This window comes from Molothrus aeneus, chromosome W (genome assembly GCF_037042795.1).
Source record: "Molothrus aeneus isolate 106 chromosome W, BPBGC_Maene_1.0, whole genome shotgun sequence".
Lineage (NCBI taxonomy): Eukaryota > Metazoa > Chordata > Aves > Passeriformes > Icteridae > Molothrus > Molothrus aeneus.
The window spans coordinates 10,623,701-10,767,879 of NC_089679.1; the positions used below are offsets into that span (position 1 = coordinate 10,623,701).

At 43.2% G+C, this 144,179-nt stretch overlaps 2 protein-coding genes and 1 non-coding gene across 7 annotated transcripts; all 3 read right to left on the reverse strand.

Annotated features, from left to right (window-relative positions):
• Nucleotides 1–23,410: 23,410 nt before the first annotated feature.
• LOC136568526 (5'-AMP-activated protein kinase catalytic subunit alpha-1-like) lies at nucleotides 23,411–97,998 on the reverse strand. 5 transcript variants are annotated; one of them, XM_066568539.1, is made up of 12 exons: nucleotides 97,969–97,998; nucleotides 97,601–97,685; nucleotides 94,313–94,549; nucleotides 84,146–84,303; nucleotides 64,607–64,748; nucleotides 60,993–61,086; nucleotides 60,022–60,166; nucleotides 57,781–57,868; nucleotides 56,655–56,879; nucleotides 40,439–40,925; nucleotides 39,906–40,032; nucleotides 30,012–37,023 (listed from the first exon to the last, which is right to left on the reverse strand). In XM_066568539.1, exons 4-12 carry the CDS (start codon nucleotides 84,279–84,281, stop codon nucleotides 36,779–36,781), a joined length of 1,689 nt encoding a protein of 562 aa, XP_066424636.1. In that variant the 5' UTR covers nucleotides 84,282–84,303; nucleotides 94,313–94,549; nucleotides 97,601–97,685; nucleotides 97,969–97,998; the 3' UTR covers nucleotides 30,012–36,778. The 5 variants fall into 5 exon arrangements, with proteins under 5 accessions (XP_066424635.1, XP_066424636.1, XP_066424637.1 ...); XM_066568540.1 differs by lacking the exons at nucleotides 97,601–97,685; nucleotides 97,969–97,998 and adding an exon at nucleotides 95,800–96,101; XM_066568538.1 differs by lacking the exons at nucleotides 30,012–37,023; nucleotides 94,313–94,549; nucleotides 97,601–97,685; nucleotides 97,969–97,998 and adding exons at nucleotides 23,411–25,488; nucleotides 86,466–87,544.
• On the reverse strand, nucleotides 96,218–98,952 carry LOC136568527 (large ribosomal subunit protein eL37-like). Its single transcript, XM_066568542.1, has 4 exons — nucleotides 98,844–98,952; nucleotides 97,969–98,104; nucleotides 97,601–97,685; nucleotides 96,218–96,334 (listed from the first exon to the last, which is right to left on the reverse strand). Exons 1-4 carry the CDS (start codon nucleotides 98,844–98,846, stop codon nucleotides 96,265–96,267), a joined length of 294 nt encoding a protein of 97 aa, XP_066424639.1. The 5' UTR covers nucleotides 98,847–98,952; the 3' UTR covers nucleotides 96,218–96,264.
• On the reverse strand, nucleotides 96,436–96,516 carry LOC136568575 (small nucleolar RNA SNORD72). Its single transcript, XR_010785262.1, has one exon. It is a non-coding gene; the product is annotated as a small nucleolar RNA SNORD72 (small nucleolar RNA).
• Nucleotides 98,953–144,179: the final 45,227 nt, after the last annotated feature.

Below are 144,179 nucleotides of genomic sequence, written 5' to 3' on the forward strand. Positions count from 1 at the left end.
TCCATCATATGTTCAATGGATGTTATCTCAACCAAGCAGGCAGTTTAACACAAGCCTACTATATCAGCTATTTCACTACTATGTCTAAGTTTAGTTAAAAAAAGAAATAAAAAACATATATCTTAATAGCAAAGTTACTTTAACATTAAACATATAGCATCCATCTTAATATTTGTGAAAAGCCAATATTATAATATGTATTTATAACAATTCCCCCCTCTTCTTTTTTATACATCATTTGGCTTGAGCAATAATTCTTGTTTTCTAACTTCCATTATTTACTCGGTTTTTTTCACAAATCAATTTTTCTTCTTCAAAGGGGTCTTCCATATAATTTTCTTTCTTTAACACCATGATCTTTTGTGCCGTCCCAGATGTAGCCAATTTTGGGTCCATAGTCACTGTTACCACTTGCATGCCTTGGACTATGCTGGTGATTAGCTGAATAAAACAGGGAATCAAGCAAGGAAGAAATATCAAACCAGCTGTAGTGCATAAAAGGAAGAAGCCTAGCTTCTTCCACCATTTTATGCCCAATACGTTATGCCACCAGCTAGTATTTAGCATTGATTCCCATTTTTAAACTGGTACATGGGCGATTTTTCTGATATGATTGACTATATCCAGGACAGCATCTCCGTTGTCATCTATTTTCGAACAACAATCTGATGTATTAAATTTTCCACAAACACCCCCTTCTTCAGCTAATAAATAGTCTAAGGCCAACCTATTCTGATACACAGCAGCTCTTGTTTGGGTTTGTTGCCTTGATATTAATTCCATTGCCCAAACAGTTCTGTTCGTCATCTTCACAACTGCTTGGAGTCTTATAATACGATTCAGCATATAAATTGGGGTTTGATATCTCCAACTCCCATCTTGTGCCCAGGTGGCTGGCCCATATGTTTCCACTATGCATTCAGGGGGCCATTCCTCATCTCCCCATTTTTGAAATCCTCCGATCAATTCTCTTTTATTTCTTTTTAGGTCCCCATAAATTGGTACTCCTAATTGATCTCCATCTGGTCCTGGTAAAAGAAAAAATCCTGGCTGTATGATTCCCAGAGTACAACTCCCTTTCCACTGGGAGGGGAGTCTTGGGTATGCTCTTTTCCCACATATCCAAAATAAGCCATCTGGTGCTTTCCAATAATAATTTTTCTGTTGATTTATATTCTCCCAAAATATGGATATTTCTGGGATCCCAAAATAAGGATGCTTGCCTGTATCACTACATTGGAAAAGTCTGATTTCATTATTATACTTACAAATTTTTTCTTTTGTTTTTCTCTGAGTCCAATACAGAGTTGGTTCCTTTGGGATCCACCATGTAAGAGTTCCATTACTAACTTTATATCGCTTACAGGGAGTATTTCCTAGTTCACTAAGAAAATTTTTCCTGGTGCACCAGACACATTTTTCTCCTATCACCGTTGAACTTAAAATCCACCCTTCTGGTCGATTTTCCCCCTTTATATTTGTCCAGTTCCACTTAAGGAGTTCAATCAGGCCTAAGCTACTGCATTTCCATGGTCATTCCTCTGTCATCAAAACCCCTTCACAGACCCAACAGTTGGTTATGTTAGGTTCCTTACTTATTCTTTCCCCCAATTCCACGAACAGGTTTTTCCCAAATCTCGAGATATCTATTTCCTCTTCTAATTGCTGTTTAAGTTTCGTATACAAATCTTGATGTGGGGTTAATACAGAGTTAGATTGTTGTGCTGGCTTTACCTTTTTTTTACTAAATGTTCTTTTACCAAATCTTGGACTCCTAAGGACAAATGTGAAATAAACCCATCTCTCCCCTTTTGGACATTCACTTCCCAACCTATTACCACTTGTTCCTAAGTTTTCTGCTATCCAGTATTTTTTCCCATATTGCATACAGGTACCTAATTTGGATGGGTTGTAACAGTGACTGTTGACATGGATGTGTGTAATAAAAAAGGAACCTTGGTTTCTTTCCATGTAAAGCTTTTGGTAGTATTTGTGACACGATTTTACTGGTATCCCGAAAGGGAAAAGACAAAAAATGAGTGACAGAAAAAGGAATAACAGAGGTCTGGTATGGCCTATACCCCCCCACCTCCCATGCCTATGGGGTTGCTACCCATAGCAGGTGTGTATGATCTTCTTGGTGGCGAGTACAGTGGCCAATCCAGGCTTGCCCTCTATTTCCTTGTCACTTCCTTTTTGCTAATTTCCAGGCAAATCGTTTTTGACACTCCTTTACTGTAGTTTCCCACCGTTCCTCAAATATCTCCCATTCAACAGGCACTAATAATTCCCATCCACACAGCAAAGTTATTATTTCAGTTGTTCTTAGTTCTATCTGGATAGGGAATAGGCTTGGCACTCAACACTTCATACAACAAGAGCATAGATTTTGTGAACTAAAATAACAATTTTCCCCACAATTTAAACATTTAACACAGCTAGCATGTCCGGTGTTGGGATGAATCAGACAGAGTATATGGTATGGTACTGATGGAAGTTGTAATTCCTCCTCTTCTTAGTATAAGTCACAGGCTAAGGCCAGAATACATGAATTCTGTGACTGAAACAGCCCTGATTCTCCTGTTTGAAGTGGAAGTATTCCTCCCCAAAGGGGGTATCGGGTATGTCTCAGAACTTGTCCAGGTGGCACTTGAAACCACTGATATAAGCTTGGCATTATTTCTCAATTATGTGTCATTCTTTGTACATTTCCTAGATCATTTGGGTCTTCCCAGTTCATTACCACCCAGTCCCCGCTTGAGAGTCTATTTGATATCACCCGGTTTAGATGCTATAGTCCATTCCTTAGGTTCCTTCACAGGTCCTTTGATTCTGCGGGCATGGATCCACCCTCTTTCTCTGGTTCGGATTGCTGCCTCAGTCGTCAGTAGTACCTGAAAAGGACCTTCCCATTATGGAATTAAAGATTGCTCTTTCCAGGTTTTCACTAGTACCCATTCCCCTGGATGGATATAATGGATTTTAAATTCTAAAGGTGTGGTTTGAGGGATTATCCCTTTCATCCGCAAATTTTCAAGCACTCTTGCAATTGTGGTGACATATTTTCTTGTGGTATTCACATACTCTTTGAACAGAGAGAGACATAATTCTCTCTCCCAGGATTTTTCCTGGGGAAGGCAGTGAGAAAGCTCAGAGAAAGAAGAAAGAAAACAATTCTTATCACTACTTGCTGCTCCTGTTGTTTGGCACATGTGGAATGTGTTATGGAGATTGTTTACTGAAGAGGAGTTTGTTAATTGGACTCTGCTGATGGTTGTTTGGACTGATTGACCAATTGGGTCAAAGCTGTGTCGTGACTGTCTGGAAAGGGTCACGGGTTTTTCTTTAGTATAGTGTAGTTTAGTATAGTATGTAGTATGTAATGTAATATAATATAGCTTAATAAAGCATCTGTTCAGCCTTCTGAATTGTGGAGTCAGAGCATGTTATTCCCTGGTTGGGGGCCCTGCATCGATATTTTCTAACACTCATTTCCCCTACTTCATAGGTAGCAGTTTCATGTTGGGTGGTCAGAAAGGGTAAAATCCGAACATCAACTCATAGGGTGATGCTCCCAGGTCTGACCTGGGTTGTGTTCGGACCCTCAATAGAGCCAAAGGTAAACATTTTACCCACGGCATTTAGGTTTCAATCATTAATCTTGTTAAAGTCTTTTTTAAAGTCTGGCTCATCCTCTCTACCAGGCCTAAACTCTACGGGTGCCATGAGGTATGTAATTCCCATTCTGTTCCCAGGGCTTGAATTATTTGCTATAAGACTCTTGATTTAAAATGTGTTCCTCTATCTGAGTCTATTCTATTAACCATTCCATACCTGGGAATAATTTGTTCCAAAAGTGTTTTCCATACCACATTAACTGTATCTCTAACAGCTGGGTGAGCTTCTATCCAATGAGTTAAACAGTCTATTATTACTAATAAAAACTCCCATCTCTGCATTTGGGGAAGTTCAGTAAAGTCCACCTGGATACTTTGAAATGGTCGCAGAGCTAACCCGCAGCCTCCTAATATTGTTTTTCTCATTTCCTTTTTATTAACTTTTTGGGAAATTATACATTTCTCAGTTACTTGCTTTGCTAATCCAAAGATCCTAATGCATCCATAATTCCTTAAAAAGTGATCACACAAAGCCTGAGTGCCCCAATGAGTCTTCTGATGTATGTCTTGTAATATTTTCCTAGTAAGGGGCTTATTAAGTACCTGCCTACGGTCAGGGAGTTTCCATTTCCCAGACTGATCTCACTCTCCTCCTATCTTACTTAACTCCTTCTCTTCTGCTTCACTAAATATTGGAATTTCCAATTCTTCCTTGCTTGCAGTCAATATTAACACAACTTTTTTTCTCCCATTTTCTGCTGCACCTCTAGCCTCTTCATCTGCCAAATTATTCCCTCTTATTTCTGAGGTCATTCCTTTTTGGTGTCCCTTAACATGTACTACACCTATTTCTTCAGGCAATTTTAATGGTTCTAAAATAGCCAAAATGAGTGCCTCATGAATCAGACCTCTTCCTTTTGAATTTAGAAACCCCTTCCCAAATTTTCCCGAAAGTGTGCACTACCCCAAAGGCATATTTCAAATCAGTATATATGGTTCCTTTCTTATGTGCTAAATATTCCAATGCTCTCTTTAGAACATATAATTAACAAGATTAAGCAGACCAATTTGAAGGCAATTTCCCTTTTTCAATGGTTTGCATATTTTTCCCAATGACTAAAGCATATCCTGACATCATTTTTCCCTGTAAGCATCTAGATGAACCATCAGCATATATTCTTTCCCCTTCTGGGAGGGCCTGTTCTGCTAGATCTTCTCGAACTTTAGTTTGGAACTGTATAACTTCTAAACAATGATGTGTTAAGTCCCTCTTTGGTTCTCCATATAAAACTTGTGCTGGGTTCAAACTTTTGTTTACTTCTAGTGTCAAGTCAACACTGTCTATCAAAATTGCTTCATAATTTTACATCCTGGAATCTGTTAACCATTTTTCAGCTTTTTGATTTAACACATTTCAGACTGCATGAGGTCTGTACACAATTAGTTTGCTTCCAAAAGTAAGTTTACGGCTCTCCTCTACTAGGATGGCAGTAGCTGCTATGGCTTGAATACATATTGGCCAGCCACAGACCACTGGATCTAGCAATTTAGATAAATAGGCTACTGGCCTTTTCACTCATCCTCATTCCTGAACTAAAACTCCATGAGCTACTCCATTTTCCACATTCACATTCAGATAAAAGGGTTTTTCTAATGAGGGTGAACTCAAAGCTGGTACTGAGGCTAATTTAAACTTTAGTTCCTGTAATTTATTGTCATCTTCTTTGGTCCACTTTACCTTGTCTTCCTCTGTCAATTTCTCATATAAGAACTTCACTGCCTGAGTATATCTTTAAATCCACAGCCTACGGTATCCAAATAATCCAAGCAGTTGTCTAACTTTCTTCTTTGAAGAGGGGGGGAGGTATAAAATTCGCGCAGTCCTCTCAGGATTTAGTTTTTGGCTACCTTTATTTATTAAGTGACCGAGATACTTCACCTCTGACTCCACAAATTGTAATTTCCCTTTTGATACTCTCAATCCTTTTTCCCCACGAAAATTCAGAAGTTTTATAGCAGTCCCTATAGGAGTATGGAAATACTGTAATATTTCTTCTAAAGCTTGTCCAAATAAATGTGGAGACTCAGTAAACCCCTGTGGCAGTTTTGTCCATCTTAATTGCTGTTTTTGTCCAGTACTTGGATCCTCCCATTCAAAAGCAAAAATATTTCTACTATCTTTTGCTAATGGGAAAGCCCAAAATGCATCTTTAAGATCCCCCACACTAAACCACTGATGTTGAGATGGGACTTTACTTAAAAGGGTATAGGGTTTAGGTACCACTGGGTAACAGGTCCATGTCCTTTGTTAACTTCCCTTAAATCTTGTACTAATGTGTAAGTCCCATCAGGCTTCTTTACTAGGAGAATAGGGGTATTATGAGGAGACATAAAAGGTTCCAATATCCCATCCTTTATCAATTCTTCTATTACCAGCTTTAAGCTTTCTCTTCCTTCTAATGATATAGGGCACTGACACACACATATGGTGTGGAAGGGGCTAAGAGCAGGCCTGTTAGCTAAAGGAGCGAGAAGAAGCTGAGAAGTAAGAAGAAGCTGATAAGGAGCTCTCTCCAAGGCTGTAACCAAGGAGACCGAGAGAAGAAAGATAAGAGAACCTTGCAGCTGGACAAAGCATTTTTAGAAAGTTAGTTGAAGTCACTATAACTTCTCACCAATAGTATTATGTTGACTTATTGTGGCCAATAGTAAAGGTAGAAGACGCATAAACAATTGGAAAGTGTATAAAAGTCAACCATGTTCAATAATAAAGAGTTGCCAACTGACTGCTTGTGGTCTCTGCTTTGTGTCGTGACTGCCTCGACAGCGACATCTGGTGATCCCCGATGTGATAAGAACATAGTTGGTGGGGACCCATACGGGGTCCTAGCAACTGGCAATCGTGACCCACTGGGACATAGTGAGGGAGGCGGCGTTGGTGCAGCTGAGAGTGTCAGGTGGAAGCCACAGGGAGGTCCGGACCTGATTTCCTCCTATCAAGACACCTGGAAGTAGGTGACCCACCAACTAGTAATAATGGGACATAATTTATCTAAAGAGGAAGAAAATGTTCTGGCTGCATGGAAAGTTTTGTTAAGAAATAAGGGGATTAACACGTCAGACTATGCACTTTGAAATATATTGCTGTGGGCTAAATCACAGAATTTTGGCACCGATTCCGACACAGCATTTAGTGTTAAGGCATGGAAAAAAGTCGGGGACAGACTGTGGGAAGTCATCCGAATGGGAGATAAAATGGTTGTTGATCTAGCAGTTACTTGGGAATCGCTCTTTGAGGCATTAAAGGAATGGAAAACAGAGCGAGAACAAGCAGAACGGGATGCGGATGAAGAGTTGGGGCTGATAACAGAACCTGACGGGGGGGATGAGGCAGATGGGGCCTCTGATGGGGAACTTGGTGAATCTGAAGAAAGTCCTGGTGCCATGCAAGTTATCTGGCAAGCTGCCAAAGTTTCTGGGAAAGCTGCCAAAACTTCTGGGCAACCTGTCATAGCATCCTCTTATCAGACCCCTAAACCTCTTTATCTCACACCTGCGCAGCAGCTCGCAATGGTGCCTGTATATACTACACCGCTACGCCAGTTAGCTGAAATGTCTTTAGCAGAGAGAGAAATCCAGCCATTTGCCCCTCCCCCCCCCCCCCCCCCGCTTCCCTCCGCTCTAGTTCAGCCGTCCACCCCCCCACTCCCCTCTGAGCTGCTTGAACAACCTGCAAGGTCGTATCCTCCATTACCTGACAGCGACAGCAACAGCGAATCAAGTGATGAGTCGCCCGCAGTAACACCTGAATTGGGGCAAGGATCTCTGGTCCCTTTACCTCCTAAGAGCTCTAGCCTTGCTGCCCCATGGACTTTGCCTCCATGTCAAGTAACTGTGCTTCCTCGACACCCTCAGGAGTTTTGGGAATTTGTTAGGAGGAAAGCAGTTGAAGAAAAGAATTGGGACATCATAGAAGGGTTAGGTGCTCCAAGAGTACCTCAGGAGAACAGTGCCAATGCAAATGTTGCTTGTGATAAGCCTATGGCTTTTCCAGTTTTTAAAGCAGTTCCTGGAACAGGGCAGGATGACAGTCATCACGTCTTTGCCTGGAGGCTTGTGCAAGACCTCTAATCGAAAGTGGCTCAGTATGGTATTAATTCCTCACAGGTAATGCAATTAATACATGTAATTAATGCAGATCTGCTTGCACCTTATGAGATCACACATCTTGCTACAATTCTATTCCAGCCAGTACAATACAGTGTATTTCAAGAAACTTGGAGGCGAGTGGCTGAGCGCACCGCTTTAACAAATATGCAGTTGCCTCAACACGACCCTCGTCATGCTGTGGGTGTTGATGCCCTACTGGGCACTGGGCCTTTTGCCAATCCAGATTTACAGGCAAGGTGGGATCCTTCGATTTTGGTGCAAGCTCAGCAAATTGGCATGAGTGCCTTAACTAAAACAATGGAAATGGCAGCTCCAAAACAGAAATATGTCACTATACAGCAAGGGATGAGAGAACCATTTTTGCAATTTGCAGAAAAACTTGCTGCAGCTATTGAGAAACAGGTAGAAAATGAAACTTTGCGAGACAAATTGTGCATACAATTGGCTAAAGAAAATGCAAACCCAGACTGCAGAAAGATTATTGACACTTTACCTGGGGAACCCACCTTGTCTGAAATGGTTACTGCTTGCTCGAAAGTTGGTTCAGTCGAGCATAAAATGGCAGCTCTTGCTGCAGTGCTAAGACCTTCAGCAAAATGTTATAATTGTGGACAACAAGGGCATGTAAGGTCACAGTGTACTGTCCGGAAAACAACATTTAAGCCAAGTGCAAGCAGTGATGTTGTATGCAATCGTTGTGCTAAATCTGGGCACTATGCTAAACAATGCAGGAGTAAATATCATGCAAATGGTCAGCTATTGCCGGGAAACCCAAAGAGGAATGCAAAGGGGCACGTGGGGAAACAAATACCCCAACAACAACCACCACAACAGCAAATGCGGGCCTTCCCAGCACTGCAAAGCTACCCATTTGCGAACAATACTCAGGGGCAACAAGTGGGTCTGCAGGGATTGATATACCTACTGCTGACACAGTAACCATTTTGACAAAAGAAATTTGTAAAGTGCCCCTCGATGCCTATGGTCCGATAGGACAGGGATTGAGTGCGTTTTTGATAGGGAGATCAAGTACTACACTTAGAGGTATTCATGTGCATCTAGGGCTTATTGATGCTGATTATTTAGGACAGATTCATGCCATGGTATCCATCGATGACCCTCCTGTCACTATTCAGAAAGGAACTTGCATTCCTCAAATTGTACCTTTTGTGAGTTCTGTTCCAAATACAGTGGACCGAAGTCGCGGCGCAGGAAGTTTTGGATCGACTGGAGTACCTCAAGTGTTCTGGACTGAGAAAGTAACGGAGAACCGTCCAGAAAAGACATGCATCCTCACTGCCAGTGGATGTCATCCAGGAACTATATCAGTAACAGGTTTGATTGACACTGGAGCAGATGTCACAATACTCTCGCGACTTTGCTGGCCTCAATCGTGGCCTCTCACTCGTGCAAGTTTTGGACTCCTGGAGTTGGGTGGTGCTACAACAGGTGGCCTGTCAGCCATTGTAATTAATGTGAAACATCCTGATGGCCAAAAAGCTAACATCAGACCCTATGTTGCCGATGCTCCTCAAAGTTTGTGGGGACGAGATTGTTTATCTCAATGGGGTGTCAAAATTACTACAGATTTTTAATAGGGGCCACTGTGATGCAGGGCAATGAACGTCCAGTTGTGGCCCTGACATGGTTGACAGATAAGCCCGTCTGGGTTGGCCAGTGGCCCCTTACTACTGAAAAGCTTGCTGCCCTGCAAGAATTAGTCACAGAACAATTGCAAGCAGGACATATTGAGGAATCATTCAGTCCCTGGAATACCCCTGTTTTTGTAATAAAAAAGAAATTGGGAAAATGGAGACTTTTACATGATTTACGGCAGATAAATGCTGTAATGGCAACAATGGGAGCTTTACAACCAGGCCTTCCTACACCTACAATGATTCCACAGGAATGGCAAATAGTTTTCATTGATCTGAAAGACTGTTTCTTCACTATTCCATTGGCTGAGCAGGACAAAGAAAAATTCGCTTTTACTGCGCCTTCTATAAATCATGCTGAACCCGATAAAAGATATCAATGGAAGGTACTCCCCCAAGGCATGAAAAATTCACCAACTATTTGTCAATGGTTTGTGGCACAGGCCTTGTCAAAAGTGTGGGAGCAATTTAAAAATTGCTACTGTTATCATTACATGGATGATATCTTGTTGGCATCTGACAACAAACAACAGTTATCAGCTTTTAAACAATGTGCTGTGACAAATTTGAAGGCTTTTGGTCTGATCATTGCTCCAGAGAAAGTGCAGGAACACATGACTGGGAAATATCTAGGTATGTTGGTGACCAACACTCAAGTTATGCCTCAACCTGTAAAGTTACACATTGATGTTAAAACTGCTACTGATGTACAGAAATTGGTTGGTTTAATAGGTTGGATTCGATCATATTTAGGTATAACTAATCATCAGATGCAGCCATTGTTTGATTTGCTGTCAGGCATCACCTCCTCTACTGATAGGAGGCAATTGACCTCAGCAGCAAAAAAGACCCTAGAAGAAGTTGAATTAGCCCTAGCACACAAATTTTTTTAACAGGATAGATACCTCTTTTGGTGTTCAATTTTTTATTTTGAAAGACCATGAAATACCATGTGGGATACTGTGTCAATGGAATGATAATTGGGAAGATCAACAGCATATTCTGGAATGGATATTTTTATCTTTCAGATCTCGGAAAACAGTTCCAGGACTTTATGAGCTTTTTGCAGATATTATCATCAAGGGCCACAGGCGTTGTCATGAGATTTTGGGACAGGACCCTGTGACCATTGTGATACCTGTACAAGAGTGGTATTTTGAATGGTGCTTTCAAAATAATCATGAATTGCAATCTGCCTTATCTTGTTTTACAGGCCAGATCGCGTACCATTTGCCTTCTCATCCTGTTCTAACACTGACTAAAGAGATTACTTTTGAAGGGAAACAAATGTGTTCTCCTGTTCCAGTGGAAGGTATAACGGTTTTTACAGATGGATCCGGGAAAACCGGAAAAGCAGCTGTGGCATGGAGAAAGGATGAGCACTGGGAATATGAGACAATGACTCAGCAGGGATCTCCTCAACTGGTTGAACTTTCTGCTGTTCTTTTGGCTTTTACTTTGTTTCCTGGTTTTGTAAATATAGTTACCGATTCCATTTATGTTGCCAATTTGGTTAAGCATTTAGATAAAGCAGTGTTGTATAATATTCAAGAGAAGCCATTGTTTAACATGTTAGTGAAGTTATGGACAGTTATTGGTGCTCAAAAATATCCTTACTTCATCATGCACATTCGCAGCCATACATCATTACCAGGATTTTTTGTTGAAGGCAATGCCTATGTAGATTCTTTAGTAGCTGCTGCTGCAATCAAAACTGTACCCAATGTGTTGCAGTAGGCAATTTTATCTCATCAATTTTTTCATCAAAGTGCTCAAGATTTACAGCAGCAATTCAAATTGTCTCCTGGTGAAGCAAAATCAATTCTTTCTTCTTGTCCTGACTGTCACATGACTCATGTCACTCAGTATTATGGTACCAACCCTAGGGGTCTTTCTGCGTTAGAAGAATGGCAAACTGATGTTACTAAAATGCCAGAATTTGGTCGCTTTAGGTATGTTCATGTTACAATTGATACTTTTTCTCATGCAATGGTTGCTTCAGCATTCACAGGAGAAAAAACTCGTGATGCTATTTGTCATTTTTATCATTCTTTTTCTATTCTAGGTGTTCTGTGTCACGTAAAAACAGATAATGGCCCAGCATATGCTTCACAGAAAATGCAAGCATTCTTTCGTGCTTGGGGCATTGAGCATTCAACAGGCATTCCACATGTCCCCATGGGCCAAGCAATTATTGAAAGAGCTCACGGACTTCTTAAATGTCAGGTTCAAAAACAAAAAGGGGGAATGCAACAGGAGTCACCTCAAGTGAGATTAGATAAAGCTGTTTATGTGTTAAACTTTTTGCGTCCCCTACCTGACTCACAGTTATCTCCAATCTTTTACCATTTTTCTTCTTTGAATTCTAAGCAACCAGATTTCCGTAGAAATGTTAAGGTATGGGTCAAGGATTTAATTTCTGGTATGTGGTCGGGCCCAGTGGAACTAATAACCTGGGGGAGGGGTTATGCTTGTGTTTTGACAGATAATGGTCCTCAATGGGTTCCTGCTCGCTGTGTTAAACCTTACCTAGAATGTGCAGGAAAGGACAGGATGGATGGTTCCGCAGCTGAAGCAGAACGTGTGGATGACACTGGCTAAGGCCATATATCAGTACTTAAAGATGGATGAAGGACAGGAATGATTGTATTAAGAATGGGAATTTTGTTGATGGTTGTGATTGTGGTTTTGTGTGTCCCCTCTCTGCTGGGATTTTTGCAAAGGCCCCTGCAAAATTCCATAGCAGCTGTATTTACAGTTCAAAAACAAAAAGGGGGAATTGTGGGAGGGGCTAACAGTGGGCCTGTTAGCTAAAGGAGCGAGAAGAAGCTGAGAAGTAAGAAGAAGCTGATAAGGAGCTCTCTCCAAGGCTGTAACCAAGGAGACCGAGAGAAGAAAGATAAGAGAACCTTGCAGCTGGACAAAGCATTTTTAGAAAGTTAGTTGAAGTCACTATAACTTCTCACCAATAGTATTATGTTGACTTATTGTGGCCAATAGTAAAGGTAGAAGACGCATAAACAATTGGAAAGTGTATAAAAGTCAACCATGTTCAATAATAAAGTGTTGCCAACTGAGACTGCTTGTGGTCTCTGCTTTGTGTCGTGACCGCCTCGACAGCGACAATATGGGGCATTCTTCTCTCTCAATTGTTGCCCTTATGGGGTCAATATCCAATCCTCCCCTATTTCCTTCTCAAGACCAAACTTCTTTGTTAATCCTTCCCTCATCGTTTTCACAGAGTTTTAGCACTTTAGCTGTCATTTTCCCTTCTTCAGGTATAACCCCTATTCCTAATTGTACCTGCATGTCTCTCCCCAGTAAGTTGCAACCTGCTCCAGGGACTAATAAGACATCTTCCCCCCCCCCCTTTTCTAGTTTCCCCTTCAATTAATAGGTTTTTGATTACAGGAACCTTAAAACCTTCTCCTTTAGCTCCCGTTACTTTTATAATGTCATTGCTTACATTACACCCCTTTGGAATAGTAGCTACACAAGTTCTCTCTACCCCGGTATCAACTATAAATTCTAATACCTCCCCCTGGGGGGCTACTTTTAAAGTTATCAAAGGTTCTAGATCCTATTTATCCCCCAGGAAATAGAGCCGCTGACATCCCTAGTCTGCTGATTCTTCTGAGTATCTCTTGGAATCCTTTCAGGTTCTTCTTTAGGCAAGGGAAATCTCTCTTATAGTGTCCCTCTTCTCCACAATAGAAACAGACATTTCTGGTTTGCTCCTGAGATTTTAATCCTGCCAGGGTTCTGTTTCCTCCCTTTTCCTTATCACTAAAGCCTGAATATCTGGAAATGGTACCTGGGGGTTTCAGATCCCTTGGGGAGTTACTCTCTTGCATGGTGGCTATAATAATTTTAGCTTTTACCTCAGTTTTTTCTTCATCCCTCCGTACATAAACTTTTTGGGCTTCTTTCAGTAATTCATTTAACAGCTTATCTTGCCATTCCTCAGTGTTTTCCAACTTTTTCCTAATATACGGCCAGGTATGGGTGACAAAGCTAACCCTTAACAGGGCTTGTCCAGCTATACTATCACAGTCTATCCTGGAGTACTGCCGTGTGTTTTTCCAGAGCCTCTCTAGCCATTCAGTTGGAGTTTCTTCCTTTCCTTGCTGCCCATCAAAAGCTTTGCTTACATTTTGCCCTCATGGTGCTGCCTCTTTTATCCCTTTGATTACCAGATTATGATAATCATTCATATTTCCTCATCCTGCTGCATTGTTGTGATTCCAATTAGGAAATGCTATTGGCATTTTCTGGTCCCCTGGTGGGCCCTGTTGATTTTCTCTTTCTCAAATTCTCATTCTGGCAGCCCTAATCACCTGCCTCTCCTCTTGGGAAAATATAATGACTATTATTGACTGCATTTCTTCCCAAGTAAAAATGTTGGGGCCTAAAAATTGGTCTAATTGTTAAGCTAAACCTATGGGATCTTCTAATAATCCTTTAATTTCCCTTTTAAAATTTCTGACTTCTGAAGAGGTCAAAGGAGCATTCACAAATCCTATTCCCCCTTGAGCCCCTTCCATAGGCACTTCCCTTAAAGGAAATAAGCCAACTTCTTGATCTCTTTCCAAATCAAACCAGCCTTTCTGTTCCTCAGTCATCATAATCTTAGGAAGGATCTTTCTCCCTTGCTGTGGAGTGGTGGCAGGTGTCAGGAAAATTAATTCACAAACACCAGAGGTTTATGTCCAAAAAAGAGACAGAGGAGTCCTGTTACTTTATTCGAATAAAGGGAGAGGTCATGGGGGCATTTCCCATGGGATCTCTCAAATTTTTAGAGGATCCAGCCTCCTTTTTATCCTAATTTTCTGGCCACATTTCCCTCTCTCTTCCCCCATTGACTGAGGTACTTGAGAGGTACAGGCTTCCCGTAACACCTAATATCCTCTTCTAATGTATACCCCCCGCCCCCCATTTTTCTTTTTCTTTGTGCCTCTGTTCTTTTTTCTCTAAATCCAGAGATGCAGCACAGTCTTGAGTGAGTAACAGTCTGTGTCAATTAGTGGAATTCCTATGGAATTTATGGTTCCCCCATTGCTTCTTTCACCTCTCCATATCTGGCCTTATCTACCATCAGGCCCACAGTTTGTTTGTAAAGATACCTCCTTCTCATTCCTTTCACAGAGAAGGAATTATTGAGCAGCCCTCAAGTTTTTGCTGAACTTCCCCTAGTGTTTTGATATGGTCCCCCACTGGTGGGAAGGTGAGCTGGTAGAGCAGACGGAGCCACCAGAGGGGCGGGGGCCGCCAGAGGGGCAGGAGACACCAGAGGGAAAGGGTACAGGAGGGAGGCAATGCTTCCAGTGGTTCCCACTTCTTTTCCTTCTTTTCCTCTGCTCTCTCTTTCTCTGAGATTTCTGATACCTTAAAAATGTTTACCCCCAGGGGCCAAATTTCTCCTGTCCAGCAGGAGGCATATTTGTTTTCTTCAGGATCAAAAGATTCTGTTGCATTTACAAATATGTTTAAAGCTTGACAAATCCTACCCTCAAAAGATCCATACCTAGGCCAATAAAGATGATCTGGTCTTATTTCTTTTTTCGTCCACTCTGCCATACAATACTGAATAATTTTGACTTTATTGTTAGGAAGGATGAAAGTTTGACAAGAAAGTCTCACAGATATTTATGCTTAGCAGAAAGATTTTTAAATGTAGAGTCTGATGAAGGAATAGAGATGGAAGCAAGTTTTGATATAGAAGAAAAGAATTGCTGAGCCAGTCTTACTGGCTAACCAAGGAGGCAAAGGGTATGTTAGTTAGAAGGGGTTTTTATGGCTTAGAGCAACCCACCTCAAACAAGAAGATGTTTTTACCAAGCAGAAAGATAGCACAGGCAAACAAGTCTGCCAATGTTGCAAGTAGAAAAAAGGTCTCAGAATTTTTTACTGCAAGAAAACTGAAAAAACAACTTCTAGCTTAAACTGGAACATACTAACTTTTAGTGATTGGAGAATAGTAACATGAATATGGTAATTATAGTAGTTATGATAGGCTATAGATAATAGTTAAGGTATAGATTGGTTCTACTGTATTAAGATGCTAAGCAAAGTATATAATGCATTGTAACCAAAACCAAAGGGTCTCCAGGCCTGCCTGCAGCTGGAGCTGACAGCTGTAGGCACAGGCTCTGTCGCCCACAACCCGGGACTGCTGTAACCTCTTTGATGGAATAAACTGCATTTTGGAGAGCCACCTGGAGTCCCGCATCTCTCATTTAGGCTCTTACACTTTATCTTTTCCTTTTGTACATGGATTAATAGCTGTCCTAGGGTGACTTTATGATGCTTGTGTCCCTTAATGTCTGTTCTGTTTCTGCTGGATATTAAGTTCTGCACCTTTAAGACTGATTCCAAGAGTGAAGGGGGAGAAAAGAAGCGCACAGTTTGTTTTCAGAAACTGCACTTGCTCCCCCACATTCCTTCTTATGGACTGTGTTGTCTGCAGCATGGACAGCACAGACAGCAGGACAGCTCTCCTTTGCTTTTTAGTTAGTCTTAGCTAGCTGAGGCAGAGAAGTACCCCAGACTGTGGCTTTTCTTTTTCTTTTTTGGAAATGATCGGCCCTGCTCTGGACTGAAAACCCCAAAGAACACCGGGGCCAGCACAGGAGGGACTGATAAGAGACTGAGCAAGCTGACCTACACCCCACAAAAAAGACTTTCTGAATTTGACATTTCTTCAGAACAGCCCACAAACCGCGCTCACAGCCCCGCCCCCGCAAACCACACCTGCCTGCCACACTGCAACACAGGGGTGGAACCCGAGATGACATTGCTACAAATGCCTGGATGTTGCCTCTATGTCACACCTGGAAGCACACTGGAACCATGAAGCTCCAACATCACGATACAGAGCCCTGTTCCCGGCACCAGCCCTGGACATGCATCTGTCATTGCCGCAGCACCATGGCATCTACAGTCAAGGTCCCAACAAGACAAGGAAGCCCCTACAACCCTGCTGACACCAGCTCCAGCCCCTTTGATGTTCTGAGCAGGAAATACCCCCACCCAAGACCCAGTAATCTTCTGGACAGTGGTAAAACAAAAGGCTATAGATTGTGGAGATATAGAAGGGGCTGAACTAATTCCTGTACCCATGGGCTCACCATCATCAGAAAACTGGCAACAGGGTGAGACAACAATTACAGCATTCCCAGTGGTGCGAGGTAATGGGACAACACCTGACAAATACATACCCTTTAATCGGTTTAATCGGCAAATCCGCTCAGAGCTACGCCAGCTAGCTGCTAAACATGGGCTAGGGTCACCTGCTCTTGTAAATATGCTTCTATTAATAACTGCTAGTGAATTAACCCCATATGATATGAAGCAAATTGCAAAACTGCTCAGTACTCCAGTGCAATATATAATGTTTGAATCCAGCCGGAGAGCTTATGCAGATCAGGGACTAAAAAACTCAAGAGCTTCGCAGCAGGACCCATGTTTTAGGGCAGGGATCTCTCAACTTATGGGACTGTCCCCCATGGAAGACACACAAACCCAAGCACGTTTGAACCTGTTTATTCTAGCCCAAACAGAGCATTTAGCAATGAAGAAGCAAACAAAAAATCCTAACAGCTCCAGCCCAGACAGGAAGCTTCTACCCATCAAACCCCAATAAAACTTCATAGACACCCTGCCTTCTGATACTTCGACAATAGGAAAGGTTCCATATTCCAAAAACTCTAACAAACTGATAACATATGGTAAAGGTAAAAATATTGAAAAGGTACCACAAAAGAATTACAAAATTGTAAAACTGTTTGTTAAATATGCCTTAGAGTTCATAGTACAATATCTGTCATTGCTGTTTACATTTATTAAAATCAAAATCGTTAAGCCTATGGTAGCTGATTTTACTAAAGTTATTAAGAAAGTTTTACATTCCTCTCTCAGGCATGAGTTCCTGTGTATCAAAGAGATCATAGGATATATATTAATAATTTGTCTCTCAGCATTCTTAATAGCCCTGCTTGCATTATTTCTAGATCAAACCTGAAGTTTCAAAGAATATAATCATCTTAACATTCTAGGTACATTGACGCATACACAGAATATTAATTTACTAACTTCATAGGCAGATTTCAACTACAAAGTCTCTAACCAAGAATTTACCACCTATCATCATTTTAAAACCTAAAGTCACCTGTTAAAGTCAATAACAAAATTTCTAACTCCTAACAAAAGGAAAAAAGTAGATTGCTTGCACTGTTATTCATGTTAACAAAATTTTCTTGCACTAGAATACTGTTCAAAACCAATGCTTTGTTCCTATTCTTATTTACTATACAAAGAAAAAAGGGGAAAAAAGGTTGAGGTGAATGCATATCCACTTTTTACTCTTAAGTAATATCATGTTCTCATGTATTACAATGAATCATGTAACAGTACAATGATCCTATGATAATTCAGTTGCCTAAAACCAAGATAAATGCATTACAATGAACACTGGAAACCACAGACACCAGCCCGACGTCCCTTCATCAGACATCATGAAGCCATGTAACCAAAACTACTGATAACTGCCTCATAGAAATCTGTGACTTTTGAAATAACAGTTCATGTAAGGACTCTGTTCATTTACGAATTGCCTTATCTGTTAAGCTTGTTTTTTATTACAGTACTAAAGTTAAAAGTGTTTCGAGGTTTTCTAATTTCAGTTCAGAGTTAAGATATAACTTACAGCTTTGTTAACAAACTATTTTCCATCTTTACAGACTGTTTTCTGTTTACAAATTTTTTTGTCTAGTAGTTAGACTTTCTTCAACAGTTTTAGGAGTTAAGTAGCTTGTTCCTGTTAAAATAAGCTGTTTTTTAACCTAAACATTAAGAAATTCTCACCTACAGAGACTAAACCAATATACTGCTCCTTTACTAATATATGTCATGCAAATTAAGACCATGCTCTTTCTGTCACCCTGTTTGCTAAGGACTCCTACAAATAGATGACAGAGAACAGATCACAATTTTTAGTAAAGGCAAACGGTGAGATGTTGCATTAGAATTAATCTCGTTATAATAAGCAGCCTGTGGAGCTTTCCTGTTCTGAGGAGGCTGTAATCTGGTATTGACTCCTCCCATGGGACACCTGATAAAACCTCCCGCCGCGGGTCTGCTTTGCTCTCTTTTCTCTGCTCTCGGCTCTCCGGGACTCCCATGCTAAACAACAAAGAAACTTGTCTCATCTGTTTCTCCTGCTGTCGGCTGTGGCCTCCCTGGACACGATCTCATCATTGTAGCCACACACTGCTACAAATGGTGGAGAATCGGGGCAACTAGTGAGGACAAGCCGACCGGCACCCCTGTGAATCACCACAGATTGAGCTACAAGCACCTAGTCTGCCTACAAGAAGGACCATGCTCGGGACTCTTACCAGCTCTACTGACTCGTCTGCTGCACTTTATGGATGGTAAAGTGCGAGTGGCTATTTATGGACGGTTATGGACGATTTGCATGCAGAGTGTCGGTGCGCTAAATCAGTGGTCCTCCCTTCTGTGAACTCCCACGTTTTTCACTTTCTGTGAAGCTGCCTGTATCTTTCCTTACCCTTTATTCCTAAGAGTGCGGCAAGGAGGGAAAACTGCCAGGATGGCTCGAAAAAAAAAGCCAAAGGAGAATAGACTATTAACCCACTAAGCAAAATGTATTCATTTAATTCAGTATCATAATTTCTGTTACTTTATCCTCTGTATTTAAGTCTCAAATGCTTTTCTGTTACTGTTAATTCAGCTTAATAATGTTCATTTTAGTTTTGTAAGCCATTAAGTCATATTCCCAAGAATCCCCTTGTTTTAACCAATTTATAAATGAAGGAATTGTGGAGCTTTCCTGTTCTGAGGAGGCTGTAATCTGATATTAAGACTCCTCCCATGGGACACCTGATTAAACCCCTGCTGCCGGTCATCAGCTTTGCTCTCTTTTCTCTCTGCTCTCGGCTCTCTGGGGCTCTGCACCTCCTGCCCCCCCCGCCCCCAACCCGACACGGGGTGGGGGGGGAAATAAAATGGACTCCCGTGCTAAACAACAAAGAAACTTGTCTCGTCTGTTTCTTCTGCCATCAGCTGTGGCCTCCCTGGACACGATCTCGTCATTGTAGCCACATGCTGCTACACAGCCCAGCTCAGCTCCATGAACCAGCCTCTGGGCTGACTGACAGAAGTTCACAGCCAATGGGAGCTCTCCTAGGGTGCAGGCCTCTTATTGGTTCAGGGTCTGGGGGCACATGGATGCACCAATGACCTGTCTCGACCCGGGAGTTTTGAATGGGCTATATAAGAAAGCCATGGACAATAAATTGTGCTGTTTGCTGATGACCAATGGGAGTTTGTCGTGTGTTGTGCCTCAGCCATACGAACATCAGGGGTTACTAATGTAATATTAAAGGGTATAAAGAAAACTTTATTAACAGAATTAAAGGAAAAAAATATAAGAATCAAAATAAACCTTTAAAACACTTTTCCTCCCCCCCAACTCCTCTTTCCTTTCCCACTGACAATGTAGAGACAAAACCTGGGATTTTCAGTCAGTTTACCATCTCTAAAATAATCTTTCTTCAGTTCACTTAGGGAGAGGAGTCTCTCTTGTCATGTGTGGTGGTTTGACAGGAAATGTGTTTTTTGGGATGCTATGGTTGGGCCAATGGATATTCAGATTTTAATATTGGCATCTAACCTGGCCATTAGGACATGGACACGCCTCTGAGAACACGGGGTTAAAAGCAGAGCTCTCCCCTGGGAGGCTCTCTTGGGTTTCCTGCAGGAAAGAGTTCGGGTCTCTCTCCTGGCCCAGCTGCTGGCTGGGCAGGGGGAGGGGAAAAGCCATGTGGCCGGGAGAGGTAGGCCTGACCCCGGGGGTGGAAGGGTGGAAGAGAGAGAGAGACACCGGGAGCCATGGGGCAGCCCCCCTGAGAGACACAGAGAGAGAGAGAGCCGGTGCCTGAGACTGTAACCTTGAAACTTGATAAACATGAGCCTGTGCCGGCAGCACGGCTGGGAAGGAGAAGAAGAGGGGGGGTGCAGCTGGCTGCTTGTAGGAGCTTTTAACCCCTTTTCGGAGAATGAGAACTTTACAGAACATTGACCTTTCCTAGAAGAGAGATAGAGTGGAAGATGAAGAAGGAAATGTGCAAGTGTGAGAGAGGTCTGGGCGAGTGAGAGATAGTGGAAGAATAGAGAAGAATCCTAGTGGGAAGAGATGATGGAGTGGCTTTTGCTGGACTCTTTTTGTATAGCCATGGACAGACCCATGTTCCTTGTGATACAGAGACTGCATTCTAGGGGGAGGCAATGGCCTCAGAACCAAGAGGGTTCAGTGTTGGTGCCCCTCGGCCCCAGGGGGTGAAAAAATATGGGGGGGACAGGTGTCCCAAAGGTGAGACTGTGCCCTTTTTGGATCGGGACAAAGCATCCTTAAAAAGACAACCCTAGAAGCAGCTCTGGTCCGTGTTCAGTGGTGAGAGCACTGGACATGAAAGGAAGAGGTCATGACAGCAGATGTACTCCGGGCGGTGCCACAAGTGACACGGAAACACACGAGGCTTCAGCTGTGTTTCCAGGGGAAGCCCATGGTACAAGAAGGACTCCTCTCCCCTTGATGAACTGAGGATTGATTGTCTGAAGGGTGGTGCTGGACCAAGAGTTGGTGATTTGGGGAATAGATGTATTGTATTGGAAATTTGGTGGGGGGAGGAGGAAATGTATTTGTAAGGTTTTCATTTTTCCTGTGTGTGTCCCTTTTTATATATAGTTGTAGTGTAGTTAATAAAGTTTTGTTTTCTTTATTTCTAAGTGGAAGCCTGCTTTGCTTATTCCTGGTCACATCTCACAGCAGAAACCAGGGAGAGGGTATCCTCATGGGGGCACTGGCATTGTGCCAGTGTCAAACCATGACATGCCACGGAGACTTCTCCACAAGAAACAGTTCTCTCATGGCTTCAACATCACAGCGAATCAGCTGCCTGGGAAAAATGGAAATCTGATCACTGTATGAAAGTTCCTCCCCTCGACTTACAGCTTTCCCCACAACTGTTTTCAAGGGCTCAGTCTTCAACTAATGGGGTACACTTTTAAAGATGAGCTGTTCAAAAGCAAAGGGTCTCTTAATCTATCTCTGAGATCATCTTCATCTCTGGGAACAGAGGTTTTCTTCTTCCCTGGGAGCTAAGAGTCTTCGTCACTTTTGTCTCTCTGTTCAAAATTCTCATTCGGATCACAACTACTTCATCATCTGCTTGCTTCAGCATGGATGCCTTTGCTCATGTCTACAGTTTGAATGCTCCATCCCCCCATGCTTTTTCATGAATTACCGGGATATTTTAGTGTATCATAGTCCATCACCATGGCCTCACAAAAGAATTTCAGCCCAAGACTAAGGCGTCTCCTCATTCTCCTCCCATCTGAGATTCAACTCCTTCTTTATTGACCTTGGTGTCTTCATTTTGTCTTCTATGTGTCTTCACTCTCCTTTTCTTTCACTTGAGAGATGATTGATGTTTGCAAGTTTCATCTGTGCAGTGAAAGAGTTAATAGCTTGCCCAGGCGTGTGGATGGTCATGTGAACTCTGCTGGGCTGCAGCTGGAGCTCTCATGGTGTTGTATTTCAGGCCATGCTGGGGGCTGTGCCAGAATCTCAGGGGCCCAGGCCAGAATGGCAGCAGCCACTCTGGCCACATGGGTGATCTCTGGCCCCTGCTGCGTTCAATTCCAGTTGCGGCAGCCACTCTCTGCATGGGCTGCAGAGCTGCCCCTGGTCTCAGCTGCATGGTCTCTTCTGGTGCCGAGAGAGCCCCTTAGTAGCTTGCAGCCAAAGCTGTTTACGATGGAGGTTTCTTCAGCAACCGCGCTGGGAGGGAGGGGAAGGTGAGCGGCTAGGATCTCAACAGCCAGGCTAGGGCTCAGCTGCAGCATGCTGGGGGCAGATGGACTCCCCTCCCCCTGCCCAGCAGCCTCTGGGGCCCAGTCTTGGGGCTTTAGCTGGTCAGAGTGACCCTGAGATGCATTAGAAAGTCTCTTTTCCCAGCCCGGTGGTCGAAGAAGGAGTCAGGACTCTTCAGTTCTCATTTTCAAGGTTGTTTATTGTTTCTTATCTATAACATTCTTTCTCTGGCCTGCCTAGGTCCGTTCAGCAGGTCAGACAGAGGCACTCTGGCCGCCCCCGGGGTGGTGTTATCTTTTTATACTAAAAACTACGTGTACGTTATTTACAATAACTTTCCAATACCTGTCACCTATGTTAGACAGTGAGCTTCTACTCTAAACCAGTCTAAAAGTGCCAACATTACAGCAGAAGATGGAGGCCAAGAAGAAGGAGAAAAGCTAGACACGCCCAGATTCCTCCATCTTGCCCCCTGAACCCCCATTCTAAAACCCCTAAAAATCTATTTTTCGCCCCGTGACAAACTAATTATTATTCTACTTAGATGTCTGTGGCTTGCAGATCCTCATATAAGGTTGGTAATTTTTTCCATGGGTCATAATCAAAGTCACAGGCGTCTTGGGCTCTGTGCCAGGGTCTCTGAGCCCCCTGGCAGGGGTTCTGGCAATCCAGGACAGCCAGAGGGATGTCCTGAATTCTGACAGCCCAGCTCAGCCCTGTCAGGTCACGTGGGCCATGGAGGAGCGGGGCCTGGTGGGGCCTGCATCTAGTTACCTGTCCAAGGCCGGAAGCAAGAGAGCCTTTCCCGGGCTTGCCTGTCTTTAAAATGTGTTTCACGGAGGCGGATTTAACTTTTTTAAAGTGGTTTAACTGGGTGTCAATCCTGAAAACTAGTCACTGATTGGTTTTGTCAGGCATAGAGGAAGCTCTTAGCAGCTCCTCTCAGAAAATCACTTCCATAGGTGGCTTCTTCCCTCCTCACCAAAAATCAATTTCTGCAAAACCAGCACAGTACTAAGGGAGCTGACTAGGAAAGACGCCCTCCTTGATTAGTTGCTTGTTAACAGAGAGGTCTCCTGAATGAGGTTGTGATTGGTGGCTGCCTTAGCCACTGCAACCATGAAGCAGTCAAGTTTAGACTCTCTGTTGACAGAAGGAAAACTGCCAGCAAAACTTCAACCCTGGACATGAGGAGAGCAGACTTCAGGCTGCTCAGGGAACTAGTTAGTAAGGTCCCCTGGGAAAATGCTTCTGAAGGTGCTGATGCTTTAAAGACCTAGAAATGAAACAACACACTTCCGAGACAATATTAATATAGGAGGTAATATAAAGGCTGGTCTTTATTGGAGGCCTCCAGGGGCAGATATGGAAAAATGCCCACCCCTGCACGGGGTGAATACAGTTTTATAAGTTTAGCAAATTAGCAAAATTGACAAGAATCCCCAATTAGAAGCACAAGTGATGAAGTAATTCTCCCCCCTTTGGTTCCACCTCATTGGTAGCCCCCCTTTAGATAGGAACTAAATTTTGTTTATGAAAACATGTCTGAGGAAAGTATTTCATCCTTGGCTCCCAGGAAGAACCAAAATAGGATAGGAGCCTGGGACCCCCAGTGTTTGGAGCCTCTGGAATGTGTTTTGACTTTCTGAATATCAGGGTAGGGAAAAGTATTGGAGCTAGCTAGGAGCTATACAACTATACCACAGTAGTCATGTCCTGGGGTGACTGTATGGTCCAGTATCTCCACTGTCTGTTTTTCCACTCAGAAATGAGTCCTGTAGCTTTAAGCTAGGCCCAGAGAAAGGTGGGGGGGGGGGAAGCAGTGGAATTTCTCCCCACTTGTATTCAAAACACAGAGAGATAAGGAGTGCAGTGCTCCCCAAGTTCTTGGCTTTTGCAGAGAGAGACAGGGAGTTTTTCTTTGCTTTTTTTTCCACTGGTTTTCCTCATTAGCTATGACAAGAAAGGTTTTCCCAGGACTGTGTCTTTCTTCTGGGAATGTTTGGCTTCTCTCTGGTCCAGAACACCAGGATCATCGCCCGGGGGCACCCCCAAGCTGCTCTGCAGCCTGAACTCCGGGTTCCTTCTCCAGAGGGATTGAGAGAGACTGAGCAAGGCCGAGACACACCCATGGAGGACTCGCTGAACTACAGAAGGACTTTCTGAATTTGCCATCTCTTCAAAACAGCAAGAAGTTTCATTGTTTATTACTATTCATTTTTTTCATGCTTGTGAGTACTTTGCTTGTTAAATAAACAGTTTTTTCCACTTTTCTCCAAGGAGATTATCTCCCAAACTGGTTGGGGGAGGGGCTGCTGAATTCTGCCCTTTAGAAGAAAGAACCTTTGGGAAGTGTCCAAATCTGTCCCAAACCAGGACAAGTCTACAGAGCTATGAATATATATGAAGGAAATATAAAAGCAAAAATCATTCTGGCCTCAGTGCAGTGCTGGGGTCCATCACTTTTGGTCACTTTTTAAGCACCACCTCCTAAGAGCAGAGGAGCAGTGTCCTGGGGTGATGTTATGATACTGTATCCCCTATCATCTGCTTTCTTCTTGTTTGTTAGCTGAGGCAAGAAGTTTTCCTGGGACTGTGGCTGCTTCTTCTGGAACTGTTCAGCTTTGCCCCAGTCTGAACACCAGAAAATTGCTGGGAGCCCCATGCCATGGCCCAGAGGGGAGGCCCTGGGACTCTGCATCCCAGCTCCAGACCTCGGGAGGAGCTCAGGCACACCTACAGAAAGAACTCTGAATCCACCAGCTTTTTTTCAATATCTAACATTATGTATTCTTTTTCCTGTGCCTGTGTGCACTCTGCTTGTTAAAGAAACAATTTTTTTCCCTTTCCTCCAAGAAATTCCTTTCGAACTGGTGGGGGAAGGGAGTACCGAAACCTGCCTTTTTAGAGGAGACTCCTTTCAGGATGTTTCCTTATAATTTGTCTCAAATCGAGACAAGCAGGCAATTCCAAAATGTCAGAAGTTAAGCAGGTGAGGCAGAAGGCCAGCTTGGCTGATCAGGAATCTTCTTTTGATGCTAAGGTAAAATGTGGAAGCAAGGTCAGGTGACATGAGATGAATACAGGGATATGGCTTGCCACTCTAGGGAGAAAATTTGTGTGGCCAAAGCTTGATTGAAGTTGGTCAGTACTGTAGAGGACAATATAAAAATGCTTTATTAAATATGTTAATAGCAAAAGGCAGTGCAGAAATAATACCAACCTATTAGATAATGAGGATGGTCACCTCAAAAACAGGGACATAGATATCATAGCAGCGGGCCCTGCTGGGTAATAATGAGCATTGACTCCATGATTGCAGAAGGCTAATCAATCGCTTTATTATACTATATTATACTACTCTACTATTAAGAAGAAAACATTGGCCTTGCAGACAGTCCAATACAGACAGATCCAATTGGTCAATTGAAATCCAAACACCATCACCAGTGTCCAATTAAGAAATCACCCTTTGGTAAACAAATCTCCATAACACATTCCACATGTGCACAACAACAGGTGCAGCAAGTGGAGATAAGAATTGTTTCTCATTCTTTTCTCTGAGCTTTCTCAAAGCTTCTCACAGCTTCCCAGGAAAATCATGGGAGAGAGCTATGTCTCTCTCTGTTCAGAGGATATGTGATTACCACACATAGACAAGACAGAGATCTTTAATATTTTCTTTCCTGCTGTCTTCAACACTGATGATGGGTTCTGGAGCTCCCAGTACCTAAGCTGAATGACCATGTCTATGAGAATAATAAAATCCAAATTGAGTCTGAACTTGTGCAGGATCTGCTGCTCCAGCTGGATCCCTATAAGTCTATGAGGACTGATGGGATTGATCTGAGAATACTCAAAGAGTTGGCTGATGTCATCGCGAGAACCCTTTCAATGATTTTTGAATGTCTTGGGAATCTGGAGAGGTCCCAGTTAATTAGAAGCTCACTTCAGTGCCTGGTAAAAATATGGAAAAGATTATTCTGGGAGTGTTGTGGGTTTACCTAGGCCAGATGCCAGGCACTCACAAAAGCTGCTCACTCATTTCCATCTGCAGCTGAACAGAGGAGAGAAAATATAACAAAGGTTCATGGGTTGAGATAAGGACCGGGAGAAATCACTCATCAAATACCATCATGGGCAAAACAGGCTCAAATTAGAGATATGAATTTATTACTAACAAAATCAGAGCAGGATAATGAGAAGCAAAATAAGCCTTTAAAAACATCTTCCCCCTGCCCACCCTCCTTCTATCTCTACCTCCTACCCCAATGGCCCAAGGAGACAGGGAATGGGGGGTATGGTCAGTGCATCATCTGTAGCCTCTCCCACTGCTCAGGGAGAGGAGTAGTTTCCCTGCTGCACTGTGGGGTCCCTCTCACAGGAGACAGTTCTCAATGAACTTCTCCAACATGAGTCCATTCCATGGGCAATAGTCCCCCTCAAACTGCTGTGACATGGGTCACTCTTCCACAGGGTGCAGTTCTTCAAAGACAGGGTGTTTCAGCATGGGAGCAGGGCCCCTCTCTCCATGGGTCTCCCACAGGATCATAGCATCCTCCCAGGCATCCATCCACTCCAGCATGGGGCTCCTCCACGGGCTGCAGGTGGATCTCTGCTTCCCCATGGACCTCCATGGGCTGCAAGGGGATAGCCTCCTTCACCATGGTCTTCACCACAGGCTGCAGAGGAATCTCAGCTCTGGTGCCTGGAACACCTCCTCTCCCATGTTCTTCACCAACCTTGGTGTTTCCATAGTTGTTTGTTTCACACGTTCTCACTCTTCTCTGGATGGAATTAAAACTGTGCAACAACTTTTTGTTTTGGTTTCTTCTTAAATATGTTATCACAGAGGCATTACTGCCATTTCTAATTGGCCCAGGCATGGCCAGCAGCATATCCATCTTTGGATCCGCCTGGGATTGGCTCTGCTGGACATGGTGGAAGCTTCTAGCAACTTCTCACAGAAGCCACCTCTGTCGCCCACCCTGCTACCAAAACTCAGGCCATGCAAACCCAATACTGAAAAACACCTGAAAGACAATGCAGTCTCTGGTCACAGCCAGCATAGTTTCATGCGGGAGAAAGTCCTGCTTGCCAAATCTGATTTCCTTTTATGACACGGTAGTCCACCTAGTTGATCGAGGTAAGCCAGTTGATAGAATCTTTTTGGATTTCAGTAAAACTTTTCATACTGTCTCTCACAGTATCCTTCTGGATAAAATGTCCAGCATTCAGCTGGATAAACATGTCATGCAGTGGGTGAGCAACTGGCTCATGGGTTGGGCACAAAGTGTTTTAAGTGAATGGGGTTACATAAGGCTGGCTGGTCACTAGTGGGGTTCCACAGGGCTCCAGTGCTCTTCAACATCTTCATAGATGACTTGGATGCAGGACTCGAAGGGATACTAAGTTTGCAGATGATAATAAGTTAGGAGGAGTTCTTGACTACCTTGAAGGCAGAGAGGCTGTCATGGTTTGACACTGGCCTAATGGCAGGCGCCCATGAGAGTTGCTCGCTCACCCTCCCCTGCTACAGCTGAGCAGAGGACAGGGAAAAAAAATTAATGAAGGGTTCATGAGTGAGAAAAGGACCAGGAGAAAACAATTCAGGGCAAAACAGTCTCCACTTAAGTTGCAAAGTAAATTTATTACTAACAGAATCAGAGGAGGATAATGAGAACTAAAATAACCCCTTAAAACCCCTTCTCCCCCCCAGCCCCTCCCTCCTTCCCATTGACTGTGCAGGGAGACAGGGTATGGGGGTTTTTTGGGTCAGTTCATCACCTAGATTTTCTTCTGCTGCTGTGGGGGAGGAGTCCTTCCCCTGTGAGACTGTGGGGTCCCTCCCATGGGAGACAGTTCTCCGTGAACTTCTCCGATGTGGGTGCACTCTCATGAACAGCAGCCATACCGCACCTGCTGCAGCACGAGTCTCTCCCATGGGCAGACAGTCCTCCCAAAACTGCTGCGATGTGGGTCTCTCATTTCATGGGGTGCAGTCCTCCAAGGACAGGCTGCTCCAGCCTGGAAGCAGGGGCTTTCTCTCCACCAGGTCTCCCACTGGACCACAGACTCCTCAAGGCATCCACCTGCTCCAGCATGGGCACCTGCCCCACAGGCTGCGGGTGGATGTCTGCAACCCCCATGGACCCATGGGCTGCAGGGGGACAGCCTGCTTCACCATGGTCTTCACCACAGCCTGCAGAGGAATCTCAGCTCCAGTGCCTGGAGCATCTCCTTATCCCTCTTTTTCCACTGACCTTGGCGTCACCATGTTGTTTTCTCTCACATGTTCTCACGTCCTCCTCTTCTCTGACTAGAAGCAAAAACTCACGACTTTGTTTTGATTTCCTTCTTAAATATGTCATCATAGAGGCATTACCAATCTCTCTCATTAGCCCAGTTTTGGCCAGCAGCATGTCCATCTTCAAAGCCATCAAAGATTGGCTCTGCTGGACATGGTGGAAGCTTCCAGCAGCTTTTCACGGGAGGCATCTTTGTGGTCCCCTGCTACCAAAAACCAGGCCATGCAAAACCAATACAGAGCCCCTGCAGAGAGACCTAGACAAATTAGAGGATTGGGCAATTACCAACCATATGAAGTTCAACAAAGAAAAGTGCCAGATTCTGTACCAGTGATAGAGCAACTCTGGATATATGCACAGACTGAGGAATGAGAGGCTGGAGAGCAGCACCACAAAAGGGGACCTGGGGATCCAAGTTGATGACAAGTTTAAGTCAGCAGTTTGCCCTGGCAGCCAGGAGGACCAACTGTGTCCTAAGGTACATCAGGCACAGCATCGCCAGCCAGTTGGGGCAGGTGATGTGCCTAGAGGGGAAGCCATACAAGAAGTGTCTGAGGTCACTTGGCTTGTTCAACCTGGAGAAGAAGAGACTGAGGGGAGACCTTATTGCAGCCTACAGCTTCCTCACAAGGGGAAATGGAGAGGCAGGCACTGATCTCGTCTCTGGTTACCAGTGATAGGACATGAGGCAATGGCATGAAGCTGTGGCAGGATGGAGTTGAGAATTGGAGGCACAAAAGGTGAAGATCATGGGCTGAGCTAAGAAAAATTTACTGGAAACAGCAATGAGAAAAGAAAATGAACAGTAACAGCAACAATATCTGCTCGTTTTAGTGGGGTACCTTCTCAGGATGGCCAGAGGCTTTCCCATGTCGTAACAGTCAAGCTAGAGAGGTTGCTAAAAATCTGCTAAAGGAAATAATTTCTTGGTTTGGGATCCCCGAAGGTCTATCCTGAGATAATGGTCTGCATTTTATTTCAGAGGTAGTTCAGCATGTATAAAATTTTCACTGAATGAAATGGGATTTGCACACTCCCTGGAGACTGCAATCAAGTGGAAAAAATAGAATGAATCAGACTCTTTTGAGCTAAGGGGATAGAAATTTTGCAGAAAATAAACCCCGTTGTGTTCCATATAGTCCTCATAGGTCAGAGGGGCTGGGTGCAGCTGTGTTTTTAATTTCTGATTAGAACAAATTCAGCACCATAAGTCTGGTCACATTCAATAAGATCCCAAACACACAAATAGTGTGGTTTACACTGTAAGTCTGGTCTTATTCTTGATCACAGATTCACCAGTAGTGCAGTATACCAGTTTAACACTACAAATTTGGTTGTGTTCAGTAAGAACAACTACAATCACAGATTCACAAGTAGTGTGGTTTATTGAAGCAACAGATTATAGATTCTTCTTAGACTGATGGTGATAAATTCACTAGAGCTACAAAATATAAGTGTATAGCACTATAATAAAGTGCTCCCAGGTATACTCCGACAGAGTCAGATGCACAAATCTTACCCAAGAGGTGCCCCTGCTTTGAGGAGGAGAGAGGAGAAAGCCCATCAACTTGTCTGCAAGGTGGTCATATTCTCATTCCTGGGAGAAGTGGAGATGAGACTGCAGTCAAATGGGGGAGGGAAGCCACTTTATATGTAAATTAGGGATATTAAGAGTAACAAAGAGAAACATTACAAAGGCTCTGGATCTTGTGGAAGGGTGGAACAGAACTGTGATGTCTTAGTATCACTTCCTCTTTCACCTGGTCAATTGCAGGGATAAGGGTCATCCAGCATCTGCCCGACAAACTATCAGCCCCATCAGTAGGCTATCATGCTCACATTAATCCCTTCAACACATATTTTATGGCATATCTTATGGCTGTAGGCCTTATTCTTACAGAGTCTCAAGAGGCAAATCACAAAATTATGTCAGGAAACACATCCTAAACGGGTGGAGGTTTTATCTGTTTTATTGTTGAGAATCAAGATAACTCTATGGGTTAGAGAGGGAGAAAGTCCCTTCAAAGTATTATATGGAAAACCATATCCTGCCAGGAAATCAAACTGACCAAATGCACTTAGATGGGGAGGGGATTGTGAGAAATTATTTGCTGTCTCTTTCTCAGGCATTACCCTCCCTGTATGGGTATCTCAACCAGTGGGCTCCACTTCTGGACTCTCCAGTGCATTATTTCTCCCTCCCCCCCTGTATAAGCTAACCCCCACAACAAACAAACAAACAAAAAGACCCCAAACCCCACCTCAACTCTGTTCCATCAGGAAACTTTTGTCCATCAAAACTGATTTATCATACCAATAAAATTTACTTTAAATAAAGCTATACATACTGTACACTTCTGTCAGAAACTCTCTTCAACTATCAGATACTGAGACAAAATAACCAAGGTTCCCTTAATGCATGATTGCCAAAAAACATATAAAAATTAAAAGATATTTGCACCTTGACACCCTGCACTTGTGGTCAGCATTACACATTTGCAAAACAGGACCAGATACCATTTACAAATATTTAGCTTAACATACACAGAGACCCTTTCAGTGATTCCAAACCAATTCCAGATGAGAAATTACTGCAATTTAAAAAAACCAAAAACCCTCTGCATTTGTTATATTGTACAATATTTACCAACTTCAAAATAAAAGGGGAACAAAAATGAGTACACTGATTTATTTAGTACATCAGATTAATTTCTTACAAGGCTTAAAAAGACCCCACATAACACAAACCCCCACTTTAGTAGGATTAGAAACTGGTCTCATGTTGACATCTCAATCTCAGGAGTTTAAATCCAAAGCATTAAGAGAAATCTTCCACTTTGAGATACAGTAATACAACCTTGCATTATGGGGACAGTGTGTGACACTTGAGGATAAAGAACCAGTTGTAACATGTACCTACGTATTAGGCAGACCACCATTTCCCAGTTCAGAACACAGTTACGGCAGCTCCAGAGCTTAAGCAGCTTTACGTTTGTTCAAATTCTGTGCTGTACATATTCATAACTGGAACCAGTTGGCCTGGATTAGACTATTCTTATAGGTGTAGCTAGCATTTTTCAGTTAGACAATGACAACAACTCGCATTCATTTTCAGGGTCAAGACTTTACTGTTCATAGTAATGCCTTGTTTCCAGTCTCTAATCAGGAGAGCAATCTTTGAAAGAAAGTAGGTAATGAAGTTGACTTTGAAGAGAATGCTCATTGTTGAAAGCAAATGTTTTATGACATAGTTTATTGTGCAATGTTTACATCTATTAGTGCTAGATGAAAATGGAACTGTGGATAATTACATCCAGTTTACAAGAGAGTACATAGTTTTGTGCAAGTATTAGCTAAGATTTTAACATTTAAGGTTCAATTTTGTTCTGAAAACATTGCAAAAACCATAACTGTGGTAGGATTTATGACATTGGTAACAGAAGTCTACTGTTAAAACTTTTTGAATCCCAAGCACAAGTAAAGGCTAGGCGTAAAATGAATCAAGAATTTGCCCTGGGAGGACTGAGGATGGTTGTGGATGAGAAGCTTGATAAAGAATCACAGAATGGCTGGGGTCAGAAGGGACCTTAAAGATCATCTACTTCCAACCCACTTGCCATGGGCAGGGACACCTTCCACTAGACCAGATTGCTCCAAGCCCCATCCAACCTGGCCTTGAACACTTCCAGGGATGGGGAATCCACAACCTGTGGGCAACCTGTGCCAGTGCCTCACCACCCTTATAATAAAGAATTTCTTCCTAAGATCTAATCTAAACCTTCTCTCCTTCAGCTCAAGTCCACTCCTCCTTGTTGAAACCTCCCTCATGGGTCCCCCTGATGGGGAGACCCCTAAAAAGTTCTGTGCCAGGAATGAGAAACAGACAGGACTCTTGGTTTTTTGGGTCTTCAGGTTGTTGGTTATTTTTCTCTTATCAAAAGTTCTGCATGCCATCTACATCTCAGACTTAGCATACAAAGAAAAGGCACCAAAAGCTACAAGACACACAGATTCAAGGTCTTTTAAAGCTATTTTGTCCAATTAAATCTTAAAATAAACTTTATTTCTATCTTTCTACCAATAACTAATTATTTTTCTGTCCATGCAACATCTGCATTGCAGTTCTTTCTAACCAATCACCCTGTGCTCCCAACACTGCAGAAAATGGAGTAAATGAAGAACAAGGAGATCAGACAACGCCCAAAATCCTCCATCTTGTCTCCGATCTACCTCCATACTAAAACCCCAAAACTTTAAGTTTTTCACCCTGTGATAAACTATACTACTATCTATTTCACACACTCATAGATTCCAATTCATCCCAAAGTCTTGGAAGCTTTCTCCATGGACGAAGGTTAAAAGCAGTGTTCTCCTGGTGATCAGGACTTCTCAGGACAGGCAGAGAAATATTCCCTGTGCCCTGGGTTCCAACACTCCTTATCCTATCACTGCATACCCAGCTGATTCAGGGAGGTGATTCTGCCCCTATACTCCTGTGGTGGTTTGACAGGAAATGTGTTTTTTGGGATGCTGTGTTTTTGGCCAATGGATATTCAGACTTTAATATTGGCATTTAACCTGGCCATTGGGACATGGACACGCCTCTGAGAACACGGGGTTAAAAGCAGAGCTCTCCCCTGGGAGGGTCCTTTTTGGGTTTCCGGCGGGAAAGAGTTCGGGTCTCTCCCCCGGCCCAGCTGCTGGCTGGGCAGGGGGAGGGGAAAAGCCATGTGGCCGAGAGAGGTAGGCCTGACCCCGGGGGTGGAAGAGAGAAAGAGAGAGAGACCGGGAGCCACTGGGCAGCCCCCCCTGAGAGACACAGAGAGAGAGAGAGGGAGAGCCGCTGCCTGGGACTGTAACCTTGAAACTGGATAAACATGGGCCTGTGCCGGCAGCACGGCTGGGAAGGAGAAGAAGGGGGGGGTTCAGCCGGCCACTTGTAGGAGCTTTTAACCCCTTTTTGGAGAATGAGAACTTTACAGATCATTGACCTCTCCTGGAAGATAGAGTGGAAGATGAGGAAGGAAATGTGCAAGTGTGAGAGAGGTCTGGGCGAGTGAGAGATAGTAGAAGAGTAGAGAAGAATCCTAGTGGGAAGAGATGATGGAGTAGCTTTTGCTGGACTCTTTTTGTATAGCCATGGACAGACCCATGTTCCTTGTGATACAGAGACTGCATTCTAGGGGGAGGCAATGGCCTCAGAACCAAGAGGGTTCAGTGTTGGTGCCCCTCGGCCCCAGGGGGTGAAAAAATATGGGGGGGACAGGTGTCCCAAAGGAGAGATTGTGGGGACAGGTGTCCCAAAGGAGAGACTGTGCCTTTTTTGGATCGGGACAGAGCATCCTTAAAAGACAACCCTAGAAGCAGCTCTGGTCCGTGTTCAGTGGTGAGAGCACTGGACATGAAAAGGAAGAAGTCACGACGGCAGATGTACTCCGGGCGGTGCCACGAGTGACACAGAAACACATGGGGTTTCGACTGTGTTACCAGGGGAAGCCCATGGTACAAGAAGGACTCCTCTCCTCTTGATGAACTGAGGATTGATTGTCTAAAAGGTGGTGCTGGACCGAGAGTTGGTGATTTGAGGAATAAATGTATTGTGTTGGAAATTTGGTGGGGGGAGGAGGAAATGCATTTGTGAGGTTTTCATTTTCCTTGTGTGTGTGTTCCTTTTTATCTGTAGTTGTAGAGTAGTTAATAAAGTTCTGGTTCTTTTTTCCTTAAGTAGGAGCCTGCTTTGCTTATTCCTGGTCACATCTCACAGCAGAAACCAGGGAGAAGGTATCTTCATGGGGGCACTGGCATTGTGCCAGTGTCAAACCATGACAACTCCCTTCTTGTGAGATCCCACCTGGAGTCCTGCATCCAGCTGTGGGGCCCCCAACACAAGAAAAGACATTGACCTTTTAGAACAAGTCCAGAGGAGGCCACAAAGAGGATCGGAGGGCCGGAACACCTCCCTATGAAGACAGGCTGAGAGACTTAGGGCTGTTCAGCCTGGAGAAGAGAATACTCTGGGGTGACCTTATTGCAGCCTTATAGTACATAAAGGGGGCCTACAAGGTACATGGAGAGGGACTTTTCACAAGGGCATTGTCTTGGTTTGGAAAGACAGGTGCCTGCTAAGGAAGGCAGGAGCCTCCCCTGAAATAGAAAAATGTAAACCCCGTCCCTCCAAATTGTTATAAATTTGAAATTAAGGGGGGCTCTCAGGCAAAAATATGGTAGCAGGAATAACAATTCTTTATTAGGGAAGAAAATAAAAAGATAAAATAAACAATGCAGTAAACTAAAACAACACTGACAGAGTCAGAGCACAACCTGACACCCTGTTGGTCAGGGTGTTGGTAGCAGTCCAATTGGAATTGTGGCTGCAGTCCTCCTGGAGTGTCAGGTGTGGTTCTGTTGGAGCAGTGATCTTGTAGAAAGGTGTAGTCTTCCTCTGAAGATCCAGTGGAAGAGGCAGCTGTTCCTCTGGGAAACCCAGTGGAGAAGCCATGCCGGTGTTCCAGAATCTTAAGATTATATCTGGGTAGGAATGCTTGGCTCTTCCCTCTGGGCGGAGCATCTCACAATGGGATGCTATAGTTCTTATCAGTCATGCAGTGACATTCAATAGCCTGTTATCAGCAGATGTCTCCCCAGAGGGAGGATTGGTTGTGGAAGAGATAAGGAAAACTGCCCACTTAACAGAAGACAACTGCCATACAGATGGCAAATAGAATACAATTTGCTTGGAAATCCAGGACAGGCATGCAGTGACAGGAGAAGGGGGAATTGCCTTAAGCTTAAGGAGAGGAAGTTTAGGTTAGATATTAGGAAGAGATTCTTTACTGTGCGTGTGGTGAGGCCCCAGCACATGTTGCCCAGAGAGGTTGTGGACACTCCATCCCTGGAAGTGTTCAAGGCCAGGTTGGATAGGGTTACAAGTAACCTGGTCTAGTGGAAGGTGTCCCTGCCCATGGCAGGGAGTTAGAAGAAGGTAATCTTTAAGGTCCCTTCCAACCCAAACCATTCTATGATTATATGATAAGCTGTCGTGATCAGTTTTAAATGTTCAAATGAAAAGTTGGACTATTAATGCCACAATTTAAATGGCAGAGAGTTCACTATAAAAGCTGCTTTGAAAAACCTAAACCTATATATGTATTTTCAACTGCAATGTGAATTCTATAAAATATATGGCAAGGTAGCATATGATATAAAACAGCTGTATCAAAGTATGAACATATTTTTAAAAGTGAAAATTTTAGATTCTGGAATAGCATGCAAGAGGCCATTAAGCTGTGCTTTTAACTACATGCATGTGTTTATAAGGAACAGGATTCTCAGCCTGCAGTAGCAATGGGGAACTGCTGTGCTGCTACCACACTAAGATATGAGTTACTAAATCTGCACAGATCAGGAACCTGCTGACAGTTCTCCTTCACAGAACCACATTTTGTTTCAGCCCACAGGGTGCCAAGTCTTCTCAGCATTAAACCTCTCACCACTGCTGTGACCTGAATTTTTCTACTTACAGCCCACAGAATTTCACCCTTAGTGCATTACAAAACCCCTACATATATTTTCACCTGGCTGGATTTGCATGAATTTAATCATATTTATCTGTTATTAAAAGTAGAATATTATAATGCATTAAACTATTCTTTATCATTTACTGTCAAATAAGAGGGAAGAAACAGCAGTTTTAATATATTACTGTTAGATGTTGACAATTCTGATCAACTAAGGCACAACTATAGATGCTGATCAAGCCATACTTAAGTCATTTAACTACATTTACTTACAGTGCATTAGATGTAAGTATTATCAGTGAAAAAAGCGAGAAGGCCAGCATAACTTAAATATTTGAATTCTAATGTGCAATCAGTGTAAAGTGTTATGAACACTGCCCCAAGGGCACAACTTCCTATACCTGTATTATGCTATTGGACAGTGGACAATCAGAATTCACTCCAGCTTCAAAATAATATACATAATGGACTATAATCATTCCAATCCCCCTGAAAATTGCATTCTGTGGCTAGTTTTTTCAGCACCTTAGTTAATTTAACTTGATTATAACTGGAAGCATCTGACTATGATTTAGGCATGCTTATTGCTGTAAAAAAAATAAGCCCACTTTTGAACTTATTGTGCAAGTATTTTAATAAGATTTGCACACATCTCAAAGAATTCTATTGTATGACTCCCTGGTCTTGGAATTAATTCAGCCTTAGAAGAATCAATCAAAGAGGTTGCTGATGGTGTAAGGGACATATCTTCAGATTTTCCCTGTGCATCACCATCTGAATCTTTTTGACAGGATCTACAGTTGCTCACAGAACCTGATCTCTGTGGAGTTGCAGTCCCAGATTTTGCTTCAGTAATTTCATCTGGGGGACAATTGGAGAGAAGAGGAAAATTAATCATAAGAACAGCAAACTTCCCTTTTTCACACTTCCAGTCTTGATTTTCTTAAATGTTGATTAATACATAAACAGCTTTTGCAACTGTATGTAGTCAATACAAAATTAAAGCTTACACATCTATCAACAGAATTAAATGTCCTTATGCAAATTATTCTTGTGCTTTGAACTGTGCTCCAGGACTATCTCATCTAGTTTAGACCAGCACTCACCACATTTTTCATGAAGTAGTTTCAGCAGCTAATAGTCAAATAGATTTAGCTTAAACTTAAAACAGAAACGTGACAGCATCAAAAGGTTAAATCAAATAACAATTTGAACATTATGTAGATGCTTTTTAATAGTATTTTATTTTCTTTCTTTCTATTTGGTTATTCATACTTTGTATTTCCTTATAATTCATTGATACATTAAATGCTAGCATCTACATCCTTCATTTTTGGAAGTTTTTCTCTTTAATATGCATTTGGGCTGCAACAGTTTACTTCTAAGATGGAAGCATTTCTACCTCATACTGAAGGTAATTTTCTGCTGAAGTATCTCTATTCTTACTTTAAATACTCAACATTAGTTTTGACCTGCACCTGTCACCAGAAAAAGTTATTTCTAAGAGAAGTTAGTGAACACAGAAGACATTGGGTGTTCACATCAAAGCTACGTTAAACTACAGTTTGCAAGAGGGATAGAGAATGGCTAGCTGTGGTGGAGGCCAAGTCAGATCAGCTTTACTGTTGGAAGAGAGATGCCAAATCCATGCTCTCGGCTTGTATTTCCTCAAGAGTTGAAGCCAGGACTGCAGCTGCCCCAGCTGCATGGCTCTAAGCAGTCATCTCCCCTTCAGCAGAAATGGCATTTGTCTTATGCTACAGTAGAGGTCAGTGCAGGAAAGGGATTAATGCCCTGTATCAAATACTACTAGATCTGAGCAAGCACTTGACATATGGTTAGAAGGGACAAGGCAAGAATTGCATTGCCAAGTCAGATCAGGTTAAACTGCCATGAGACTCAGCCGTAGCCATCCTGTACTGTAATCCAGCCATGTTCCAGTAAATCCTTTTTCCATTACAGGTTTTCCTAGGCATATCATGTACACTATTGGCTATAAATTGCTTTAGTCTACTATGCTCTTAAACAAGCATTATGGCCAGTCTATATTTGCTCCTCCATTTTCAGGAAGGTATGACTTGCAGTTTGTGCTGGTTTTCACTGGAATGGGTAATTTTTTTCCTAGTAACTAGCACAGGACTATGGTTTGGATTTGTGCTGAAACAGTGTGTGAAAATACAGGGATGTTTTTGTTATTGCTAAGCAGAGCTTACACAGCATCAAGGACTTTTCTGCTTCTCATACCGCCCTGCCAGTAAGTAGGCTGGGGATGCACGAGAAGTTGGGAGGGAACACAGCTGGGACATCTGACTCCAACTGATGAAAGGGATATTCCAGACCATATGACATCATGCTCAGCATATAAAGCTGAGGGAAGAAGGAAGTGGGGGATGTTTGGAGTGATGGCATTTGTCTTCCCAAGTAACTGTTATGCATGATGGAAATGGCTGAACACCTGCCTGCCCATGGGAAGGAGCGACCAAATTTCTTGTTTTGCTTTGCTTGCACATGTGGCTTTTGCTTTCTGTATTAAACTGTCTCTATCTAAACCCATGAGTTTTCTCAGTTTTACCCTTTTGATTGTCTCCCCCATTCTACCAGGGGAAAGTGAAGGAGCAGCTGTGTAAGGCTTAGTTCCCAGCTGGGCTTAAACCACAACAGAGTTGTATGCTGTGATATTGTCACTCTATAAAAGTTTTTTCTACAGATCTGTCCAACTGCTTTCAAGACTTCACTTACTGAAAGTGTATGCCCATCTTAAATTTTGTCTACTCCTAGCATTGTTGGGTTGGACTTTGTTGACAGCTAAATCCCCAGCCAGCCCTTCATTCACTCTACCCTACCCTTAGTGCAATGGAGGAGGAGAATTGGAAAGACAAAAGTAAGAAAACTCATAGATAAAGAGCTTACTAAGATGAAGGAAGAAACAAAAAAAAGTCATGCAAAGGCAAACACGTGCCACCTCCTATAAGCATCCTAACACCCAGCCAGTCTCCGAACAATAGCTACCTTCCCCAAACTCCCATCTACTCAGATTTTTTGCTAAGCATGACATCATATAGCATGACATCACTTTGATCAAGCCAGGTCAGCAGTTCAGGTTATGTCCCCATAAAACTTCTTATTCACCCCCAGCCTACTCATTGGGTGCACCACAGTGAGAAAACAGAAAGACTAGATACTATGCAAGTACTGTTCAGCAATAGCCAGAACACTGTTTTAGTCAGATCAAAACCACAGCACCATACCAGCTACAATGAAGAAAGTTAAATCCGTCTCAGCCAGATGCAGTACAGCAATGCACAGCTAAAGTTAAATTTGCATGCCTAAATGCCAAACTTTATCTTCACTAGGAAAATATGTTCCCATACTTACTTCAGATCTAAATTAAAGTTTAAATTTGGGGGTGAGGCCACAAAACCAGTTTAGGTTGATTCAAAACTCACCTTCAACAATCCTTCCCCTTTTGCACCAGCAATATTAGTGCTGGTGCAGACACAAAATGGAGCAGTTTGAGAGTTGATATAGCTAAAAAGTGATTATTTAAGGAATGAAACAGCTAACCATCTGATCATAGGAACACTAGACAAGGAAGGAATAAAGAAACATTAATGCAGATCTAGCTTGGCTTAAACTAATAAAGGACAACACTTACATCACTTATAAACAAGTAAGTTAAGACATGTTTGCATTTAATATTATTCCCATTACAAGTCCATTGACTTATATAAGTCTTTACATACCATCAATGCTACGGAAGTCCAGTAAGTACGTCCTGCTATCCACCTGATACAACTGTAGACTCATTTTGGAATATGCACTTGTCACTGGATTCTTGCTTCGAACACGCAGATAATATGGATTTACAACCTAGTACACAAGAGATTTGACTTAGTAACTAGAACTGTTTTAGAAGCACTGCACATAGTTTTTCTTATTTCAAGTCACTGATGTTATTAAGTGATTTCAGGTTTACCTGATGGAGATTTTATTACCAACAAAAACACACCAAAAAACCCTCAAACAAAACACCCTACTCAACATATTTCCAGAGCCCCAGTAGAAAGATTAAACACGTTAGCAAGATTATTCCTGCCAGCATAAATAGCCTTCCTCCCCAAACCGTTCCTGCACAGCAAACACAAGTAGTCAGTACAGGCATAGAAGACTATTTTCCACAGCACAGGAGAAGACAGTTTCATACTTCAAGGCCATGTTATTACACAGCTCAAAAAAAATGTACTGTTGTCTGCTGTAAAGACCCTTTATTCTTTACCTTCCATTCATAATCCAGTTGTTTGATTGCTCGACAAACTTCAGACATGATATCATTTGGTCTACTCTGACTCCGTATTCCCAAGTGCCACTTGGCTCTTCTTACACCTTGGTGTTTTGACTTCTGTGGATTTAGCTCATCAAGAGTATGGCGGGGACGTGGTGCTTCAGCTTCTAAGAATGGCACTCTTTCAGGATGAGGTCGAGACAGATTGTGATCATCAAGAAAAAAATCCGGTGGGCTTGTAGCCAAGTAGAAGTCTTTGGCCTCATTCATTATTCTCCTATTATCTATAATGAGGTGATAAGCAACCACTAAAGGATCCTGATGATTTTGGCTGTACAGAAAACTTAGCACTTCTTCTTCAGTGCATTCAAACTTCTCACACACTTCTTTTAAGGCTTCATCATCAATCATGGTAGAACTATATGACGGGTCTTCAGGAAACAGGTACTTGGGAAGGTCCTGCTTAAACCATTCATGTTGTCTAGATTTAAAAATAAAATCTGAGTATATATATGCAAAGCAAGCATTTTTATTATTAAATTATTTTTAAAATAAAATTATTCTTAGTCTATACAAAAAAGATCAACAGTTGTCAATACAAGTCCCCTTCTGTGCAACACAACAGTACATAGTGAAAAGTAATCATCTCCTTCACAAGATTTTGCTAGACATTTTGCAGGAGACTGAAAAATGCCTCTTTCTTCTAAGGGTTTCAACTACCTGATCTTGAATAATATCTTTGTATAAGTCAACCAGCTTTTTATATAAATAGATGTGGTTTTGGCCTTGGGTTTGTAGTTAGAGGTAGTAAAAAGAAAAATAATTTTAGTTTTGAGATATTTTCAACTGAAATATATATGCCACCCAATCAAAGTTGTCCCTCCCCAAGTACATACATAAGAATACTTAACAAATTAAAGAAATCTTGATACTGAATATTTTTTTTAGTAGATGTTTGAACACTGAAGTCACATGCTCCCCACCCCCAACAAGCTGCCTATGAGTTTTCCATTCAGAAAACCCCTGCTGTCTCTTCAAGCCGTAAAGAGTTGAGGGAAGGCTACAGAAGAGTTGATCTGTACCTCTTTACTAGTGTATCCATAGGCTAAGAGTGAAAAGGAAATATATAGAAGGAACCAAATACTTAGGTTGCCCAATCATACAAAAATAAATAATTTTGTGTGCCTAGAGTAAGCTGTTTAACTAGTCGTAGGATACGATATGATGCTAATTTTATAAGTATTCTATTCTATAGCATAAAGAATTGCTACAGATTTAAGAGCAGTTATATTGATCAAGCTCTAGTCAGTATGAGCCTGAGAACATGCCTCAGCACAACTGAATTGAGCAAAATGTACTTGCATCATATGAAAGCAATTAACTTAGAAGTAGAAAAAGTTTTTCCTATATGATTATAAAGCACAGCTCTAGCTGAATAACTGAATATTTTGTCACTATTTGTTACAGTGGGCGTCTTTCTTTGCATGCGCATACCACTAGAAAAATTAAGGGAGTCAATTAAAGTCAAAATTTTATCTTTTAAACTGAGATGATGTTTCATAGCTAACAAGACAAAATTGTTTAGGATTCAAAAATCCATCCATGCTCTGTAGTCAACAATTTTCAACATCTTTTTTCATATCACTTCTCTTTCGGACTTATTTAACATGACTTAGATGAAGGGATAGGAACTTAGCTTAAGTTTTACAATGTTTAGTTCTCAGTGCTTTGATTTCTGCAAGGCTTCTCAATGACTTCTATGCCTCAGTCTTCAACAGCAAGTGCTCCAGCCACACCCCCCCAAGTTAAGCAAGGGAGTGGGAGAATGAAGACCCTAAGCCTACTGTAGAAAAATATCAGGTTCAAGACTATGTAAAGAACCTGAATGTGCACAAGTCCATGGGACCCAATGAGATTCATTCATGGGTCCTGAGGGATCTGGCAGAGAAAGTTGCTAAGCCACTATCCATCATTTTTGAAAAATCGTGGCAGTCAGGTGAACTTCCCAAGGACTGGAAAAAAGGAAATGCAATTCCCATTTTTAAAAAGGGGAAAGCAGAAGACCCAGGGTACTACAGCCCAGTCAGTCTCACCTCTGTGCCAGGCAAGATCATGGAGCAGATTCTCCTGGAAATTATGCTAAGGCACATGGAAAACAGAGGTGATTGTTAACAGCCAACATGGCTTTATAAAAGGGAAATCATGCCTGACAAATTTGGTGACCTTCTGTGACAGGGCTACAGCATTGGTAGATAGGGCAGAGCAACTGGCATCATCTGCCTGGACTTGTGCAAAGTGTTTGACACTGTCCCGCATGACATCCTTGTCTCCAAATTGGAGAGACATGGATTTGATGGATGGCCCACTCGGTGGATAAAGAACTGGCTGGTCGCATGCAAAGAGTTGGGGTCAACAGCTCATTGTCCACATGGAGACCAGTGATGAGTGGTGTCCCTCAGGGGTGGGTACTGGGGCCAATACTGTTCAACATCTTTGTCGACAACATGGACAGTGGGATTGAGGGCACCCCCAGCAAATTTGCTGACACCATCGAGCTGTGTGGTGCAGTTGACACAATGGAGAGAAAGGATGCCATCTAGAGGGACTTTGACACGCTTGAGAAGTGGGCCTGTGTAAACCTCATCAAGTTCAACAAAACAAAGTACCAAGTCCTACACCTGGGTCAAAGAAATCCCAGGTACACCTACAGGTTGGGCAGAGAAGTGATTGAGAGCAGCTCTGCAGAGAAGGACTTGGGGGTGATAAGTAATGAAAAATTCACCATGAGCTGGCAGTCAGCACTCACAGCCCAGAAAGCCAATGGAATCCTGGGCTTCATCCAAAGGAGCATGGCCAGCAGGGTGAGGGAGGTGATTCTCCCCCTCTGTTCTGCTCTTGTGAGACCCTACCTGGAGTACTGCATTCAGGTCTGGTGTCCCCAACATAAGGACATGGATTTGTTGGAGCAAGTCCAGAGAAGGGAGACTAACTTGATAAGAGGATTGTAGCACCTTCTCTATGAAGACAGGCTGAGAAAGTTTGGGCTGTTCAGCCTGGAGAACTCATAGCACCTTCCCCTATCTGAAGGAGCCTACAGGGAAGCCAGAGAGGGACTCTTTGTTCAGAACTGTAGTGATAGGACAAGGAGTAATGGGTACAAATTGAAAGAGGGGAAACTTAGGTTAGATATTAGGAAGAAATTCTTTATTGTGTGGGTGGTCAGGCACTGGGACAGGTTGCCCAGGAGGTTGTGGATGCCCCATCCCTGGAAGTGTTCAAGGCCAGGTTGGATAAGGCCTTGAGCTATAGAGAGTAAGACAGAGAGTACAGTGGAACTGATAAAGGAGCCTGATATCTTAGGCCTGATTGAACAGAAACCATAGGAGAGACAGACACAGATAACTGCTCCCTGGTGTAGAAGTGACCAAGAGACATGTTGTGAAACTTTGTGATAAGATAATGATTACCAGGTAACGGATGTCATGTGTAACCAACAGGAAATTGTTACCAAAAATAGAACCCTATATAAGTGTCATACAAGTCAACCCTATATAAATACTTTGTATTCTCAATAAAAATCGGCTTCTGATTCAAGTTCAGATGTCCCTGTCTCTCCATCGCCAATAATTGGTAGCCCCGTGTGAGGAGCAAGAACCAGCCTATCTGGCTGCAGTCAGCGAGCCCCTCAGAACTGGAAGTGCTAGTGCAAGAACCAGGAGCGGGCCCAAAATAATCTCTCCACGAAGAAGGAGGTGAGCCAGGGGGAACATGGGACAAAGCATGTCTAAAGAGAGAGGCGTTTTTAAACTAATGCTTGCTTTGCTTGTAAAACATGTCAAGTCCTTGCCAAAGCTGGACTCGAAACTCATTCTAAAATGGGTGGCTGTTAAACGTTCTGACATCGCTGACTCCTCTATTTTTACAAGTGCTGTTTGGGATGATGTGGGAGTTAAGCTCTATGATTTAGCCACTACAGGACACAAGCTGGCAATGTGTATGCTCCCATCCTGGAGAATGATTTTTGAGACATTGAAAAAGCAAGAGCAGTCTCAGGCTGTATCCTCTGCAGATACCGCTGGCCTCCTACCCCACTCTGACTCTCCCTACCCACTTGAAACTGGCGCCCCTCATACTGAAGAGTGGCTGCAGCCATCAACCTCCACTCTGCCCAGATAAAGGAGGGGAAGGCATCCTGTCTCACAGTTGTTAACAGCCTAGATTGCTACCTGCGGCTCTAGCAGTGAGGAGGACAGGGACCCCATCGATCTGGGACCTTCAGATTATGAGACTGATCTATTCCCTCTTGACCCTCATGATAACTGGATGCGGTTAAAGAAAAAGGCTCTTAAGGAGGGAGATTTTGATATCGCAGCAAAAATAGTCACGCCGGTCAGGCTTTGCGGCACCAGGGGAAACAACCCACAGTGGGAACCCCTCGCTATTCGGAAATTAAGGGACTACGCCACACGGCTACAGAACACGGGCTAGGGTCTCTCTATTTTGTTAATCTTTAACAGTCTACATTGTCAACTCATCCTATGACCCCCTCATGATTTAAAGGGACTGGCGAAAGTATTATTAACCCCAACTCAGTATGCTATTTTTGATGCTTAGTGGAAGAAGGGGTTAGAAGTTTTGCTTGTAAGGTTTGTAGGGCATACAAACCAGAATATCACAGCCCTCATGATTGACCACCTGGCCGGGGAAGGGGCTCACTCAGACCCTGTGGGGCAAGCCCGCATTCCTAGAGAAGCCCTTGAGGGCATTACTGAAGCTGCGTGTATCACATTTTTAAAGGTTCCCGATGCTGCGACCCCCCAAAAAGTATTTACTACTGTAAAGCAAGGACCAGCTGAATCTTATATGCAATTTATTGACGGCTTAAAACAAGCTTGTGAAAGACAAATTGAGAATGACATTGTCAGAGAGGTGTTGCTTTTAAAATTAGCTGTTGAAAATGCTAATGAGGACTGTAAAAAACTGCTTAAGTCCTTGACCAAGGAGGAACCCACCCTGCTGGAAATGATTGAGGCATGTAATGGCCTTGGCACACTTCAGCATACAGCAACAGTTACTTATGAGGCTGTGGGGGCTGGTATAGCTAATGCCTTTGCAGCTTTGAAGATTATGCCAGGGGACCCACAAACATGCTTCGGGTGCAAAAAATCTGGGCATTTGAAAAAGGACTGTTTCCAAAAGGGGGAGGCCAGATCCAAAGCTCACAGTATTTGCCCTCAGTGCCATAAAGGAAGGCATTATGCTAATCAATGTCATTCCAAGTATGATTTTGAAGGGCATCCGATATCAGGAAACTGGAGCTGAAGAACGGGGTGGCACCGCGCACAGACACAAATGCCCCAGTGGATGCCTCAGAGCAGAACACAGCAAGCCTCAGCCCAGCCACCGCCACAAGCAGCCTTTGCCGGACCGTTGCCGATTTACAACCCGCCACACCAGGAAGCACTGGACTGGACCTGGCAACCTCCATCACAGTAACGTTACTTGATTCATCTGTTCATTTGCTTCCCACAGGAGTTTTTGGACCACCAGGGCAGCGTATGCATGCATTGCTTTTAGGTTAGTCATCCACCTCTTTGATGAGACTGTTTGTTCTCTCTGGGGTTATAGACTCTGACTCTGACTATGAAATTATGATTATGGCCTGGACACCTCAACCACCTTGCACCATTCCCCAAGGAACTCGAATAGTTCAATTGATTTTACTTCCCCAAACCATGAACATACCATTCACAGACATAACGCTATAAGGGGAATTTGGGTCTACTGGGACACCCAAGTATGCTGGGTACAACCTATATTAGAACAATGCCCCACATGCCGATGTACCCTGACATTAAATGGACAAGAGATAACACTTGTCAGTCTCATAGACACAGGGGCTGATGTTACAGTTATCTCTCAAGCTAAATGGCCCTCACAGTGGTCCCTTGCTGAAGTGCCTCAGGCACTTTCAGGCATTGGAGGGAGCAGCTACAGGTATCAAAGCTGGCACTTGATATAGATCAAAGGCCCTGAGGGACACCTCACCTCAGTCAAATCATTTGTGTTACCAGTGCCGATGGTGCTATGGGGGAGGGATGTTCTCTACCAATGGAACTTTAGAATTCAATCAGATTTTTAATGGGGGCCATTGAAGCATGAAACACTTTAAAACCAACCTGAAAAACAGAAAATCCAGTTTGGGTGGATCAATGGTCCCTACCATTGCAAAAACTGTGTGCATTAATGGAGTTGGTCCAACAACAACTCCAGAAAGGACATATTGTCCCTTCTACCAGTCCTTGGAATTCTTCTGTGTTTGTTATCAAAAAACAAACTGGCAAGTGGCGTTTACTCCATGATCTTCAAAAAATTAACGCAGCTATGGAGGACATGGGGGCATTACAGCCTGGTCTCCCACCTCCTACCACGATCCCCCAAAACTGGCACTTGACTGTTATTGATTTAAAAGATTGATTTTTTTATATTCCTTTACATCCTGATGATGCTCCTAAATTTGCCTTTTCAGTTTTAATCACAAACATGCAGGTTCCCTTACAGTGATAGCACTGGGTTGTTTTACTTAAAGGCATGAAAAACTCCTGTACTATTTGCCAGTGATATGTTGCTAAGGTCCTCAAACATGTTCATCAACAAATGCCTAATATTCTTTTTTATCATCATATGTTCTTGTAGCAGCTGAAGAACAGGAAGTCATGGAGAAAACCTTAGCCCTTGTCACATAAGCTGTAAATCAGGCAGGGCTTTGCATAGCTCCCGAAAAGGTACAAAAACACCTCCCATGGAGGTATTTGCGGTGGCACATTGGAGTCCATTCAATTTCCCCCCAAGCTCTGCAAATTCAGATAAACATTCGCACCTTACATGATGTGCAAAAACTTTTGGGAGCAATCAATTGGGTGCGATCCTTGTTAGGAATTTCAAATGCAGAGCTAAGTCCTTTGAATTGCTAAAATAAGACTCAGACCTTTTATCACCTAGGTAACTTTACAAGCTCAGCAGGTGCTGCAATGCATATCTGATGCCTTAGTAAGCCAACAAGCTGAACACTGGGCATCTGAACTGCCTTTCTTTTTAATAATTTTGCGTCCAGCAAAAAGGCCCCACACTTTGATTTATCAATGAGACTCCAAGGCACCAGACCCTTTGCTTATCATTGAATGGATTTTTTTACCAGACCAAATGACCAAAACCATCAGTACTCAACATGAAATGATGGCCCAATTAGTTGTTAAGGTCTGACAAAGACTCACTTCTCTTGAGGGAGTGGAATTTTCCACTATTTTCCTACCTCTTACCACCTTTTATTAGAATTGGATATTTCAGGAATCAGAGGATGTTCGGATGGCCTTTGCCGAATTCAGTGGACAAATCTCAATACATCCTCCAAAACATAAGCTTTTAATACCTCTATTTCAATTGATAGAAAAACCAAAGAAGAGTGAGGTTCCACTTCAAGCTTTAACAGTATTCATAGATGGTTCTGGTCGCTCTCATAAATCAGTGGTAATATGGAGAGATCCCTCTTCTAGTGACTGGAGAGCAGATGCATCCACAATTGAGGGGTCCCCCCAAATTGTTGAACTTGCTGCTGTTGTCAGAGCTTTTCAAAAATTTTCTGTTCCTTTTAATGTGGTTACAGATTCAGCTTATGGTGCAGGAATCGTGATGAGAGCAGAAGCATCAGAGAGGTTGAAAATTCACAACTTTTTAATTGGTTGCAGCTCCTTGTTTTTTTCTTATAAAATAGAACGTCTCATTACTTTGTTATGCATATTCGATTGCATATAGACCTTCCCGGATTTTTGGCTGAAGGGAACAGGCAAGCTGACCTTTGAACAATGACTGTACTACAAACTGTTCTACCTAATAAGATAGAACAGGCTAAATTGAGCCATTCTTTTTTTCACCAAAATGCTGCTGCTTTGCTTTGACACATTGGCATTACCAAAGCCCAAGCTTCAGCAATTATTGCTGTTTGTCCCGATTGCCAAAGGTGTTCTTTTCCCTCTGTTGCAGGAGGTCCTAATCCCAGAGGGCTTCAGAGCCTTCAAATCTGGCAGTCCGACTTTACCCATTTTTCTGAATTTGGTCGCTTAAAATACATTCATTCTTCTATTGATATCTTTTTTGGTGCTCTTTTTGCATCAGCCCATTCAAGGGCAACAGCTAAAGATGTCTGTAGACACTTCACTGCTGTTTTTGCATCTCTTGGTATACCATCTGAAGTAAGGACAGACAATGGACCAGCTTATACTTCCCGTCAAGTTACTACCATTTTTGCCTTGTGGGGAATTATGCACAAAACAAGTATTCCTCATTCCCCAACAGGCCAATCTATCATTGAACAGGCTTATGGCTCCCTCAAGCATCTCTTAAGTCAACAGAAGGGGGAACCGGAGATGGCATCCCTGCCGAGAGACTACAGAAAGCCCTTTATGTTTTCAACTCTTTGCATTGTTCTTTGATGGACCCCAACCCACCGATTGTTCGACATTTTAATTGTAATTTACAATTGCAACAAAAGGAAAAACCCCCTGTTTTAGTGAAGGATCCAGAATCCAGTAAAATATTGGGGCCTTATCCTTTGGTCACCTGGGGTAGAGGTTTTGCTTGTGTCTCCACAGAGAATGGTCCCAAGTGGATTCCAGCAAAGACTGTGAAGCTGTTTACAGAACCTTTGCATCACCAGAAGATTCACCTTTAACACCAACATCAGAGGAGAATCCTTGTGAACAGGACCTCGCCACATCAGCACCTGTTTGACCTATGCAAATGTGTTGAATATGGGATACTGTGGTACTGCACATCTCATAAAAGGCAAGGTGCTTGCTGTCAATGTGATCCAACGAGAAGCAGCAGAAATAACACACAAATTCAATGATTAGTGTGTGGGTATAAGTTTGATCTACCTGAACAATTGGAAATTACTCCAAACCAGTGGCTTATTCCTACTGAGAATAAGGATAAATTATGACTTCCTGAATACTATGGTATTTACTGGGAATTGTTTCTAGTGCTCAGACATGGCCTGTTAACCAACCTAAAACAGATGTTTGGGTAACCTTGGTGAATGTTACAGGACAAGATATGTTGTGTTTGGCCACTGCATCCCCTGATAATCCTTTTTCAATGTGCCTTGCTGCTCTGCCCTTAGACAATTGGCCTTGCCTGAGTCAGGCAAATACAATGTTGCAAAACAGCAATCATGCCTGGGATCAATGGACCCCTTATTTTCCCTGGTGTCCCTTGAGCCTCAAGAGTTAGAACTTCTGGGCTCAGTGAAAATGGATCTTTGTAAAAGGTTTAATTATTCTGGGAAAAATCAGTCTAAGGCTTGGGCTGTTTCCCCTCATGAACCTGTGTATAAAAATGCGAGCGCATGGTGTAATTATACATCCAGGATTATTTCTTGCTAAACCAATGCTCCATTACTTTTACCTCCTGGAGTATTTTTAATTTGTGGGGATTTGGCTTGGCCTGCCATCCCATTGCATAATAAAAGGAAGACCATGTAGCCTTGGGCAATTATCCCTTTTAACCCCAAACACGTCTGTGATTTTTTGTCACGGTACGATAGGTTGGATTCAAACCTATATAGAGGACCCTCAGCCAACCCTGTTCAAGCTTAGATGCAGGCACACCACTGGCCAGAGATCTAAGCGGGGAGAGATCTCAACCCATCAGCTGTTTTAACACGGGACTTTCAAACCCCCGTATAAAGAGTCTTCCATAATAAACCACTGCTGTTTGTCTCATGATCTTCCGAGAGTTCATGTCATTTGTCTGTCTCTGACCATGACCTCACGTAACACGTGGTGCTCCTGTGTGAGGACACAGCCATCTCTGTGTACTGTGCAGGGGAGACAAAAGCAGCATAGGAGCCAGAGAAGCTGAAAAAGCTGAAAAATAGAAGAAAAACCCCACCGAAGAAATCGTGGCTTTGTCTCTGTGCAGGATCATTCAGTTATGAAGGTATGGAAACTTCTTCTTGAGGAATGGGACATCGATTATGATGAAGAGGCATCGTTAGCTTTAATAACGTGGGCTAAGAACCACAGATTGGACACAACTAAAGAGGCTGCCCTTGATTTGAATACTTGGGCGCGAACTGGCCAATTTATAATTCAAGCAGCTTCCAGAGGTGATGAAAGCCCAATAAAACTTATAAAGCCCCGGAAACTTATTTTAGATTTGATGAGCATTGCAGTAAAGTGGAAAAATTATAAGAAAAAGGCCTCATAATATCAGGCCTGCTCTGTTAGCCTGTCATTTCTTCTAAGGGAAGCTAGCACTTTGCAAGTTCCCATGTGAAAGCAATCCTGGTGTGAGCAGTTCGTTAGCATAACAATCTATTCCTGCGTGAAAAAACGACTAGCCACCTCTATGAATTGTTTTTACACCGTTAGAAAAATGAAAACTATCTCTCACAAACAACTTTTCCTGCATGTACACACCGGGGGTTTGAGTGACCAGTCAATACAGGATAACAACTTGTTACTAACCAATAAAAGTAATTGGCAAGAAAGCTACTAACCAATTGGAGTCACACATGAGGTCTGTAAAACTGTATAAAACCGAGTTACGTGAATTTAGAAGGGGCTTTTTTCCACCATGAAGAAAATGGAGTCGGCGTGATTAATTCCCATAGATGAGACTGTTAAATACCGGGGCACATGGTGAGGAGTGGGCACCAGAGGCGTTAGTGGGGGAGTTGGGCACCCTTCCAAGCCCACAGATGATGTGGCTGGATGAAATGGTCACCCTGTGGGGCTCTGCCGTCCTGTGCGGCTGCGTCACCCTGAATGTGCCCCCTGCACCGGCACCGTACCCTGGCAAGCCACTTTCCACAACCCCCACACGTGGCAGTGCTCCGGTGCACGGACAAACTGCGTCAGGCAACAACGAGCCAGATTCTGCGATCGCTCCACGTGGCAGGGCCTCAGCGTGTTTCCACTGTGCAACAGAGGGGGGCGGCAGAGCTCAGAGTAGCAGCAATTCTGCGGTGGCCAGTGGGGCCCCAGCAGCAGGCGGAACCACAGCAAGCAGCGAAGGTGCGCCCGTGCAAGATGCTGGGCAGTGCTGGAACACCCTGTGCCCGCGCCACGGGGATGCAGTGTGGTGCCAGAACGCCCTGTGCCCACGCTGTGGGGGTGCTGTGCAGCACTAGAGCACCCAGTGTCCACGCCGTGGGGCTGATGTGCTGGGTCAGACCACACCGCCATCTTGGCTGAGCATCCTGTGACCATGACGCAGCTCCATGCGGCTCCCGGGATCACTCCCTCACCACCGGAGCTGCCCACGCCCATCATCACCATGGAAATGCCTGGACCGTCCCTGCCTGGAGCTGGTTGGCTCAGCCCACAAACTGCGCTCACAGTCCCAGCTCTGCTGGTCATGCCTGCTGCTGCAACACAGGGATGGGGCCCGAGATGATGTCACTAGAAATGCCTGGATGTTGGCACTACATCACACCCGGAAATGCACCGAAACCAGGAAGTCCCAGCACTACGATGTTGAGTCCCGCCCCCAGCCCAGCACGTGTCGCTGCCATTGCACCATCACACCTACAGCCAAAGTTCTAACAACCCGAAGAAGCCCTTGCAACCCTGCCGACAACAGCTCCAGCCTCTCTGATGTTCCGAGCAGAAACCATCCCCACTCGTGACCTGGTAATCTTCTGGATGGAGGTAAAACAAAAAGCGATAGAATGTGGGGATATAGAGGGGGCTGAACTAATTTTTGTACCCATGTATTCACCATCATCAGAGGACTAGCAGTGAGAGGGGGAGCAATTGCAGCATTCCCAGTTGTATTAGGTAATGGGACAACACCCGACAAATACGTGCCCTTTAATTGGCAAATCCTTTCAGAGCTATGCCAACTGGCTGTTAAACACAGGTTAGGGTCACCTGCTGTTGCAAATAGGCTTTGATTTATAACTGCTAGTGAATTAACCCCCTATGATACGAAGCAAATTGCAAAATTACTCTGTACTGCAGTGCAATATATGATGTTTGAATCAGCCTGGATGTCTTATGCAGAAGACCAGGGACTGCAAAATTCAAGAGCTTCGCAGCAGGACCCATGTTTTGGGTCAGGGATTTCTCAACTTATGGAACTGCCCCCCATGGAAGACCCACAAACCCAAGCACGCCTGGACCCCTTAATCCTAGCCCAAGCAAAGGACTTAGCAATGCGAGCTCTAACAAAAAGTACAAATATGTCTGTGTCTACCCAAAGTTATTCAAGTATAAGATAAAACCCCAACAAACTATATATGCGGTTCATAGAACAATTGCAAGATGCTATGAAAAAACAGATAGCAAACAGAAAAGCAAGGAGCCAATTAATACTACAGTTAGCACAAGATAATGCAAATGAAGACTGTAGAAAGATAATAGATGCATTACCTAAAGAGAATCCATCCCTAGAGGATATGATAAATGCATGTCCTAAGGTTGTGACTGGATCTCACAACATGGATATGTTAGCTAATACTATTACAGCTGCTGTTAAACAAACTCCCCATTGCTACAGATGTGGACAACAAGGCCGTGTGAAGGTAAACTGGTCACACCAGTCCATACCACAGGGGACATTTCAAAGACAGCCCCAAATGTACTGGACTCAGGTAGTAAGTGATCAAAGACCTAATATGGTCTGTCCTGCCCTACGTCCTGCCTGAGCCCACAAGCAGCATCCTCCTGACGGCCTGTGTAAGAGATGGTCCGAAGTTTCCCTCTTTTGCCCCACGACTGTCACAAGGACAGAGACTAAGACCCTGAAGACCGTGACTGGAGTTCTGGCCTGGTTGAGGTAGATGCTCGCCAAGTGATTGTTTGCAGGTGTGCTTGCTGTGTCACCACAGTCTTACACCTGCTTCACGCTACCCGCTCATCACAATAGCCCATGAATTTCCCCACCTCTTGGCCAGATGCCACCCGATTTGGAGAAAGTCTGACTTTCTAGGGTAACTTTGGTGATCCCCCACAGAAAATCCCTCATCTGCCTGACGACCACCATGATGGACGGAGGATTGAAGCCCCCTCCCAAGGACTGAGACCCTTATAATTCCAACACAGGGGCACTGACCTGACTGAAGTGGGATGTTTGCAAAGTGTTGCCTGCAGATGTGTTCTCTGGACCAAGAACAATGGGTCCCGCTCACTGCTGAAATTGACTTGCCCTGCTTCGGAACATGGACTGTCTGTACCCGTTTTTCAATAGACTTATTTCTCCATTGTCTTTTACCTATTCCCCCCTTGTCAGAGGACTATAATAGACCCCTGAGTTAACCAAGACTTTGAGATTCTCCACAACGCAACAAGACGGATCTGTTGGCTGGACCACGAGGATTTCGTCTCTCTGTTGGTAGCTATTCCTCCCCTCTTTCTCTCTCTCTCTATCCTTTATCTCCTTTCTAATCCTTCTATTGCATTTGCTGTGGGCACTCAATAAAAGGTGCATTTGTTTTGATTAATACTGAAATCCCCTCTGTGTTGTTTTTGCACTCTGAGATCAGTTAACGAACCATCACGACCCCTGCTTGTACTAGTGGATCGTGACAGCCTGTCAACAAACATTGTGGAGCCATGTGTGGAACAGTGATGGAAACAACTTGTTTATCTACCTCATGGAAATCTGGGACTATTGAAGTGACAGTTCATTTAAGGACTTTCTTTGTTTACAAATTGTTTTTCTGTTTACAAACTGTTTTTCTGATAATTGGGTTTTTCTAATGGTTCTATGGGTTAAATCGTTTCTTAGTGTTAGAGTTAAGTTGTAACTTGTACTTATAAGTAGTTAACCTTTGGCATGTTAACCTGAAGGATTGTGATCTCGCCTAACAGCTCCTGGAAGTGAGTGCTACAACTCCAGTGGTACGTGGGACAGATCGCTGGCTGAGGGGAGCTAGGTTTGTCAAATTCGGTGGAAAACCTCATTCAAATTAGACCCATGCTGTCTTCTGTCACCCTGTCTGCAAAGGGCCCTTGCAGGTAGGATAACAGACAACATTTTACATTTTTTATTAAAAAGGAAAGGAGGAATTGTCACAGTACAATAGGTTGGATTCAAACCTATACAAGGGACCCTCAGCCAACCCTGTTCAAGCTTAGATGCAGGCACACCACTGGCCAGAGATCTGGGCAGAGAGAGATCTCAGTCAATCAGCTGTTTTAACACGGGACTTTCAAACCCCCCATATAAAGAGTCTTCCATAATAAACCGCTGCTGTTTGTCTCATGATCTTGGGGGAGTTCGTGTTGTTTGTCTGTCTCCAACCACAACCTCACATACCAATTTTTCAGCATAAATATCCCTCTAAAGTTAAGCGAACCTTACATGCTTTTGACAAAGATTGTGATGACCGGTTTGATTTTTGGTATAAAGGACAGCAATGGGCAGCATCATTTTTCCCCCTGGTGTAGTAGCAAGAAAAGTTTTAGGATTACTTAACAAATTAGGTTATTGGCTAGCTAGACAAACTAATGCTATGTCCTTAGCATTAACAGGACTTTTAGCTGATGTCGATTCTATTAGACATGCTACATTGCAAATTAGGGCAGCGATAATTTTTTTGCTTTTAGCACAAGGACATGGATGTGAGGAATTCAATGGAATATGTTGCATGAACCTGTCCGACCACTCTCAATCAATCCATGCAAGCATTCAAGCCCTGAAAGAGGGTGTAAACAAACTGCAAGTAGATGATGGATTTGATTGGCTAGGTAGACTTCTGGGGGATTGGGGACTTGGTGGATGGATAAGAAATTTAGTTAAAATAGGCTTATATGTATTAGGCATTATATTATGTATTGTTATGGTTATTCCTTGTATTTTACAGTGTGTGAAAAAACTAATAGACAAGTCACTTGAGTGTATTTTTAGTTGAAAGGAAAGGGGGAGGTATAGACAGTAAGAGAGAGTACAATGGAACTGATAAAGGAGCCTGATATCTTAGGCCTGATCAAGCAGAAACCATGGGAGAGACAGACACAGATCTCTGGTGTAAAAGTGACCAAGAGATATGTTGTGAAACTTTGCGATAAGATAATGATTACCAGGTAACAGATGTCATGAAGAATGTGTAACCAATAGGAAATTGTTACCAAAAATAGAACCCTATATAAGTGTCATACAAGTCAACCCTATATAAACACTTTTTATTCTCAATAAAAATCGGCTTCTGATCCAAGTTCAGATGTCCCTGTCTCTCCATTGCCAATATTAAGCAACCTGGTCTAGTGGAAGGTATCCCTGCCCATGGCAGGGGGGTTGAAATTAGATGATCTTTAAGTCCCTTCCAACCGTTTAACATTCTATGAAACTACTTTCCATTTTAATGAAGTAGTAAGGGATATATGTAACACATTTTTTGTTTTACTGAAAGAACAAAAACATTGCTAACTTAAAAACTTCCATTCCTAAATGAGGAAGCATCTTCACTAAGGTAGTATTTCAGAGCTCTCTCCTTAGAGCTTCTTACAAATAAAACAGGAATACCTAACTCTGCTATTGCATGAAGCTACCTTTTTTTAATTCTACCCACTGTTCACTTGTCAAAAAGTGGTCACCCTCTCCATAATTCTATCTTGAAATCTGGAGTCCATGATGTCTATCTCTATCTGCAGTCTTAAACTTATCAGTATTCTATGTAGCAATTGTCACTCGTACACAGGTTCGTGGCAGGGTTTTCAAGCTAGAATAGTGAGTGCCATCTTATACATGGAATATTCAACCTCAATAGATTATTTTGCTGAGTCTGCAGAAATATTAATAAAAGCAATAGTTATCAGGTTAAAGAGTCATAACTTCCCCTCAGACATTTACCATACAAAACAGCAGTTCAAATCAGCAAATATTTTTCTTGCCCAGAGAAGTCAATACTGTACAGTTTTTGCAAACCATTCTGCAGGTAAACAGGCTTGATTTAGCACTCTTAAATGTAGAATTTCACAGAATTTTTATATGCAACATATATATTTGTTCTACTCTGACCACCAGTAGATACTTCATTGGCCACAGGAGATCAGAGCCAGAGCTAAAGCCAAAAAAACAGAAGTTGAATTTTTCATCTCAGACTATAAACCAGGGACAAGCTATATAAATTATTTCTTTGTTCTGCATATTTTCATTAAAATTAACATTCCAGCCTCCTCTGATCAGATATCAGTTAACATTTTACCTAATGTTTCTGATTGTTGCTCTCTTCATTGGATCTACTTGCAGCATGTGTTTCAGAAGACTAGATACAGATGGATTCAGGTATTGAGGGGTATAAAAGATACCATCACATATCTTCTTAAAAAGGGTTGGCACATGATCATCATCAAATGGAAGTGTTCCACATAACAAAGCATAGAGAATAACTCCACTGCTCCAAATATCTACTTCTGGACCTGCATATAATCTGGGAAAAAAAGTTAAATATTAGCAATTTGTGCTTAATACATTTAAATAGATTTTTTTTCTACATTCTTAAATTGTATCATGTTAATCAAGAGTATATGAACTTTGGACAACTAATCTGCACTCACTATACCATTCAGTACTATGCCTTGAACTCATGTCTTTCCTCTTCACATATGTAACAGAAACTAGAAAAGTACTTCGTTTTCCTCTCTATTGCATAAAAATAATCCACAGATACAATTTAAGATAATGGCAAACTGAAAGAAACTTGCAGCTACTACCAAGAAAGCCCATGTTATACATCGCTATCACTATTTGAGTGCAATCTATGTAGTCATCTAGCCTCCAAGCCTTGGAGGCTAAGAAGTTTAAGACAAGTCCACATAGCAGAACTTGCCACATCTTCTATGCTACTGCATGAATAAAACATACATTTGGCCTCCAGTCAGCAAAAGATATTAGGGTAGTGAGCTGAAAGCAGCATATTTGACAATCACTGAGTAAATTCATACTGAATATAGATTCTACGGCAGATATTTCACTGCTACTCAACTTCATAGTATACTTTGCCTGTATTTCTATCTGTACCTCTACTTGCAAGATCTGAGCTGTAAATGAGATTTTTTAAACCAATTCAGGGACACTGTACACACTGTATTTGGGACATCAGACATCACCTCCACCTTACAAAAACTGTTCAAAGCTCGGTCAAAGTCTTAAATATTTATAAAAAATTATCAAGGCAATTAAGAGTTCAGCTCACAATTTCTTAGTATAAAGCTTGTACATTACACTATTTTGTAGCCTTTAGAATTAAGCAGCAAAATGACTGAAGTACATGCACATATGCACCCAATAGAAAAGAAGCTCATACATGTATCCAGTAGAAAAGAAACTACCTTCCTGAAATTACTTCTGGTGCAGCATAGTTAGGGGAACCACAGCTTGTTCTTAAAAATTCTCCATCTGCCATCATATTTGATAGACCTGAAAGTATATAAGAATAACTACTAAAGATTCACAGAGCAAAGTGATTTTACACTAGAAAAGATCACTGGCAATTCAAATTAGAAAGTTAACTAATTTATCTCAGTAAGGAGGCAAAATTGTTTGGAGTGATTGAAATTTTTATATGAGAACAACACACGATCCTGCATTTAGTTTAACAGAAACTTGAGTAACATCAATCCATTATTGCACACAACCTAGGAATGTTCAAAAACATATTAATTCCAAGACAAAAACTAATCCATTCTGGATTACACAAGCATGATAGAGAACAAAGCTGCTCTAAAGGAGAGAGCAACATAGTAATATAGGATTCTGGTCATTAACACAAAAGTGTCTTAAAAACCATATTCTCTTCTAAATGCCAAAGAGGAAGATGCTACCAAAGAATTGCCTAAAATTCTTTAAGAGGTTATATAGAATAAGGGAACTCAGGAGTGCACACAACCTTGCCACAATTTAGACACCAAGAACTTGCTACCAGTCCTCACAGCAGCTGCGTTAAATAGCTAGTATAAACAATTAAGCTTCTGATTACTTAGGCAGCTGTTATAAATTACGATATAGTATTGGCTTTCACATTTGTGTGTTAGCTTCTGCATGTTATTATTAATCACAAAGATTTTGATGTAGTACAATTCATAATTTCTTTTAACTGCTTTTTGGTATAGTATAATCTGTCAGTTTATGTATGCACCATATAGCTTATATAAATAGTAGCATGATAAATATATCTCAGGCCTTAGCATAATATTAAAATAAAGACTATGTCATGTTAAAAAATGCTTTTATTAATGTAACTAACTCAGAGAATGGTGTAAAATAATTATGTTGTTTCTCACATTTGTGGACTATCTTATCTGAATGATAAGATAACAGTGACAGAAACAGGAGCACCAAGAGAAGAATTTACTGAGTCTTCGTTATCAGAGAGTGTAAAAACAACAAGATGGAACCATGAGAAAAAATAAAATATACTGATTTAATCTACAGGATGGCATGCAGACAAGTCAAAGGTTAAAACCAAGCAAAAGAATTCCTGAAACATCTAAACTCACAAGACTGTTTGAATAATGTATAAATGCTCATGAATATACATATAATGCATGTAATGTAACAGTATATAAGAACATTGTTTTAAGCCAGGTATGTTTTTGGCATATTGCCAAACACCCCAGCGCTGGATATTGTCCCTTTTATCCCTTATTAAACTTTTTAAAATTTCAAAGAGTAAGCTCTGTTTCTCACAGCAGTTATATAGCTAAAAGCACAGGAATTTGCAAAAATGTTCTTATTTTACCTTTTATGCTTTAATTACATTTTTCAGTCACATCTGTAGAGCTTTTAAAGTGAAATTAGAGCAGTTTCTTAGAAGTAGTGTATTTTACTAGAGCAATGTAGTTCTTAAATATGATGAACTTTCCCTGCACTGTACTTAAAAGAGAGCTAAGCATCTGCATTTTATAGATAAAGAAACAATCAGAGAGTCAGTTTTGAAGTGGCAAGGTGGGGAACTAAGTCTACTTAGCATTATCAGAGAAAATATTAAGCTGTGTCTTTAAGAACCAGCAGTGCAGCCAGGAACAGAATGGGGGCGGGGGTGTTTTGAGGGAGCTTTTAGAGTCTGTTGGAACAAGCAGCTTGCCCCCTTTTGCCGCATGGTTTTTGCTTTGCTGGCTGTTTGGACTTTGCTTAAGTGGAGGTTTTTTTTGGTTCTCTTTTCATTTGTTTTTCCTTGTCTCAGAGACACTGCAGTTAGCGGTTTTGAGCTGCCTTAGGGTGAATTCCGCAGCCAGGGCATTGCACCAACCTCCCCACTCCAGTCCAAGTCGATGGTGACTTGTCAGCAGCACCCGGCCAAGGAGAAAAAACTATGGAAGTGGAGACTTTAGCAAAAGCTGTGATGAAAGAAAGAGAGGCAAGAGCTCTGCTTCGAAGGTGATGGTTTTGGGTTTGCAACTGTAGCCACTCGTAAAGACTACATTTAGCAATTAGAAACTGTTTTGACCTGAACTTTGCAAACTGCCAGCAGTGAGAAATGTGAGAGAGGTCCTGCGGTCGGGCCAGGATCTAAATTAACAGGACCTAAATAACACCAGAAATGTGATCAGATATAAAATAGCAATGCTTACCAAAATCAGCTATCTTGGCATTCATGTGTGCATCAAGCAGCACATTTTCAGGCTTCAGATCTCTATGTACTACCATATGCCTGTGACAGTAATCCACACCAGAAAGGATTTGCTGGAACAGACGTCTACTTTCCTTTTCATCAAGCTAAGACAAACAAAGGTTTTAAACAATTTTGAGACAGTGGAAGGATAACTTGATTTTCCCCTATATGAATTGAAGGAAACTTTCCAATGACCAAAAGCTATCATTTATAGTTTTGATATTTTATACAGCACATGTTATATACTCAGTAATTAGAAATATTAGCACCCAAACATTAATTTTGTCTAATTAAAATATCAATTAACTTAGATATTTAAGCATGGTATAAGATTAAAGTTGACAAAAGCTGATGACACTCAGTATATAAGTGATAAACTTCGGATACGGTTTATGCTCCTATTAGCAGCTAGCCCTAAACAGCAGACTTAACTGGATATTTCCTATAAACACACCCTAATCTGTGTCAAAGTTTGCTCAGTCTAACAACTAACTAAACATATCCTGGCTATCTAGATAGTTTGTCAAAAGTGACTTTAGGACTTTCACAGAAACCAGTCTAATAGTAGAAGAGGGTAATAGGGGCACAACAGTAGCTTTTCAACAATAGTTTATACTGAAGAAAGTTTACAGCTACTCCAATTGGGTAGCATATCCATCCAGTTTCTACACAGTAATTGTAAATTAACATATCAGTATCATTTATTCTTCAGTAGAGTGGAAAAATGCTACAAAGTCACAAAGATTTGAAACATGTTGATATATAACCATTTTTATTTTCAAAACAAGATATAGTCATAAGGTATATTTTAATTGCTAACCGCAAAATTAATGCTGAATACATAAGAAACAAACCTTCATTTAACAGGAAGATTGCAAAAGCAATAACAGAATGCAAGTCATTGATTTGTAGAGTTAGACTACTTCTTACCCTTCCATTTTTACAGATATAATCAAACAGTTCTCCTCCTGAAACATATTCCATCACCATGAAAATGTCAGTTGGTGTACTGATGACCTGGTACCTGATAAGAATAAGTATCTGTTAGTCTATTCACTCAGTAAAAGCAGCTAGTTACATTTAGTTAAAACCAAAGTTGTGCAAAGGGTCAGATTAAAGGTATACTTGAAAAAAATTACCAGCCCATTTACAGCTACTGGAATGTTAATATTTTTCAGAAGCTATTTCCTCTCCTTTCACTATGTGATACCATCATCGCCAAGATTACCAGGGAATTTGTATTTCCCACGAGGAAGATCAGTCTGTACTTTCAGAGGACTACTCTGAGTCCAAATGTTTTCTATGAAGCCATATACAGTGCTGTCTCACAGACATTTTAGTGTAATCAGGAAGGGATTCGAAAGGACTTTGCTAGTGTCTTAAAAAGCACACACCCTTCAACTTTAACAGGCAAAACCCCCTTGCCTTGTCATAAATAAAGTATACTTCAAGACTTGAAAAAATATTCATGATGATTGAAAGCAATTATCTTTTACAAAGAGACCTAAATTTCTCATTAGTACTTAAGAGTATTAACACCTTGGTTATATTTTTATCACTATACTTTAAAGTTAGCTTTGAGGTTTTGAAAAAACTAGTTTATGGTCAAATTCTCCACTTAGGAGATTGATATGTTTTCTACATATCCTTACCTAAATGTTGTTTAGTTTTTTTTCTTCTTCCAGCAGTCAGAAGTGACCAATTTTTAACATAGCAAGAAAATGCACACCAATAAACCTTCAGTCAAAAAATTCAGATACTATATTAAGAAGACAGGAGATAGCAATTGGATGCAAATGAATGCTTCAAGGTACTACACTTAAGCATACAAATATCTCAATTGTAAAAAAATAATTGAATTCACCCATACACTATAGAACTGAAATGTTCTTTCAAATGCTGATTCTAAGACAAGGGGGAAAACCAGACATGCTCCAGCTAACAGAGAAGTTTTTCTTGACAGCAGTGAGTTCAGACTATCCAGGTGAATGTATGTGTGCATGTATCTATTTTAACAGCTTAGCATTGTAGTGTAACATTCCAATAATCTGAATACTATTCTGAAGGAGTCATCTTCAAAGTTAACTTACCTAACATCTTATAGTCCAAGATGTTTTACCTTTACTAATTTTCTCTCAAATACCTTGGTTGAAAGTGTCATGTACTTGAACATTCTGAAGTCATAACTAAGACACTCTACAGAAATAACACTGTAATCCTTTTAATCCAAAAGCTACAGTGCAACCTCATTTCTAACACCCCTACTGTTAATGACATTTTCCATAGTTGTGAAATTACTAAGCTCTATGCTTCAGGAAAACATGAGCAAGCTTTTATTTTAGATCTTCACGGTCATTTTCCATCGTCTAGATAGTGAGATAGTGAGCAGTGCTGGAAGATAAACCTCTTAGCATCACTGAAAAGAATGAGCCATTCTGCACCTCATATTTTCAGCCTGTTGGAAGATTCAGTCATGTTTCTCTATAGTCAGTTCATTTTTGTAGTTATGGAAAAAGATGTGAAATAGTTACATACCTATAAGTAAGGTTATCAAACCACACAGCATAGATGACCAGAATGCACAAAGAGGCAATTTACATAGGAAAACAAGATGCATTCTATTGCTAGAGGTCAAAAACCACAACAGGAGATGCTCCAAAGGTTTTTATTTAAAGCATGGTATAAAAAGAAAATCTTTGTGAGGCAGCTTTGCAACTGCATATATTGATAAAGCATTGTATGAAAAATTTTAATAAAGCATGCTGTTCCAAATTAGACATTGTCTAATTTGTAATATTCAGCTGAAATAATCTCATTACCTTTATGCCAAGTATCTTGAGCTGCTACCTAGTGTTGCAGATAGGTAAAACCTTTAAAAATGAAGGCCTTATAAAATCATGGATCACTCCTGTTACTTTGGCTAAGTAGAAAAGGACTATGGGAGTGACTCAGCTGAATTAGAGGTAGAAAAACAAGTTATATAACCACTGTGTGTTCACATTGTGGTGTATGGTGGTTGGTTGGATTATGTTTGTTGTATTTTAAAAGTATGTAATTGAGAAAAGCTCATCTGCTTAAAAAGGCCTAGTTTGTGCAGTAAAGGAGCTCTCTTTTGCACCTGCCTGGGGAGTGTGCGTTGCTCTGCTTCGTAAAAACCTAGCAGTTCCCTAATACAGCTAATAGCACAAGCATCATGATCCAAAGTCACCAGCAAGTCTATCTACACAACATTATCAATTATAGCTCAAATGCTATTTGCATTCAGGCTAATAACCCTTCTGTTTTGAAAATGCAAGATGACCAACTGAAAAGCTTGGGACCCATCAATTTTTCCATCATCTCCTTTGTCTTGACCTTTCTCTCAGCATGCAGAAGAGAAAATTCTCCCCATAATTCCCCAGGACAGAAATTGAAACCTGAAACTTGTTAAGATGACTTAGAAGTTTGGCAGCACCAGAAGTACACATTCTTGTTCCAGCCCAAATATCTCAATTGGCACACTTACACTTCCTATTTTGTTTTAGCTAAAGTTATATACTTTGGACTCATTCATGAATTCTACCTGGCAGCACTAGCAGCTCTGCAGCCAAACTAATCAGCTCAATAGTCTTCTGAAAACTGACCCACTGAAGAAGTCAGTGTGATCTGACACAATCAAATTTAGCTCCAGTATAAGTGTTGTTGCCAAATGAGTGTATAGGGATGGCATATATCAGTGAAAGCATGATCACAAAAAAAGACTGCCAATAAAGAAAACCTTAACTCCAACACCACAATTAACAGTGAAAGTCACCCATATTCTAAATTTGCCCTGCTAGATGTACAGGTTGACTTTATAGGAAAAGTACAAAAGTCAATAGTATTTATAATTTATTTCCTCAGACCAGATACAAGGTGTCTACTCCGGGACATAACTGTATTCTGAACTCTGTTGATGAGCTACTGATCAAACAAATGTAAACAGGCACACTGTAAATATCGCATTTATTTAGTTAAGCAGTAACAGCTAGATTGAAGAGCTCTGAAATATGAGATCACATTTAACAGACTGCACATATTTCAGGAAAATCTTGTAGAGCACCATATACACAGGAAAAAACAGGGCACTGACCAACACAACCCTAAAAAATATTTTGAGTAAAGAAAACACAACAAATTTACTATTGAAGTACCCTTTACAATCTTGTACTGAACTCAGTTTCCAAGCAGAAACAAAGCTCAAACATTACCAGAAAAAAGAAAACAGAAGCAGCAGCTAAAACAACTGAGATGGATGTTACTGTAAGCATCCATCATGCCACTACCTTCTCTATACCTGCCCAAAGAATTTCTAAGTAAAGAACTAATGGAAGCCCTCTGCCCTGCAGAATAATCAGTTTTGTGAAAATGCATTACAGAGTACACCAAAAATGGTTACATAGTTGAAAACTGGTTACTTTCCTTAAAGTATACCACTAATAGTATTGCCCTTTGAACATGTTTCAGACCAGTGAGAGCAAGGGACTACTGTTTAAATATATATGATTATAGCAAGCAAAACTTACAGTTTAATTATATGAGGATGTCGGAAGAGTTTGAGGTTCTGGATCTCCCTGCGGATTTTTCCTACAACATCAAGGCTGCGAATCTTCTGTCGATTTAGGATCTTCACTGCGACTTTATGCCCAGTTAATTCATGTTTACCAACTGCAAGAAACAAGGCCAAGAAATATCACAATTAAGATATAAGCATTCCACATTAGCCCCATTATCCTTGAGGAGGTTGAAAACCAGATGGCACATTGTTTCTTCTGCCCTACTCCAATTTCTCCCAGAATTCTATCATTAGAAGATGAACTGGATATGTAGGAACAAACCTTAAACCTAATGCTCAGAAGTCTTGCAGCATGACTGTGTTTTTGCACTACGGTAAACAAAGCATTTTGTATCCCAAAACACTGCCATCCTTTCTAATTAAGGAGACCATTTTCTTTCCCTGTACAAGTAACTTCAAGCTTTTGGCTCACTTGGCAACCTGCTCAGACACACTCTTCTACTTTATCTGCAAGGATACTCTTACTAAGGACATCACCACTATCCTTTCCTCAAGAAGCCCGTTTCAGCAATTACTCTGAATTACTGCTAAAAGTATCTAGTTGGTTTACTTAATAATTACTTATCTGTCTTTGGAGCAGTCTAACCCTAAATAAGCTCCACATTCTGTGCAGCAATCACCAGGGCTTTATTATATAAAATAAGTGACAAAAGTTATATGAAATGCACAAAATAAAATCCAATAGTAACTGTGAGAAGCAATGCAAACATGCAACTTCTTACACTCCTCAGTTTCTTTCCTACTTCTGAGAGAGTTTCATTTTTCTTTCAACAGGGGAACTTGAAAATGTAAAACATTTCCTAGACAGGTAATCCTCTTAAATTCCTTAATTTTGCAGGTGCTATTGAAAGTAGGTATAATAGAGTTGCTAAGAATATTTTTCTTAAACTCAACATTGTATTACAGATAAACCACAAAAGGTATCTCTTCCACTAGAAGGCTTCACTATCTGCATTAATTTCTGCATGCAGTGATATAGCACTAATACTATAATAACTACATCACTTTCATCCACCACCCTGAATCCTACCATCTGAAGACAAGCCAGATTCCAGACATACATGGTTCATCCTTGTCCACTTGAATGGACATTAGTAACAGACCTGTGTTGAACTCAAAATTAATTACAAAGATTACAAAAATAATCTTCACTTTGCTACATAATGTAATAGAAAATACAAGTTTTTCCACGTGCATTTAATCAAGACCAAAATATTTGCATTTTTTCTACTGTAAGGCAGCTTTGCACCTTTATTATTGTGTGTATGCTATCACATTAGAACTAAACTGTTAATCCCCTGGGCAGAGCATCTCACAGTGGGATGATGTAATTTTATCAGTCATGCAGTGAGACTCAGTGGCTCATTAACAGAAGATATCTCCCCAGGGAGGATTAGTTGTGGAAGGGATAAAGAAAACTGCCCACCTGGTTTTAAGAGTGGGCCAATTAACAGAGGATAACTGTCCCACCTCTAACAGATGGCAATAGAACACTCATCCCCCACCACATCTTGCCTTTGAAAGCCAAGACATTATCCACCCCTTATTCTATTACCATGTGCATCATGCCCAAATCAATAAACTCTACACAATGTAACCTTACACACAGATCTCACTTAAGATTAGGTTTCCCTGTGGTACACAAGGGGCTTCTCTATCTTTCTGCATTATCCACCAAGTGTAACCAGGTCCTTGAGCAAAACGGATGGGTTTGCCTTTGCCTGAGGTGGGACTAATCCAAACAGTCTTTTCTAAAATACCTTTCACATGTACCACAGAGACTTCATCTCCATCCACTGTGTGCAAGGGCTCAGACTGGGCAGGACCAGCTCGATTGATGGACCCTCGGGTGTTGACCATTCAGGTGGCTTTTGCTAAGTTCATTTCCCAATTTATGAAGATTCCCCTGCCAAGTGCCTTCAGGGTAGTCTTAAGTAGTCCATTTCACTGTTTAACTTTCCTGGCAGCTGGTGCATGATAAGGGATATGATATATCTATTCAATACCATGTTCTCTGGCCCAGGTGTTTATAAGGCCATTCTTGAAATGGGTCCCGTTGACCAACTCGATTCTCTTAGGGGTGTTATATCTCCACAGGACTTGGTTTTCCAGGCCCAAGATGGTGTTCTGGGCAGTGGCGTGAGGCACAGGGTAGGTCTCCAACCATCCTGTGGTGGCTTCCACCATAGTCAGCACATAGCGCTTCCCTTGGCAGGTTTGGGGAAGGGTGATGTAGTCAATCTGCCAGGCTTCCGCATACTTATATTCCGACCATCGCCCACCATACCATAGGGGCTTCACCCACTTGGCTTGCTTGATCACAGCACATGTCTCACAGTCATGGATGACCTGAGAAATACTGTCCATGGTTAGATCTACCCCTTGGTCTCATGCCCACTTATACGTAGCATCTCTGCCCTGATGACCTGTGGCATCATGGGTCCATTGAGCTAGGAACAACTCCCCCTTACGTTGCCAATCTAAATCTATCTTTGACACCTCTATCTTTGCAGCCTGGTCTACCTGCTTATTGTTTTGGTGCTCCTCATTTGCCTAGCTCAGTGACATGAAGATTCACATAATAGACTTTCACAGATAGCTTTCTACCCGAGTGGCAATGTCTTTGCACTCATCAGCAGCCCAAATTGGTTTTCCTCTATGCTGCCAGTTGGCCTTTTTCCATCTTTCCAGCCAGCCCCACAGAGCATTGGCTACCATCCATGAATCAGTATAAAGGTAGAGCTTTGGCCACTTCTCTCTTTCAGCAATGTCTGGGGCCAGCTGAACAGCCTTGAGTTCAGCAAGTTGACTCAATCCACCTTCTCCTTCAGTAGCTTGTGCAGCCTGTCGTGTGGGGCTTCATATGGCTGCTTTTCACTTTCTTTTCATACCTATGATGAGATGTGACAGGAACTGTCAGTGAAAAGAGTGTATTGTGTTTCTTCTGCTGGTAGTTGGTTGTACAGTGGAGCTTTTTCAGCCCGTCTTACTTGTTCCTGCTCCTCTTCATCAGTGAGACCAAAGTTTTCACCTTCCGGCCAGTTTGTAATTATTTCCTCCAAAATCCCAGGGCAATTCAGGTTTCCAATATGGGCACACTGTGTGATGAGGGCAATTCATTTACTCCATGTGGCATCAGTGGAGTGGTGGGTAGAGGGAACAACCACCCCAGCACCGGTAGTTGGGGTGCCAGGAGTTGTGCTTCCGTGCCAGTCACCTCGGAGGCAGCTTGAACTCCTTCATAGGCGGCCAAGATTTCCTTCTCTGTGGCAGTGTCATTGGCTTTGGATGTTCTGTAACTTCGGCTCCAGAATCCCAGTGGTCGGTCTCGAGTCTCCCCAGGCACCTTCTGACATAGGCTCCAGGACAAGCCACTGTTTCCACCTGCAGAGTAAAGCACATTCCTCACCTCTGGTCCCGGCCTGACTGGGCCAAGGGCTATGGAATGAGTGATCTCCTGCTTGATCTGGGCAAAGGCTTGCTGCTGTTAAGGGCCCCAGTGGAAATCGTTCTTCTTGCAGGGAACCAAGTAGAGAGGGCTCAGGATCTGGCTGTACTCAGGAATGTGCAAACTCCAAAAACTTATGGCACCTAGGAAAGCTTGTGTTTCCTTCTTGCTGGTCAGTAGAGACATTGCAGTGATCTTATTGATGACCTCAGTGGGAATCTCATGCCATCCGTCTTGCCACTTTACTCCCAGGAACTGGATCTCTCGGGCAGGTCCCTTGACTTTAGTCTTCTTCACAGCAAAGCTGGCTTCCAGCAGAATCTGGATGATTCTCTCTCCTTTTTCAAATACTTCCATTGCCATGTTCCTGTAATGTCCTGAGTTAACTGTATGATGCTTTTATCCCCAGTCGTCTGTTCTGTTTATGCTGAATAATAAGTTTTGCACCTTTAAGACTTGTTCCAGAGAATGAAGCGGGGACAGAAGAAGCGCGCAGTTTGTTTTCAGACACTGCACTCACTCCTCCACATTCCTGCTCCTGGACTGTTGTTGTCTATGGATGGACAAACAGCAGGACAAAGCTCTCCTTTGTTGTAGATAGTTTTAGCTAGCTGAGGGAAAGAAGTTCCTGAGACTGTAGTTTGGTTTTTTTCCCTTTTCTTTAGACCTGTTTAAACCTGCTCTAGACTGAACACCCAGAAGAGCACCGGCAGCTCGCACCTGTGGCCCACTGGGCTGGGCCTGGGCCGCGACATTTCCAGCGCCGGAGGGACTGATAAGAGACTGAGTGAGCCAAGCTGCAACCCAGGGAAGGGACTTTTCTGAGTTTGTCATCTTTTTTGGAGCAGCAAGAGGTTTTATTGTTTAATATTGTTCAATATTGTTTAGGTTTTATTGTTTAATAAACAGTTTTTTCCACATTTATCCAAGGAGGTATTTTTTCCCAAACTGGTTGGGGGAGGGGCCAATTGAATCTGCTTTTCTAGAGGAACCCCTTTGGGGGTTCTCTCCCAAAGAAAAATACATCTAGTGGCTCCCAACGCATGGCCCAAGAAAGTGGAAAAAACCTTTATTGATTGCATGTTGGTTATGCTTGCTCGGTAGTGGGTAAAAGCAGTCAGTTGCTATGTTGCCTGAATTCATAATGTCTCTTGGGGTAGGTAGAAGCCTTCAAGTAGTTCTAGTCTCTAAACTTTTTTGAGGTTTTAATACCTTTCTAGTCACTAAGATTATTGTCCCTAATATGTAGTTTTTACAGTAGAGGGGCACGGATTAAAACAGTTATTGTGCTGGGCTTATTGATAACGATTTATAGGGCGTTTACAAAGATACTGAAGTCTGTTTACGATATGTATGGTTTATGGTTTCTTTGTCCTACCCTGTGTCCCAGTTCCGGTAGTATGTCTCGGGATTTATTAGTAATTGCAACTGGTTTGTCAGAGAAAGAGCAGGGAATGAGGCTTTCCAGCCTTTCCTTTCCTTCTTCTCCTTTGAATCTGCTATGTCACTTTTTGAAAATGTTCAGTTTCCCCTGAATGTTATTCCAATCTTCTGTTATTTTCCCACATTCCACTCTCTCAGTCAAGGGACCATTTCCAATGGGGCTGGCAAAGTTGGAGATGTCCATTTGGGCTTGCGGGGTGTAGGCCAGGGTAATTTACAGAGGCACATAATAAACACATATAGAAAAAGGAATAAACATATTCCTACCATCGTAGAATCATAGAATGGCCTAGGTTGGAATGGACATTAAAGATCATCTAGTTCCAGCCCCCTTGCTGTGAACAGAGAGACCTTTCACTAGACCAGGTTGCTCCAAGCGCCATCCAACTTGGCCTTGAACACTTCCAGGGATGGGGCATCCACAGCTTTGCTGGGCACCCCATACCAGTGTCTCACCAGTCTCACAGTAAAGATTTTTTTTCCTAATATCCTAATACTTCCTAATCTAAACCTACTCTCTTAGTTTGAAGCCATTCCCCCTTGTCCTGTCACTACATGCCATGGTAAAATGTCTCTGTCTTTCTTGCAGGTTCCCTTCAGGTAGTAGAAGGCTGCAATTAGGTCACCCAGAAGCCTTCTCTTTACCAGGCTGAACAATCCCAATTCTCGCAGCCTTTCCTCATAGAAGAGGTGTTCCATCCATCTAATCATCTTGGTGGCCTCCTCTGGATTTGCTCCAAGAGGTCCATGTCCTTCCTGTGCTGGGGACCCCAGAGCTGGATGCAGCTCTGCAGGTGGGATCTCACCAGAGCAGAGGGGCAGAATTCCCTCCCCTGACTTACTGCCCCTGCTGCTTTGGATGCAGCCCAGGACATGATTGGCTTTCTTGGTTTGCAAGTGTACACCTTGCACTTGGTCTTATTAAACCTCATGAAGTTCCCATGGGCCACTTCTCAAGCTTGTCCAGGTCTCTCTGGATGGCTCCATCCTTCAGGTATGTCACCTGCACCACTCAGCTTGGTGTCATCTGAATATTTGCTGAGGGGGCACTTGATCCCTTTGTCTATGTCATTGATGAAGATATTAAATAACACTGGTTCCAATATGGACCCCTGAGGGATACCACTTGTCACTGATGTCCATCGAGATTCTGAGCCATTGACCGCTACCCTCTGGATGTGACCATCCAACCACTTTCTTAACCATATAGCAGTCCATTCATCGAATCCATCTCTCTCCAATTTAGAGAGAAGGATGTTGTTGGGGACCATGTCACAGGCTTTACAGAAGTCCAGATAAATGATATCTGCAATCTTTCCCTTGTCCACTGGTGTAGTCATACCATCAGAGAAGGCCACTAGGTTGGTCACAATAATGCTCTGAATCAGGTATCCCACTCATCCTGCCAGGGAATTAAACCACTCAGCTAGTCAGGCACCACCAGTAGATTCTTTCATTTGATGCATTACGTCCTGGAGACATTGAATGTTGTCCCCTATGCTGGCTGATTCATCAATTACATTGAAGTTACATATGCCTTCAAAATTGGAGCAGTGTTTATGGTGTCGAAGAAGATGGTCCACAAACAACTGATTTTGTAATGTTCCTTGGCATACAGCTGTTACCTACCCAGAAAGAATAACAATGAAGAACATGGATATCAAAAGCATTTGCATAGTATAATTCTGTAATATAGCTACTGGGATTGGCATGCCAATGGAACATTTTCAAGAGATCTGCTATTGTATTCGTGGGGTGCCCCGATGAAGGAAGGAATGATGAATCTGACTTCATGTTCTCAGAAGGCTAATTTATTATTTTATGATACTATATTATATTAAAGAATACTATACTATACTATACTAAAGAATACAGAAAGGATACTTACAGAAAGGTAAAAAGATAATAAAGAAAACTCGTGACTCTTTCCAGAGTCCCGACACAGCTTGGCACTGATTGGCCAATAAGTCAAAATAATTCACACCAGAAACCAATGAAACAATCACCTGTGGATAAACAGTCTCCAAACACATTCCACATAAGCAAAACACAGGAGAAGCAAATGAGATAATTATTGTTTTCCTTTTTCTCTGAGGCTTCTCAGCTTCCCAGGAGAAAAATCTTGGGCAAAGGGATTTTTCCAGAGAATGTGAATGTGACCATCTGGAGCTGTTAATCCTCCCTCAATACAAAAGGCAGACAAGTTAGTTACAGTAGAGGCCAACCAAATCCAAGTATTTACATGTTAATCTCATGGAAATATATCCAGGACATGTGCTTATAGTACAAGACTGCAAAGCATGATGAGCCAACCTGTGATAAGGGAGTAAAATAGGAATGTAAATTCCTTCTAGTAATACATATGCCATTACTCCAGCTCCTTCAGCTACTATTGCTCTGAGTTTGATAACCTGATATGGGGTAATTGCCCACATGTATTGAAGAGCTTCAATTTGATGTTGGGTTTGTGACACCAATAACACCGCTCAAATACTGTCTCCTCTAAATAAGGTACTGTTATTCATCAAAGATACCCAAAATACAAGAACTTGAGAATCTGATATCAACAGAGGATGTAAAATAAGAGAAGTTGGGGTACAGAACCATATGGCATTCTGAGGGGGTTATTCTATGAATCTTCATGTCTAGGCTAATAGGTTGCAGTTCCACCATGCAATCTACTGGTGTAAACAATTTCCTTTGCCTTCTAGGTAATAATTTGGGAGAGATACCATCTGGAAGAAATTCAGTCCTTGCCATGTTTGTATGATCATTGGATGTTTGATTATGAATACTCCAGCTGTTTAACAAGAAAGCCTGCTTTAGTAAGATGTGAACACCACTGTTGTAAAATTTTAGTACTGGTTAGCTTTTTAAAATTATTTCCTCAATATTCCATTTGTTCTTTCAATCAATCTTTGCATTTGGTGAGAAGGTCCATAATGAAGAACAAGTTGTTCTAGTGCTTTAATTCTGTTATGTTAATTAGCATATTTAGTCGGTTTAGCAAAAAAATTGTCCCGATGCTGTATCCACAGCAGAGAATACATATCACCACCTTCTTGACAAGGGCAGGGGGCCAATGTAATTTACCTGCCATGTATTCAAGGCCCACCGACCCTATTTTATCTTTGCCCATGGCCTATATAATGTCCTTAAATATAGCTGAGTACAAACAGTATAATTACATACACATGGCTATAAATGCGTAATGGCAATGGAACAGAAAGCATTAGCAAGATCTATTACCACCTTCCAGGGTTGTAAATTTTTTCTTTTTTTTTTCCTTCTTTTTTTTTTCTATGAGGGTAACCATGTCTGGCAGTGTAACTGCAAGGGGGCATGACTTTATTCAATTCTCTATAATCTACAGTCATTCTCCAAGTGCCATTTGTTTTTTTAACAGGCTGACAAATAGGATTGTTAAAAGCAGTCATGGGTTTCCTTAACAATTCCCACTTGTTGAAGTGCCTGAATGGTTGGAGTAATTTTCTCTTTTCCCCAGGAATATGATATTGTTTTGCAGTTACAACCTTGTCAGGCACAGGCAGCACAACAGGATCCCACTTTGCCAATTCACCCAAGACTCATAAATTCCAGTTGCGAAGTCCTGAAGCAGAACCAACTGTTTAAAGTTTCAACTGTTTTTCCTGCCAACATATCAATACCCATAATAGATTTTTTTTTAAATGGGGCAGTTAACACAGTTGTGGTAAATCAAGTGGCTTTTCCTATTAAGGTAACCTTAGCTCAGAGGGCTGGGGTTAAATTCCCCTAAATCCACAGGTCTGTGATGTGGCTTCTTTATTAGTGATATCATTATGTAATACAGTAACCTCAGCTACAGTATTCACCAGAGCTAACACATGTAAAATCTCCCCAGACCATCACTTTATAGTTAAAGGAGCATAGGGACATTGGTTACCCTCACACTAAGAGACTACAGTGGTAGCAATTTTGGGGGACCTGCCAAACCTTAATTTCTGACATTTGGGCATTTTCCAGGTAGTGCTTTGCCTTGAGATGGCAGTTGGGAGTGGGGCTAGAGTGGTTGACTTTTTTGCATAGGTGCTAACTTTTGCTGTTGGTGGAACATTTCTGATGTCATAATCTCATTTATTTCTCAGCTTAGTGGGGATACCTTTTTACAGACAGGTTTCTCTTACTTTAAGACAGGTTTGTTGCTTTCTATGCAAATTAGTTCTCACATGCAGTCTTTCTGGAAATGGGTCGGAGGTTTTAGGGGTCTTGGGTGGTCTTGGTCCCCCCCTACAGTCCATGCCCACTACTCAGCCTCATTTCTGTGCTTGTGATGTGCTGTGTTGTGCTTATCTCCAGGAGCTACAAGAATGTTTGTCCCAGAGAAGTGCTGTCCTACTTCTGCATGGCCCCTTCTCCAGCCACATCCTGTTCTTTCCCACAGATTACCAACAATCCTTGGTTGGCTCCACTGCTATCTGTCTAGTGGTGCTTGAGACATACATATTAGCCCCTTATCTTCTGGGATTCTACACCCTGTCTGGATTGCATGCTGTACTCACTGCACAAGACAACTGTTATCAGAATTCTCCCAGGCACAGCAGAGTAAGGTGATGAGTAGCACAGCACTACAGCAGCAATTAAAGCAAAAAGTGGTCACTAACAAGCACTAGATTCTAAGAGGCAAGTGAACCCCACGGCAAGCACAGGAGCCTGCCCGTTTATACACTGAACTGCAATAACAGCCACAAATTCGATCTAGCACATCCCCAACAAACCTGTTATCTGTAACCCCTCATGGCCTATATTGGATGTCAAAAAAGGACTGTTGTGGTGGAGCTACTGTTATAATTTTAACATGTTCTTGAATGTCACTCCTGTTAATATTTCATCAAATAAAATTAACTTGAAGGGCTAATAATCTGCCTTATTGACACACTTTCTTTAAAAAAAACCCCAAACTTGCCAGTTTTATTATTGCTCTATTTCCATAATACCCCTCAGTGTACCTTATTTGGTTTAAGTTGGGTTTTCTTTTAGGCTGCTTTGTAGTTACTAATCATGTGAAGAGTACACACATACATATATGAACGTCACTTTTTAAGAGTAGAGGTGATAGTAAAAGATTTTAAAATCATAGAAAATTTGGGGAGCTAGAAAGAAAGTTAGGCTTAGTAGGCCCTGGGAAAATGTTAAAGGTAAACTGCACCTGTGTAGTCAGTATATGATAAATTATATAATTGTTAGATGTGATTAGATATAATTATTGTTGAAAGAATCATGAAAAACTATTTTTGCGGTTTGAGGGGGATCACGAGAAATCCATGCTTGGATGCAATCAATGTATACAATAGAACAATGTAAGTTTAATAATTAATATGTAAGTTATATAACAATAGAATATAAAACATGTACAGCTCGAAACCATGTCGGGTCAGATTTGGGTCTGTGAACCCCTGACACCCAGAGCTCTTTAATAAAAGCACCTGCATATAATCATTCCGTGATTACATGTTCCTGAATGCTAACAGAGGGAGAAATCACTTTGTGGTAAAATGCAGCATTGTTCTGCATACTGACTTGCCTGCCATAAGTGGTCTGGGAATTTATTTAGGAACTGAAAGCAAGTGTTAGTGTTCATGGACTAATGCTCTGTTTCCGTAAAAAAAATGTGTCATCTTGTCCCTAAATAATGTGCTATGTTGTTTTCTTCTTGCTCTAGCTGTACTTCATAAAAAGGGCATATTTTATCTGTGATGCACTAGTTTTCTTCTTGAGCACACATTCATTTAATACTATATCTGTGATTGTTTTCTGGTAATCTTTAGCATCTTCCCTTTCTGGTGACTGATATGGATTGATATGGTTTCATCAATTGACAATAAAAGGATAAACTAACAATTATTTATTTTTTTTTAGGATTTTTCTTGAGAGCTCATGTAATGTAGCATATGGCTTCTTGAAAGTGGGTCTTTAGTTTTAACAGTGGTGTCAGCCCCAAAAGATGAGTGGGAAAATCAGTGCTTAATAATTCTTAAAGGGCTCCTGCTGTCAAGATAGCTGTTAGTTGAATTCACTCTGCTATTTACCCTTTTACCCTCCCACATAACTGGGAAAAGATCACATCAGTACCAGTTTAGCTTTTCATCTGGCTGTGCTAGCCTGAGTCGAATAGTGACAGGCTTAGCTCATTTGACTGTCCCTCAGATGGGCAGTCATGGAGAAGAAAGCTGTTTCTAGCCAATATCCAGTCAAAGCTAAAACACCACAGAGCTAAAAAGCTGTGGCGTAAAAGAGTACTGGACCAAAATCAGTTATGTGTTAAAAAACCTGATGATTCCTGCTGCAGGCAAATGTCCAAATTTTTTAATAGTTAGACTTTCAGTGATTTGTACTGAGAAAATAAGGGTAGAAAATTACTTTTGTAAATATTCAGAATTTGTTCGAGGATGTAGGTTCAAACCCCTGGTCTGTATTGCCTGCAAAACTGATGTAAATTGGTCTTCCTGATTAAGGCAGTGATAAGAGATCTGAGAATGGACAATGAAGATCAGTTTGCTATCTAATGTTGCTGTGCAGCAATATGCCTTTGCACAGCATCACAGCATTAATTCTTTTTTTTTTTGTAAATATTAATGAAAACATTTAGCTCCTATTTCTAATTACTACCTTCCTCTAAGCCTTGGGTTGGCCATTTGGCATATGATGGAAATGCCTCATTAAACACAACATATGCTTGTTCAGCTTTTTTTCTACAGCCTTCATGACTAGTACCTGCATTTCATAAGAATGTCATATTTACTCTGAATGTCCTCATGATCTGGTTTTTTTTCCAGTTGAAAGCCAGGTGAACTAAGTTTAGACACTGTTGCTCTGCATTTGAACAGTTCAAACGAGTCATTGCTGCTTTAAGACTGTCTTAGAAATGTTCATGTTATGCATAGCCATGGTGAAGCATGAAGGCAATTGGCATTATCAAAGAATAACGAAATAGAAGGAAATGTTATATCTGTAAAGGGAGCTTTTTGCAGTGATTCTTTTGAAGGACTGATAGCTCATTGAGGTTTAGGGTGACTAATATAAATATATTTTGATTGCTTCTTGTTTGTGAGGCTTAGGTAATTTCTGTCAAGAGGTAATACAAAGTAGCTTTCATAAATATAACACTGGCTTCTTTTCTACATGATATTATCTGAGGTCTTGCTTTCAGTTGTCTTTATGCAAAATTCAAAAGTAGTCACCAGTCTGTTACCAGTTTGTGTCTGCTGTTTTGCTGATACCAGATATTTTGAATCGCTTCATCTCTCTTAGGTTGCAAATGCAAGATGTGGTGGGGGCTGTGTATTCTATTTACCATCTGTTAGAGGTGGGACAGTTATCTTCTGTTAATTGGGCTACCTGTTAAAACCAGGTGGGGCAGTTTTCTTTATCTCTTCCACAACCAATCCTCCCTCTGGGGAGATATCTTCTGTTAATGGGCCATTGAGTCTCACTGCATGACTGATAAAATTACATCATCCCATTGTGAGATGCTCTGCCCAGGGGGAGGAGCCAAGCACTCCTACCTGGATATAATCTGAGATTTGGAACACCAGACACAGCCTTTTCCCACTGGATTCCCAGAAGAGCAGCTTTCTTTTCCACTGGATTCCCAGAGGAAGACCAGGCCCATCTACTCCACCACTAGACCTTCAGAGGAAAACTACACCCTTCTACAGGATCACTGCAGCCACCACTTATTCAGACTGCTACCAACACCCTGACCAACAGGGTGTCAGTTCATATTTTGACTCTGTCAGTGTTGTTTTGTATTACTGCATTTTTATTTTTATTTTTCCTAATAAATAACTGTTATTCCTATTCCCATATCTTTGCCTGAGAGCTCCTTAATTTCAAAATTATAATTCAGAGGGAGGGGGTTTAACATTTTCCATTTCAAGAGAGGCTCCTGCCTTCCTTAGCAAACACCTGTCTTTTCAAACCAAGACAGATTTTGGCACCCAACGTGAGGCATGAGGGCATCTACAGAAAAAGGGTGAAAAAGGAGTAACAATTCTTGAGTAACCTAATTTTTGTGTGCTGGATATAGAAATCTCATTAGGTATCGCCATGTGGTCTAGCTTACCCTGGTTTGGGTGGCATGTGGTCGTGGCTATATTTCTCCCATTTGCAGCCCCTTATCTAAACATGGGTCCTATAACTTCAGGCTACTGTGGCTGTTATCCAGTTTGCTTTATGGGTTAATGAGGTGAGGAATTAATAGATTTTTAAGTTCCTCTGGAAGGTGGGCACATCGATTCAGAGCTATCATACACTAACTATATGTTTTTGGGGTTACTTTAATAATGGTACTTACTGTGAGGAAATTACACTGGGGGAAATTTTCTCCCAACCCTTCAACCAGCTCTTTGGGTCTACCCCACCAGTTTTTAAAGGGTTCAAATCTTCTCTAAATGCTAATGATTTCATACAGTGGTTGGTGTTGCTGATATGTCTGTTAAGCCTGTTCATTTTAGCATTCAGAGATAAGGGAAGATTGACTTGGATAACCACCCTGATACCTACCCCAGAGAATAGGGATGTTGCCCCAGAACCTGACACTGCCCCAGAGACTAGGGATGCTGCCCCACTGCCTGACCCTGCCCTGCAGCCCACCTCAGAAATGAACCACCCAGACTGGGGCTCTGGTGAAGGAGATATGCAAGATGGGCCAGATGCTGAAGAACTACATTTCCCCAGCTGGTGAGAAACCCTCTCCCTGCCTCGAAGAGGGAGAGTCTGATGGTGCAGCAGTGGAACCCACAGACATTACAACTACCCAGGTTCCAGCTGAACCACAGGGGCAGTCACAGCCAGCAGCAGTCACCCCCTGTGGAAACGAGGAAGTCTAAGATGAAATCAGAGCACCCAGATAATAAGGATAAGAAAGGAGGGCCCTCACAACCCGCAGGGGAGCCAACAGTTGAGATCATCACCGAGTCCCCGAGATATGAAATTCTCTGTAATCTGCACAAAGACATTGTACAATGGGGGCGTGAGGCTTATACAACCTGGTACAGGTGTGCAACTGGATGGTGGTGAGGCAAGGAATTTGGCACCCTTGACCCAGGACTCAGGTGTGAATCAGGTATTTGTAAGGGAGCCAGAGCCCCTTTCCCTCTGGGAGCAGCTTTTAATGAGTGCAAGTAAGAAGTTTGTCCACAGAGAGAGAATGCAGGAGTACCATCATAGAATGCGCTAGAAGACCCTTGAGTGTTAGGAAGGATGAAAGTTTGACAAGAAAGTCTCACAGATATTTATGCTTAGCAGAAAGATTTTTAAATGTAGAGTCTGATGAAGGAATAGACATGGAAGCAAGTTTTGATATAGAAGAAAAGAATTGCTGAGCCAGTCTTACTGGCTAACCAAGGAGGCAAAGGGTATGTTAGTTAGAAGGGGTTTTTATGGCTTAGAGCAACCCACCTCAAACAAGAAGATGTTTTTACCAAGCAGAAAGATAGCACAGGCAAACAAGTCAGCAAAGTTGCAAGTAGAAAAAAGGTCTCAGAATTTTCCACTGCAAGAAAACTGAAAAACAACTTCTAGCTTAAACTGTAATGTACTAACTTTGAGTGATTGGAGAATAGTAACATGAATATGGTAATTATAGTAGTTACGATAGGCTATAGATAATAGTTAAGGTATAGATTGGTTCTACTGCATTAAGATGCTAAGCAAAGAAAAGTATATAATGCATTGTAACCAAAACCAAAGGGTCTCCAGGCCTGCCTGCAGCTGGAGCTGACAGCTGTAGGCACAGGCTCTGTTGCCCACAACCCGGGACTGCTGTAACCTCTTGGATGGAATAAACTGCATTTTGGAGAGCCGCCTGGAGTCCTGCATCTCTCATTTAGGCTCTTACACTTGAGGAAGGGATCCAACAGCTGAGAGAAGTGGTGGTACTGGAAGTACTCTTTGAGAGGGATTGATGGCATGAAAATGACCCCAACAAGGTCAGGTGCACAGGGCAAATGTTGTGGAATCTGGCAAATCTAGGGCCATCTCAATACACCACCTTGATTGCAATGATTAATGCTGATAACAACTGATACAGTGGGTTCTGTCACCAACAAGCTTAGAAATTACAAGAGTATGATCAATGGCGTGATGCAGGCGCATGTCTCTGCTGTGATTAAGGACCTCAAAGAAGGGATGAGGGAGGTGGCGAAGGAGGAGGTGAGGAGGAACAGTTCCCATTTAGCACCAGTGCGAGTCACAGGCCCCAAAGTCACAGCCCAATGTCTCCCAGCTAGAGAGAGAGGGTGCACCTCACGAGCTGACCTGTGGTTCTTGCTGCGTGACCATGGGGAAAACATAGGAAGGTGAAAATGGGAAACCCACTTCTGTCCTGGCAGCATGGGTGCTTCAACTCAAGGAGAGAAACACTAACCAAGGGAGTTCCACTAAAGTGAAGGTAGCCTCAGCCTCCCATGACTGAGCTGCCGGGTATGATCTGTCAGATCCCCTTGAAGGAACCTCTAGTATGTATGCCCAGGAATAAAATTATACCCAGGGCTAGAGGGGCCCTGTGTCTAGCCAGGAAGAGGCACAGGAAAACCGGGTCTTTTAGATGGTGTGGATCTGATGGCCTAGCACATCAGAGCCATAAAAATATGAAGCATTCGTTGATACTGGTTCACAGTGTACCCTAATGTCATCGGGACATATGGGGGCAGAACCTGTTTCCATTGCCGGGGTAATGGAGAGATTGCAGCTATTGACCCTGTTGGAAGCCGAGTTGAGCCTGACTGGGAAGGAGTGGCAGAAACATCCTATTGTGATCAGCCCCAAGGCCCCATGTATTCTGGGCATAGACTTCCTCCGGAACGGCTATTACAAAGACCCAAAGGGTCTCAGGTGGGCTTTTGGAATAGCTGCTGTAGAGGCCGAAGACATTAAGCAATTGAACACATTGCCTGGACTATCAGAAAACCCATCTGCAGTAGGACTCCTGAAGGTGGAAGAGCAACGAGTACCAATTGCCACCTTGACGGTGCACTGCTGGCAGTATTGGACGAATCGAGATGCCTTGATCCCCATGCACAAAATGATCTATGAGCTGGAGAGCCAAGGGGTGGTCGATAAGGCCCACTCACCCTTCAACAGTCCCATTTGGCCTGTACACAAGTCTGACAGAGAATGGAGATTGACTGTGGACTATTGTGACTCGAATGAAGTGACTCCACCGCTGAGCGCTGCTGTGCTGGACATGCTGGAACTCCAGTACGAGCTGGAGTCCAAGGCAGCAAAGTGGTACGCCACTATTAACATTGCTAACACATTTTTCTCCATTCCTCAGGCAGCAGAATGCAGGCCTCAGTTCGCTTTCACCTGGAGGGGCATGCAGTACGCCTGGAACCGACTGCCCCAGGGGTGGAAACACAGCCCCACTATCTGCCATGGACTGATCCAGGCTGCACTGGAAAAGGGTGAAGCTCCAGAACACCTGCAGTATATTGATGACATAATTGTGTAGGTTTCTTGGTTTAGGGCAAATTTGGGAGAGAACTCTTAAAGGGGTTTTTTTAGAAAAGCAGATTTAATTGAAAGTCTGCCCATGTCCCCAAAAGTAAAGCCAATAAAGAGCACCAAAACAATCAGCAAGTAGACCAAGCTGCAAAAATAGAAGTATGAAAAATAGATTAGCAACACAAAAAAAAGTTATTCCTAATTCAATAAGCCCATAATACCTCAAGTCATCAAAGTAGAGATACCACCTATAAGTAAGCACGAAACCAAAAAGTGAATTTAACCATAGACAGTATTTCTCAAGTTATCCATGACTGTAAGATGTGTGCTACCATCAAACAAGCCAAGCGAATAAAGCCCCTGTAATATAGTGGACAGTAGTCCAAATACAAGTATGGAGAAGCCTGACAGATTAACGACATCACACTGCCCCAGACATGCCAAAGCAAGCCTTACATACTCACAATAATAGAAGCCACCACAAGATAGTTAAAAACTTACCCTGTGCCTCATGCTACAGCCCATAACACCATCCTAAACCGTAAAAAGCAAGCCCTTTAAAAGCATAGTTGTGGCAGTCATATTTTCTGGAAAAATCCCTTCGCCCAGGATTTTTCTCCTGGGACGCCTCAGAGAAAAAGGGAAACAATATTATCTCATTGTTTCTCCTGTGTTTTGCTGCGTTGGGATGTGTTTGGAGATTGTTTATCCAACAGGTGATTGTTTCATTGGTTTCATGTGAATTGTTTTGATTTAATGACCAATTACAGTCAAGCTGTGTTGGGGCTCTGGAAAGAGTCACAAGTTTTCATTATTATCTTTTTAGCCTTCTGTAAGTATCCTTTCTCTATTCTTTAGTATAGTTTAGTATAGTATTCTTTAATATCATATAGTATCATAAAATAATAAATTAGCCTTCTAAGAACATGGAGTCAGATTTATCATTCCTTCCTTTGTCTGGGAACCCCACAAATATGATACATAGTACCCCTGAGAGGATTGAGTCAGACAACAAGACTCATTTCAAGAACAGCCTTATCAACACCTAAGCTAGGAAACATGACATTAAATGAGTATACCATATCCCCTACCATACACCAGCTACAAGAAAAGTAAAGAGGTACAATAGACTATTAAAAACCACCTTAAAAGCATTAGGTAAGAAATCTTTCAAAAATTAAAAGCAACATCTGGCAAAAGCCACCTAGTTAATTAACAACCGAAGCTCTACTAACCGAGTAGGCCCTGCCCAATCTGAACCTTTACATAGAGTAAACAAAGTCCCAGTAGTACATGTCAGAAGTTTGTTAGAGAAGACAGTTTAGAGCAATTCTGCCTCAAGTACAGACAAACCCATTCGTAGAGTTGACTTTACTCAAGGACCAAGTTACACATAGTAAATAATACAGAAAGATAAAAGAACACGATGTATACCTCAAAGAAATCTGATTGTTGAGTAAAAACTATATATAAATATCACTGTTTTCTGAATGTTACTGCCATTGTCTGTGTATAACTGTATATTAGATGTATAATATATATGCCTATAAAGTTAAAATATATATTAAATTTAGTAGCAAGCTAACAATATGGGGATAAGGGGTGGAATGTCCTGAGTTAACTATATAATATTTTATCCCAAATCATCTGTTCTGTTTATGCTAAATAATAAGTTTTACACCTTTAAGACTTATTCCAGAGAGTAAAGGAGAAAGAGAAGAAGCGCGCAGTTTGTTTTCAGACATTGCACTCACTCCTCCACATTCCTACTCCTAGACTATTGTTGTCTACAGATAAACAAACAACAAGACAAAACTCTCCTTTGTTTTAGTTAATTTTAGCTAACTGAAACAAAAAAGTTTTCTAAACTGTAGGTTTTTTTCCCTTTTCTTTAAACTTGTTTAAACCTACTCTAGACTAAACACCCAAAAAAGCACCAGCAGCTCACACCTGTAGCCCACCGGGCCGGGCCTGGGCCGCGACATTTCCAGTGCCAGAGAAACTGATAAGAGACTGAGTGAGCCAAGCTACAAGCCAGGGAGGGGACTTTTCTGAGTTTGTCATCTCTTTTAAAGCAACAAGAACTTTTATTGTTTGATATTGTTTAGGTTTTATTGTTTAATAAACAGGTTTTTTCCACTATTCTCCAAAAAAGTATTTTTTCCCAAACCAGTTAAAGGAAAAGCCAATTAAATCTGCTTTTCTAGAAGAACCCCTTTAGGGATTCTCTCCCAAATTTGCCCTAAACCAAGACACATGCTTATTTCTCCCCTTGTAGAGTGAAGCATCTTGTCTCCCTTATAAGGGCATCAAGTATTAATATTTGTGTGGCAAAACATACAGACGGCTCAAGAATTAAGAATATCTACTTTCATTACATATCTGATGATGATTTATATAAATGCAGCATAAGTAGCTTCCAACAATTATTTCTGTAAATACAGAAGAGAAAAATTTTGCTTTTCCTATGATTACTTCCCATTAGAAGTCCCTACCCCAGAGAAGTTATCTAATACAACTCCCCTTTCCTGAAAGACGTTCACAGCATATCAGACAATATTTCCACACCACCACACCCAGTCTACATCATTCAGAATGTAGCCCCGGCCACCACCCTGTAGCCACTACATCTGGGGGTGAGAGTCCAGTTAACAGCCCATGAAATGCCTTCTCACGGTCACCCCGAAAACACGTCAGCCCTACATCGCTCTCCCTAACCCCTTTCCCACCACCGCCGTCAGCCCCCGGTGCTAGGGCGGTCACATCCCAGTGACCCACCGGGCTCGACAGATACAGCTGGGCACTACCCCCAATGAAACTCAGACCCCATCCCCAACACTCTGAGCAGGAAACAGATCAGGACCAATCCCAAACTAAGGTGGCAGTCCAGCCCCAAAACTCCCCACCACTCCAATCAGGCCTCAACGGTCACCTGACTCCAGCCCCAGAGGACTGGCCGCTGTCAGGCGACCGTAGGCAGCCATATCCCTCAGCCGGAAATGGAGACTCCGTTGCTCAGCCCAACACACCTGCCCAGCACGCTACCCCCTGCAGCCCGACTGGACCGTGCACTCCGTGGAGCAGACAAGAGTCCCACTCCCTGCCACTCACCTTTGACTTTGCCGAAGGTACCAACGCCGAGCGTGTTGCCCAGGATATAGTGCCCAATCTTCACCCGGCCATGCTCATGCTTCTGTTTATCTGCCACTGCCACCGCCATCTTGAGCCTAGGGCCAAGCCTGCTCATAGACCGCGCCCGTGCCGCAGTACTAGCAGGGGAGGAGCAAACAAATAACGCTCATCAACCAAATTGGGAAGTGATCTCAGCACTTATCACTTTCCTGCCCTCCCCTGGGGCAAATCCTTGCTGGTGGGTGGGGGAGGGCTGGGTCAGCTCAGTGGCACCCTAAGGGGTGAGGCTTCTGCAGGTGGGCCCTGCTGGCAGGGCATAACGGCAGGATGGAAAGAACAGCCCCCGGAAACTGTGGGGCAGAGTGAGGGGGCTGGGGTGTTTTTATGCCACCTTCCCTGGGAAATATTGGAAATATGCACAGATTTCAGGACCGGGAGGGAAGGCAGTCATAAAGCGCTTCTCAGCAGCGGTGGCAGTTTCCCTCAGCTCTGGCGTGGTGCAAGGAGCTGACCTGGGCCCACTGGCGTCAGAAGTGGCACCGCCTGGAAGCTTAAGCTCCCTCGTATTCCTGGCTAGCACCGCAATCGCCCGCGAGGTCTGTGCCTGCAGGCAGTGGGAAGCTAGGGCTAAGCGCTCCCCACAATACGGCTTGTCCTTCCTGATGCTAAAGTGAGGAGATGTGTCGAACATAGGCATACTTTCAATTGAGAAATTGTGATAGTACAATGAGATTGCTAGGCTGTCTGCATTGTCACAGCCACGGGGTGCCATGCAATGTGCTGCTGCACACTGCAAGGCCTGCCTGTGGAGAGCATACAGCAGCTCTCACTGGGGTGGTGGCTTGTATTGATTTGCACAGCCTGGTTTTTGGTAATAGGGGACCACAAAGATGCCTCCTGTGAAAAGCTGCTGGAAGCTTCCCACCATGTCCAGCAGAGCCAATGGCTGATGGCTCTGAAGATGGACATGCTGCTGGCCAAAACTGGGCCAACAAGAGAGGCTGGTAATGCCTCTGTGATTAAATATTTAAGAAGAAAATTAAAACAAAAGTCACAGGATTTTGCTTTTAGTTAGAGATGAGGAGGAGGTGAGAACATGTGAGGGAAAACAACATGGTGACACCGAGGTCAGTGCAGAAGGAGGGGGAGAAAGTGCTCCAGGCTCCAGAGCCGAGATTCCTCTGCAGGCTATTGTGAAGCAGGTCGTCCACCCTCAGCCTTTGGGGTAGGTGCCCATGCCAGAGAGGGTGACTGGCTGGAGGAGGCTGTGATCCAGTGGAAGATCTGGTGGAGAGAGGGGGCCCCTGCTTACAGGATGGAGCAGCCTGTCCTTGGAGGACTGAACCCTGTGGAAGGAGAGACCCGCATCGCAGCAGTTCTGGGAGGACTGTCTGCCCATGGGGGGAGTTCACATTGCAGCAGGTGCGGTATGGCTGCTGCTCGTGAGAGTTGACCCACATCGGAGAAGTTCATGGAGAACTGTCTCCCATGAGAGGGACCCCACAGTCTCACAGGGGAATGAGACAGAGTGGAAATTATCCAGAGTAGAAATCCATTCCTATTTAGGTAAAAAGTACATCTTTGAATTAAGTCTGTAGCTTCTGAACATAGCTGTTTGGTCTGACTGCGCATTCTCGCAAAAAACCTATGTTCGAAGAAACTGCTTCAGCCGAAGGACAGAGATAACGGGAGACAGAGAGGCTGCGGGAGGCAGGACAGGGTGTCCCAGGAGTTCTTTTTGTGCTTTCTGATAAAAAACCACTAGCAGCAAGTGTAACGCGAAATCAGTAAAATGAATATTTATGAACCTGTTGTGAAATTCTATGCATATGGATTCGCAACGTAATATATGGTAGAAATAATTCATGCTATTAAAGAATGTATGTTATAAAGATTGTAAAATCCAAAACATGTCTCTGACCACATACAGGCGGCCGAGAAGCAGATGTCTATTCAGATTCCAAAGAATTCCCAGACACAGATAAGATAACGATCAATGCTTTAGCGTAAGAATAGACGCTTCCAGGATGATGATCACCATCACCGGTATCTCCAGTCATCAGAAACCGCCTAAGAGGATCATCGCCCTGCCGATTACATCAATCAAGATAGCCAGCGAGCCAGAACTATACATCATCTGAATACATGGCTTCCCCGGAGCCCATCAACGCTGACTATCCACCTGGACACAATCTTTGTCCAGCTCTGCACACTGAAAGAAACAGCGATGAATGTGAAGAGTTACAAAAGAAATTGGGGCTCTTTCGCCTCGGGCACAATAAACTGTAGAAAACCTCACCGCAAGAAGTGGTTCTCGTGAATGGGGGGGATTCCGATGCGATAGAGGTCGGATCCAGGGTCACCCAGCGCTGATCCCAGGCTCGACGCTGTCTCTTTGGCTGTGGTGGTTTCAAAGACCGTAATTCGGTCGTGCAGAAAGATTAAGAAATCTTTTTGCAATTTTTGATAATTTGGCTCACGATTGATCATTTATAAGAGTAAGGAAGATAAAAAGAGATCTGGAGTTCCCAGAGGTATGCATGTCCTTTTAAGGGGAAAGATCCCCACATGCGTCCAGTGCTGTAATACACATACCAGCTTTACAACTTTCACAAAAGTTGTGGAGTTTGTTTTCTTTTCCGCGATTCAGGGAGGACTCCTTTCCCAGAGAAAACCTCAGGTGACCAAAACTCCCACACTCTGTATCCCTGTGCTGTCGATGGGAAGGAGGGAGGGGCTGGGGGGAGAGGTGTTTTTAAGGGCTTATTTTACCTCACATTATCCTCTTCTGTTTCTGTTAGTAATAAATTTCTGTTTCTGTTAGTAATAAATTTCACTTTGCAACCTTAAGTTGAGCCTGTTTTCCCCTTGAAGTGTTTTCTCCCGATCCTTATCTCAACTCAGGAATCCGTCGTTTACTTTTTTTTTCTTTTCCCTCCTCCGCCCAGTGGTAGCAGGGGAGGGTGCTGGGGATTAGGTTTCTTTCCTTTTGTTCGTTTTTACTTGTAGAATTTTTTTCCCATTAAGTTGCTAGGAGACACTGACAACTGGGTACTTAAGACAACAAAGAAGTGGCCAAAGACTCAGGGGAGGAAGACATCTGGTTGAATCTCTCTTTTTGGGAGTTTCTTTTCGAGGGGCAGATACCGTGAGATTTGGGCAGGTAAAGGAGCGGGGGCAGCTACTAGGCACACTCTCGTTCTCTGTTTCGGAGCAGGACGGTCGAAGCTGCTGCTTAGGAAAAAGAATTCGCTGCCACCGCCATAACCCAGCCCGAAGCCTCTGCTCATGAGAGGAACAACTGAACTGGGACCTTATTATCACCTACCTCACTAAAAGAGGGACGCATCACCATCTATCTGCTCGGGTGCCCGGGAATCCTGAGCTCGCCTCTCCCTGCCCTGCTGGGAGCCGGGCCGCTGCTGCCCCGCCCCCCCCGGTTCTTCAGCACTGCTCTGGGTTTCTCCACGCTGTAGCTCTGCACCCCCTCCCCTGCCGGGACGTCCCGCATTTCCAGCTACCGCCGCGGAGCTTCTGATACATCTCGTCCACCACCCCGGGATTTTTGCTCATTCCTGCCGTTCCAGCTTGGTGCTCCTCAGAGTCCTGCTGGGGCATCGGGAGTCACCAGCGCCCCTGCCGTCTGTGACCGTAACTGCACCAAAGGGGAAAATGCCTGTGGCCGAGAAGGCTGTTACTGGGTTTGTGGTTCTGGTTGTTGTTAATGCCATAGTTGTTGTAGTTGATTTGCTTTGTTATACATACTAGTAAAGAACTGTTATTCCCATATCTTTGCCGGAGAGCCCCTTAATTTCAAAATTATAATAATTCGGAGGGAGGGGGTTTACATTTTCCATTCTAAGTGCAGCTCCTGCCGTCCCTAGCAGACACCTGTCTTTCAAACCTAGACAGAGAGTGAGCGAGTGACTCTTGTGGATGCCTGGCATTGGACCAGTGTCAAAACACAACATGGCTGAACACCCACATGCAGACAGGGTTTCAGGCACTAATAATGCAGTGTGTTGCATATGGTTAAAAAAGCATTTTTTCTAGTAATAGTCTTAAATATGATTCAGAGAACATTCAGTATTACTTGTTACAGTCATGAATTTAACAGAAAGTTGGAAAACAAATTTGGATCCCTGAAAAGTCTTTATGTGTTAAAGCATCCCCCTAACCTAATGTGACAAAATATTAAAACCCATCTGTTCATTACTATGGAATAAAAAATATGAAAGCTTTAATAAGAAATATGGTATGAAAAAACATTTCATAAAACATTACAGACTGTGTATGGTAATAGTTATGTACAGAATCACAGAATTTTAAGGGGTTGGAATGGACCTTAAAGATCATCTACTTCCATCCCCCTGCTATGGGCAGGGACACCTTCCACTAGACCAAGTTGCTCCAAGCCCCATTGAACCTGGCCTTGAACACTTCCAGGGATGAGGCATCCACAACTTCTTTGGGCAACCTGTTCCAGTGCCTCACCAGCCACACATTAAAGAATTTTTTCCTAATATCTAACTCAAATTTCCCCTCTTTCATTATGTACCCATTACTCCTTGTCCTATCACTGCAGTTCCTGATGAAGAGTCCCTCTCCAGTTCCCTGTAGCCCCTTCAGGTACTGGAAGTTGCTGTGAGGTCTCCACAGAACCTTTTCTTCTCCAGAATGAACAGCCCCAACTTTCTTAGCCTGTCTTTGTAAGGGAGGTGCTCCAGTCCTCTTAGCAACATTGTTAGTCCATCTCTGGATTTGCTCCAACAGTTCCATGTCCTTCTTATGTTAGAGGCACCAGAACTGTAGTCAGTACTCCAGATGGGGTCTCACAGGAGCAGAATAGAGGGGTAGAATCACCTCCTTCATTCTGCTGGCCATGCTCCTTTGGATCCAGCCCAGGATTCTGTTGGTTTCTGGGCTGTGAGCACTTACTGCTGGCTCATGGTTTTTCATCACCCATCACCCCCAAGTCCTTCTCTGCAGGGGTGCTCTCAATCACATTTCCCCCCAACCTGTAGGTGTGCCTGGGATTGCCGTGACGCAGGTGTAGGATCTTGGACATAAAGGGGGCTGATCTAAAGTACCAGTGAACACTATGCAGAGGCTCAATTCTAACTCATAATCCTCAAGTTAAGATTATTATAACAAGATCTCAAAAGATCATTTATATACTGAAAAATCATTGAGGCAGTCAACCTTTCAACATTTAACAAAACACTACAAAGAACTGAAGCACTTCAGAATCTATATCTAGTAAAGCTTTTAGTCCAAAAATGACTGACATGTAATAGTGAGCTACCTAATCTCTTTTGAATAGGTTTAACATAACCCACATTAACTGATCTCCTGCCCCTCACCAAGAATTTTAAAGGAGATTAAAATGCAGCAGCTGTCAAACTGTTCATAAAATTCATTCTTGGTATAGGTAAAATTCCCCCTGAAAGGAAGTGCGTAAGTTTTTAAAGTGACTGCAAGCCATTGCAAGTTTCAATCAGTATTACCTTGATATGTTGTATATTATATAAATGCTCATTTTTCAGCAGTGTGATCCAGCATAATATAATTTAGGCTGAAGAGCTAACAGATAACAGCAGCAAATAGCTAATCACTTGCCTTTGCAATATTATGTTTGTGGGTCAGCATAACAGGCTGTGGGATGATGACCAAGAATCCAGGCAAGGGCTAAGACTTACTATCTATCTGCAGCCCACACTGCATTCCCTCTATGTTATCTTTGTGGATGGATATCTGTGTAGCTGACATCAAGAAAGGATGAGTTGGCTAAAGAAGGTCCTGTGGAGATAGGATGTTCTTGTTTTGGCTCAAACTAACAGCACAGGACAGAACAAAGTCATATGACTGGAACTTGACACCATGGCCAAAAAAGTAACTTTTGCCTGATTAAGGGTCATTGAAATGCACATCCTTGCATATGCTAATAAGCTTAATGAAGTACATGGTACCACATATATAACAATACTCAACTCTCAACTTAGATCATGCTATACGTTGCATAGGAGGAGGAAGATAATATAGGGCTATATATAAGGAGGGTAGAAATTTCACTTAGTGAGGAAGATGCAAAAAGACTTTGGACACAGTCGATGGGCTACTCTCCTCTCCCCTCCCTCCTCCCAAGCAGGGACACCTTCTTGATAAGGTTTTGTGTACGATTATTATTACTCAGGTTAACACAATATTATTATTCCAAATCTGTATTTCTGTTGCTTCAATTTACCCCATTATTCGTGAATCTGTGATCGATCACAAGATTCTTATTGAATGCAACCAGAGCTATAGGATCAGACTGGTAAACTGCACTATTTATAAATCTGTGCTCATGGAAGTTCCTATTGAACAGGACCAGACCTATAGAACTGAATTGGTTCTAATCAGAAATTAAGCCCAGCCGCACCCAGCCCCTCTGATGTCTCTGACCAGCTAGAATGCAAGTGGAGTTATTTTCTGCCAAATTTCTTACTCTTAATGCAACACAGGCTGCTCAAAACAAAAAACCCATGTTACACAAAGAACATCAAATAAGACTTTGCAAAGCAAAGGTTTTCATTCCCACCCATAGTCAGAACACCTGCCATCCAACAGTACTGTTGTTCAAAAAGCCTTTAGTGCCTTGCTGACCTGTTTTAAGATGCTCTGAGGGGTTATTCTCACTCTGAGAGTAACAAAAAGACATTTATGATTACTTCCTCTTACATTTGTTTCCCACTATATAATCAAACAACACATTTTAGATGAATTCTTGAGCCCTGTGAATACATAGATGTGCAATATGTACAAAATGTATTTTTAAGTTAACAGCTTTGACACCACTTACTTTCAATCTCTCAGGACCAATTAAAAGCAGAGTACAATATATTTGTTACATGCTAAGAGAACAGCAGGACAAGATTTCTCTTTTTGTTTACAAACAGCTTAAGTAGATACACTCAATTATCCTAAAGTATTAACTATACTTCATTTAAAATATAAGAAAGTGCAGTCAAGGGCACTCTAATTTCAAACCCGGCTGAAAATTTCTTCAGTGATCTGCACAAGCTGATACATTTGTGGACTGCTAATCCTTCAGTACTGACAAAGCAGTATGCTACTTCTATAAATTCATTATGAAACCAAAGGAATACTAGAACAGCCTCAGAAGCTTAAAATATTAGAAGTTTTTGATGGTTTGTTGGTTGTTTGGGGTTTGTTTTTTTTGGGGGGGGGGGAGGAAGAGAGGTGTGTGTTAAGCATTTTCTCTCAAAAGCATCTGAAATCCTCTAAAGCCTTGCAGGGATTACCATCTTCTAAATTTCCAAAAGTTTTACCTTACAATCACTTTTTTTAAAGCTGAGTTTGAAAGCTAGCTGAGTGACCCAGTAACACACCATGTAGAGTGCAAGTTTATCAGGTACCAATCCATAATTCAAATGTATCTCCAAGTCATGGACTTCTGTATCATACTACCTACCATTTAATGTTTTCACCCACCATAAAATCCTAGAATTATTTAGGTTGGAAAAGACCTTTAAGACTGAGTCACACTTAACCCAGCACTACCAAGTCCACCACAAAACCATGTCCCCAAGTGCCACATTCACATGTTTTTTGAACACTTCCAGCGATGGTGACTCCACCACTGCCCTGGGCAGCTTGTTTCAATGCCTGACCACCCTTTCAGTGAAGAAATTTTTCCTAATATCCAACCTAAACCTACCCTGATGGATCTTGAGGCCATTTTCTCTCATCCTGTCACTTGCTACCTGGGAGAAGAGCCCAACCCCCCACTCAGCTATAACTTCCTTTCAGGTAGTTGTAGAGAGCTATAAGGTCCCGCAGAGCCTCCTTCAGGCTAAACAATCCCAGTTCCCTCAACTGCTCCTCATAAGACCTGTGCTCTAGTCCTTTTCTAGTCCTTTCACTAATTAACTCTGATCTATTTGTGTGTCAACAATAACAAATCTCCAGTCCCTTAATGTCTGGCAGTATGTGTGCTCCAGACTTGGCAGTTTCTTTTAACCCAAGCAATGACCCACTAAATAGGCAATACTTTTGCAGGCTTTTCAGAGCCGCAAAACAGTGAACAATATCTCAGACTGGGAATCCCTCTTAAACTATTCCCTCCCAGAACAGCACTTAGAGCCATTATTCAATTACCATCTTTGCGAGTAATTCTGACTCTACATGCTAGGACACAATGAAACTCAGTCCATAGTGCCAATATTTCATTTCTCTTGCAGGAAAGGTGAGTAAAATACAACCCTCTTTTTAAATTCAGCACAGAGATGATGGCCCTTTTCGAGGTGGAGGTGCTATTAAATGAAAAGTCAATTAAGGGACTATTTATAATTAATTGCTTCAGTGCATACCATCAAGAATTTGTACATGTAAATACATGCATTTTCAGGAATCCCATGTGTAGTGGGTTTGCATGGCTAGGTTTTGGTAGCAGGGGGACTACAGGGGTGGTGTCTGTGAGAAGCTGCTGGAAGCTTCCTCCATGTCCAGCAGAGCCAATGCCAGCTGGCTCCAGGATGAATGGGCAGCTGGCCAAGGCTGGGCCAATTAGAAATTGTGGTAACACCTCTGTGATAACATATTTAAGAAGAAAAAGAAAAAAAGTTCTTGTGCAGATGTAACTGTGGCCAGAGAAGAGTGGAGTGAAAATGTGAGAGTAACAGCCCTGCAGACACCAAGGTAAATGGAGAAGGAGGGACAGGAGGTGCTCCAGGTGTTGGAGCTGAGATTTCCTTGCAGCCCATGGTGAAGACCATGGACAAAAATTCCCCCCACAAAAACCAAAATAACATAATCATAACACAGAACAAAAATGGACAACTTACACAAAATCCACCCCTTGTCCCTTTGCCACAATTACAGCAATTCCCCATGATCATTCTACTCTCTTAATATTGTTCAGTACTTGTTTTGCCCATTACCTCTCTCAATTACTATCCTTATCTCAAAATCCTCATGATCTGAGTGATGGCACCAAAAAGACTGTAGTGGGTTGACCCTGGCTGGATGCCAGACACCCATCAAAACCTCTCAATCACTCCTGTTCACAGCTGGACATGGGAGAGAAAATATAACAAAGGATTCATGGGTTGAGACAAGGACAGAGAGATCACCCACCAAATACCATCATGGGCAAAACAGACTCAAATTAGAGAAATTAATTTAATTTAATTTATTATTAACAAAATCAGAGCAGGATAATGAGAAGTAAAATAAGACTTTAAAAGCACCTGGATATGGGTAATGGTGGTTATGACTAGTTCATCACACATGGTTCCTGCTGCTGCTCAGGGAGAGGAGTCCTTCCCCTGCTCTAATGTGGGGTGTGGGGGATGGGTCCCGCCCACGGGAGACAGTTCTCCACGAACTTCTCCAGCGTCCTTTCCACAGGCAACAATCCTCCCCAAATTGCTCCCACGTGGGTCCCTCTCCACGGGGTGCAGTCCTTCAGGCACAGCCTGCTCCAGTGTGGGTCCCCCATGGGGTCACAAGTCCTATCAGGAAACCTGCTCTGGCATGAGCTACTCTCTCCATGGATCTGCAGGTCCCTGCTCCAGCACGGGCCTCCCAGGGGTTCACAGCCTCCTCTCAGGCATTCACCTGCTCCAATGTGGGGCTCCTCCACCAGCTGCAGGTGGATCTCTGCATCCCCGTGGACCTCCGTGGGCTGCAGGGGCACAGCTGCTTCACCACGGGCTGCAGGAGAATCTCAGCTCCAGCGGCTGGAGCACATCCTGCCCCTTGTCCTGGTTTTAAAAACTCACCGGGGAAAATAAGGCCACTCGAGCCGCCCCCTTTTCTATAACGTTGAAGTAAATACTAAGGAAGATTGAAGTCAGAGTCACAATTTACTAAAGAGGCTTGCAATAAACACAGCAGTAATAATAAATGATTGTACAAAAAGAAAATGGTATAACCAACAAAGGCAATATGAAGCCTGAAGCAATATGACCAAGGGTTCTGCAGTTTAACACCCTCCCTCCCCCGCTGCCAGAAAAAAAACAAAACAAAACCAAAATAAAAAAACCAACCAAACGCCCCCCCCCAGCCAAAGAAAACAAAAAACCAAACCAAACAAACAAAAAACCCCAACAAACGAACCGAAAATACAATGACTAAACAGACCCCCCAGAAGCTCGGTCGTCCAAGCCGAGTCGACTCTCCCTCCGCTGAGTTCAGTTCGGCACCAGGATCCTGCACCGCCTCTACCACCAGTCCACTGTGCTGGGGGTGTGTGTGGGTCGGTTCTGCTGCTTTGCTGCCTCTTCCCAATACCCCGCTGGACTCCTTTTTCGGCTCGGCTAGACTCAGCTGATATCGGCGCCGCCGTCTCTCCTCAGCCCTTCGTCCTGCAAAAACGTCCTGGAAGGACAGGAAAAGAGGGGAGAAACGGCAGAGCGCAGGGTGCCGGGGTCTGCAGGCCCCTTAGCTGAAGCGAGCCAGTCAAAAATTGCCACATTTGTTTCCGGCCGTGGCATTTTCCCCCTACCGGAACTACTCCCCCCAGCAGTGACGTGACTGGTATTAAATACACAGCGCTGAAAGCGTCACCCCTCCTTCTCCGCTGATCCTCCTCTTCTTCCTCCCTTTCTAATTGATGATATGGACCTGTAGCTCGCCTTGTTAATTTTTTTTTTCACTACTGGGGCAATAACTGTAATTGTTCTTTGTGTCCCTATCTCAGCCATTATTATCCTCAAATGCAGTTTGGGTTCCTGCCTCAACTACAGTCCTCTGAGAGTACTGAACTGTGGCTCAATAGGCACAGGCCAGGCCCCAGTACAGGGTGAGGAGCTGCTGGTTTTCGGTGGGGTAGGCAAGACACACTTCTATCAGTTGACAGGTCAGTTTGTCAGGGTTGATTACCTGTTCAGGTATAAAGTGCCAGGTAATGGGAGAACTGCCCTAGGAACCTGCCCAAATCCTTCCACCCACCCTCCCAGTCAGGAACTGGATGCCTCAGGGCAGATTTCAATATCTGCTCACCTTAAGTTTGTTTTCTCTTACATCAGGATGACACCAGATTCCATGAACTCCATAGTGTACCAATGGTATTAGCTAATATCGTTAACAGTATTAAGCAGTTTACATATGGATGAGCAATGACCATGGGAGGCTGCATTATAAAAGCCTTCACAGCAATCTCAGGCAGGCAGAGGGAGGTGTATTCCCTCATTGTCCACAAAAGGCAGTTCCCCCAGCATAACAAGGCCATCAGTGTAAGGGCAAAGCATAGAGCCATTGTTTGTGTTAGCATGTTTCCAAACTCAGCAAAATAGAGATAAGGAGTGCAGCTGACAAACTCCATGCCTCCCATAGGAGCTTGCTACTTGATAACTACTATTTACTATAGCATGATTTATATATTTATATAAATTTAACTGCACTTGTCTCACCCCACAGGTTGTGTGCCAAAAAAGGACTGTAGTGGGTTGACCTTGGTTGGTTACCAGGTGCCCACAAAGCTGCTCTATTGATCCCTTTCCCAGCTGGACAGGGGAGGGAAAATAAGATGGAAAACAACTTGGAGGTTGAGATAAGGCAGTTTACTAAAGCAAAAGCAAAAGTTTGTGCACACATGAGCAAAGAGAAAAAATAGATTTATTCTCTACTTTCCATTGGTGAGTGATGTTCAGACACTTCCTGGGAAGCAGGGCTTCAGCACGCAGAGTGGTTGCTCTGGAAGGCAAACACTGTAAAGTAATGAATACCCCCATTCTTCCTTCCTCCCTTAGCTTTTATATCTGAGCTGATGTCATATCCCTTTGGGTAATTTAGGTCAGCTGGTCTCGTTGTGTCCCCATCCAGGATCTTGTCCACTTCCAGCCCGTTGATGGGGGAATGTTGGAGAGACAGCACTGATGGTGTGCCAGTGCTGCTCAGCAGAAGCCACGACACTGGTGTGTTATCAGAACCTTTCCAGCTCCCAATGCAAAGCACAGCACTGGGAGGGCTGCTGTGGGGAAATGAACTCCAGCTCAGCCAGACACAATATATAATGTTTCACTGAAGTAAAACATGTACAAAAGATGACATTTTCTGGATAAGACAATTTATTTTAACAAATACAAGTATCTTTATGATGAACTGGAGGCTGCAACAGCTGCTCTCTTGGGCTTTGGCGTGGCTCCCTCATGGAATCCATTCCTACAAGTAGATATATGGTCATCATTTTTTGAAAGGCTGACTTTTGCTCCAAGTTATTTTCCAAGAAGCAATGTTTCAGATCAGGTTCACCAGCTTTTTTCAGCTTCTCTCAGTAATGCACTGAAATCACTATGGAGTTCATATGTTCAGTGGTTTTTCTTAAGAAACATAATTCAAAAACTGTTTGGAATAAGCAATATGGTTTTCTCTCTCTTCTGCTGAACTAAGTGACTTCTTCAAACAGGAAGATTTCATTAACTGAGTAAACATTGCAAGACTGAATTCGATACAGCACATCCACTGAAGGCATGCCTTACTTTATGTTCCTACTAAGCAGCTTGGCAAAAGATTTTGCATTTGTTAGCACTGAAGTGCAAGTCTTACAGAAATTGACCCCAAGCTTACTTTTGGAGATGACATTTCTACTTCAGCAACACTTGGTAGAAATCAGGCTGCAGTTGCACATTGTAAGGTGTTTCCTGGATGCTTCTGGGAAAGACTATGCTTACCAAAAAAACAGAGATGAATGGATCCCTCAAATACACCTAGGTCCGGGACTTAAAAGACTTACTTTTCACTATTAAATCCAATCTACATTTTTAGGAAAAGACTTTTGAATTGCTTGGGTTTTTTCATCCATCTTTCTGGTGTATCAGGCCAAAAGTTACAGAGCTGTGCTTTAGAACATGGAGGTCATACAAAAAGAAATTCTTAGCAAGTTTAACAGTACAGTACCTTTTAAGTACAACTCAAAGCTTTATAACAGATTTTAAAAACCTGTAACTCAGAATCAGATGTTACTTACTAATTGTACTCCAAATTAAAGAGCAACCACTGAAGTATTTAAATCCTTTTCTTGTGGGCAAGAAGGGATTAGAATGCGTTTCAAGAATTGTTTCTTAGAAAAATCCAACTTCAGTGCAACCATCAATTTCAGACTCCCAAAAAGAGGTAATGCTACACAAAGTATGCCTTTTCAAATGTGAGTGCTTTATTACAATACCCTCTGTGTTCTGTACTATCTACAATTAACAGAAACATCAGTTTGCTATACAGCCTATATTTTAACAATGAATGAGCTTTTTATAATTGGCAGTATATTCTTTTGCAGATATGACATCATTTATTTTCACAATATATTTTAAAAGAAACACCATACCTCATCAAGCATACTAAATAAGTGTTAACTTTGAATGATGAATTTCATAATTCAGTGAAATCCATTGAAGATGTCAGATTACACTAGTTTGTAATAAAATGTCGTACCTGAATCGACGGTAGACCCTTTTCAGGTGCCTCATGCGACCAGTACCAGTGGTGTTTCGTCTTTTAGCCTTTGCACTCCAGTTATCTAGAACACAGAAATAACTGTTATTCATCTACACCAAATAATTAGTTGCATGGTACATTTGAATAGCACAACTATTCAATTTCACGTAAGAAAAAAAATTATAAATTAAGTAAATTATTATTCAGTAATACTGCATATTAGCTGAAAAACAGTTAAATCAGTATTAATTTCAAAATATTTCCTAACACTGTAAGATGATACAGTATTCTTTCTTGGTTGGAAAAAAGCCAGATTATTGAAAACAACAAAAAAACACAAGTTTTTAAACTCAACTCTTACTTACAATTTCTCTTACGCTTAGCAGGGTAACCACATTTCCCACAGGTAGATTTCTGCAGATGGTATGCCTTGGACCCACACCGACGACACAAGGTGTGTGTCTTATTTCGTCGCTTACCAAATGATGATGTACCCTTTGTCTGAGAAATATTTCAAGACATTGCACATTGTAAATATCACTATCACTCAAAAGTCATGTAACTCAAAACACAGGCTTCTCTAAAAAACACTCTCAAATCACCAAGTTCAGTAAACATGGCAGAGGCACACTGATCTCTGAAACACTGACTCAGTTACTTTTATAGGTATCCTCCATTTTAAGAAACCAGTTTCTTACACTTCTCTTTGCCATTCCTATCCCCCTGCCCAGTGCTGAAATAAAATGAAGCCACCGAGTGGTTATCTCCAACTCCTTTCTCATCTCCCTCAAATTTATCGGTGATAAACAGTTAACTGCTTTTTCCTGAAGAAATGTATTTTCAGAGATTAACCATACACTCACAAGAGGCTTTGGCAATCAAACTCCCTCTTACTACGTTATCTGAAAAGCTTCCTCATCACTGGGAAGAGCGCTGTCCCGGCCAGGCCCGCAGCAAGCACGGAGGGGACCCCGAAGGAGATCCCGTGGTAGCACAGCCCCATACCCCATCGCTGCCTCTTCACCCAGGACGCGATGTCCCACGCTCCCACACAGGCCAGGAACGGGGCCTTCAGGCTCAGGTCCCAGCCTCGTCTCCCCGCAGCGCAGCCCCACCGCCGAGACCGGCCACAGCACGGCGCAGGGCCACCCCACGCCCCAGACGGGGCCCACGGCCTCACAGAGCCCGGCACGGCGGCGGATGATGACAGATATCGCTGCACTCAGGTCCCTGCACTCACCATCTTCTCCGGGGGTTAGCACCAAAGAGACTATGCCCCGCCCCGCTTCCGCTATAGTCCGGCAAGCGCTTCCGGAGACGTGCTTGGGACTGTTCGGTTGGGCATGGCGGAGGCATCCGGTTCGGTGGCCCGGCTGGATAGGCCCGGCCCGGCAGAAAGTAAGTGCTCTCCTTGTCTTAGCCGCACCTCAAATTGTACTCAGGAGTCCCCCCCCATGTGATGTCCCCTTCCCGCCGGGCCCGGACTACTGAGATAGGCAGGGTCCCTGAAAGCTGTGGTGTCGTGGGCGAGACCCTCGGGGGCCAGACCCCAAAGGTTCCTCGGTGACATCACACAAAACCTGGTGCTTATTAGGGCGACACAATATGTCCTAGGCCATGGTGCAACTGGTCCTGGAAATGATTAAGGGGTATTTATGTGTAAATTTAACACACCTAAGTTGCCTTATTAGGACATAATTTTTAACTCTTATGCATCCTCCCTGCAATAGTACCCATGCTGCTATTCACAGGTGCCTACAGCTCCACTTCAGGCTGCAGAATCAAGTCCTGGCCTTATTTCTACGTCAAGTGAAACCTATTTTCATGACTGAAATGAAAATTTCCCCTTCAGGGACAGGATATTTGTGGCTGTAATACATACTTTCAAAGTGAACTGCCTTAAAAAATAGGCACACTGTGCTTGTCAGTGTACCTCCCAAGCCCCACACATGCAAGGTGACAGTCTGCCTAAAGCATTGCAATGGACATCATTAATGTAAAATTGTTTTTTATTCAGATGCACCACTTAGATTCTTACATGCCAGCTGTTGTGGTTTAACCCCAGCCAGCAACCAACCCTCACACAGCTGCTTGCTCACTCCCTCATCGGTGGGATGGGAGTGAAAATCGGAAGGTTAAAAGCTAGAAAACTCATGGGTTGAGATAAAGACAGTTTATTAGGGAAAGTTTGAAAAACACATTCACTCTCCTGTGAAAATTAGTTTAATAAAGGACAATAGGAGACAAAGACAGTAAAGCTAAGATTGGCACTCAGCCAAGAGCACACCTTCACCTTCAGGGATACCCCTTAAATACCTTTTCCATTACATCAGCCTGTTGCATATTCATAGACCCTTATGCATATCCATAAGCTAGTTTACATATTCCAGGAACTATTTTACATGGCCCCTCCTCGGGTCTGCTTTTTTAGAGCATGTGTGTTTTTTGGCTGTGATTTTGGCTCCTTCTCCTTATCACTTCCAGTTTGGGCCTTGGTCCATACTTTCTTTGGACAGCAGATGCTGATAGTTGGCATATCAATAGCAGGGTCTTCATTACATGTTCAGTGGATGTTATCCCGACCAAACAGACAGTTCACTCATAACTATATCAGCTACCCCTACTACTATGTCTAAGTTTTTGTTAATAGCAGAAATAAAATCAAAGTTATTTTAACATTATACATATAACATTCATCCTAATATTTGCGAAAAGCCAACAACATAACATGTATTTATAACAGAAAGCCACACACGCAAGCAAAGCAAAGCAAGGAATTAATTCACTGCTTCCCATGGACAGGCATGTGTTCAGCCATCTCCAGGAGAGCAGGACCCCTTCATGGGTAACAGTTACTTGGGAAGTAAAATTTCATCACTCCAAATGTCCCCTCCTTCTTCCCCCCACTTTATATACTGAGCATAATGTCAAATGGTCTGGTATATCCCTTTGGTCACTTGGGGTCACCTGTCCCAGCTGTGTCTCCTCCCAACTTCCCACACACCCACACCCACCTCCCCCTCCTGCATCGTGGCCATACAAGGAGCAGCAAAGGCCTTGGCTCTGTGTAAGCCCTGCTCAGCAATAACAGAAACATCTCTGTATTATCAACTCTGTGTTCAGCACAAATCCAAAACAGCCCCATACCAGCCCTTGGGAAGAAAAATAACTCTACCCCAACTGAAACCAGTACACCAGCCTAACATGCAACTTCAGTAGACTCACAGTCTATAGACAATTTTATCTAAGAAGAGTTAATTTATCTTCACTTGTTTCCTGAGCATGGCATCCCACTGACTTCCTTTGGCACTGATTGATATGCTGGGAGGCTTTTGATTTCTGTTAAGGTTGAGGAATGGAGCAAAAAGTTATTTTTATTTTAGCTGCATTGTTTCCAGATACCCAAAGGTGTGCCCCAGGCTGTTCACTCAGCTCATTCATTTTGGTTGGCAATTTCTGTCCCTGAAATAACACCTAACAGAGGTTTTTGCTCATATTCATTTTACCTCATCTGAAAATCCAGACATTTAGTCCATCCACGGTCCCACTGTAGTTAAAGGAGAGAGATAAATACTGCCAAAGGGTAAACCATCCTATCTTAAATTATGTATCTAAACTAGGCTGGATAAATCATTCTTGGGAGGAGCCCTTCTCCTTCCATTAATTCTAACAGGAGCCTAGACAGCCCCCTTAGGCCAGGCTTAGATGGCTGAAGTTCGGTAAAATTAATTTTGCCCTGACTTAATGAAAATATTTTTATAGCAATTCTGTCTTTCTTACCAAAAATCAAATGAGAAAACTCAGTGTTCTGTGGATGAAATACCACACAGAAAAAATCTCCAATTAATTCAACGTATAAATACAGGCTGGACTGGGTCATATTTATCCCAGCAACCTTGCTGCGTGTCTTTTAACTGGTGCCTCCTTTCCTCTTTCTCATTAGATCTCAAAAATCTGGAAGATGCTGTGAAGACATTGGATAGATGCCATGGCAACAGCCTCCAAAGGAAGTACGTTGGTTTGTCTACCTGCAAGGACACACAGATTGTTCTCCTTTGTGGGATAAAAATAGTCTTGCTCATTTACATGTCTTCAAAACTGTTAGGAAAGATTTTTTTTTAATATCATCATGCCATTGTCTTTAGTATTCAGGAGCACTGGATACTTCTTAGGTAGGTAATGGGCAGGGATAGGGCTGATCCAGTACAATCCCAGAGGCTCTTAGCTGTAGTGCAGGTCATGGGTCACTGCCAATAGTGTTCTCCAGCTTACTCAAACCCCACACTTGTACTAGCAACTGCTGAATAGCACCAGCTTAAATTCAGCACTGGCTAATTCACCCTTCTGCTTCAATGTATAGGAAGTAGTCCAAACGATTTAGAAAGTGACACATTTGGGTTTCCGGACTGTCTTTTCAATGTAGGAAACAGCAGTCTGTTACTGCAGCTTGTGGTACCCACCAAAGCTACTCTATCACTCCCCTCCTCAGCTGGAATGGGGAGAAAGAATATAACAAAAGGCTCATGAGTTAAGGACAGGGAGAGATCACTCACCAAATCCCATCATGGGCAAAACAGACTTGACTTGGGAATATTAATTGAATTTATTACCGATCAAAATCAGAGTAGTGTAGGGGGACACAGTATGGGTAAATGAAGGTAATGTAGAATGTAATCTTAACCCCCAACGAGTTGCAGCTGAACCCTATTACTAAAGATTAGGAGCAGGCCGGATGATAACAGGCCACACCTGTAGCAAATAAGAACTAGTGGTACAAAAGAGTGGATTGGCGGGAACTGAAGTTAGAGGAGGCAGATGGCTGCTGCAAGGATCAGGAAAAGTTAGTGCTTAGAAGAGCTGCCTACAAGAAACATCGAGGAGATACAAAACTCTGAGGATATGGAACCCTTGCACCATCATGATAACAGAACTCTTGATATATAAGACAACAGAGTAGGATAAGAAGAAGTAAAACAAATATTAAAAAGACCTTCTCCCCACCCCTCCCTTCTTTCCAGGCTTAACTTTACTCCTGATTCTCTACCTCCTTCCTCCCAGCAGTACAGGGAGACAGGGAATGGGGGTTTTGATCAGTTCATTACATGTTGTTTCTGCTGCTGCTTCCTCCTCAGGGAGAGGAGTCCTTCCCCTACTCCAGTGTGGGATCCCTCCTACAGGAGACAGTCCTCCATGAACTTCTCCAATACAAGCCCTTCCCAAGGGCTTTTTTTTTTCACATACAAATCAAATTCAGTCCCATTGCAGCTTCCACCCAGCACTTTTGGTCCAGCCAGGTCCAGCAAGGGAGAAACTCTGTTGTGCCAGCAAATACTGTGATCCTGTTAAGCATTTAGATCAGGGTTTATTGAATAGTGTGGAAGTGGATGCCTTTTTGTATCCCCCAGCACTGTGTTCTGCCTCCTGTCCTATCTAGTTGGGGTTAAAAGATGGAAGCAAAATTGTACACTGGACATGCCCATAAATTTTTCTTATGTGACTCTGGGTTAGTAGTCCCTCTGCCTCAAGTTGACCCTCTCCAAGGCCCATGGACCTTCCTGACCTCCTTGCTCTACCATGACACCTTGATGGGTGTAATGGTTTTAAACTCAGCTGGAGATGAAACACCTCACAGTCACTCACTCAACACCACCCCCCCCCCCCCCGCCACTTACCCTCCACCACAGTGAAATGGGGAGGAGAATTGAAACAAAACTTGTAAGTTGGGATAAGAACTGTTTAATAATGGAAAATAAAGTAAAATACAATAATAATGGTAAATAATAATAATGTTGATAAAAAGGAAACAAACATGTGATGCACAATGCAATTGCTCACCACCCACTGACTGATGCCAGGCCCCCAGATCAGCCACCCTTCCAGGTAACTCCCCCCAGTTTATATACTGGGCATGACGTTATATGGTGTGGAACATCCCTTTGGTCAGTTTGGGTCCACCTGTCCTGGCTGTGCTCCCTCCCAGTTTCTTTTGCAAACCTCACTGGCAGAGCATGTGACAAAGAAGAAAGTCCTTGATTTAGGATAAACACAACTTAGCAAAAAACCAAAGCATTGGTGTGTTATGAACACCATTCTCAATCTGAATCCAAAACACAGCACTATAACAGCTACTGAGAAGAAATTAACTTTGTCCCAGCTGAAACCATGACAATATCTACCCCTTCTTCCATACCATTGATGTCTGCCAAGTTTCACAGCCCCCAATATGCCATCACCTTTCCTATTTATCTGTTTTGATAGATATACATACAGACATCATTCCCTTAGTCTATGGAAGACCTTTGTCAAAGGTTCATAAAATGTCCACACAAAAATAAAATTGTTGAATTCATTTAATCCATGACTGGCCTTCATTCTTGGTAACAGTTTTTCAAGCAGGAAAGATGGTGTGAGGTGTGGGATTGTTGCATGTTGCACATTTGAGTCATCTCTGATTCCAGTACTGCTGCACTTGTTCACTTTTATCAAAGTTCATTCTTCATTGATTGGTGTGAGTGTGACAGTCAGAGGGAAGTCAGGCTCCCGTCACTTGTGTTTAAGATTGATGCCATGAGGTGCTCAGTGAGGTAATGCACACATAGCCACCATACAAATGGTAATACACAGTGTTGGATAGTTAATAACATCATACAATTTAATTCATTGACTATTTTAACCCAGAATCAAATAGCTTTGAGGCACACACCAGACTTTTCCATCCTCCCTCATTACCCACCAAGTGCACCCAGGTTCTTGAGGAAAAGCAATCCCATGGATGGGTTTGCCTTTGCCTGAGGCAGTAATAACCCAGACTTTTCCCCAGCATGATTTTAATGTGCACTACAGGAACTTTATCCCCTTCCACAGTACATAAAAGTTTTGATTGGGCAGGGCCAGTCCAATTGGCAGATCCTCTGTTGTTGACTAACCAAGTGGCCTTTGCTAAATGTGTGTCACAATCTTTGAAGGTCCCACCAGCCATTGCTCTCAGTGTAGTCTTTAACAGTCCATTACATTGTTCAATTTTTCCAGAGGTTGGTGCATGATAGGGAATGTGATACACCCACTCAATGCCATGTTCTTTAGCCCAGGTGTCTGTGAGGTTGTTTCAGAAATGAGTTCCATTGATTCAATTCTTTCTGGAGTACTGTGTTGCCATAACACTTGCTTTTTAAGGCCCAGGACAGTATTCTGGGTGGTGCCATGGGGCACGGGGTATGTTCTTAGCCATCCTGTGGTTGCTTCCACCATTGTAAGCACACAGCACTTGCTGATAGGGGTTTTGGGGAGTGTGATATAGTCAATCTGCCAGACCTCCCCATACTTGTATTTCAGCCATTGTCCTCCATACCTCAGAGGCTTTACCTGCTTGCCTCTGCTTGATTGCAGCATGTTTCACATTCATGTATTGTTGCAGCCCGTGTTTATTTTATTAGTTTATTATTAAAAGTTAATGTTAGTAGTTTGTTCCAATGTACCCCTGTATTTTCCCCAAGTTGGTTTGTCCCTGAGGTGTATCCACCCCTGAAGCTGCCCTTTATGGTATTCCCCACCCTTTGTTCCAGCTTGCCCCTTGTTCCTGAATGAATCTTCTTTGTCACTCCCACCTTGGGCCAATCCCTGATTGTGCCTCCCCTCTGGAATTCCCCTAAGCCTCGATGCCCCATTGGCCCATGTGACCTATCCTCTCCTCCCACCTGCCCTAATTGGCCCCAAGCAAGTGACCGAATCCCCTCACTCCTCCCCCAAGGATTCCCCATTGGCTGTCTGTTTGTACCTTCCCACCGGGTATCTAAACCCGAGCACGGCAGATCTTGGGGCTCTTTGTTCTTGACGTCTTCAATTGCAATAAACTTCTCCCTGTTGGACCCTCAAGACCAGAGAGCCTCCTCCTTCTCCTTTGCCCAATTCCTGCTGTGGCTGTGACATTCTTCACTGTAGAGCAAGCTGCTCTTCAGGTTCAGCTGCAGGTAAATCAAAACCTCAGCTGGCCCCCACTCCTGGCATGCTGCCAGAGTCTCTCCAGAGCTAGCCTGGGCTCCGGTGGCCACGTCAATGTATAACCTGTGCAATAGTGTCCATGGTTAAGTCCACCCCTCAATCACAAGCCCATTGTCTTGGGGTGATTTTATGATTATACTTTGTTCCCTAACCATCTTCTTTATGTCCAGAAAACGGCTGCTGTAGATTTAAGATGGACCTGGGCGGTGGAGCGGTGAGCCTTGAGCTCCTGGGCAGTTTGGTTTAAATGTTCTCTCTCTCCAGCGTGTTTCAGGCAGTGACACAAATTGTTACTTCATTGCCTTTGTTGGATTAGTTTTTTTGCTTGCTTACGCAAGAAGCTTCTTTTTTTCTTTCCCCACCTTTTTTCCCTGGACTACAGCAGAGATCCTTCAGTTGTTTCTTCTTTAGTTGTTTGGGGTTTTTTTTGTTTTTTCCCTTGAACTGTTTCCGGCTTGTTTTTTTTTTTTTCTGGTCCAGGGCGCATGCGGGGGGGGGGGGGGCAGCCCCGGCCAGTCCAAAGCCTGGGAAAGACCAAGCCAGCAAAAGAAAGGACACTAAAACCCACCAGTTTTGACTGCTGCAAGGAAGACACTAACGCCAGACAAGTTCCCATCTATTCTGCCGGAGTGTGAAACACGGGACTCCTTTAATATATGAAACACAGGACTCAACACAAGCGCCTCAGTATAAAGTATAGATTAATAAAAGTTGGGTGTTGGCTGCTGTGCTCGACCACAACCGCTTTTGCAAAACAAGAAGCCTAGCCCCAGCAGGGGCTATGATGATAAACAAATAGTAGATGCTATGCCTAATACTAACTGCCCTTGGAGAGAAACAAAACCAAGTGGACTAAGATGATAAGGGAAAGGAATGTGAGCTAATGAGTTTGGATAACTGCTTTTTCTGCAGGACAAGAGCTTAACCTTTGTGGGCTAAGCGATAAGAAGGAAGATGCATGCTAACAGCCATTTTTATGACAAATAGAAGAACTGTCATGTGATAAATATATTAGTGTTGGCTTTCACAATTGTTAGAGTGAATACTATATGTTTTATAATGTTGACTTTTGTAAAGGAAGTTTTGCTAAAGTTTAGAGTTCTTTTAATGCAAATATTTTGTTGTCATGTCAATGTTGGTGAAGATTTGTAATGTTAACATTTAACCAATGAAGGACTCAAAACCTGTTGAATGTATCAAAAAGTAACAAATGACTATGACTAGGACAGCTGCACATGCTCTAAAAAGGTGGGACAGAGGAGGAACTGTGTTAAAATGTTTAAATATGTATAACCATTTGTAAACATGTATTAAGCTGATGCAATACCCAGGGTATATAAAGGGTGTTACTGTGTTGACTGATGTGCCTCTGGCTGCATCTAAGAACCCAGCACTGTTCCTTTTGCTTTATTGACATTGTCCCCTATTTTCCCTTATTAAATTTTCTTTAAATTTTAACTGAGGAGTGGGCTTTTTTTCTCACAATTGGGGTCTCATCCAGGATGGACGCCTCATCTCTGTGGCCCTAGGAGATTTCGAGCAAGAGGCGTGCCCCGCCAATTTCGCCAGCTTGATTGGCTTCTTCTGGCATCATCAGCAACTGCAGGCTGACACCTCATGGACAAGAAGGGACTCATAAAGCAAAAGAAAGGGGGAAGGATAAAGGCTCCCTAAAAAACCATGGTAACTAGCCTACAATTCTTGTGCATGAAGACCCATACAGGAAAAGGGACTGTAAGTACTGTGCGGGGGGGCAGTGTACGGGAGATTGACTGATGTGTGTGTGAGACGCAGACTGGACAGTCCAGATCTGTGAAGAAAGTACGGTAGTCTTTCTAGCCGCGGTTCCGTATCTCTGCAAGGAGACTGGCCAGGGAAGAGATGAAGCAAAAAGCAAAGATTGAGTGATCCCCTGGGGTATCTGGGACAGGATTCCAGGGAGGGGTTAGACCCCTAATACAGAGACAGGAAAGAGAGCAATTTCTGAGGCAATCCTCCAGAAAATAGAGGATGAGAGTGAGGGTCCCCAATCCCAAAGGGAGTGTCAGATTGAGGGTTGGGGTCCATGAAGATGAGGAAAATTCCTCCAGACAGGATGTGTGGAATTGAAGGCTAGAAAAATTCCTACAGACAGGAAGTGGGGATTTGAAGGTTAGGAAAATATCCTAAGGATCCTATATCCAAGAGCATCTGGGGTTGGCTAATAACACTTGAAATACTGATCATATGCCCTAAATAAGAGCATTTTTACTTGATAAGTTATACCTGTGGGTAAAGATTAACAAGTAATTTGAAAATAAAGGTACCTTATTGTTGTGTTGTCATTCCGTTATTGTAGTGGAGTAAATGAGAGAGACGTGATGTGGACAGAGGGAGAGTGCGGAGCAAGTGCAAGGCCCTGTCTTCATTTCCGTGGCCCAGCCCTGGGAGCAGCCAGACAGAGGCAGAGCGAATGACTGTGAGTGAATGAGTGTAGGTTATTGTCCCAGGGTGAGGTTATGATGCTTGTATCCCCAGTCGTCTGTTCTGTTTATGCTGGATATTATGTTCTGTGCCTTCAAGACTGGCTCTGAAAAGCAAAGTTTTGTTTTGTTATCAGCCTGCTCACTCCCCCACAGTTGGCGGGACACAGAGACGGGGCAGTACATAGTGCTGCTTTTGCTTTTTGCTCTTGTTTTTGCTGCTGCTTTGCCCTTGCTTTTGCCTTTGCTTGTTAGTTAGTTTAGCTGGGCAGTCCGAATTTTCCCTGGACTGTCTTTCTTTCCCTTTTCTTGGAACCATTCCAATGTGCTCCGGACTGGGACCTGGGAAACACTGAGAGTTTGCACTTTGTGGCCTTCAGCAGCTATTCCCAGGGCTGGAGGGACCGATAACAGAGCGACCACTCCCAGGAGAGACTTTCTGAATTTGTCATCTTTTTCACAGTGGTGAAAGAGTTTTGTCATCTGGTATTGTTCATTTTGTGTGCTGAGGGGTGCTTTGCCTGTTAAATAAACAGGTTCTTTCCACTTCTCTCTGAGGAATCCTTCCTGAATCGGTTGGGGCGGAGGGGCCGTGTGGTTTTGCTTTCCGGAGGGGCCCCCTTTAGAGGTTTTCTCCCAAATTTGCCCTAAACGGGGACAGTTATGTCAATTGTTGATTTGGAGTTCAGCCTTATTGTCTGAAGGGAGGCGGATTGAGTTGCTGGAGAGGAGAGGGAGCAAAAGGGTGCCAGCAGCCATACCCCAGGACAGTCCCCTAGGAATTAAGTTAGCTAACTGGGATAGTAATCCATGTACTAAAGGAAAAGATAAAGTCAAAGTGATTCGGTATTGCATGATAGATGGGACAAAAAAGGAAATAAGATCTGATCATGTCTATTGGCCTAGGTATGGGTCTTTTGAGCGTTGCATTAGTCAAACTCTAAACATATTTGTAAATGTAAAAGAACCTCTCGATCCTGAGGAAAATGAATATGCCTCCTGCTGGACAGAAATTTGGCCCCAGGGGTAAAAGTTTTTAAGGTATCAGAAGCCTTAGAACGAGCTGAAGAAAAGAAGGAAAAGAGGTGGGAACTGCTAGAGGCATTACCCCCTCTGTACCCTCCCACTGCTCCAGCGACCCCTGCTGGTTGAGTGGCCCCTGCTGCTTCACCAGCTCCCCCTCCCACCAGTGGGGGACCATACCAAAACACTAGGGGAAGTTCAGTAAAAACTCGAGGGCTGCTCAATAAGTCTTCCCCTGCCACCACCCCACAGCAAGGGAAACAGGTCTTTCCTAAGGTCATGATAGTTGAGGAACAGAAAGGCTCTTTTGGAAAGAGATCAAGAGGTCGGCTCATTTCCTTTAAGGGAAGTGCCTATGGAAGGGGCTCAAGGGGGAATAGGATTTGTGAATGCTCCTTTGACCTCTTCAGAAGTCAGAAATTTTAAAAGGGAAATTAAAGGATTATTAGAAGATCCCATAGGTTTAGCTTAACAATTAGACCAATTTTTAGGCCCCAACATTTTTACTTGGGAAGAAATGCAGTCAATAATGGGCATTATATTTTCCCAAGAGGAGAGGCAGATGATTAGGGCTGATGAGAATTTTGGAAAGAAAAAATCAACAGGGCCCATCAGGGGACCAGAAAATGCCAATAGCATCTCCTAATTGGAATCACAACAATGCAGCAGGATGAGGAAATATGAATGATTATCATAATCCGATAATCAAAGGGATAAAAGAGGCAACACCCTTGTAGTAAACCCCATAAGTTTGGGAAAAGCACCATGGAGAATATGAACAATAGGAATGCTGAAACAGCAAAATAAAATTCCTGTTTCCCTGTCCTCCGCCCTTAACCTATCTCTGTAACCCTATAAGGCAATGTCATGTTAACCCCTTACCATTGGTCAAGCTTGGATCCTTTCCAACCCTATAAAAGAAGCATACTGTACCCCATTAGGGGAGAAAGAAGAAGAGGAAAGACCCTTCACAGACCTCCCCAAATAAAGCCATCTCCCTGGAACAGCCTGCACCTTCTCCTTCTCCTCTCTCTCCGTCTGCTGCAGCCTCAAGCTCGGGGCACCACTACCTAGCAAGCAAAGTTGAAATCCTGAGAGCTTGCTAATCACTATAGAGCTGATAATCACCATGCTTGCTAGATGGTAGCCCCGCGGCGTTGGCATGAGCGAGCTAGCCTCGGGCACCTGGTCCCTACCCAGGGACTGAGCTCCTGAGCCCTATTGCTCTGCTTTATGATAAGGCTGATCAGAGGCTTTATTAAAGTGGCGGCCCAACGACTATGGACCCCCCCAGAGGCGATATCCGTCGGTTGAGCAACGAAGCCCCCCCAGGGTTTTCTGTGATTGCCTGTTTGGGAAGCCGCTCCTTCTGTGAAGGGACTTTTCATTTTAGAAAATCCTATCCCCAGGAGGGTCAGTTCGACACTCAAAACTAAGTAAAACCGAGAGAGAGATATATTTAACTATTTTAGAAATCTTATCTGCTAACAACTTCTCCTTTTCTAAAGGCAAGCTCTCAAAAACTAACCTTAAAAAATTTGTAACTTGGATTATTTCGCAATACCCTGATACTGATAAGAAAGCAGTCATATATGATCGGGAACACAATATATATCTCCCAAACAAACCAGGATTTCTCTGTAACTAATTATTTGCCTTTATTCCATATAATAACTAAAACCGTTGAAAGATTTAACAGAGAAAAAATCTTGCAGGTAACAGACACTTCCTCTTTAAATACTAACAAGATTGATAAGGACTCAGAGGAATGTCACTTGCATGCCTCACATCACCCCTTAGGTCCTAAAGTCCCTCTCTCCTCCGTTACTCCTAAAGCAGAGGTTACGCTGCCCACCACGGTTCCCCCTCCCACATCCTCCACCCCTGCGGGACCTGCGCTGCCTAACTCCGCAGATCCTGTCTTATCTGTAACTCCACACATCCCTCCTACCCCCGGCTCGGCTTCCTCCTTGCTTCCGGTCCCGGGGGTCCCTTTTCCTGCCTCTGCCGCCCCCTCCACCCCTGTGTCGGCTCTGTCCCCCTCCGCTGCGTACCCCCCCACCCCCGCGCTGGTGTCCCCCACCATCCCTCCTGTCTCCACGCCTGCCGCCCCTGCTCCCCTCGCCCCAGCTCTGACTAGCCCGGCCCCTCCTGACGGCTCCCCGAGCCACACCCCCGCCGCTCCCGAGCCCATGTCCATCCCCGCCCCCTCCCCCTGCTCCCTGCCTGCCACAGCAGGGGGACCTCACACAAGCGTAGTCCCATCACACCACCCCGTAACTGCGGCACCCCAGACCGGTACCACTGCCTGCTCACCCCCACTCCCCCCATGCCCTCACCCCCACCTCGCCAAGCCCCCCTGCCCCCACCACGTGTCCCCCCAACCCCCCGCCCACCCTCAATGCCACCCGAACGGAATCCCAGAGACCTCACAAAGTGCTACCCCCGCCACCCGGTCCTGTGCGTACGGTGCTGCCATCCCAGCTCCATTGGCACCTCCCCCTAGCCAGGTCATGCCATGTCTCCCCCCCCCAGCCATTGAAACCTTTGAAAAACGCTTCTAAACGAAAAAAGCGTAAGTCACGGATAGCAACCCCCCCCCCCCCCCCCGCAGTCCTCCTCAGAGGACCAGAGCTCTTGCAGTGAATCTGATTCTGATATGATCCACACGGATCCATGGGCTCTTATTAAGATAGAGGCAACCAAGGCTGGGGATTGGGAGCTGGCACAGAAAATTAATGCTTTCCCAGTAGAATATAAGCAAGGACGGAATGGTGGCGAGTCCACTATAAAGACATGGAAAGCTAACTCGAATAAGGAACTAGTGCAATTAAGAAATATAGCCAAAGAACATGGGCAAAGCTCACATATTTTTAGAAATTTCTTAGAAGCCATGTTCTCAGCACATGTCTTACTTCCCCACGATATAAAAAATATTTCACACTGCCTCCTGTCCCCAGCAGAATATATGTTATGGGACAGGCATTGGAAAAGACATTTAAAAACATTATCAGATTCATATTCTGCGGATGCTAATAAGACGAATTTTACGGTAGACCAACTAGCTGGTGAAGGTGACTTACAGAAACCAGCAGACCAATTGGAAACCTTGAATAAAGAGGCACTGCAGGACATCGCTCTTGCAGCAAAAACCTCTTCTCATGCATGATGAGTCAATGCCAACAATGCATTTTTCTACTATTAAACAAGGGATAGATGAAAGTTTTATCAAATTTGTGGACAGACTTAGAGATGCTCTGGAGAAACAGAGAGCACAGAGGCAAGGAAGGAACTCTTATGTAAACTTGCCTTGAGTAACTCAAATGAAAAATGCAAAGCCATTTTGAGGTCTCTACCCGTGGATACAGACCCCACCATAGAGCAAATGCTAGAATGCTGTACACGTCACATGTCCACTGAAAATACAGTGGCCCAAGCAGTTGCCAAAGGTATTGCTGAAGGAGTTTCTGGGGCATATGCAGTAATAGCTTCTAAAGACGAAGCTAAATGCTATCACTGTGGGGATCTTGGACATTACATAAAGGATTGCCCAGAGAGATCACCCCCCCGATACCACCGTAACAATTACCAAAGACCCCAGAATCAGCAGTGTTACCAGCAGCATCCGTTAAACTCCTTGCGCCGCCTGGTCGAGCCCCAGGCGCTGACAACAAATCAAAGGCCACCCAGACCCAACCCCGCACCAACCCAGGAGGTTCCGGACCACAAGAAGAGGATCCAACCCACGGGGCAACCCAGATGGGAACCCGCCGACAATTGGTAACTGCTTTGTCCATTGACTTTAATAATGAGAATGTTCACCATGTTCCCACAGGCAAATATGGGCCAAAAGGTGGTCATTTGCACTTTTTAATTATAAGTGACTCTCTTAATAGCCCAAAGGAGATCTTCGTTGTTCCAGAAGTGCTGACAGTGCAGCCAGGACAAGAGATTCTCGTCCAGGTATACTGCATAGACTCACCATTTTTTCTTTCAAAGGGAACTCCAATAGCACAAGCCTTTTTACTCCCAAAGGATCACAGGGAACAGATTCCTCTCAACCCTACAGCTATGTGGGCACAAGTCGTGGGACCATCCAAGCCTACCATTGAGTGCGGCCTCACCTGCAAAGGCGAGAAGACCCACCTACCAGGGATGCTGGACACCGGTGCTGATGTGACCATCATCGCCCGCTCAGAATGGCCAGCACACTGGGATCTACAACCTGTTGCAGGCATGATTTCAGGGATTGGCGGAGCTACAGTGTCCATGAGAAGCAAGAGCAACATCCTCGTGGAAGGGCCTGAAGGCAAGCTGGCAACCATTCGTCCATTTGTGGTAAGGGCCCCCATCACCCTTTGGGGCAGAGAACGTTCTATCCCAGTGGGGAGCTTCCCTACGTATTCCCACTCAGGATTTCTAATCGGGGCCACTGAGCTAAGCGCGCTGCCAGAAACACCTCGTCTCACCTGGAAAAGTCACAAGCCAATCTGGATTGAACAGTGGCCCCTCAATAAAGCCAAGCTGCGCGCCCTAAACACCGTCATGGAAGAACAGCTTGCAAAAGGCCACATAGTGGAGTCCGACAGCCCTTGGAACTCTCCAGTCTTTGTTCTACCAAAGCCTGGGACAAACAGGTGGAGGCTCCTCCACAACCTTCGCAGAATCAACGAGGTCATCGAGGACATGGGCCCTCTTCAGCCTGGCCTGCCCTCCCCATCGATGCTGCCTAGAGACTGGACACTTGCTATCATAGACATTAAGGACTGTTTATTCAGCATTCCTCTGCACCCTGAGGATGCTCCACGGTTTGCTTTTTCCGTTCCCTCTCTTAACAAGGAGGCCCCGCTCAAAAGATATCATTGGCGTTATCTTCCTCAAAGCTGAAAAACTCGCCCACTATTTGCCAGTGGTACGTGGCTCACATCCTGTCTCCCATTCGGAAATCATTCCCCGATGCTATCATCCACCATTATATGGATGACATCCTGGTGTGTGCTTCAGATAAAGCTTACTTGGACAATACAGTTAAAAAGACTATTGAAACCATAGAAAAGGCAGGAATGGAGATTCGTGAGGACAAAATCCAGTACACTAAGCCATGGACTTACCTTGGAGTCCAGATCCGGGAAAGGACCATCGTACCTCAGCAGATCACCATAAATGACAACCCAAAAACACTCAGGGACTTATACAGCCTTTGCGGATCCATCAACTGGGTACGTCCACTGCTCGGAATTACAACAGAGGACCTTGCTCCCCTGTTCAACCTTCTTCGTGGACCTAAGGACCTGGATTCTCCCTGCACTCTCACAGAAGAAGCCAGAGGTGCCATCACCAAAGTCCAGGAAGCCCTGTCTTCACGCAAAGCCCATCGCTTCGAGCCCAGCCTGCTTTTCCAGTTCATCATCCTGGGAAAAGCACCTCGATTCCATGGACTGATTTTCCAATGGGACTCCCAGCTTCGAGACCCTTTACTGATATTGGAATGGGTCTTTACAAGTAGCCAACCTACAAAGACACTTACCACCTATCAGGAGGTCATAGCACATTTAATAAAAAAGGCTAGGACTCGCCTTCGATCTCTTTCAGGTTGTGAGTTCAAATGCATATACTTACCAATAACTCTTACAGACTTTGAGGATTTGATCCAGACCAATGAAAGCCTCCAATTTGCCCTGGATAGTTACCCGGGCCAAACTTCAGTTAAGATCCCAAAACACAAACTTTTTAACCCTGATGTAACCTTCCATTTGATTCCAAAACGAATCCAAAGTAGAAAACCTCTTAAGGCTCTAACCCTCTTTACAGATGGCTCAGGGTCTTCCCACAAGTCGGTGGTTACATGGAGAGACCCCCAAACACAAGATTGGCACTCTGACATACAAATAGTGGAGGGATCTCCACAGATCACAGAATTAGAAGCTGTTGTCAGAGCCTTTGAAAAATTTAAAAACGAGCCTTTCAATCTGGTTACAGATTCAGCTTATGTCGCTGGGATAGCGATGAGAGCAGAACATGCTCTTCTCAAAGAGGTTTCCAATCCAAAGTTGTACCAACTGCTCTCTAAATTAATATACCTAATCTCCCACAGAAAGCAACCTTCCCATTTAATGCATGTGAGGTCACACACAGACCTCCCAGGTTTTGTTGCAGAAGGCAACAGGAAAGAGGATTCATTAGCAATGGCAGCAGAAACTGCTAATGTTCCTAACATCTTTGCCCAGGCAAAGTTGTCACACGTGTTTTTTCATCAAAATATACCTGCCCTTATGAGAATGTTTAAGCTCTCAAAGGATCAGGCAAATGCTATCATGGCTACGTGTCCGAACTGTCAGAACTATCAGATACCATCTATGGGGACGGGAGTCAATCCCCGAGGTCTGAATAGCTGCCAGCTGTGGCAGACAGATGTAACTCACTTCGCACCTTTTGGAAGGTCAAAATACGTGCATGAATCAGTCGACACGTTTTCAGGAGCAGTATTTGCATCATCACATGCAGGAGAAAATACCATGCACACAATAAAACACTTTCTCCTCACTTTTGCTGCCCTGGGTGTACCAAAAGAGGTTAAAACAGATAATGGACCAGCCTACACTTCCCGCAAGTTAAAGGAGTTCTTCAATGAATGGGGAATAGCACACAAGACCGGCATACCTGTAAACCCCACAGGACAATCCATCGTGGAAAGGACACATCAAACCCTCAAAAGAGTCCTCGATCAACTGAACAGAGACACGAGAATCACGTCTCCAGTGGAAAGACTTTGCAAGGCTCTCTACGTCATCAACTTCCTGAACTGTACAGCATCAGAGCCTGACCCACCAATACTTCCCCACTTTGGAAATACCACCCTAGCAAAGCTCACTGAGAAACAACCTGTGCTCATGAAGGACCCTGAAACACACCAAATTTCTGGGCCTCACCAGTTGATTACCTGGGGTAGAGGATACGCGTGCGTGCTACTACCATCCGGTCCGAGGTGGTACCCAGGAAAAAACATAAAGCCATACCCAGGCACTGCAAACACTACTCCTGCAAACAGGGACAAGAACTCTCCTGAGGCAAACACAAGACCATCTCAAAACCAAACCAGCTCTCCCTGGAGACGAAGACGTCGCCAGATACGCACAAACACAAGAACAGAACGCCCCATTACAAGACAGCAGACAAAACTGAAAGCTAAACAACAGTCTGCTGCATCAGGCCATAGATAGCCTTAACACAAAAATGTTCCCAGAATTATGTGTTGTTACACTGGTTTTTTTTGTATTAAAAAAAAAAACAAACAAACAAAAAAAACAAACAAAAAAAACCCCAAAAAAACCCCAAAAGAACAAAGAAAAAAACCCTGTTATTCCCTCTCCCTAACCTTTTAAAACCCCTTAACCTTCTACCCACTCCTCCTCCCTTAGCGTACCTTAGAAATTAAAAGAAAAAGGGGGGGAGGAGGGGAACACAGAAAAGAACATGGCAGAAAACCCTCTCATCATAAAGACAACAAATTCTGCTTATATTCCCTATCAGAAGCCCTATTCCTGCCCAAAGATGAAAAATATCTCTGTTGCTGCTGTCCTCACTGCTGCCTGGATGTTCTTCACTGTACTGCGTGCCTTCGGCTGGATTAGCCCACAGCCTAGCCATAATGTTTGGGTAACCTTAGCAAAGACATTAAAACAAGACAACATGTGCTTGTCCATGGGAAGCATTGATAACCCACTTTACACATGTCTAGTAGGAATTCCCTTTGTAGCAGATGACTGGCCTGTCTATAACTCAGAGATCCTCCGCACCACAGGTAAGAGACCCAATGTGGCTGATACTTGGGATGAGTGGACAAAAATTCTGCCAGATGCTCGAGAGGAACCCCAAGAATTAGATCTGTTGGGGTCCTCCAAGGCCACATACTGTGTCAAATTTTACTTTAGACGTCCAAAAAACAATTGGCCAGAAATTGACCAGAACAAAAACACATCTCGAAAAGAGATATCACCAATTAACAAAGCCTATAACTCTCACGATTGGTGCAATTACACGGCTCATGTGATTTCTGTGTCCTCTCTCCATCCCAAAGTATTACCCAAGGGAATGTTTCTCATCTGTGGTGACAGAGTATGGGCTGGGATCCCCTCCCGACTCCAGGGAGGTCCCTGTACCCTTGGAAAACTTTCTACCCTTACTCCAAACATCACCCTGTTACATAATTGGAAAAAAGAAAGCGAATCAAAACGACAAAAAAGGTCCTACACTGAATTTGATGAAAATTGTGATCCTAAATTATACGATTGGAACAAACCAAAAAAGATTGCTGTCTGCCTGTTCTTACCCTGGGTAGCTGCAGCTAAAGCCCTCGGTGAAATCAATCACCTTGTGTGTTGGCTCAGTAAACAAGCTAACGCTACATCTGCAGCCTTGAGTGATCTCTTAAAGGAAGAAGAAACCACAAGACAGGCTTCGCTCCAAAATCGAGCAGCAATCGACTTCCTGCTGCTTGCCCATGGACACGGCTGTGAAGACTTCGAAGGGATGTGCTGCTTCAACCTCTCTTCACACTCGGAATCCATCCATGCGGACATCCAGAAACTGAAAGATCTCGTGAAGGACTTGAAAGTAGAGAGAATCCCAGACTGGGTCAATGAACTTTTCGGGCAATGGGGATTAACAGGATGGGCTGCATACTTGGATAAGGGAATGTTGTTGATTCTCCTTGTAGTTGTTATTGTGTTAGCTATGTTCTCGTGCCTTGTTCACTGTTTCAAAAGAACTATAGTGAACTCCTTTTTTTGTTAAAACAGAAAGTGGAGTTGTAGTAAACCCCATAAGTTTGGGAAAAGCACCATGGAGAATATGAACAATAGGAATGCTGAAACAGCAAAATAAAATTCCTGTTTCCCTGTCCTCCGCCCTTAACCTATCTCTGTAACCCTTTAAGGCAATGTCATGTTAACCCCTTACCATTGGTCAAGCTTGGATCCTTTCCAACCCTATAAAAGAAGCATACTGTACCTCATCAGGGGAGAAAGAAGAAGAGGAAAGACCCTTCACGGACCTCCCCAAATAAAGCCATCTCCGTGGAACAGTCTGCGCCTTCTCCTTCTCCTCTCTCTCCGTCTGCTGCAGCCTCAAGCTCGGGGCACCACTACCTAGCAAGCAAAGTTGAAATCCTGAGAGCTTGCTAATCACTATAGAGCTGATAATCACCATGCTTGCTAGATGGTAGCCCCGCGGCGTTGGCATGAGCGAGCTAGCCTCGGGCACCCGGTCCCTACCCAGGGACTGAGCTCCTGAGCCCTATTGCTCTGCTTTATGATAAGGCTGATCAGAGGCTTTATTACACCCTGAGGGCAAAATGTTAGCAAAGCTTTTGATGGGCAGCAAGGAAAGGAAGAAACTCCAACTGAATGGCTAGAGAGGCTCTGGAAAAACATGCCGCAGTACTCCAGGACAGACCACGATAGTATAGCAGGACAAGCCCTGTTAAGGGTTAACTTTGCCACCCATGCCTGGCCAAATATTAGGAAAAAGTTGGAAAACATTGAGGAATGGCAAAATAAGGGGTTAAACAAATTATTGAAAGAAGCCCAAAAAGTTTATGTACAGAGGGATGAAGAAAAAGCCAAGGCAAAAGCTAAAATTATGGTAGCCACCATGCAAGAAAGTAACCCCTCGAGGAATCCGCAGCCCCCAGGTACTATTCCCAGATATTCAGATTCCAGAGATAAGGAAAGGGGAGGAAACAGGACCCCTGTACGATCAAGGTCTCAGGAGCAAACTAGAAATGTCTGTTTTTATTGCAGAGAAGAGGGACACTATAAGAGATATTGACTTTGCCATAACAAGGACCTGAAAGTATTCCAAGAGGTACATTCAGGAGAATTAGCAGACTAGGGATGTCTGGGGCTTTATTTCCTGGGGGATAAATATCATCTAGAGCCCTTGATAACTTTAAAAGTAGGCCCCCAGGGGGAGGTATTAGAATATATAGGTGATACTGGGGCAGAGAGAACTTGTGTAGTTACTATTCCAAAGGGGTGTAAAATATGCAATGACATTATAAAAGTAATGGGAGCTGAAGGAGAAGGTTTGAAGGTTCCTCTAATAAAAAGTGTAGTAATTTGTTGCATATAGGAAAAACCTTACAAAAGGAAGGCCTTGTAAAATCATGTCTTAGACCTGTTACTTTGGCTAAGTAGAAAAGGACTATGGGAGTGACTCAGCTGAATTAGAAGTAGAAAAACAAGTTATATAACCATCATGTGTTTATATCGTGGTTTATGGTGGCCGGTTGAATTATGTTTGTTATTATTTAAAACTATGTAACTGATAAAGGCCTAACTGCTTAAAAAGGCCTTTTTTTGCAATAAAGCGGCTCTCCTTTGCATCTGCCGGGGGACTCTGCATCACTATGGACCCTCACCCACAGTAATTGAAGGGGGAAACTAGAATAGGGATGAGAGATGTCTTGCTAGTCCCTGGAGCAGGTTGCAATTTATTGGGGAGAGACTTGCAGGTACAATTAGGAATAGGGGTTGTAGCAGTGGGGTTTTGAAGATTATATGTTTAGTCTCTCCCTAAAGTTGTTTACCACCTGTCTTCCCGCCTTTTCTCCGTGGCAGTTATGATAATTCCAGATTCTTCCCTGTCTATCCTCCGAAATCCTGCCCCTGCAGCCTGTCATAATTTGCTACACCCATTTATCCAGAAGCTTCGCTGCCAGTTATGACATTTACCTTCTCTCACTGGTATGCACCTTTCCTGTCCCCTTTTCTATTGGTATTATGTTTACATTTGTGCCCCCAGACCCCTCCTATCTAGCCCTTGACTTGTTAGACGGTCTCGTCCCGGGAAACCGCCCCCCCCTCATAAAAGCCTCTGTTTGCTGTTTTTCTTTGTTTCGAGCTCTTTTGCTGTTCCCGCACGGCGCTGCAGCCCCGGCGCCCCCCCTCCCCCCCCGTCACGGGAAAGAATAAAGATGGCTTGGAGACGCAAGCAAAGAGTCCTTCCTTCTTCCTTTGCCTCAATCCTTTGACGTAGGTCCACATTTATCGGCGGCTCACGGTGGTCCGGGACCCCGGCCAGTGGACGAACCGCGATCCTGCCTGCCGGTGGCTGAGGCGGGGGGCAGCCACTCCTGTCACTCGTGCCGAAAATAAAAGGGGATTGGAGCGCGCGGGCGACTGGCGCCGCCCCTCCTCCCGCGATCGGGACACAACGTCAAGGGGTTACACCTGAAGAAGGGAAAATGGTGGCCAAAGTGCTAAAACTCCGCCAAGAAGATGAGGAAAGGATTAACAAGGAAGTTTGGGCCAGGGAAGGAAATAGGGGAGGATTGGATATTGACCCAATAAGGGTAATGATTGAGAGAGAAGAATGTCCCATACATGTGTCTCAGTACCCTATATAATTAGAAGGAAGAGAAGGCTTAAAGCCAGTAATAGAAGGATTGATAAAGGATGGGACATTTCTTCTAAATAATCTGGCTGACTCTCTAGATCCAGGGGTTCATACCTATTCTGAAGTGACACCTGGCTTGGGAGTGAGTCGGGAGAAATTTTTATTATTACCTCCTCAAGTAGGTACCCACTTCCACTCCCCTTCACCTACCAGGTGTCCTTCTACTGTCTGACAGTGAGAGGCATGGGTGTCCTCTGACTCTTGGTGGACCTCCCTCAAGGATGGAAGGGCTGAACTCCACCAATCTATTTCCCTTTCACTTTCCCTGATGCTCCTTAGTCTTTCAACTACCTCTCTAAGCTCATCCACCAGTGAAAGGAGATTGTTCACCTGTTCACACCGCAGGCAGGTTTCCTCCACAACACACTCTGAAACCACTGATAAGCTCAAACCGTCCACACAGGAATGGGTCTGGAAAGACACATCCTTTTTGGAGGGTTCAATTTGATTACATGCACTCGTACTAACTACAGTTTTGGATCGCGTATGAACCATTACTACCAGAAATGCTAAAAACCCTACCAACTAACAGAAACACCATGAACAACACATAGTAAACCTTGCTAGCAAGAAATGCTGCAACCTTGCCTTCTTGCCCTGCCTGTGAGAACTGCCTCACAAACTGCCGTGCCATGCCCTCAGAGACGTGCCACATCCTTGTTTGCCTGCTACTGTTCACTGCGCTCCAGGTCACCACGCTCCCTAGAGGCGACTGTTTAATCAGCCCGCTACTCAGTGACAGAGGAAGCCCTGCCCCAGACCTCGTGACCCTCAAGCACAAGCAACACACCTGCTCAGCGTTCTCCCAAATAGCCACTCAGTGATGGAGGAAGCCCCACTCCGGTCCTGCGTGGCCCTCAAGCACACCATAATGTAGTAATGTAATTGTATAGAGTAAGCTAAGAGTTTAGAAGTTATAATAGAAGCATAGGGGTGTACGTGTGACAGCAGCCCATTGGATGAAAGTATCCGCAGTGCAGTAGAAGTAAGTAAAGGTGATAGGTTAGAAAAGCAAAATAAACTTTGTGGCATCTGTCTTTTGGGTTAGAAAGTTATATATTGCCTTGTAACGAAGAAACTTGTTACTACTCTTGAGCTCTGGCTGATGGCTTGCTCTCATAAATCTCACAGCCTCTGAAACTGATGTTTATCTGAGTAATAAATTGTTCTTAGCCCGACAGTGGTCCCATTCCTTCATTGAAAAGCAGTGATAATGATACCTGAGGTCATAGACTCAGACTTTACTGATGAAATTAAAATTATGGCTTGGACCCCTTTTCCACCCTGTACTGTCCCTCAAGGGACCCGCATTGTGCGGCTGATTCCTTTTTCACACAATTCACCATCTCCTGTAGAAAAAGACAAAACAGGGGTGGGAGGATTTGGCTCTACGGGGACCCCACAAATATTATGGGTGCAGGAAATTTCTGATAAATGCCTTACCTGTAAATGTACCCTATTGTTATGGGGGCAACAGATAACACTCATTGGCATTTTAGATACTGGATTTGATGTTACTGTTATCTCCCAAGCCAAATGGCCCCCCACTTGGACCCTCACGGAGGTGCCCCAAGCCCTCACTGGGATTGGGGGAAGCAGTCACAGTTATCAAAATCACCACTTAATTCAGGTGACGGGACCAGAACGTCACATAGCTTCTGTAAAGCCATTTGTCTTACCTGTACCCATGGTGTTATGGGGAAGAGATGTACTTTCTCAATGGGGTTTCAAAGCTGTCTGATTTTTGATAGGGGCCATTGTGGCATGCGAGACCCTGAAATTGACCTGGAAGACTGATACTCCTGTCTGGGTTGATCAATGGCCCCTACCACTACCGAAATTGCACACACTCACTGACCTTGTTCAAGAACAACTCCAGAAGGTGCATGTAGTCCCCTCTACCAGTCCCTGGAATTTGCCTGTGTTTTTAATTAAAAACCACACTGGCAAGTGGCACCTGCTCCAATGATGCCTCAGGTTTTGGCTTTTATATTTTTCAGATTCTGCACTGCTTTAGTGTGTACTTCTGAGCTTCATATTAGAGGTTGGAAGCTCTCTTCACAAAGTAGGTAGACAAAACAATTCTTTCTCTAGTTGGGGACCAAGGACAAATGATTCAAATCTCAGGCCCAAGAGCATAAACAACGGTGGAATGAAGAGAGAAAAACAAGAAAGATGGAACTTCGTAAGATAAAGCTATAATTGGACAATTAACTCCGATATGCTAATGGACCAGAACTTATAAAAGTGAGACACCCCGTGACTGTTGTCCATTTTGTGACCATTTTGAGTTCATTTTGGGTGTAGTCCTGGCTGGGTTCTTGTGCTGCCCAAGGTGTACCCATTGAGGCCTTCTAATAAATACCTACTTTATTCTTTAGCTCTGTCTAGTCTGTGTTCTAGGTCAGCTTTCACAAGGCATTACCAAGACCTCCGCAAAATTAACTCTGTAATAGAGGACATGGGAGCCCTTCAGCCTAGACTCCCATCTCCCACAGTGATCCCTTGAGATTGGCACTTGACAGTCATTGACCTAAAAGACTGCTTTTTTGACATTCCTTTGCATCCTGATGATGCTCCTAAATTTGCCTTTTCTGTCCCAACCATCTATGTGCAAGCACCCTTGCAATGATATCACTGGATTGTTCTTCCTCAAAAAATGAAAAACAGCCCTACTATTTGCCAGTGGTTTGTTGTGAGGGTCCTCAGCCAAAAGATGCCTGCTGCTTTATTATACCATTACATGAATGACATTCTTATTGCAGCAGAAAAACAGGAGGTTATGGAGGATGCCTTAGCCCTTGTCATTGCTGCTGTAACTCAAGCAGGACTTTGTGTTGGTCCTGAAAAAATCCTGTGTCAACCCCCTTGGAAATACCTTGGTTGGCGCATCAGGACACAGAGTATTTCTCCTCAGCCTTTACAAATCCAAACAGACGTTCGTACCTTGCATGATGCACAAAAGCTTTTGGGGACAATTAATTGGGTTTGTTCCTTGTTGGGAATTACAAATGCAGATCTGAGCCCTTTTGTTTGATTTATTAAAAGGGGAATCAGATTGCCTGTTGCCTTGACAGCTCACACCAGAAGCCTGCCATGCACTGCAAAAAGTAGATGATGCCATTTCAAACAGACATGCGGCCTAATGGGCCCCTGAGTTGCCCTTTTCTTTAATAATTCTAAATTCAGCTAAGCAACCTCAGGCTTTAATTTATCAGTGGGACTCTAGGGTGCCAGACCCCTTGCTGATTGTTGACTGGATTTTTTTGCCACACCATATGTCTAAAACTATAAGCACTCAACATGAAATGTTTGCTTTGCTTATTGTAAAAGTTAGACAGAGACTTACCACACTGGCAGGTGTGGATTTTTGTTTGATCTGTTTACCTATTACTACTGTTTATTTGCAGTGGCTATTGCAACAGTCTGAAGTGCTTCAAATGGCCCTCACTGACTTTTCTGGAAAACTTTCTACACATTCCCCAAAGCACAAGCTCGTGGCAGCCATTTTTAATCTCCTAACGTGACCTAAGAGAAGCAAGGGTCTGTTACAAGCTTTAACTGTTTTTACAGATGGATCTGGCCACACCCACAAGTCGGTGATGCTTTGGTGGAATGCAGATTGTAACCAATGGGATCCAGACGTCACTATTGTTTCAAGTTCTCCTCAGACTGCTGAAATGTCAGCTGTTGTATGAGCCTTTCAGCAATTTGCTACCCTTCTTAACCTTATCACTGATTCTGCTTATGTTGCAGGTATTGTGGAGAGGGCTGAAGCTGCTCTAGTGAAGGATGTGCCTAAGCAGATTTGTTTCACTGGTTACAGCAACTTGTTTTCCTTTTAGATGCCAGAGAACACCCCTACTTTGTTATGTATGTTAGGTCTCATACAACACTACCCGTTTTTTTGCATAAGGAAACCGGCAGGCAGACCTACTTGCCCTACCAGTTTAACCTGCTCCAGTTTTGCTGGACCAGACTGCTTTGCCCAGGCAAAATTAAGTCACTCTTTTTTTCACCAGAATGCTGCCACACTGGCTTGTACTTTTGACCTGACTAATCACCAAGCCTCCAGCAGTGTCGCTGAATGCCCAGACTGTCAAAGACACTCCTTCCCCTCCGTGTCCGGAGGTGTTAACCCTAGAGGACTTCAAAGCCTTCAAATTTGGCAAACAGATGTTAGTCATTTTCCTGAGTTTGGCAGACTTAAGTACATTCACTCCTCTATAGAGACCTTTTCAGGTGCTCTGTTTGCATCCTGTCATACTGTAGAATCAGCAAAAGACATTTGCTGTCACTTTATGAGTGCCTTTGCAGTCCTGGGAATCCCCTCACAAATCAAAACTGACAATGGCCCAGCATATATTTCCCATAGGGTTGCAAATTTCCTTGTCCTCTGGGGAGTGATACACAAAATGAGGATTCCCCATTCTTCAACAGGTCAAGCTATAATCAAAAGAGCCCATGCTTCACTTAAGCATCTTTTGTTACAACAGAAAGGGGGAATGGGGAATACCACCCCAGCTGAGTGATTACAGAATGCATTGTATGCCTTCAATTTTTAAAATTTTTCCTTGATGGACCCTAATCCTCCAATTGTGTGGCATTTTGGCAATAACCCTCAGAAGTTGAGCAAAAGGCCCCAGTGCTGATCAGAGACCCAAAAACAGGTAAGATTATGGAATCTTACCCCCTGGTCACATGGGGAAGAGGTTTTGCTTGTGTCTCCACAGAAAATGGCCTGAGGCGGATCCTGGCCAAGAATGTGAGACCTTTCAGAGAATCCTTGAATACCTCTCCTTAGGATCCCGATCACCCTGGCACTCCACCCCCGGTTTCGCCCACTTCAATCCTGTCTTCGTCTTCTCCTACCGATGAGCCCACCTCCACCTAGATCCCATAGCCACCTGAACCAGCTGTTACCTGATCTGAGGGGATTCACTGACCTCCCACCATTTTGTGAACTGTATAGTCGATTTGCTCCAGAGATAGTAAAAGCTTTAATTGCAGAACAAGCCACCATTCGTGAATAGCAGCAGGAGCGAAGCGAGTAGACACTTGGACTTACCCTTGAAAACAACCCTATTCCTTGTTTTATTGGCAGAGACTATTCCCACCAGGTGTGAACTCTTGTGTTACAGGTGCCAGAGGAAGTGGTATTGCGCTGAAATTGCCCACAGTGTGACCCTTTGCGCTATTCTTCTAGTGATTGTGTCATTTTAAAATTAGTGTGTGGGCAAGAGTATGGCTGGCTTCCACAATGGTATTTTTAGGAGCCAGATCCGCCTTCTCAGGCTGGTCCTCTTAGTAGGACTCCTTTTCAACAAAGGAGAGGTGGTCACAATGCCATCCCTTCCAAAACATAACGTGTGGCTTAGGCTAGCTCAGGCTTTAAATGAATCTACGCTGTACCTATCTATGACCTCCCCTGGTAATCCTTTCCAAACTTGCTTAGTGGCCATGCCTTTAGAGAAAAGCGAGTGGGATAATTTGTACAATTTAACAATGCATAAAGAGTGTACTGCCCCAGGCCAAGTTGAGCCAGTGTGGTACGGCAAGATAGATTGGCTTAAAAAGCATAGTCTGCCAGCTGGATGGTATTTTGGTAATGACAACAATCAAGGAGTTAATTACATGGGAAACTTTCCCCCTATTTCCCTACAACCTCAAGAGTTAGATATTTTTGGATCTGTGCAGTCTTTTGTGTGTTTCTTTTAAAACTATACCCGTGCGAGCTAGTATCAAGTTAACAGAGAAAACATAGGCCCTGCCTTTGATGTTTCAGGTACAGACATTTATACCAATGCTTTGGTGTGGTGTAATCACATGTTGCCATAGCAAATTGTTGTAAGACAAGTAGCCCTTGGATTACTAGACAACATATTTTTGATATGTGGAAATAGAGCTTGGAAAGGAATACCAGGAAGGGCTTTAGCAAGCCCTTGTACTTTTGGGTGACTGACCATGTTTCACTCTTTACAAGAAAATTTAACATTCTTTCATAGGCTAGTACGAACAAAGTGGCGCACCCACACGTATAGCCAAGAGTGCAATAATAGCATCGAGTCTTGGAACAATGGACCACAAGTATTTGCCTCAATTATCCCATCTATTGGCATAGCACATGCCTTAAAAACCCTGAATAACCTTGGCTGTTGGCCTATGAAAGAAACTAATGCTAACAGCTCTGCTTTAACAGGCCTATTAACAGATGTTGATAGTGTGACATGCTATGCTGCAGAATAGAGCTGCAATAGATTTTTTGCTTTTAGCACATGGACACAGTTGTGAAGACTTTGAAGGCTTATGCTGCATGAATTTATCTGATGACTCTAATTCTATTCATGCCAGCATACAAGCCCTTAGAGACAGTGTCACTAAATTAGGGGTTGTAGATGATAGCGATTGGCTTGGACTCATGCTTGGGGAATGGGGGCTTACTGGCTGGCTTAAGAATTCAGTTATGACAGGGATTTATGTGTTAGCTATTTTGTTGCTTATAGTGATTTCCTTGCCATGTGTTTTGCAGTGTGTTCAGAGACTAATTGATAAGTCCATGAAGAAGATTTTACTGGTAGAAAACAAAGGGGGAGATGTGGGGTTTCAGCTAGAGAGCAGGGCTGAAACCAACATAGATGTGCTAACCTTGGTGGGATGGAAACCATGGCATCAATGAATAGGAGTGTGGGGGTGTCTTAGGTTGGAAATGGGGATGCGTATTCTATTTACCATCTGTTAGAGGTGGGGCAGTTATCTTCTGTTAATTTGACCATTTTCTTTATCTCTTCCACAACCAATCCTCCCTTCAGGAAATATCTTCTATTAATAAGCCACTGAATCTCACTGCATGACTGATAAAATTACATCATCCCATTGTGAGATGCTCCGCCCAGGGGGAGGAGCCAAGCATTCCTACCTAGATATAATCTGAGATTTAGAACACCAGAGCCAGCCTTTTCCCACTAGACTCTCAGAGGAGCAGCTTTTCTTCTCCACCGGATTGCCAGAGGAAAACCAGGCCCATCTACACCACTAGACCTTCAGAAGAAAACTACACCCTTCTACAAGATCACTACTTCAACAAAACCACACCTGTCACTCCAGAAGGACTGCAGCCACCATTTAATCAGACTGCTACCAACACCCTGACCAACAGGGCGTCAGGTCATATTCTGACTCTGTCAGTGGGTTATTTTTTTGTTTATTTGTACTATTGCATTTGTATTTTTAATTTTCCTAGTAAAGAACTGTTATTCCTATTCCCATATCTTTACCTGAGAACCTCTTAATTTCAAAATTATAATAATTCAGAGAGATGAAGTTTACATTTTCAATTTCAAGGGAGGGTCCTGCCTTCCTTAACAAACACCTGTCTTTTCAAACCAAGACAGAGGGGGGAAGTGAAAAGGAATGTTATACTTTGTTTTAGAGTAGCCAGGTAGAATTGCACCTGCAGAACTGTGGTTAAGCAACATAGTTAAGAGACATGAGTGATGTAGTCATTGTTTAGTAGTGGAAAATTTTAGCTGATGTTGTAAAACTATATAAACCCTGCTTCACAAAGAATAAACATCTGCTTCTTGCATACGACCCAAGAGATGCCCCATCTCTTTCATCAATCGCCGTCATCATTGCCTTAGGATCACTGTCTGGTTTAGCTGCTGGCTTAGGCTCACCATCTAGTTTAGCTACTGGCTTAGGCTCACTGTCTGGTTTAGTTGCTGGCTTAGGCTCACTGTCTAGTTTAGCTGCAGCCTGAGTGACTGGGGTAGCTGCTGATTTTTCTCCCTGCCCCTCTGCTTTTATCTGCAGCATGTGATAATCATATGCCAAGGCCCAGCTTATTACAATGAGCTTTTTCTCATTCAAATCATCTTTGCACTTCTTTTTCTGATATTTCCCCACTTTAGCTGGGTTCTGTATTTGTCTATGTGGAAAGTCTCTGGCTAGAGAGTCAGAAAATTCCTTGAGGGTTTGGCCCATATCCTCTCATTCCCCACACCAGTCAGGATTTTCCATGCTTTGGTCTACTCCTGGGTCAGGGGTCTCATCAGCTCTTCTGGACATACCAGCCCTCATTCTAGAAAAGCTGCAGACTATATAGAGGAAGCTTACCAGATAAAATACCAGGAAAGTGGTTTCTAACATTCAGAGGAAATTGAAAATTTTCAAAAAGTGACGTAACAGATTCAAAGGAGAAGAAGGAAAAGAAAGACTGAAAAGCCTCATCCCCTGCTCCTCCTCTAATAAACTGGGTGCAATTACTAATAAACCCCCAAAACATACTACTGGAACTAGGACGCAGGGTAGGACGAAGAAACCACAAACTACACATATTTTAAACAAACCTTAGTATCTTTGTAAACTCCTTATAAATCCTTATCACCATGCCCAGGAAAATAGCTATTCTAATCCCTGCCCCTCTTTTGTAAAAGCTATGTGTTAGGGACAATACTGGAGCTATCTCCAGATAAAAAAAGAATCATAGGGACCAGAAAGGTATTAAAACCTCAAAAAAGCCTAGGGACCAGAGAAACATGAAGAACTCAAACCAGAGAAACAGTATAAATTTAAGTAGCATGGCTACTGACTGCTTTATTCCAAGACAGAATAAGTACAACCAAAATGCAATTAATACAGGTTTTTTCCACTTTCTTGAGCCACGTGCTGGATGCCAAAAAGTATTTGTCCTGGTTTGGGACAAATTTGGAAGGGAACTTCCTAAGGGATGTTCCCTAAAGGGCAAAATTCAGTGGCCTTTCCCCCCTCCCCCCCTGTTCGGGAGAAAAATCTCCTTCCAGAGAAGTGGAAAAAACCTGTTTATTTAACAAGCAAAGTACTCCCAAGCATGAAACAATGAATAATATTAAACAAAGAAACTTCTTGTTGTTCAGAAGAAATGGCAAATTCAGAAATAGTCTTTTTTGTGGGGTGTAGCTCAGCTTGCTCAGTCTCTTATCAGTCCTTCCTGTGCTGCAAAATGCCACGTCCTGGGCCCCAGTGTGCCACAGGCGTGAGCTCCTGGTGTTTTTCTGGGTTTTTAGTCCAGAGCAGGTTTGAACAGTTCCAGGAAAAGAAAAAGCCACAGTCCAGGGAACTTCTCTGCCTCAGCTAGCTAAAAAAACTAACTAAAAGCAAAGGGGAGTTCTCTCCCACTCTCTGTCTGTGCTGCAGACAACACATACCAAGAGAGACCTGAAGCTCGTATAGCTTTGTTTTTGAATACAACTGCAAAAAAATTCCACCACTTTTCCTTCTTCCCTGCTTTGCTCTCAGATCTAGTTTTAAAGGCACAAAACTTATTTCTGGGCTAAACAGATGAGTGGGGACACAATTCAGCATCATAAAGTCACCCTAGGACAGGTGCATTGGGATATTTGGATTAGCAAAGCAAGTGAGAGATGTATAACTTGCCAAAAGGTAATAAAAAGGTTATGAGAAGAACAACACCAGGAGGTCATGAGTTAGCCCTGCGACCATTTCAAAGCATCCAAGTGGACTTTTCTGAACTTCCCCAAGTGCAGAGGTGGAAGTTTTTTATTTGTAATAATAGACCATTTAACTCATTGGGTAGAAGCTGTCCCAACTGTTACAGCTACAGCTAATGTGGTGTGTAAAACCCTTTTGGAACAAATTATTCCCAGGTATGGAATAGTTAACAAGATAGACTCAGATAGAGGAACACATTTTACATCCAGAGTCTTACAACAAATAACTCAAGTCCTGGGAATAGAATGGGAATTACATATCCCATGGCACCCACAGATTTCAGGCCGGGTAGAGAGGATGAACCAAACTTTAAAAAGGACTCTAACTAAACTGATGATTGAAACTCAAATGTCATGGGTAAAGTGTTCGTCTCTGGCACTACTGAGGGTCCGGACAAAACCCAGATCAGATCTACGAGTGTCACCCTATGAAATTACGTTTGGATTGCCCTTTTTACCACCCAACATGAAACCACTACTTACGAAGAAGGGGAAGCAAGTGTTAGAAAAGATGTCACCACAATTGCATGAACTCTAGAAAATTTATGGTTGAAAGGGCTAATCCCTCAAACTACACCCTTTGATTTCAAGATCCATAATGTCTCGCTATTGAGTAAGAAAGCAGCATGGACTCCAAGAAGGCTGGTTTGCACAGCAGCAGCTTTAATGCGAAAAACTCTTCTCTTTTATAGACTGTTCCAATACATTCTACCTGATTGGCTAATTAACCAAAACACCTTTCTCACAAACAATCTTTGAGAAAAACAGAAAAACAAAGTAGGAAAACACCACCTGCAGGTTGTTTATAATAACAAGTTTCATAGTTTCTCTATAACTCCCTAAAAAGTCGCACAAGTCCGCTGTGAGAAAACTTATCTCATTTTCTTGCTCTCTGACCAGGTTGTCACATCCACAGGTCCCCCTTTTTGTTTAAAGAAGGAGGCGGTGTTTGTAATCCTCCATGGGGCCCCTTGCAGGAAGGAGAACAAACACAGCTCCAGAGGTTCCTCAATCGGACACCGATTTAAAATGGTCAGAGATATTGGATCTTGTGATTCCCTCTTACAAAAAATGCACTATCAATCCTAAAATCACTTACTTATTCTAATACAATCTCAATACTAAGTCTAATAATACAATAAGAACTTATCATTAATTTGTTTAAAACTGACAGTCTTAGCCTGTTGACAGTCCTTTTTCAGAAACAAAGAAAGGATGGAATGTTCACTCCCCACTCAGGGAGAGGCCATCTGATTGATGGACATCCTCTTGATCATCATTTGGAGGGTTGCCTGTTGGCCACATTCTGTCTTTGGTGTCTCAAGTCAGGGCAGACACATCTCGCAGGTACCCATCGCACTCCAGTATCTATGGAAACGCATGCATACCTGCGGCCCCAAGCGATATGGTTGTACAGACCCTCCCACTTATTAGTGGTTAGGTCTCATATCCAGACCTTTGCTCGAGGCAGGTGTGTCTCACCTGAAGAATGCAATGAGAGAAAATGATTTAGGATGACAAGATTCTCTGAATCCTGTGGCACTGTGACGTGGTTGATTTGGTTTCTCCAGGCATCCCCCTTTTTTTTTCTTTTTTTTTTTTTGCAATGCAGTGGCCTCAATTAAAACCCGTTCCAATTCGCACTCCCCAGGTGGCCAACACATCCCGCCCCCAGACATTGACGAGAGATGGAATGACATAGGGCTGAACAGCAGCCGTCTGCCCATTCACGTTAGTGATCAGCACGAACCGTTGGCTCACCAAGGTACGTGCCACACCCCTTACCCCTATGACAGCTGACTCCACAGGAGCCAAAGGCCACATAGGAGGCCACGCAGAGAGGGAGACGATTGTCACATCTGCCCCTGTGTCAATCAAACCTTGAAGCTTGATCACTGGTGGGGGAGCACCCAGTAGGGTCAGGGTACACACCATTTGAGGTCGCTGAGCAGAAATGTCTGCAGACCAGAGGACTTGTGGCAGTCCCGTGGATCTGAAGCCACCACTCCCAGGAGTCAGCTGGTCAGTCCTGGGGACATATGACTGAAAAGGCACAAGTTGAGCAATCCGAGTCCCTGCTGGAATAGTGACGGGGGGAGGGTGTGAAAACCACGGAGCAAATCTGACCTAAAAAGTCAGAGTCAATGATTCTTGGGTGAACAAAGATTCCTTGGTGGGTGACACTAGATTTCCCCACAAGCAATGCCCCCAGTCCTTGTCCCAAAGGTCCGAACACGTCCAAAGGAACTTTATGTTCACAACAGGATTTTAAGATGTCTGCATCAGCAGTACAAATATCCATGCTGGCAAAGCCATGGGTGATGCCTTCGAGCTGGCTGGGCAGACCTGAGCCAGTGCCATGCTCTGATGAATCACTTGTGTCAGGGAGCAATTCCCCTGTGTGCTCATCGTCCTGTTTCTCAGGCCTGCCAAAGGTTGGCCATTGGCATGAAATTTAGCCTTGCATTGGTTTGAGTAATGACCTGCCCTTAGGCATCTAGCGCACAAGAAAGTGACACACAGCCCTGTTGGTGTGTGTGTTCTTTGCTTTCTCTTGCCCTTATTTTTGCTCTTCTTCTGTTGTCCACCCACTAAGGGTACCTGGCCTGGCTGTGAAGCAACAGTCAGAGTGGACACCCTGTGGTCTACAGAACATGTCTTGGCACATGCATTGACCATGTCTGCTAGCGTCGGGTCACCTGGAAGAGCATCTATGATCTTCCAGCACTCACTGTTTCAGTTGACTCGAGCTAACTGCTTGCATAAAATCTTCCTTAAGGTATCATCCTCACCCTGTTTCTCCAGGGCAGCTGCAAGCTTTTCGGCAAATGGCAAAAAAGGCTCACCTGCTCCTTGAATTATGGTTGTAAACTGTGGCCTGGGGGAGGCCATCTCAATAGTTTTCAACAATGCATTAAATCCTACCCTTTGACAGTGCTCAAGAACGGCAGAGTCCCAGGTAGCCTGAAAATCAGGATTGGAAAAGGCCTGTTCTCCGAGGAGAGCGTCCACCCCCATGCCATACCTAGGGTCTTTCCGAGGCAGAAGCCTGTTGCTTGCTGCAGCCTTTGCAGCAGCCTGCCTCCAGCTGTCCAAAAAAACCTTATATTGCATTGGCTGGAACAGTGCCTGAGCAATATGTTTAATATCAAATGGAGCAAGCAGGTCCGAGTTTATCACTCTGAGAGCCTGCATAACTTGCACAGAGCCAAGGCCATATTTTGCAACCTTGTCCAGCAAATCCTGGATCACCCTCCAGGCAATCACATCATGCCTGTTGTCGTGTCCTGAATTTGGGACAGGTTATACATGGGAAGAGCTTGCACCTCGCCTTGTGGCAGAACATGGTCCTCCCGAACCGCCTGTGTCCCCCCCACAGATGCTAGATAAGCTATCTGACCGACATCCATTGCCTCTCCCCCCAGAGCAAGTGTCGTGTCAGCTATACACCGTGGCCTCCCCGCCCTGTCCAACAGATCCCCATCCCCAGCTTCTGAAGCTCGCGTCTTAACTGCATCTCAAAAGCTGTGAGGATTCTTAGGGCGCAGTCACTCAACAGGGAGGCAAAGTCCAGAGGTTACTCACAGACGATGATTCTGCCTGTTGGTGCCAGCGTTCTACCACCGAGGCATGCCCCTGCAGGGGGAAGAAGAAGCACGGAGTTTGTCATCAGAGACTGCACTCACTCACTCCTCGACATTCTGCCCTAGACTGTGTTGTCTGGGCACGGACAGAGCAGAACAGACCCCTCCTTTGCTTTTTAGTTTGTTTAGCTAGCTGAGGCAGAGAAGTTTTTCCTGGACTGTTTTTCTTTCCCTTTTCTTGGAACTGTTAGAACCTGCTCTGGACTGGAGACCTGGGAAGCACTGAGAGCTCTCACTTTGTGGCCCACCAGGGCCTACTCTGGGCAGCAGCCTTTCCCAGTGCCTGAGGGACTGATAACAGAGTGACCACCCACAGGAGAGACTTTCTGAATTTTTCATTGCTTCAGTGCGGCGAATGAGTTTTGTCATCTGGCATTGTTCATTTTTTGTGCTGGGGAGTGCTTTGCCTGTTAAAAAAACAGGTTTTTTCCGCTTCTCTCTGAGGAAAATTTTCCTGAACTGACTGGGCTGTGTGGGTTTGCTTCTGGCGGGGGGCGGGGGGGGGGGGCCCTTTTGGAGGTTTTCTCCCAAATTTGCCCTAAACCAGGACACCCTATTGAGGCAAAGTGGAAATTTTCCAGGGTAGAAATCCATTTTGATTTAGATGAAATGTACATCTTTGAGTTAAGTCTGTAGTTAGAAACATAGCTATGTAGCCTGACTGCAAGGCCTAGGCTCAGGGATTCAGTGAAGGACAAAGATAAGTGGGGGGAGACAGAGGGTGATAAAGAGAGACAGAGACACTGCTGTGAAAGCAGGTCAACCTGACCTAGGAATTCTTTCTGATAAAGAAGAACTAGCAGCAAATGTCATTCGAAATTTGTAAAAATGAATATGTATGAACCTATTGTGAAATTGTATGCATATGTATTGGAGAGGGGAATAAAAAGGGACCTGAAGTTCCCAGAGGTACGCATGTCTTTTAAGGAGAGTAATCTCCACATGCTGTCTGACGCTGTGATAATAAACATACCGGCTTTACAACTTTCACAAAGTTGTGGAGTTTTTGGCTATCTCTGCAAAACATTCTGGCGACCCAGGTGGGACCATCTCTGTCCCCGCAGGGGCAGAGGGGATAGACGGACCTCCAAGGCACGCCCCGGGATTTTCCCGGAGGAGCTCTGCTCGTGTCGGCTTGACTCCTGCGGAGACAGACAAGGACCTGCTGTGATAATAAACATACCGGCTTTACAACTTTCACAAAGTTGTGGAATTTTTGGCTATCTCTGCAAAACACTATGAGGAACCACTGAGGGAGCTGGAGTTGTTTAGCCTGGAGAAAAGGAGACTCAGGGGTGACCTTATCTCTCTCTACAACTTCCTGAAAGGTGGTTGTAGTCAGGTGGGGGTTGGTCTCTTTCACCAGGCAGCAACTGACAGAACCAGAGGACAGTCTCAAGCTGCGTCAAGGGAAATTTAGGTTGGATATTAGGAAAAAGTTTTTTATGGAAAGAGTCATAAAGTTCTGGAATGGTCTGCCCGGGGAGGTGGTGGAGTCACCATCCCTGGATGTGCTTGAAAAAAGACTGGATATGGCACTCGATGCCATGGTTTAGTTGAGGTGTTAGGGCATGGGTTGGACTTGATGATGTTGAAAGTCTCTTCCAATCTAGTAATTCTGTGAATTCTGTGTGAATTCTGTGAAAAATGGGGGAATGAGGAATGGCCTCCTGAATGAATATTGGAAATGTATGGACCAGGCAGAAGTGCTCAGGATGGGAGCTGGGGATATCGAACCCCAATTTATATGCTAAATCGTATTATAAGACTCCAAGCAGTTGTAGAAATAATAACTAACAAAACTGCTCTAGCACTGGAATTAATATCAAACCAACAAAGGCAAACAAGTGCCACAGTGTACTCAAATAGGTTGGTGTCCTGGTTCAGGGCAAATTTGGGAGAGAACCCCCAAAGGGGCTCCTCTAGAAAAGCAGATTTAATTGGACCCTCCCCCAACCGGTTCAGGAGAAAATACCTCCTTGGAGAAAAATGGATTAAAACCTGTTTATTAAACAATAAAACCTAAACAATATTAAACAAAACCTCTTGTTGCTCCAAAAGAGATGACAAACTAAGAAAAGTCCCCTCCTCAAATTGCAGCTTGGCTCACTCAGTCTCTTATCAGTCCCTCCAGCGGCCCAGCACGGTGGGCCACAGGTGCGAGCTGCCGGTGCTCTTCTGGGTGTTCAGTCCAGAGCAGGTTTAAACAGATCCAAAGAAAAGGGGAAAAAAACCGCAGTCCAGGGAACTTCTTTGCCTCAGCTAGCTGAAACTGACTAAAACAAAGGAGAGCTCTGTCCCACTGTCTGTCCATCCATAGACAACACAGTCCAGGAAGAGGAACGTGGAGGAGTGAGTGCAGTGTATGAAAACAAACTGCGCACTTCTTCTCTCCCCCCTTCACTCTCTGGAACAAGTCTTAAAGGTGCAAAACTTATTATTCAGCATAAACCAAACAAGATGATTGGGGATAAAAGCATCATATAGTCAACCCAGGACAGTTGGCTTTAGAGTACTTATTAGCAGAAGGGGGTATCTATGGAAAATTTAATACATCCAACTGTTGTTTGAAAATAGCTAAAAACAGGGATGCTGTCTTGGATATAGCCAAGGATATCAGAAAAATAGTCCATGTCCCTGTCCAGAAATGGGAATCAATACTAAAAGCCAGTTGGTGGGACAATTTATTGGGAATTGAATGGTGGGAAAAGCTAAGCTTCTTCCTCTTATGTGCAGCAGCTGGTTTATTATTTCTTCCTTGTCTGATTTCCTGCTTTATTTGTCTAATCACCAGTATAGTCCAGGGTATGCCAGTGGTAGCAATACCTATGGACCCGAAATTGGCTATATCTGGAACAGCACAAAAGACAATGGTGTTACAGAAACAAGACAAAATAAAGGACCCCTTCCAAGATGCTAAATTGATTTATGAAAAACATAAGCATATCACCAAAATTAAAAATAAGAATTATTGCTCAAGCCAAATGATTTATAAAAAGGAAGAGGAGGGATTGTGATAAATATATTACAGTGTTGGCTTTCACAATTGTTAGAGTGTGTTTTATAATGTTGACTTTTGTAAAGGAAGTTTTGTTAAAGTTTAGAGTTCTTTTAATGCAAATATTTTGTTGTTATGACAATGTTGGTGAAGATTTGTAATGTTAACATTTAACCAATGAAGGACTCAAAACCTGTTGAATGTATCAAAAAGTAACAAATGACCATGACTAGGACAGCTGCACATGCTCTAAAAAGGTGGGACAGAGGAGGAACTATGTTAAAATATTTGAATATGTATAACTGTTTGTAAATATGTATTAGGCTGATGCAACACCCAGGGTATATAAGGGGTGTTACTTTGTTGACTGGCATGCCTCTGGCTGCAGCTAAGTACCTAGCCCTGTTCCTTTTGCTTTATTGACATTGTCCCCTATTGTCTCTTATTAGATTTTCTTTAGATTTTAACTGAGGAGTGGGCTTTGTTTCTCACAGTCACAAAGGATAGAAAAATGTAATAAAAGAATAGGAATATAACTAATACCCAGTTATAGATTAAGTATAACTAATATAGCAATAAAGTGTGCAATAACAGAGTTAGGTAAGCATTAGCAAAATAGGTGTAATGAATGTATTAAATGAGAATAGCATGCTGTGTTTGTAACAGTAAGATAAGAAAACCACAAGTAATGTAAGACCCCAACCCCTTAAGACTGTAACTTGATTAATGAACAAACAGATCAGATGCCGAACTTGTAAACATATAAATAACCTCTGTAAGATGAGCATGGTGGAGATGCACATGGAGGTGTGGTGTTAACCCCCTACATGCTGCATGCTCCCTGTTGCCTTCTTGGGAAGGCAGCGGCGACCTGGTTTCGGAGTCCAGCACGGCGATCCCCTCCTGGGATCTCTCGGGGCCAGTAACGGACGCTAACACCAATGTGGTGGACGGTTAAAGGCGTTTATTGAGGGGTCTCAAGGGTATTTATGGACTAAGGGGTTTCTCTATGTCAGACAAGGGGTTTGGCTATACTTTCTAGGGTTAGTATGGAGTGGAAAGTTACTGGCATCTATAGGTTAGGGGGGCTACATGTTTGGCTACATTCCAAGGGTGATCCTTATCTCTGGGGAGAGGGGCAGAAGGAGTCCTGTAATTTTCCGTCACAGCCTGAAATCTTCCGAACGCCTGTCCCTTACCTACCACAGCTCCCACCAGCCGGGCCAGTAAAGGTGTGCTTTACTTTACAGTGCCTTACTGTGGAGTAGATTCCTTTGAATCAAGCAGCTATGTGAACTCCTGTTCCTCCCATCCCCTAAGACAAAGAAGGGCAGCCACCATCTTTGCCTCCTGGCCATGCAGTCTGGTGTGGGGGGGGTGGGGGGTTAAGGTTTTGAAATTTCAATATTTAGCATTTATTCAATCCTTTTCTGTGCCTTGCAGGCACCCTCCCCGCCCCCCCCCCCCCCGCCGCCTTTTTTTTATTTCTTAATAAACATTTTCGGGGTTTTTTTTTCACTTTCATCAACTGGTATCCCTTTCTCTCATTGGCAGAAGAAAAGGGAGTTATTGAAGCCCTTTCTCTTTAGGGGAAATGCTCATTCCAGGGCATTTTCTCCTGAAATTTGTCTCAAAACCAGGACACCCATCTATTTGTTGCATCTCTTTCTTGATGTTCCAAGGTGTCATGGGCCCACTGAGCCAGAAATAATTCACCCTTGTATTGCCAATCCAAATCCACCTGAGCAACTTCAATCCCAGCAGCCTGATCCACCTGCTGGTTGCTCCGATGTTCTTCAGTGGCCTGACTCTTGAGTACATAAGCATCTACATGACGTACCTTCACAACTAGGTTGTCTGCCTAAGCATCAATATCTTGCCACAATGCAGCAGCCCACATGGGTTTATCCCTGCGATGCCAGTTTTTCTGCTTCCATCGCTGCAACCACCATTATGGGGCATTTACCACCATCCATGAGTCAGTATAAAGTATCAGCCATTTCTCTCATTCAGCAATGTCTAAGGCCAACTGGATGTCTTTCACCTCTGCAAACTCACTCAATTCACCTTCTCCTTCAACAGTTTCTGCAACTTCTCATAGGGGACTCCATACAGCTGCTTTCCATCTCTGATGCTTTCCCACAAGATGGCAGGACCCATCAGTAAACAAGGCATATTGCTTCTCACTTTCTGGTAATTTATTATATAGTGGGGCCTCATCAGCATGTGTGCCTTGGTTTAAGACAATTTAAGAGGTGGACAGTCCAAAATTAGTTACCCTCCCTTTAGTTTTAACCAATCCCTTTCTACCAATAAGGAGAGATGATTATGAATAGATATAAGTGAAAAAATAACATTTTACTAAATAAAATGCAACAGCAACAGGCAAGAAAAATAACAGTAATGATCACTAGATATGAACTTGCTGAAATCTCGCTGACTCCCCGGGAACAAAGAGAAACTCAAAATGGCTGAGAATACCCCTCACCCAAAATGGTGCCTTCCACAGACAATCATGTATGGAGAGACAAAGACAGTGGCAGCCCTTCCCCCTCTTATCTCTCCAGAAGCAGCAGCTTCATTGGCAAAGGTGGCTGGCACACTCCAACACCCTGATCCAACCGGTATCAGCACTGCATCCCCCAAGCCACTGGTGTTGGTGCTGCTGTCTCGGGTCCCTGTTCCGATGGGGGGGGAGGAAGAAAAAGGGAGTCTCAAGCACTAACAAACGGTGGCCCAACCCTTACCGTCTCTGGCTCTGTGCTGTGGACAGGTGTTGCTGACTTTACTTGTGTAATTTAGGAGACTCCGGACATAGAGGAACCGTATTGGACAGTATAGTAAACAGCAAATCCACTGCAGACAAAGCTGCAACAAAACCAGAAACTCTAAAATTAAAAACATTAAATGGTTTATGTTTTTGTATTTTCAGAGCAATGTTTCCAGTATGGCAGCATGGTTGTTTGTTCCTGGATTAGTCAACCATCCTAGCAGGACCTTCTACCTAATGATTGTAATAATAAGTATGGCTTCAAATGCCAGAGGGGTAAGTGAGCAAGAAAGAAAAGAGAGCAGTACCCTTTTCCCTAAGGACCACTCTAATATCACACACATAGAACAAATACTACTTGACCCTTGGAAAAGAAATTCACACCTTAAATTAATGCAAGCTGTAACACTGATAACAAATAGCAGTGACTGCTGGATTTGTTCCATTTCCCACTCATTCAGATGAAAGCATTCAGATGATGGGACTTCCAACATCAAACATATTCTCTAATGTTTTTCCTCCAAATAGAGTGATGCTCCTTTTAGAAGGAAAAGCAACCCAAACCCCCATAGGTCAACAAATCCCATCGGTAGAAGTAGTAGTCATAGAGACCCCGTGTGTTCAATGATGCCTAAAAGGACCAGGAGCAGTCCCTTACCAGAAAATAGTTACTTAATTAATGTGGCTCCAGGGTTTTCGGGGTCTCCCGGACCCCGGCTGCCGTGGGTGTTGCAGACAGCGAAGTCAAGTTAAGCACAACCTGTTCGGGCCCCTCAGGCAGGCTCCAAAGCCACAGGCAATCTTAGCAAGCAGCTCAGCTCTTAAGTGAGATCAGCTCTTTGGTGATTTTCAGCTCTTTAGTGATTTCAGCTCTTTGCTTGCTAAGTGCTGCAGCAGCAGACGCAGGGAGAGAGAGGAGAAGGCTGTATGTGGCTCCACAGAGGTGTCTTTATTGGTATCTTCTGCAAAGGATCCCAGTGACAGCTCTTCTCCTGAACTGGGCAGAAATAGGGGCTTATATAGGGTATAGGAGTTTTGAGAAACAGTCCAATAGTAAGGGTCAAGGCAAAAATGACCTATCATTTTACAGAGAGATTACAAGGGTCCGAAGGCGGAAGAGGGGCTTCTTAGGTCCAGTCATCATGACTAGGCATTTCCTATCTTAGGCTGCTTACCGCCAGGGAGGCCTTGCAGGCCCTGTGCCTGCTACACCTAATTGCAACCAAGGAATGATGGTAGGAGATTATCTCAAGTGTAATTCTTATTGGGATGTAACAATGATGAGTATTTTAAATACCCATTGGTGGCCTATTTCAGATAATATGGGATACTACTGGATTTGCGGAAACCAGGCTAGAAAAGCTCTACCCCTTGGATGGCAAGGAATATGCACCATTGAAATTGTGGTACCAAAGAGATATGTAATTGATAAATTGGAATTCCCCAGAGAACATCTATGATCTTTTATAACAAGGCAAAATGAAATTTAAATACCTTAGTTTAGAGGTCCTCTGCAATTCACAAGTTTGTGAGAGGGCTTTTACCATGGTTAGGGGTATCTGAATTTGAGAAGAAGCAAGTGAACATATATGGAGTTATTGAACAAATAGAAAACTGAACAAACAATGCAATGAGCACTTTGTGACAAGAAATTATCAGCCTTTTGAAGGTAATTAACCAAGACTGAATGGCTCTAGATTTAATTTTGGGTTCCAAAGCTGTTGTATGCATAGTCATCAGCACCAGTTCCTGTGTAGATGTGGACCAGACTTTGAGAATTCAAACTGATTTGGAAGAAATTTGAAAGAACACCAGGATCTTTAATGAAATAGAAAAAATCAAGGGGAGGAGATATTTGATTGGATAACAGAATGGATTCCAAATTTAAATGCAATTGTAAGAAAACTGACTGGCATAAGCATCATAGTTTTGATATTTATGGTTGGTTTATGGACTTCAGTCCAAATTTGCAAAATAGGATGTAACAGAATGTGTGGATCTGACAAAAAACATTTTATCTAAAACTGAAAAGGTCTCAAAAGTGGCTAGCTACTCCAACTCAAGTTTGCCTCATGCTGCCAGGAATCCTTACCAGTATTGTTAAGGTACTAGATAATTTAAATAAGTTTTACTGAATAAGTTTTATTAGTCATTATCACATTTTGTATGTCTTCTAAGTTTCTTTTCACAGACTGTAATAGTTTGATTAAAGAATCACCAAAACTTTCTACGCAAAGAATACAAAAGAACGCTGCATGGATAGTTCCTCCTTTTGAAGCAGGTCCAAGTGGAATCAAGTTTTCTCCTTTGAGAGGTGTTCCATAAAAGGATGAAGTGATGACAGGACTGAAGAGGTGCTGTTCTTCACTGCATCAATAAGTTTATAATATTTATGTTCATACATGCTCTATATAAGTTTGTTGCAAGCAATAATTTAAAATGTTTGTATATTGTCTCTGGTTGCCACAGTGGGTGGAGAAGATTCCTCCCTAAATTTACCTTAGGCAAATTTGTACACATCTTCCTACCTCCTCAGAGCAAACCATAAAATTACTCTACAGAGGGAAGCTGTTTTGCCAGTGCGTAGAGTCATAGACACAGACACAGTCACCAACTTAAGGAATAGTGTAATTTACTATGTGAAAAATGCTAATCACTTTTTTTAAAATTGTGAAAGTTTAATAGTAATAAAATGGTTATGAAAATAGAAATAAAATTAGAGCAATAAAAATTTGGACAATTAGGATTTAGGACAATACAAGACAATAAAAACAAAGAGTTACGGACAGTCCGGGTACCTTTTCTGGGCAAAATAAGCTTGAAAAAGGACACACGTTAACAGAAGATTAACCTTTAACAGCAATAGCCTGTTGCATATTCATTCATCTCCTACATGATGCATAAATTCCATTTAAACAAAGGATTCTGACTCCTCGCTGTCAACTTCCTTTTCTTCATCATGACAGTGTCTTCAGGGCTGAGTGACGCAGGAAGAAGTTAGCTTCTTCTGAGAAGAAAGCAATAAATTCTTTTTCTCTGAAAGATCTAGGTATCCTGTGTGTAAAAAATGCGTATTTTATGATTGGTATTTTGCAAATATTAAAATGAATATTATATGCGGTGTGTTAGAAAGTTATGCTGTATTAATTCTCTTAAGGAGTGTGTTAAATATAGTTTTAGGTTATAAAAAAATGTTAAAATAGAAACTATGCTATTAAGGATACTTTTTAAAAGAAAGGACTCGCAGGGAGATAGCAGCCACAGGACACCTAAATCTTTCAGAGAAAATGAATTTATTCCCCTCTTAACAGAAGCAACTAACTTCTTCCCGCCTCAAAGGCGCTGTTAGGATTCAGAGGAAGAAGTTGACGATGACCAGACAGAATCCTGTGTTTGAATGGAATTTATGCATCACGTCTGTAGTGTATGAATATGCAACAGGTTATTGTTTTTAAGGGTTAATCCTTTGTTTACAGGTGTCCTTTTTTGGGCTTGTGCTGCCCAGAAAAAGGTACCCGGATGTCTGTAACTCTTTATTTTTATTGTCTCATATGGTCCTAATTCAAATTGTTCAAATTATTATTACTCTAATTGTATTACTATTTTTATAACCATTTTATTACTAATAAACTTTTAAAATTTTAAAAACAAGTGATTGACGTTTTTCACAATTATGGTAGCAGAGGATGGATAACACCTCGCTGCCGGTACTTTAGGAGAGTCAGAGTGGGGAAGGCGCACTCTGCCCTCTTTGGCAGCCTCACACTGTTTTCCCTACTGTAACCGACAGACACAGGTTACGATCAAAAGGAGGCAATAGAACAAAGAGAAGGGAAAAAGGCTCCCTACAACCGCGGTAATTGGCACCCTAAGAGTAGTAGTGCGCAGGAAGAGCCTGGGAAGGAAAAAGGATTGCTAAGTACTGCTTGAGGAGGCAGTGGGGGGGAGATGAATGTGTGTGAATGAGAGGCAGGCTGGTTGTCCCAGACCTGCCAAGTGAGTACTGGAGTCTCCCATGCTGCGTTCCTGTCTTTTTTCAAGAAAAGTGGCCAGTAAAGAGATGAAGTGAGAGATAAGAGGAGTGAAAGAATCCCCCGGGGTACCTGGGACTGGGTCTCAGGGAGGGGTTGGACCCCTCGGAGGTAGGGAGCAAGGTTTCCTAGCCCAAATCTGTCACCCTGGGTTTTTAAGATTTTCTAAGCCTTCTGATGTTGACATTCTTGTAGTGAATTTTCTCACACACTTTCTGTAAATAACTCATTGTTTTGCATTCCTTTATGGAGGAGGAGAGAGTTGATGGACTGTTGGTTTAACCAGTGGCATTGGAGAGGTGCCACTGTCACCCTCCAATCCACTGTCACTTTTGGAAAACTATAAATGTTGGAGTCAGAAAATAAACGGCCTTTTTTTCTCTTTCACCTTGAGAACGGTGTGAGCGTGTGTTCTTTTGTGTCCTATAGCGACACAAATCCACTAGGAAATGGGTAGGAGGGGCCCCTAAAAACCTGCTGGGTCGAGGGATTTACATTCCAAGAGCATCCAAGAGCAGGGCTGAGCAGAATTCTGCCAGAGTGAGGATATACTCAAGAACATCCAGGGTTGGACAACACAACTAGATTGAGGGATGAAAAAATGCCCAAGAACATCCAGGGTTGGACAACACAGCCAAAAAAAATTTAAATGCCTAAGAGCATCTGTAGTTGCATCACACCGCTGGGTTGAGGGACAGAAAAATG

Bases quoted from the DNA above. Each gene is read 5' to 3' on its own strand.
- LOC136568526 (XM_066568537.1), bottom strand. From the start codon at position 86,656: ATGATCAATCGTGAGCCAAATTATCAAAAATTGCAAAAAGATTTCTTA. The intron at 60,167-60,992 runs GTAAGAAGTAGT...TGTTTGTCTTAG, and splicing joins ATATCTGTAAAAATGGAAGG to CTTGATGAAAAGGAAAGTAG. The intron at 40,033-40,438 runs GTAAAGAATAAA...CTTGTGTACTAG, and splicing joins AACTGGATTATGAATGGAAG to GTTGTAAATCCATATTATCT.
- LOC136568527 (XM_066568542.1), bottom strand. The intron at 97,686-97,968 runs GTAAGTAAGAGT...TCTGTGTTCTAG, and splicing joins TGCTAAGCGTAAGAGAAATT to ATAACTGGAGTGCAAAGGCT. The intron at 96,335-97,600 runs GTACGACATTTT...ATCTACTTGTAG, and splicing joins AGGGTCTACCGTCGATTCAG to GAATGGATTCCATGAGGGAG.